This window comes from Carassius auratus, chromosome 1, assembly GCF_003368295.1.
Source record: "Carassius auratus strain Wakin chromosome 1, ASM336829v1, whole genome shotgun sequence".
NCBI classification, from domain to species: Eukaryota; Metazoa; Chordata; class Actinopteri; order Cypriniformes; family Cyprinidae; genus Carassius; species Carassius auratus.
The window spans coordinates 24684007-24828185 of NC_039243.1; the positions used below are offsets into that span (position 1 = coordinate 24684007).

Here is a 144179-nt window from a genome sequence, read left to right on the forward strand (position 1 = left end):
GCACACAGCTCTAGGGGGTGAATAAAGGCCTCCTGTACCAAATCCATGTGTTTTTGTAAGTATCCACATTCAAACGTATTTCATATACACCTAGAAGGTTCTTTGAGGGTAAGTAAAATACAGTCTAATTTTCATTTTTGGTTGAATTAACCCTTTAATGCCTTATTTGCATATCAGTGTAGCCATTCTAATGTTTTCAAGTATCATGTTTGCAATACAAAAGGACCATTCCATTTCCATAATCAGTCCTTTATGGGAAGTATAAATGTCTTAATCATGATGTGAAAAAAAACAAAAAAACAATTGGAGTCAGTCTGTTACTTTATTTTATTAGTGTTCATTTATTTTAAATGATAAATTGTTACACCTTTTTATATTTTATGTGGTGTCATGATTTACTTCTGATAAAAACAAAGGTTTATTATTGTATGTTCATTTGCATTTCATTTATTGTATACACTTTAAATTTGCTTATTGAAAGAACAAAAACAGCAGCAGTATGGTGTAACATTTGAAACACATTTGGTACTTGCTAGCCTACCCTATACATTTACTTTTTCCTTTCATTCACCGAGCTTCAGTGCAATTTAATTCTAGTAATTAAATGCATTCTCTGAATCCTTAAAGTCTGTGCTCAAACGATTGTACAGGTGTGTATATGGTGCCATCTCAGTTATTTGTCAGTCCGAGACTCTTCGGACCAATGGAGGCTCAAAGGGTGTTTAGTAGCCCAAAAAAACTCTGCCAGAGAGTTTGCATCTGTGAGCTGTTTCGAACTGCTGAAACAAACTCAAAATGAACTCTGTTTGGCCTGATTTTGTTTGAATCATTATAAAGATCTAAGCCTAAAGCATCGACGACAGATCGCTGTTTTTCAGTGGAAAGCTTATAAAGACTGCATTTGCTTCATTTGTGTAAGCAGTACACATCAAAACATGAACCTTAGAAACGCTGTACATACCAGGGCCCGGTTCCCCAAAATGTTCTTATCGCTAAGTAGTTCTTAACCTATTCCTTAACCTCTCTCTTAACCTTATGGCATGATTCCCGACACGTTCGTACGCTAAGTATATCTTCTGTAAGTCACACTTTCGTAAGGTTGGTCTGGACCATTTGTAAGCTCTCTCTTAGCGTTGTTTGAGCTCAAGACGCTACTGTACAGCAGTCTTTAGAAATCAGCGCAGCGCGGTAGGCTACAAGTCAAACTATGTTATGTTGACAATGTTGTGGCTCAACAATTATTTTCTGTTATTTTTTAAGACTCATAATAAATTATGTTCGCAATGGATACAGGTCTATTTATGAAGTTGACTTTATGTGGTATCAGAACTAATATGGTGGTAATTAGCCTAGGCTTTTTCGTAATGTAATTAAAGCGAATTGGGGATCAATTTTTTATAATTAAAATCTGGCAAACAATTAGGCTCTAAATGGCTAAGATCTATAAATGGGTAATCATGGTTGTGTCCAGTAAGCGAGCATAGCAGCGATCCAACGAGTCCTTGTATTGAAAACGGAGCCGGACACGGAGCCATTAGTCCAACTTAAGCCCTTCTGACATTTTTCCTGACGTGGCTATATTAAAAAAAAATTCGCCTCCCAAGACAACTCATTATGGAGCTGTTGGACCTTCTCAGACCTGCGCTTGCCAGTCTAATGCAGCAGAATTTTGCTTTAAGCCCTGAAGTCCAGCGCAAGGTTTTTTTTTTTATTTTTAATTTATTTATTTTTTTGCTACACAGAGCTTCATCGAGGTTAAGGGAGAGGGCTACGGCCTAATCAAGACCTCGGTGTGGAGGTGCGTTCAGACTGTCACCAACGCCCTTCTGCGCCATGCCGGGGATTACATCCTGGTGGATGGCACACTCATTCCTATCGCCAATCCATCAGTGATTGATCAGGCGTAGGCTACTCATCGCGAAAGGGAGACACGGCCATAAACGTGCAGGTTATAGTGGACCATAGGGGTGTGATCTCCGACCTGGTGGCAAAACTTCAACTTCCTCTGACGAGAGGCTTGGTGACCTTTTTTACGTTGCTTCCCCATCATATTCTGTATCTAACTCTCTCTCTCTCTCTGTGTTCATTGTAGATATGTTGCTTTTTATTTAAAACATAAACCAATTGCAATCAATACCGCATTAAACAGAAAACTGCAGCTGCTTGCCAATCAATTCTGATTGTAAAGTGCCTTACCATTAATATAAAAGTGTATAATATAATTTTTATGAGTCGTTAAACCCATGTCAAGAAGCGGCACAAGTGGCACAACGGGATAAGGAGTGTGGATGATTAGCAAAGGATCCCCGGTTCGTCTAACCGTCAAAACATTGTGTGAACATATGCACCTTCGCGTGAAGTGGAAAATCGATTCATGAGCAATCGATGCCAACTAATTCAGCACCCTCACTTTGGACAGCACTCTTGTTACATCGGACATAAGAGGCAGTGTGGTAAGAAGCTTCCTAAGGGACACTTCGGGGAACACACTTAGAAACATAAACAACTTTGGTAAGATATATCTTTCGAGGTCTTCTTAGCGCGCTAAGAGTGAGCGTTATCGGGAAACCGGGCCCAGATCCGTCGTAATAACGAGTCATGAACACATCCACAGCTGCAACTCCCGGTTTAGTTAGAAAGGTAAGGGTCCACTGAACAACATCTCATGAAGCACGTTTAGTCCAACGAAGCAATAACGTTGTAAGATGGATCATAATTCCTTTGTTTACGTTTCAGTTCTTCAGCAACAATTGTTTGTGTCCGTTATGGAATAACTCACGGTCAGAAACTGCATCTTGGTAGTAAAAAAACGGCATGGTTTTGCAGTGTACAGTGTCACAAACAGAATGAGATGATCCACCGGAAAAAAGAATGAAAGATAGGCGAAAGATAGTTTATTTGAAAATGCAGCATTTCTAGCAATCTCATGATTTTCTGTAATTGGCAATTTTCTTATTCTTATTTTTCTTACTCCAATTATTCTTATCGTATTTTTCTAGTGTTTAATAATTGACAAAACTATGTAGTGGTAGGTTTACTGACTAAATAGTTTGTAGAAGCCGTCAATATTATCGGGAAATATATTTTTTTATATTTGGGGGGAGGGGGTTGTAGACATAGTCTCATAAAAATACTTGCAGGAGTATAATTTTTCATGATATATTATTCAGATTTGCAATAGAAACTCATGAAACATGTGGCTTTCAACCCATTACTTTTCTAGATCGCTCCAGGACTCATTTAATGTATTTTTATATCAAATTAAAAAAAAAAATAAATTTAAATGGTAAATGGACTGCATTTATATAGCGCTTTCAACAGACCACATGGCCATCCAAAGCACTTTACAATTTGCCTCACATTCACCCATTCACACACCGACTGCAGTGTCAGCCATTCAAGGCGCCATCAGGAGCAGCTGGGGTTAGGTGTCTTGCTCAAGGACACCTCAACACTTGGTCAGGTGGAGCCAGGGATTGAACCACCAACCTTTCGGTTTGTAGACAACCTACATCATGGAACGTCAACTGGCGGCCCGCCAAAGATTTCCATCCGGCCCCCAGAATAATACTGAATTCAGGAATAGCCTTGTAAGAGGAAAAGGTTTAGGGCTGGTCCGAGTACCATTTTTTGAGCTCCGAAGCTTCGGTAGTAATTAACATATTTTTCTCTCTAATAAAGGCAGGAATCTGTGTCTGTATGTCCGTTTGCATTTTTTTTTTATTTCGAGAACCATTCATCCTATCGGCTTCACAAGGGAGTGCAGTGTGCATTTGGTGCAATATAGATGGACATGCAAGACGCGACACATTCAGAATTAATTAACTTTTAGTAAACTACAATCAGAACAGCGCGAGCGGGAAGCGGCTCACGCGGGCAGGGCTTATGCAGAAATGGAAAGCTCACCTGAGCTGGAGGGCCATGGTCAGAAAGATAACGCTCATCGAGGGTTTATTTTATTTTTTATTTTTTTGTGGCCTGACAGCGTCACCTTGCATTTTCATGGCAAGTCCCACTTTGCCTTTGCGCGCGATCCATAACCTCTAACAGCTCTACATACGCAGGGCAGAAGAAATTGAGAAGGTTCAGCCTCAGCTTCTTCACCATCCTCCTATATTTCCTGTTTTTTACCTGGGTAAAAACCCAGCAGAGCACTAACCTCAGTATCAGATATGTTAAAAATATAACATCATGCTCCCGAGGCTCTCTCTCGTCAGCCGCCATTACGAGCGCAAAAGGGAAAATCCCTCTTTAAAACATTCAAACAGATCCACCTGTATTCTCACGAGCTCATTCTACTCCGTGAAAAACGCTCACAATGCACACAGATTGCCTCCTCAGAGACATCGCGTGCATGCTCTTCACCCAAACAAAAGACGCAAAGATCACGTGTTATCGGGTGTCAAATAACACCGACACGGATGCACACATTGCTAAACACTACGCTTGCTAGTAGTCGACATGATATACAGAGAAAGATTGCTCTTACCAGTTTTTACAGATGCACGCTTCAAACAAAACAGTCAGTGAAGACGAAGAAGAGAATGGTGTGTTCTCCCAGTGCCTGTTTATGGTCGCGCCGGTAGTGACATCAGAGGCTGTAGCCGGCCAACTAGTTGGAGATTTTTCGATGTATGCTTCAGACACAGGTCAGGACGAGGCTTCCCCTTATAGCGGCCCCTAGAGGACGTAGTTCCCTTGAAAGAGAACTAGGTTGCCTCTGGTAGAGATGTTAGCGAGGCCAGCAGGTGGTGCTCACCCTGTGGTCTGTGTGGGTTCTAATGCCCCAGTACAGTGATAGGGACACTATGACTCCCTCTCCTCTGTTGTCCTGTGGCTACTGTCGCATCATTCAGGTGGATGCTGCACACTGGTGAGGGGTTGAAGAGAGACATGATTGTAAAGTGCTTTGGGTGTACAGAAATACACAATAAAGTGATATATAAATGCATCATTCATTCATTAGTACAGATGATGGATCAGCACCTAGAGACAACCTCTACAGCCCTGAATATCTCCTGCGAAAAACTCGTCAAATAGACGGTCACTGGGACAAGACCACGGGAAACCAGACAAGTCCTCTGCACAATCTGACCTTTCTGTCACAGATGGAGTTTTGGTTCCTTGCAACTGTTCCCTTTGGTTTGCTTAATTAGGGACATTTCTGGCAATATTGTCGGATTGATTGCACAGACACTATTGGAATGACGACATCACTGAATCATCTTTGAACTGACTTTAACTGAAAAAAAAACCTATTTGTTATTGTCATCTTGCATTATTGACAAATTATTTTCCTGTTTGACAGTTTATTGTATAAAGTGCAACCCTCTACATTGCAAGTAAATCACTAACATATGCAACTAAATCTTCATTCTGGGCAAATAAATTATGTATAATATTAGCCAATGGCTAATCAATTCTCAGATTTTACTCACTTGTGTGTGAGTTCGAGGCCAAGTAATAATTTAGCACACATATTTTCATTTGCCGAACACTCTCTGACGGAGCGCTTCAGAGTTTTACTCCACATCAATTCAATTAAATTAAATTCAATTAAATTCAATCTACATCAAGCGATCAGTGTTATTTTAGTTAATCTGAATAGATGTGCAATGCACCTGTATTTGATGTTCCATAAACTCTAATGTGAAGGTACACTACGCGCTGTCACTTTGTTTCATACACACTCATGCGGACAGAGAATTGACATGTTACACGTAAACAAACTCTTAGTTGTATTTTCCTGTCAAACACAGCATTCCTTTGGAATTATTCAGCTTTTAAGAACTGCCACTTTCTCTGGTAGGAGGCAGAACTGTGCAAACTGCAATCTCGTTGGCTGGTGCTCACCTGTAATTATTCCTTGTTTTGATTTCAGCAAATCAGTTTGAGCAAACGAACACAACCCAATTAATATTCATTAGTCCTTAGAGTGTTTCATATGTATACACACACCAGTTTTTTTACAGAAACACTGAATGACCGGAAGAGCACCACCAGTCCTAAGTTCAGTTAAAATGATTAATATGCGTTCAGTGAAGTATCTCTACAACATGTTCTTAGATCAACATCCTTGTCAGAATTGAGAACTTTTCATGAAATATCTGTTCTAGGCTTTGTGAGATAATTAGCACTGGACCCAGAAATACAGTTAGACACCAAATCTTTGAAAAAAAAAAAGTTAAAAAAAAAAAAAAAGTTTATTTTCAGTCTTTAATATTAATGTTCTCAGGATGCTGAAGAACATTCTCTAGGCAAGGAAGTGGCTACAGTGAGGTAAGCAATGGGTCAGTGACGGGAATAGAAGATCAGAGGAAGGTCTGGAGGCTAGCAAGCAGGAGTGAATTTGCTTACTGAGAACGTCTGGATCAGTATAGCTGACATGGTTTAGGTGGTCTTCTGATGTGTATGTAGTGATCTGCTTGGGAATTAAACCCTGCTCTAACAAGTGACAGGCAGAGACAGTCCACTGTACCACACAGGAGTCTACCAGTGGGTTCTAGAAAAGTAGAAGGCAGAGACATCAATCCAATTTCCTTTATCCTCTTCCAATCCCAATCCACAATGAACTGACAATCCAAATCCAAAGCAGCAAATTAACAGAGTCAAACTTACTGCCTCTCGATAGGGAAAGAATATTCAGGTTCCAGGCAGGGTCGAGTTCACACAGGCTTCAAGGATCAGATTCAGGAACTGGCTGGACTGGTCACCAACGAGCTGATAAGACAATCTGGCAAGGAGGTAAAAGTAAGTCTCGCTTATATAGTTAGTGAGACAGGTGAAACCAATAAGGATAATTAAAGAGGAGTTATGAGACCAGGAACAGGGAGCTGGATGCTATTTGACAACATAAAAGATTAACAGGAAGTGGTGACAGAATCATGACAAGCTTAAAATCAGGGTTAGATGCTTCTACACCCTTGTATATCAGCTATCCTATCCCACCAATACCAGAATAAATTATGGGTAGGGATAGATTTAGCGGTAGGGATTGGGTTAAGTCGATATTTTTGGACAATAACGCTGATCCAGGATCATCAAAAGATGTTGATCCAGGAACATGTCTAACTTGGTAAAATCACAGCAACCTGTGCATTCTGACATGGTTATCAAGTTTTAACTGTAATTACTTAAGTTATATCATATCTTTAGTAATTACATGCTTGATTATCATATTATAATGCCTGACTAAATGCCTGACTTGATTATCATATTATAATGCCTGACTAAATGATGTTAAGAGTGTGCTTTCAGATATTTAAAAAAAGGTATTGCTTTCCTCACAGGCTGGAAGCTCAGGACATACAGTAGTTGCATCTCTTGCTGCCTCAAAAGATGGAGACGCAGGTCATGGTCTGTTGATGTCTCACCCCCACTGGCCAGAGACTCAGGCCTTGTTGTTTCTGTTAGTGTTTCACTTTCACAGGCTGGAGCATTGTTGATCTGTCTCTGTTTGTCTCTTTAAAAGACTGAGACTCAGAATGTTGGTGATCTGCTCCTCATACCACGCAAGCTGCAGACTCAGAACGGGTTGTGTCTATTAGTGTCTCTCTGCTTATAGGACTATGACTCAGAAATATAATTTATCTATTAAGCCTCATTTACACTGGGCATTATGGTTCAGTACAGTACAGTGTGGTAAACAATTATTTTCCATTGTTCCAATAGTTTCCATTGTTAGAAATTGTGAATGCTACCAATATAGTAAACCATACCTTACCACTTTTTTGAGAACCTTCTGTTGAGGTACCTAAAATGTGGAGCCAGACTCAATGAAGAACGTTGATTGGTTGGCAGATAATCGTCACTTGCTAATGCTACAAGGGGAATGACAACACACTTGCTCATGCTACAAGGGGAATAAAGTGTCTCCTTTACTCATTCCGCCATGCTGCTCATGCGTGTTGGGCTTATTTACATCAGAGTATGCAAACACTAAAAAAAATAACATTGTGTTTTAGAATTCCATATTTTCACACACATACACAAAGACAATGTCGCACTTCCTTCTTCATGTGAGAATGATGTCGATCATTACTTTCCGGCAAATACCAAGCATATCAAGTAAGGATACTGTTGGTGGTGGAAACGCAAGCGGGATCAGAATGTACCATCCCGAATTGAACTTTATTGTACTGTACTGTACCACACAGCTACAGTGTCGGCGCAGCGCGAAGTTACAAAATATGATAGAACCCATTATAATCAGTGATGATGTCTACAGTGGATGCGGCGTGGCACTTTACGACAAATCCCCAACAGTAAACTGCTTCCTCGTTCTATCTGTGATGTACTGACACAAAATTCAATTGATTTGCAACAGTTGCTTTGTCACATCCAGTGTAGACAGACTTTAGCTGTACGGTATGGCACGACAACTGTCGCATCTCATGTAGACACGGTGCAACCTCTTATTTACACTGCACGTGCCTGCAGTTCGTTATGGCGAGACACTGCAGGCAAAAACAATGTTTTTTCAAGCACCTGTCAATTTTGAGATTTTGGGCTTTTTGGTTTTTCATAAAGTGCTTTTTCAAACTAGTGGAAGGAAAACATCCAAAAGACACTGTTAAGTGTTTCTTTTATAGCACTTTATCTGTTTGTGTCAATAGATTTCAATTACAATACATATTTTTAAAGGCCGTTTTCTCAAAATGAGTTTTTTCTTCAACACTGAGCCATAAATCTCAACTTCAGTAGCACGTGCACACACCAAACTTGACATTTTTATTCCTGTCTGTATTCTGAAGATTTTTACAGAGGGATTTGTTCATATATATTGTCCTTGATTATATACAACATTTTATTCCCCCCAAAATTGTGCAAATATATTGTTTTCTGGCTGTTCAAAGTATTTTCTGAATTATGGAGTGACAAAAAAAGATAACCAGAATTCCCTCTGTAAAAACATTTGACTCTAATATGTCAAAAAAATTAAACAAAAAATTTGAAACTGACTTCATCTAGTGTTCAGATTTTTGTACTAGAAATGTATGCAAATTAACACATATTTCATTAAAGAATGCCTCATTTGCATATTTAAACATAACATTTTTGAAAACTTGCAATACAAAAAATGTTTGCAATAATCAATGTAATCAATCAACTGGGTAAGTAAGGTGATAACTATTAGATATTTTTTTTTCCCTATTCACCTGCAGTGTCTCGCCTTATACTGAACTGAGCTGTATGATGACATCATTGAATTCAATGTAGAACTACCATTTTGCATTATTGACACACTATTTTCCTATTTAATGCTGTTCAGTTGCTTTGTCACAATCTTTTTAGTTAAAAGTGCTATATAATTAAAGGTGACTTGATTTGTAGACTACAAATTAAATACAATTTAAAAGTCCAGTTATAGTTGTGTTTAGCTGTCTAAAATACATCCTCAATAATGTTTTTTCTACAGTTCACATACCATTTCTGGCCGCCTGGCAAGTATATAGTGATGTGAAATACAATCGGGAGCCTGCACAGGGTGTTTATTTTGAAATTGACAGATTTTTGTATTTATTTTGTATCTACTGTGCAGCTTGCTGTCCATCAAAAATAGGTGAAGGATCTTGGGATCACAACGAATGATGGCATGTATGAGCCTCCCTCAAAATGCACCACCCACGAAAAAGAAGTTTATTCATGTGTGCTATTAGTATACTTCTTTTAAACTAAAAATAGGAAAGTATGCTTTTAGTTTACTTTTCATGTATTTCTCAGAAATGGGCTTTATGTATTCCTCAAAAATATATTTAAAATGACATTTAAGTATACTTGACCTATATTTACAAAAATGCTAAATATATTTGAGCTATACTCACAGAAACCGTGTTTTCATTATTATACGATAGAGGGTGCTAGTACACATATTCTGTACAGAATTTCCTAAAAAAAAAAAAAAGAAACAAAAAAATGAAGTGAAGAAAAAAAAACAGATACTAACACATCAACTCTAACATGATCATCTGACATGAAACAACATCAAAACTGTAACATTATGGAATAAAATGTTGACCGATGAAGAATTAGTAATTGAAGTCAAGCATTGGGGTGTTAATCGACTCTATGTTTTGATTACCATTCTGAATCCAATTCATAATCTTTTTTCAGCTTTTTTTTTTTTTCAAAATTTTATTTCAATTTTTTTTATTAAACTTACCCACATTAAAGTGTTTAAAAAAAAGAATGCATGAAGCTAGATTAAAATGTTTTTGTTTACAAGCAGATACCCTGTTCTTTCTTTGGATGTTTTGTATGTTCAGATATTCATACAACAAAATATACATTTAAACCTAAATAGGGACATAGCCTACTTAAAGTATGATATAAAGTTCACTTAAATAAAACTTATGAGTATACTTGCAATATAAAACTACTAAACTAGTAGTTTACTGAGACTATACTTCAAAGTGTACAAAGTATTTCATTATTAAACTATCAGTATACCTATAAGTTCACTTTTAGTATAATTGTAGTACAAAACTACAAACATAGAGGTAAACTAGTTGTGCACTCAAAGTGTTCTACTGTTATACTTAAAGTATACTTAAAAGTATATTTTTATATAATAGAAAGTGGGCCAATTTAGTCCCAAGGACTATTGAAACAGTACACTTACAAGTATACTACTAGTACACTGATATTTGTACTTGATACATTAAGTATACTTAAAAATATACTTGAATTTTACTTAAGTATACTTAAAGAAATAAATTGAAATAAATTAAATAAACTTAAAGTATACTACATTTTGGTAAGAGAATCAAAAGAAGAATACACAAGTTGTATGAAAAGGAGATTTTAATTTGATTACATTATTGTTTAAGTTACAATGAATAGTTTAACTGCTAAAGGGAATACTGCTGTAAAAAAGCACCTTATTTGTTTAAAGTATGTGTAAACCAAATGTTATTGCACTATTCTACATACAGCAATACTTTTAAAATAAAAATGCGCAATACACTGCTTTTGAATCCAGTGAATTTTGTGCGTAACAATGCGATAAATCACAAGGGGAAAAAAAATCTTTTGATTAATCATGATTAAAAATTTTAATCATTGCCCAGCACTAGTTTAAACATGTTAGCAACATGTTAAATCATGTTAACTATATGATAAACCATGCTAGAAATATGGTAGCATTCATGTTAGCAAAAATTAAACGTGTTAGAAGCATGGTAGCAACATGCTAATTCATTCTAACAACATATTAAAACATGCTAGGAATAAGCCAATACAAAGTCTATCTCTGTAGATACTAGCAACACGCTAAATTGTGTTAACATGTTAAACACATCCTTAAACAATGGTAACATGGTTCCATGGACCCTTATTCATGCAACTAAAATTAGTATGTTTAACATACTAATTCTAGCAAAATGTTAAACATACTATAAACATGTCACCAACATGCTAATTAAATATGTTAAACCATATTAGACATCTGTTAAATATACTACCATCCTGTAGATGACATTTTTCTTAAATAGAACAGTGATTCGTAAAATGCAAGTCCACAGCTGCAGTCATTCTGAGAGTAAGAAAAGAATACACAGACCGTGCGTTCCAGTTATTATTTTTTATGCCCTTCACTCACTGACTTCCCTTTGTCCCATTGATGTACGTCATTGATTACGTTGCACTACAGGCAGAACCGTTGCATTTGAGCTGAATCAGGTTTTCCTAAACTGTTGATCACTTGGAATCTGCTATGTAGTTTTACCTTAAGAATTTGTTTGATATATATATATATATATATATATATATATATATATATTGTTCCTGTAGCTCAATTGGTAGAGCATTGTGCTATCAAGGTTGGGGGTTCGATTCCCCGGGAGCACATGATAGGTAAAAATTGATAGCCTGGACAGTGCGTAAATCGCTTTGAATAAAAGCGTCTGCTAAATGCATACATGTAATTTAATATAGATAGATAGATAAATAGATAGATAGATAGATAGATAGATAGATAGATAGATAGATAGATAGATAGATAGATAGATAGATAGATAGATAGATAGATAGAGAGAATATTTGATATATCATAAAGTTGTTTTGGTTGGGTAATAATTAAACTTAATCTCTAGTGACATCACAATTGAGTTGGATTATGGTCTGTAGAGCAGCATAGTGTACAGTGAGGAAAATATTTATTTAAAACCCTGCTTATTTTGTAAGTTTACCCACTTATAAAGAAATGAAGGGTCTGTATTTTTTCACCAAACAATCCAGAAAAAAAAAAAAAAAAAAACACTGAGAAATTGATTTGATATAGATTGGGTGGACATACACCTAACAATCTGACATTAGGAGTAACTTCTTAAAGTGACAGGATTTATCTGTGTTCCCCATGGACACATAACCAAACTGTGTGAGACAGAATTCTTGCTGGTTGGTAGGGGACCAAATGCTTATTTCACTCACTGAAATACAAATTAATATCTAATCTTTATATAATATTTATTCATTTATTTATTGGTTGGTGTGCTATCTCTGTCTGTTAAAATAAACCTATCTTAAAATATTACAGATCCTTCATTTCTTTGTAAATGGGCAAACTTACAAAATCAGCAGGGGATCAAATAAATACTTTCCCCACTGTATGAAGTAGACTATCTCCCTCTGTAAAAATTTATGTCCATATAGACTTCCCTCATCCACTTCATGAAGTGGAACACACTTCAAAATGAAAGCGACGATTCCTCCGAGGGGAAGTGTGTACACACGTAATTCAGCACGATTATATTATAAAAGATATATTAAAGGTTGTTTCATCTGGAAAGCATCCGCTGTGTGCTAACATCTGATAGACATCTTTAAGATGTCAGTTTTACATTAATTTTAAATCATGAACATCTTAGAAACATTTTCTAAACATATATTTGCACATCTGATAAGAAACTTCCAGTAGGCCTAGAGATACTGCAGATGAGTAAACACTCAAAAAAAAATGCCTCAGATATAAATGTATGAATGTATGTCTAAAAGTGAAGTGGAACGCAGCCAAGCTACACAAAATTAGTGGCAAATTTTCAGAAAATTGTTTTATCTGCAAATGTAAATTTTGGGGAAAATTATCCCTTTTCGGCAGTGACTTAGATGTCCTAGATAGATGAGTTTATACTATAGACCAAATGTGATATTACACCAAAGCATTTGCATATTTTCTCTTCTCGTAAGCAGTTTGCATTAGGCAGATAGTCTAAAAAAAAAAAAAAAAAAAAAAAACAGACACAGAGATGGTCAGAAAAACACAGACAGCTGTTTCATAATAGTTTATATCTCTATTTATTTTCCCTTAGAACAGAACTTTAATAAATGTAGCTGTATTTTCATCTTACCTTCAAAAAAAGGTCATGACCAGTGATTTATAAATATTAATCGGAGTCTTGTGTAAAAAAAATCAAAAGAGAGTTTAACTAAAGCATCTATTGTATGACAATATGACACTGTAATAATAACTGTTATTTCTATATACCGTTTGTCCATTTATTTGCTTGTAAACCGCAGGTACCAGTTGCAAACTCTGCAGAGAAGGAGAGCGTTCATCTGTGTAAATCACACTTTTCTGACTAGTGTTGAACAGTGATTCAAAGCTTTTAAAAACAATAAACAAAAGTGTCTGAAAAACAGAAACAAACAACAACAAAAATCAAAGAGAACAGGCTACGTAAAAAAAATAAATAAAAAAAATTACAATTTATATCAGATGAACAGAGGATTTTGACATAGATGGGATGAGGATCGATTTTGTTACTCATGATGACACTATAGATTTAAATTGATTGAAAGATATTGGGGAATGAGAGGGATATTTGGGAAATACTGACTGATACTAAACAGTAAACTAAATCTTATACAGCAAGGCCAGATTCAAAGTTAAATTATATATGAGCAGTATTTGACTTATAATGGTACTACAATATAGTAACATAGAATACATTTGGGTTAAGTAAAAAAAAAGGAAATCTCTGACACTGCGGTCAGCATCAGATGGACTACAATGCTCTGTGCAGCTCTTAGATGGTCATACATTTCTATAGTGTCTTGATCTGTGATCATTTTTGGAATGATATCTTCAATTATATATATATGATCTCGTTGCATAACCTGATGCAAAGGCAAAACACTAACTACAGCAACACTGGAACAGAAAATGGTTCTTTTTTTATTATTTATTTGTAATTGATTTGATATCAATTCAAACTCTGTTTCGTATGAATCTTAGCACAGCCAAACTAATTTCTTCTGTCATAGTCTGAGGCTCAGTTTATAGTTCATAGGTCTGTTGCAGTGTGTTGCCTTTGCATAGCAGTGAAAAATAATGATCATTAAAGAGATGGTGTTGCCTTCACTTAGTGTGACAGATATTATGTCATTTTTTAATATATATTACACTGGGTGAAGGCATACTCTTTCCAATGAATGATCAATACAATTTAACAAAGTCATCTGGGAAAATTGACATCCTTAAAGTTAGCAATATACATTATTTTATAGTGAAAATAGTGAAATTAAGACAGTGTATATATATATGGAATAAACTGGCACAGGTTCTCAGAAACATCTTAGTAACACTGAGTAAAACTTAGAGTAAAACCAAGAACATTTAATTAGTTGCACAGTTAAATTCACTCTAAAGCAGAGGTGTCTTGCAATATTGACAAATTGTTTTCCTGTTTGACTCTGTGAAGTTGCTTTGACACAGTCAGTACTGTATAAAATACTATTTAAATAAAAGTGACTTGACATGTACCTGTACACAAAACAGTGTTTGTGTTGATGTACATGTTTTAATTAATAAGACATCGCAGTGTGATTCAGAGATTCTGCAATTTTTATGTATTGATATTTCTTAAATTAACTTTAAAAAATAATAAGTGAACTAGTATAATTGTTTTATTGTAGTTTATGGGGGAAATACATAGTTTATATATATATATATATATATATATATATATATATATATATATATATATATATATATATATATATATATATATATATATTAGTATTCCCAAAGGGGCATTTACTGGTAGTTTCCCCTAAGAAGTGTCCAAATTTGAGCACCAATGTGACCTATCACTCTGTGCATCTCTGCTCTTAAGTAAATCTAATTTAACTTTACAAGAATTCATTTAATGCTAGTAAATTTACTCAAAAAAAAAAAAAAAAAAAAAAAAAAAAACACACAGGAACATAATGAGCAAAGGAATGTTTTGGATGCACAGATGTATATGAGGATAGTCTGAAAATAAGGTATTAAAATAAGGTCCTGACAAAGGAAAAACAACACATAATCCCTATTATCCATTACACTCAAACACTGAAGACAACAATCACACAGAAGGAGAAATGTAGAGTAAGCCCTTAACTCCTTCTTCACACACTACTATTTGCTAAGCCCTTTACACAATAGATAGTTATTTTTGACAGGGAAATTATGGTAAAATTACAGTGTAATTGTGTATGATTATGTTGGAGTGCCACATTCTGTTCAGCTATTTCAGTTCCATTCGCACATGAACTATGGTAGTTAACCTTAGTTAAACAAACTTCACATATAACGATGTTAAATGAATGCATTCAAATTATGTCATGCAATGAATAATAATATAAATATTGTTGCTGTTAAGAATAATGTAAGGACCACATACTGAGAAATGATTATTTCACAGAAGAATATCCAAGATGCAATTAATGCAAGAGGGCAGAAGGGTTTAGCACATTGTTAAATGATTAAAGTGCATAATAAAATAGTGTCATGTATGAAAATACTTATAATTACATCCTCCTTTTTTACAGTTGTGTGCCAAAGCCCTGTTACTTGGATTATTCTGACCTGTTGTAGACTATATTTGTATTTGAATAACTACCAAAATAATGGGGTCTTTTTATACAATAAAATGGGCAAGATGCATAAAAAATCTGTCACTAGGACAGCACCCTTTTCAATAGGTACACTTCTGTACCATATTTACCCCTAAAAGTTCTATATTAGTATCTTAAAGGTTACACATTATTACCTTTTTAAAGGGTACCAGCCCAATGACAACTTATGTCGCTTTTTTTCTAAGTGTAAAACAGTAAGCTATGTACATGATTTGGAGATGAAGATCTTAGAATAAATTTTTCATACAGTAAGGGAAATAAGCATCAGTTTCTAAAATAATGCAAGGAGGTTTTATCTGTTTCTTAGAAGGTAGAGAAGATAAACAACATTCTCTAATTAGATGGGGTGCCAACTGCTGATTTGATTTTGAGGCTTTCAGTACATTTAGTTTAAGAATAGGGCTTTTTATTATTTTATTTTATTTAGGATGAAAATGTAGGCATTAGAAAGAAAGACATGAATCTTCTACCTGTAGCCTGTCTGAATGGTGCTGATGACTGTGATGTGACGCTCACTCTCAAAGGACACAAAATACTGACACGTAACATAACGAGAGAATTTGACAGGACATGGACACCCAAGTCTCTTTCCAGGTTGCTCTGAAACCACTGAACAGAAGTCAAAACCATCTTGAAGTGAAAATAACAGCTGAAACTAAAAGGGAAAAGTTAGATAATCTCCTAGTGCAAAGTGAAATGGCAACTTGCGTGTGTGTGTGTGTGTGTGTGTCACAATGTGTGTACCAGAAGAGAGCAAGAAGTCTCTGTAGGGGCATGTTCTGACTCTTCTTATTATGCTTATCTTTTGTCCTGTGTCCTGTTGACTGTTTTCCCAAAACCCAACAAGGTGCTGATGACAAGTGTGGATAAGTGTTCTCTGGTAGAGACTGTGAGCCTCACTTAGAGCCATTACACTCAACTTTTCTCTGAATGAGGTGCTTCTTTACTGGCAAGCCTGAAGCAAGTGGTGTTGGAGCTGGAGTTTTTCTTCATTCAATCACTCTTCTCTCGGGGCGTTGTCATCCAGTGGAAAGATTCCAGTCAGGCAGGTCGAGTTCTGATTGGCTGTCATGGTAGCCACAGTGTGGAGAAGAACTAGGACCAGCAAGCAAAGTTTCAGCCGGCCCTGCCCGAGCCGTGGACCCCCCGAGGAGGTCACGGATGTGTGCTGGCAGGAAGGGTGAGTTCTTTTTAAAGTGCCCCGGGAGCGGTTGGACTTCTGGTCCCATCGCACATCACAGCACTCCTGGTTGATGTCTGGTTTGAACCCTGGGATTATACAAAAACACACATGTATGATCTATTTGGAAAACTCTCAAACATTGTATTATACCACAGTTTGCATGTCTGACTGTGGTTATGAAAAGACTCCCAGAGTTCTAGCAAGATTTTCTCAGTTATGAACATTAATTCAAAGTTATATGGCCTTTAATAACATTCCCAAAATGTTAGCACAAAAATATTAGTTCTGTCAGGACCACTAACATCAAAAAAGAGAGATACTTATCATGAACTTTAGTTTGGTGGTATGGTTCTGTTATGGGCAAAAACTCCCTGCCCATCCGTGCAGCCTGTCATGAATGAGCAGGGAGAGCAGCAATAATAAGCCCCCTACGGTAAACACTGAATAGAATAGAGCTTATATAGGAATGTCGTGATAGGTGTTGTATTCCTATAGGTAGATGTAATCAGCTGAGAATCACAAGACCTGTGAGAACTAATGCTAACGCTTAATTTATACATAATTTAAGGAAGGTTTTTATTTATTTATTTATTTTGATTTTTTTTTTTTTTTTTGTATGTTAGTCTAAAGATTTTTAGAGAACATTCAAAAGTAATGCTTCTCATAATATTTGCACAATTATCAAATGTAACATTACTTTATTGTTTTAGTTTTTATTTAAATAAGCATAAAAAAAACTTTGTTTTAAACTTCAAAAACATTCAAAAATAAAGTTTTCATGACACATGATCAAAATATTCTTATAACATATTGTTAGCTGATGTTACACTAAAATTATTACATTAAACACTAGGATATGTGTATTAACTGAATATTCATAAAATTGAATGATTAACTGTTCCATCTTGCATTAAAAAGTATGTGGATTTAAAGGTCTTTGCGTTAAAATGCCTTTACAGTAAAGGCATTCTATGTGCTCATTAATTGCTTCTCACCTTCCAGTAACAGCACTAAAATTCCAGTGACATCGTATGCAGATTAAAGCTAAATATAAGCAAAAATTAAATAAATGGTCAACTCATAAGTAATTGGTGAAAGAAGAAAAGATGAAAGAAGTTCCAAATGACCAATTTTAAAGCAATGATTTCATCAACTATTTGTATGCTTCTGTCTTTGAACCTCAAATATACTGTCGATGCTGATATTGTATGGTTTTCCTAATTTAAAAATAATATGATAAAAAATATATATATATTTATTTTATTAAAACAAAAAAAATATTTAGGCTTATATACAGTATGTTTTTTTGTAATAAATATTTTAAATACATGTCTATCTTTTATATTTGCACTATTTATATAATATCCACATGTATTGATGCGGTTTAGGGCGGTTATACATGTAGATGACACAAATGTCCAAGATATCCAAAAACGTATTACACAAACTTAAACACAAATATTTGTTTTAGCTCATTCCGTTTTCTCATTGCTTTCATACATGTTTTACTTCATATAACATATTTAATATATGTGCATACAGTATATTACATTTGTGTAGTTCACTTTGTAGTTCATTTCAAATCGAAAAAAAAAAGCGGTGGATGTGTTTCCACAGAGCAAAAGTCTGACAGATTCAACAATTGTCCAGTAGATGTCACTTAAAAGATGTATGGTAATCCAAATAGCGTTCATTTCTGTAATGTATTTACATTAAATATGTGCATAAATCATACTGAGAAATTAATGAGCATGAAACTCTATGAAACAATAACATGATTTTAAAAATATTATTATTATTATTTAAATCTAAGTTGGTTTTCCTGCTGATCTTGCTACTTTGGAGCTCTTTGATGTGATTTATGTGTTACTTTTTTTGCTTTTTTGATGTTGTTAATTACGACTAGTATCCTACTCCTGTATATAAGGTTTGATACAAAGATACCTGTGAGCAGATTATTCTTATTTTTATTTTTATTTTTTATTTTTTACTTAGTAAAGACTTAAAGGTTACATTTTGACTGTTCATTGCTTTATTAGCAACATTAGAATTCTGCTCGACACAAAACATGGAATTATGAAAACGTAAATGACATTTAACATAGATACAGTGCATAATGTAAAGAAAAAAAAAATTGCAATTAAGTTTTGGCTATACATAGTTGTATACCAACCTGCACATATAAAACTGGGAGTACCACCATGTATAAGGTCATCATTGTCAGGCAATATGAACGGACACCTCTGCTGGACCTCAAGACAGTATTGCTCACAGGGAATCTTATGAATGCAGCCTGACTGAGGACTCTGGAAATACTGAGCGCAGAGCCAGGGCTTGTAGACAGTCTGCAGAGAGAGCAAGAAAGAAAGAAACAAATAAACAAAGAGAGTGAATGAATGCAAATTATTAAACATTTGAACATCTGTTGATTAGAATTTAGGCATTATTATATTAGAAAAGCCCTACATCTACAATCCCAGAGTTTTTACTATACTTTTATCAGAGTTGGACACCATTGCATTATATGATTAACAGATTTAATTTAGGCTTTTGTTCACATATTAACATTGATCAACACACATGCACACAGCAAATCAAATATGGAAAACATACACTCTATTATAAATGAAAACTCAGTTTATTCAAGAATCAGACATCTCCGCTCATGAAGTCACCAGGGAGAACTAGGGCAAATGTCAAGATTTTCAGTGAATAACAACCTAATTTTTGCTCTGCACCTCGCACAAAGGTATCATATGCTTTCAAAAGACTTAAAACAGATGTAAAATAGAGTTTGGGTCTATTTATGATTCTGCTTCGGTTCTTTATGAAGCTTGAAAACTTCAGTCCCTTAGAAAGAGCAGTGAAAAGAGAAACAAAATCTTGAGTTAATGGCTTTTCTGTCACTACAGTGCCATAACATGTCTCTGATTTATGTGATATACCATGCAGTGACAAATTATAGCAAATGATTTACACCAATATCCCATCAATCAGTTGTGCAATATTCAAAACGACCAGCAGATGGGAGAGTTTTACAGCTCTCCACATCAGACCTGTTTGCTAGATTCATTAATCTGTCTCACAACAGCTCAGTTACTTGTGCTTCCTCAGTGACATACACAGAGACCCAACCAGGTCACGCAGACCTCATAAAAACACTGCTGCTTTATAATGTACCTTTGATCATTTAACCTAATATGCCTACTGCAACATCACTGTGACAAAATGATAATGTCACACTATATATGAAGTGAGTTAGCAGCAGAGGAGCACAGTGGGCAGCGCAAGGGGTGATCAGAGGACTCCACGGTGCTATAAGAATAGACTTTGCTCATTTATTTTGCCCTACATAGCACACAGCACAGCCTGCTGTTGAGGAAAGGGAAGATGCCAGAGCATCCACGTGTGTGTGTGTGTGTGTGTGTGTGTGTGTGTTGAAAAAGAGAACAGGAGGCATAGAAAACCAGGTCGTCATTAGCACTGTCTGGCTGTCAGAGAATCCAGTGCTGCAGTTTGATTTGTGAAGGCTGGTTTGTGGGAGGATTCTCTCTTCCTTCTTTAAACATCTAACAACATGACATCTATAACAGAATTAACAGGAAATTACACACCATTGGGGACTGCTGACCCCCATCTCACACACTGCATGCCAGATGGAAGTGAAAAACAAATGGTTGGTAAAACTAGAGTTGTCACATCATAAATTTGCACTTAGTGTACGTGTTTAGGAAGAAAGATTTATGAGCCAAAGATAAAATATAAATAAATAAATACATCAAAAAAGTCTGTTACCATTAAAAAAATGACAAAAAAAATATATTCCTTACATTTTTCTGAAGCTATACAATAGGGTTTTTTAAGGAACAGAACATTTTAAGTCATTATTCACTAAGCGTACTGCAGTCCAGTGAGCTACTGTACATAATCTAAATCAACAAATTGTTTAAAGCAATAATTAACTCAAATCATTCATCTTTTTAAAACTTAAATGGGGATTTTTTTTCCTTCTTTTTATGAAATCTGCGAGATTTCTGTCCCTCCACTGAAAGTAAATTCCACTAAAACCTTCAAGGCTCAAAACATCCGTAAGAACATTTTAAAGTAATCCATATGAATTGAACTGTTTAATAAGTCTTCTGAAGAGACTATGAAAAAATTGAGCTATTGAGAATAATGAAACTATTGGCTTCTGGTCATAGCTGAATTGAGCGATCTTCACAATTTATGAATTTTTGAACATTGACCCAGTTATTATTTATTAGTTATTATAACGGAATTGGAATAAATGAGCTGAATAATGACACTATCATTTCTATAGACCTGAATTATAGTTGAACTGAGTTTGTTTCATAACTGATGAACGCGACATGACAGTTATTGAACTAAATTGAAGCAACATCCAAATGAATTGATTTGAATGACACTACTTTCTTCGGTAGAGCTGATTATAGCTGGACTGAACTTATTTCATAAAGGAATAAATGTATAGTGTTATAGAACTGACCGGAATCAACACTGATCTAAACTTAGCTAAATAATGCCTATTGTCTTCTGTAGAGCTGCTTTACTTTTGAAATTGAATTCACAGTTCAATAATTTTGCGACATTAACACTGGTATTTTCCTGTTTATTAATGAGAAGCTTGTTAGTATAGAGTGCTAAATAAATGTGATTATACTTGACGCAATAGCTTTATACGATGAACAGACTTATTAAGACTTTTATTCACATATTAAAAACCCATACTTACAGCTCACCAAAAATGTAAAAATAAGTTTAAACCTAATGGAAACTCAGTTTGTTCATGAATTAGACTGCATTGCTTCTTTATCTTTAATAAACTCACCAGAATGAACTGGGGCAAATGTCAAGATTGTTAGTGAATACTTACAGGTGCTACTGTATATACTTTTTTTTTTACCTAAAGTATCAGCAAACAACTTTTTGCTATGTATATGTGTGTATATTATAAGATATATGTAGTAATCCTTGGCGTCCAAGCCTTTATTTATTTTATGTATTTTTTTTTTTTTTTCTGTGAGACTGCAAGAATGATATGCCACATGCATCGCTGTGTAGAAGTAAGATGGTGGAGTGCAGTGCAGAGCTTTCTGCTGAAGGCCAACTGCTACATGCCATATTTCTATATTAGCATAATGGCTAATACTATCTCTTGACACTGGTTATAAAAGACAAAGGTATTTCACTTTCATTATATATTCCATTTCCTTGATGTTTTGAACAAGGGAGTGCATGAACGAGTGGAGGGCAGAGGAACTGCAGTCACTCACAGCCTTGCTTTCATTATTGTCAGAAATTAAAATATGCCACTCTACCCTGACTAAGGTCTATTGCATTGAAAGAGCAACAATATAACTCTTTAAACTAAACACAGCATTTCTGCAACCGTGAAAGTTTTAGGGCTATGAAAAAAAAGTGAATCCTCCCACATCCCACACAGTGTAACAGGAGGTCAAAAGGTTAAAGCTTGCAGTAACCTCAGGCACTGAGATAGTACAGAGCACTATGAGAATGCACTGCAATGCATAAGGGATTTCTTATGACCATATGGCCATGAGCCAAGGTTAAGGGTTATGCAGTCGTTATCAGGAAAGGCATGGTCATGCAAGTGAACAGCATCAGCCAAGGATTAGAAGAGAAGAATGAACGCCATGAAACAGGAAGTTGTTTTTTAATCAAGGAATTATGGCTCTCTGTAAGGCTTAACAAGCATGGCAGAATTGCAAATTTGACTCATATAAAAGAGACATAAAATGACAGAATTGTGTAGCAGCAATACCTGGTGTACATGTTTGTTTTAAATAGGTTTACTTTGATCTTGTAGACATGGTTACACCAATATAACTTGCAATTATTACATATTGACCATCAGACAGACATTTATTCAATTATTGCCTATTGACTATTATAAAGACATCTATTAAAAAAAAAAAAAAAAAAAAAAAAGTGAGTGAAGTGACATTCAGCCAAGTATGGTGACCCATACTCAGAATTTGTGCTCTGCATTTAACCCATCCGAAGTGCACACACACAGAGCAGTGAACACACACACACACACACACACACACACACAGCAGTGGGCAGCCATTTATTATTATTTCTAATGAAATTGTACAGTAAGTTTTCAAGGAAAAAATCTAATAGAGTGAAAAAAAAAATCCTCATCAATTTCTTTTAGAAACATAGAGATAAAACAAAAGAGCATATGTTGTTCAGTCAAGTCACCTTTATTTATATAGTGCTTTATACAATACAGATTGTGTCAAAGCAGCTTTAAGAAAAACATGTGCTGATAATGCACATTGTTTGCAGTTTTTCAGTTAAAGTCGTTTAATTGATGATACAGTTACAAAAGAGTGAACATTGAAAATGCAATCCGATGACAATTAATAGGAAGGCCATATCCAAAATAAGCCTGCAAACCAGAACAGAGAACTTTCCATAAATTAGTTTTTTTTTAAATACTTTTTACAAATGAGGATGTCCCCCAAAGGAGGTTTTGGGAGATTTTGTCAGGTTTGTACTTCAGAGTACAAATTTGTCCTAAAAATATTGGTACACACATTTGCACATATTAAACTGGAAAATAACACTTTACAAAAAGAATTTACTTATCTAAACCCCTTCATTTAGTAATGCATTGTGTGTGTGTGTTGTGCAAGTGTACATGTGGGTCTTTCTCTGCACACTCACATGTCCAATCAAACTTCATTAACCATGAGTTTCTCATTAATGATTCAAATCTAATTAAAGTGCTTCCGAGGATCATTATAATGCATCAGTGGTAAGTAATTACATGAAAAAAAGACTTGCCACATTATTACAGAACACGATTAGATTAAGAAACCTGGAGTTTGTGCAATACTGGGCGTGATTATGTGTGTAAGTTAACATCCAGATGTGGTCATGTATGTCAAATCAGTATCAGTTGAATTTAAAGGTCATGTTAAAGTAGATTCTGCTATTCCAAGTGTGCATATTTAACATGTAAAATTCAGATTTGGGCTACAAAAATAACACAGTTAATTTTTACTTATTTACTAGGAAAGGAAAGGAAACTATCTATTTTGTATTAGAGTGGTGGTATATAACATTTCTATTCATTTTATGCAATAATCTACTTAACTAAACAATTGAATCTAATTAAAAATTCATGATTGTACATTAAATGTAATTTACAGAGAATGCCTACTTGCAACCCCCAGTAAGCAAACGTTTAGTTTAGAAAAGTTTATAATGGGGAGTAGAAACTCCACAGAAAAAGTACAAACTATTATTCATAAGTATTTCACAATAAACAAGAGATGAAAACTTGTGATGAGCAATAAATCTGGTTTTCACAAAACTACATGCAGATTTATTTCTTACTGTTAAATATATGGCAACAAATAAAATAAAAATAAAATAAATTTGATTAGTCTCATGAATTTCAACCAGTAGTTGTACACTGCTGAAATTCCTCTTGAGCAACACCAGCACTGTCAAAGCACCTGTCATGGCAAACTGACCACATGGAACTACAGACAGGTGACTAAATAAGAGAAACACATGCATCTTAGGGTGTGCGTCTTTGTACTGCTAGAACAACTTCACTGTGCCTTGGCAGTGATTCTACAGGTCTCTGGAACTCTTCTTCCAAAAATAGGCCTATATTCCCTACTTTGGTGTTCTATGCCGATTGCTGGTGTTGTCTAAAAGGTCACAATAAATTTTTCTTTTCGCACAATATATGTACATGACCTCAATAATTTTTGGTGACACAATATATTGCCCATTATATTTACATAAAAAGTAATGTCACCATGTGTTTTGCATTTCATTTGTGCCTGTGTCTTTTGCCGCTTCTCCTACATAACAGTGTAGTTGGTGCTAGTTAAAAAAAAAAAAAAAAAAAAATGCTTCTACAAAAAGGTTTAATCTGCAGATATGGCCTTGTTTAGAGATCTGTGACTTGGTGTGACTGCTAAATCGGGATTATATTTTTTTGCAATACAGTACATTATACAGGTTAATTTACAGAGAAAATAAGAATCTGTAGATGGAAAAATCTCTTTACAAGTTACATGTGAATTTTTGTTACTTTGCACTTTTTGTTAGAAAATGTTTATTTGGTATTTATTCAAGTTTTTTATTAAGGTATCTAATATTTTAATAATTAATTTCCATGATCTAAATATTCTTGAGAATTAAAAGTTTGTTATCATTTGTGAAAGTGTGTTGGCCTTTTTTCGTTTTTATATTATGATCATAAATTAACTTAAAATGACAAAAATATTGTTTATCACAATTATTTCTGAGGCAATATATCGCACAATATAAATTGTTATTGTGACATGCCTACATGTCGGTCCAAAAGTTTTACCATGCACAGCACAAAGACCTGACTAGGTAATCACTAATTCTCTTTATTGATAATTATCAATATGCTATCAAAACATTGCTGTGTTTTCGCAATCCCGATTAATTCAGCATAGCAACATAGGCTCAGCCTGATTCAAATTTGTCATTATATTTATAATTGTTTGTGATTTTGTTTATCTGACTAAGCCTTGTGAAAAAATGCACTTAATAGTATTGAATGTCCACATATAGTATACTTAAAATCTTATAAAAAGTATAATAAAAACAAAACTATACTTGCAGATAATGTAATATTAATAAAATATAAGGATACTTAAGTGTACTTAAAGAGATTTTTTAAAGTGCAATTTGTAATTATATCAAATGAAAATTGTACTTTAAGACATTTTAAATGAATATGTTTAGTAATTTTTTCATGTTTTAAAGAAGTACACTTATTTGTGTTGTATTGACTAGAATACTAAAGCACATGTACTGTTTATAGTACTTGATTATAAATATAACTGTAGTGTGCATAATTATAACTTGATTATAAGTACTTGATTGTAATTGTACCTAGTGTGTTATTTAGGGTTACATATTACTGTTCAAATGTGTAATTATAAGTATATTTAAACACATGACATAACAGAAATTACATAGTATATTTTAGTTTAAAATAAATGCTTGTCAGTACATTTGGAAGTACACTTTAAGCATAAATTAACAAGAACAAAATAAATAAGTATTGCATTAAATATAAACTGAAACTTAAAATGTTTTAATTTATTTGTAAATTAAATGTTATTATTTGTTTGAAAATTAAATGCTTCACCTTTGCACAATGCATAGTTTCATTCATAGCTACCATATAAACTATAAAATAAAATTAGATGCTCCTCACCGTGTGCTAATGTTTACACCAATGTGCCAGTAAGGCTTAGTTGTTTTACTGTCAAAAGAATCATGCCTGTCCACTGAGGCCTTGCTAGGGCTTAAAAAAAAAAAAAAAAACTTTTATGGACCTAATTGTATTTATAGTTTTTGGTTGCTGGCATGACATGACTAACAATCTCTGACATGGCCCTGCTGGTTTAGATCCACTAATCAGAATGATGTTTTTCTGCCCCCTTGAAGCCAGATGAAGCAACATGTTGCTGACATTTGTTGTGTGTCCTTGGCACTCCAGATGTGAGCATTGCTAGCAGCAGACATCTGCGCTGCTGACTCACACTGCGGCCCTGGGTGCAGTCAAAAAATCGCACACCTTCCTCTTGCTGAATATTTAGAGCTCCTAGTCTAAGCCACTTGCTATGTTCTCAAAATAGTGACTTTCTGTCCCTCCGCAACATGCACTTGCTTACTGTAGGCTCAAGGATTGCCAAAATGTCACCAACATCACTTTTCTCTGAAGGCCTGATAAACACTAGCACCCTCCTACAGTTTCGATGGTGATTGTTTACAAATCAAACAAACAAGGAAGATGTGAAATCTCCCTCTGCTCAACCTGTCAGACTTGGATATGCGTATATATTTTCCAGCCAAAAAGGTGAAGATAAAGGTTATTCAAAAAACTGTTAAATGGTAGTAGTGAGCTTCAAAGAGCTTCTTTGGTGTTTAAGAGAGAATTCCTTCAATTAGGCCTTAAAAAACTAAGATCAAAGCCCTATATTTTTCTCTTGTTTCCCCTTTGAAGCGTTAGCTATGAAGAATGTATCTTTCTCTAAACATTTTCAGAATATTCAACAGTTCAATAATGTCTCAATTATGCAAATTGTAATTACATTTTGACATTTTGCATAAAGCTGACAGATATTCACACACGAGTGTAGGTAAAACTTTAAAATGGAGTTGTGAATTTCAAAAGCACCCTCTTTTATGATTGCAGCTCCTTCTCTGAGCTTTGATCATGGCCCTTTTTCAATTTAGGCTGCTTGACTAGTGCCACATTAAGTCAACAATAAATAAGCAAAGTATAGTCTTTTAGTATTCATCATAAATGTATTTTGTCTCAATCACTGTAAACAGATCCCAGCTAAGTTGCTTCTTGAGAAAAACAGCAAGTTAGAGAGGCGGTATTCACATGGTGTTTTCCTCATTAACTTCAATTAAGGGAAGTCGTGGCCTAATGGTTAGAGGGTTGGACTCCCAATCAGAGGGTTGTGAGTTCTAGTCTCGGGCTGGACGGAATTGTGGGTGGGGGTAGTGCATGAACAGCTCTCTCTCCACCTTCAATACCACGACTTAGGTGCCCTTGAGCAAGGCATCGAACCCCCAACTGCTCCCCGGGCGCCGCAGCATAAATGGCTGCCCACTGCTCCGGGTGTGTGCTCACAGTGTGTGTGTGTGTGTGTGTGTGTTCACTGCTCTGTGTGTGCATTTCGGATGGGTTAAATGCAGAGCACAAATTCTGAGTATGGGTCACCATACTTGGCTGAATGTCACTTCACTTCACTTAAAGGGGGGGTGAAATGCTCATTTTCACTCGATATCCTTTTAATCTTGAGTACCTATAGAGTAGTACTGCATCCTTCATAACTCCAAAAAGTCTTTAGTTTTATTATATTCATAAGAGAAAGATAGTCTGTACCGATTTTTCCCAGAAAAACACGACCGGCTGGAGGCGTGACGTGTGGGCGGAGCTAAAGAATCACGAGCGCGAGTAGGCTTTTGCATTGAGCGCGTCTGGAAGTTGTGACATTACCGTGAGGACAAAACCAACCAAAACAAACCACGGCTAGCAGTCAGATTCGGCGTATATTTATGATCCAGAATCAGATCCAGAGGCTGAAATTTAACAAGAGTATCTTTAACAACAGTATCTTTCTCTATGTACATACCACATAGAGATGCATCAGCAATGACATCTCTATGTGGTATGTACTGAAACTGTATATACAGTCTTGTTCAAAATAATAGCAGTACAATGTGACTAACCAGAATAATCAAGGTTTTTAGTATATTTTTTATTGTTACGTGGCAAACAAGTTACCAGTAGGTTCAGTAGATTGTCAGAAAACAAACAAGACCCAGCATTCATGATATGCACGCTCTTAAGGCTGTGCAATTGGGCAATTAGTTGAAAGGGGTGTGTTCAAAAAAATAGCAGTGTCTACCTTTGACTGTACAAACTCAAAACTATTTTGTACAAAAAAAAATTTTTTCTGGGATTGAGCAATCCTGTGAATCACTAAACTAATATTTAGTTGTATGACCACAGTTTTTTAAAACTGCTTGACATCTGTGTGGCATGGAGTCAACCAACTTGTGGCACCTCTCAGCTGTTATTCCACTCCATGATTCTTTAACAACATTCCACAATTCATTCACATTTCTTGGTTTTGCTTCAGAAAAAGCATTTTTGATATCACCCCACAAGTTCTCAATTGGATTAAGGTCTGGAGATTGGGCTGGCCACTCCATAACATTAATTTTGTTGGTTTGGAACCAAGACTTTGCCCGTTTACTAGTGTGTTTTGGGTCATTGTCTTGTTGAAACAACCATTTCAAGGGCATGTCCTCTTCAGCATAGGGCAACATGACCTCTTCAAGTATTTTAACATATGCAAACTGATCCATGATCCCTGGTATGCGATAAATAGGCCCAACACCATAGTAGGAGAAACATGCCCATATCATGATGCTTGCACCTCCATGCTTCACTGTCTTCACTGTGTACTGTGGCTTGAATTCAGAGTTTGGGGGTCGTCTCACAAACTGCCTGTGGCCCTTGGACCCAAAAAGAACAATTTTACTCTCATCAGTCCACAAAATGTTCCTCCATTTCTCTTTAGGCCAGTTGATGTGTTCTTTGGCAAATTGTAACCTCTTCTGCACATGCCTTTTTTTTAACAGAGGGACTTTGCGGGGGATTCTTGAAAATAGATTAGCTTCACACAGACGTCTTCTAACTGTCACAGTACTTACAGGTAACTCCAGACTGTCTTTGATCATCCTGGAGGTGATCATTGGCTGAGCCTTTGCCATTCTGGTTATTCTTCTATCCATTTTGATGGTTGTCTTCCGTTTTCTTCCACGTCTCTCTGGTTTTGCTCTCCATTTTAAGGCATTGGAGATCATTTTAGCTGAACAGCCTATCATTTTTTGCACCTCTTTATAGGTTTTCCCCTCTCTAATCAACTTTTTAATCAAAGTATGCTGTTCTTCTGAACAATGTCTTGAACGACCCATTTTCCTCAGCTTTCAAATGCATGTTCAACAAGTGTTGGCTTCATCCTTAAATAGGGGCCACCTGATTCACACCTGTTTCTTCACAAAATTGATGACCTCAGTGATTGAATGCCACACTGCTATTTTTTTGAACACACCCCTTTCAACTAATTCAACTAATTGCCCAATTGCACAGCCTTAAGAGCGTGCATATCATGAATGCTGGGTCTCATTTGTTTTCTGAGAATCTACTGAACCTACTGGTAACTTGTTTGCCACGTAGCAATAAAAAAATATACGAAAACCTTGATTATTCTGGTTAGTCACATTGTACTGCTATTATTTTGAACAAGACTGTATTTGCTTAGCGGTTTTGGAAAATGACTAAGTTCCACTTTGTCGTCTTTTTTTTTTTTAAGCTGTACATGTGGAAAGTGCAGTTTGATTACAACATCGCATGTTGTTTACTTGATGCGCTTACGCGCCGATAGCTAAGTTAACAACACAGAGATATTTGAAGCAGTTTTACTCGTGCAGTTTGTTGACAACATCGCATGTTGTTTACTTGATGTGCTTACGCGACGATAACTAAGTTAACAACACAGAGATATTTGAAGCAGTTTTACTCACCGCATGCGGTCCCAACACACGATCGTGACCCTTTTTCGTTGGGATTGCATCATCCTTAAGAAATAAACGATGTGCAAATCCGGCGTCAAACTGGGCCTTGTTTGTAAAACAAGTATCTTCGAAATGCAGGGAACAAACAAAAACACTTGCACAACTCCGTTGATGCTCTGTAAAAATAAACTCCATCCACTGGTCCCTTAATGCTGTTTCTCTTTTGGTAATCTGTGCAGGGTTGTCTTGCCCTGGCAACCAAAAACACAATTCTTTTTGAGACATTTCCCGACGCTCTCGCTCTGATCAGTGAATTTCTGTTATGCTTTCAGTCAGTGCTCTGCTATACGGGAGCACACGCTCTTCCGGCAGAAGTGCCCTTAGGACCCATATAAGGAAATTCCACTCCATCTAACGTCACACAGAGCCATACACGGAAAAAAAAACTTTCAGAAACTTGTGACAAACCGGAAGGAGTATTTTTGGAATGGAAATACTCCTTCAAACGTACAACTTAATTTTTGAAACTTTGTCCATATTTAGCATGGGAATCCAACTCTTTAACAGTGTAAAAAACCCAGTATGCATGAAATAGCATTTCACCCCCCCCCCCTTTAAGGAGTGGTGAACAGGACAGCAGGTATTACCAGAATACTGCCTTAATGCGCTGTCTTTTGTCTCTCAGTCTACCACGTGGACAATGCTGCTGGCTCTAATTGGATTGGATAACAATGCTGCTTGAATTCACACCCATATAGTCCTCAAGTACGAAAAAGCCCAAACAGCAACTAAAACAGTTCAAGTAAAGCTAAAACATCACAGGACGGTGTAGACCTTCATGCTTTTAAAATGTAATTGGTAAGCCATCTACTGAAGTGTGACAATATATTAAAAACTCATATGTTGCTTGAAAAGTGTTGTTTTTTGGAGCCAGATGTAGAATCTAACTGGACCATGATAGCCAGCCAAATCTCGACACAGCTACTATATAATACAATATGTTTTTGAGGTTTAATGTGTCACAGATTTTTGGTTTAGTCAAATAATACAGACAATATATGACACAAGCAATATTGCCCTACAGTATATATCAAGAGTGAATATCAAGAGTGAAAAAAGTCATTATATGCTATCAATAAGGCTATTTATTATTTTCAAATATGTTACATTCTCTGGACAGATATAAATGTATAATGTACATAAAATTATCATAGTAAAATTGATATACTGTATGAAAATATCTCAATCATTATTATTTATTTATTTTTTATTTTTTATATTTTTTTTTTAGACCAAATATAGATATAGACAAACAGACAGCACATATATCACATTTGTGTATGGGATGGCCACAAGACATGTTCTTTTTCATAAAAAAAATAACACATTATATGACACATAATGCCATGAAGTTGATGCAACAAGATAATCACATGAAAATGATTCAGTAGAAGATTGATGCTTGAAAAATGAATCTGTAAAATGAGAACATGGTGTGTTATAATGGAGCTTAATGTCCCAATTTGTAGCTCCAGTCATTTTTCTGTAAACAACTGCTGCATTTCAATATTTAATTGGGGCCAATTAATTGCCCGCTTATTTATTAATCTGGTAGCATCTTATGTGTTTCGGCTTCGGGCGGAGTTTCACAACTGGAGTGGAGAAATATGAGCCAACTACCAAAAAGCATCTCTCTCTATCTCTCCTTCCAGCATGCACATATATACAGTATAAATAAATGATGGATTATATAATGCATTGGCCACTTTGATTGATCCAAAGAGTGTTGGAAAAAGCAATAAGCGTTTGTGGGAGAAAAAACAGGACATAAATAGAGAAATCAAAATATTAGTTACTTCCATATGAAGTTTTCTTTTAAAAGTATATTGTCATCTTGTGTGTTTAAGAAATTTAATGCATTCTATTTTATCTAATGTTTTTAACACATGCTACATTTAGTTAATAAGTACAATACTTCCGTAATCCTGAAATATTTGTTTTCTTAGAGGAGCTCAAGGTGTATTACAAGTAAATGTTTCAGAACCAGTGAACAGCTTTTACTGATAATGAGCAGCCTGTTTCTGAGGGAATCACATATAACAATTAGACCCACAATAAATGGTAAAACAAATCTTTCTGTGGCTTTGTAACTCTAACTTAGGGCTTATTTGTAAATATGGTGCAAGGTCAGATTCATCATAATTGGTTCCATTTCAGCTGGTTTGCCAAATCAGATTTTTTTGTTTCTCATTGGGATGAATTTGGTCAGTAATTCATTAACACACAAAGAAAAAAACAACCTTTATACTTTTATAATACAAAAGAAAAACCTTTTGCTAGTTTTTGCACACATATTTTTAAAGTAAAATTGCCAGTTAGAGTTGAGTAGAGATAAGCAATTCCTACGTAATTGTTTTAAACTTACTTTGCGATGCTCAAATATATTTCACTCAGTCATGATTGTAAACTTTTCTCAAACACTATAGCACTGAAAAAAAAAATCATGCTATTAAAAGCATGTTGTTCACTTATAAACAAGATGGCTTATTATCCTTTTTAATATAATTTGTTTACTAAATATAGTTATTTATCAAATTAACACAGAGACCTCAATACTTGGTACACAATGCACAATGGCGGTAACAATCAGTGGAAAGTGTTTTGAGTATTAATGGGTCATTATGAGTAGAAAATGAACTCCAGATGTCACAAAACAGCAAGTTACTAAACCTCATAAAAAAGCAACCATAAAACAGTGTAATTAGGGTAACACTTCAGAATAGGTAACACATATTAGTTGCTTATTAGCATGCATATTACTTGATTTTTAGCCATGTATCAGTGCTAATTAAGAACATATTAATGGCTTATTCTACTTGACCTTATTCTACATCCCTAATCTTACCCAATACCTAAACCTAACAACTACCTTACTAACTATTAATAAGCAGCAAATGAAGAATTTATTGAGAAAAACGTTGTAGTTAAGGCGAAACACTGCAGGCAAAAACAATGTTTTTTCAAGCACCTGTCAATTTTGTGATTTTGGGCTTTTTGGTTTTTCATAAAGTGCTTTTTCATACTAGTGGAAGGAAAACATCCAAAAGACACTGTTAAGTGTTTCTTTTATAGCACTTTATCTGTTTGTGTCAATAGATTTCAATTACAATACATATTTTTAAAGGCCGTTTTCTCAAAATGAGTTTTTTCTTCAACACTGAGCCATAAATCTCAACTTCAGTAGCACGTACACACACCAGACTTGACATTTTTATTCCTGTCTGTATTCTGAAGATTTTTACAGAGGGATTTGTTCATATATATTTTCCTTGATTATATACAACATTTTATTCCCCCCAAAATTGTGAAAATATATTGTTTTCTGGCTGTTCAAAGTATTTTCTGAATTATGGAGTGACAAAAAAAGATAACCAGAATTCCCTCTGTAAAAACATTTGACTCTAATATGTCAAAAAAATTTAACAAAAAATTTGAAACTGACTTCATCTAGTGTTCAGATTTTTGTACTAGAAATGTATGCAAATTAGCACATATTTCATTAAAGAACTTGTAATACAAAAAATGTTTGCAATAATCAATGTAATCAATCAACTGGGTAAGTAAGGTGATAACTATTAGATATTTTTTTTTTCCCTATTCACCTGCAGTGTCTCGCCTTAATAGTTAGCAAGTGTTACCTATTCTAAAGTGTTACCTTTACTTCTCCACAAAATAATTTGTATCAGTGCCCTCACAGTTGACTAGCTTACAAATTGATTTAAAAATGGAAATTGCTAAATAAATAAATAACTACAAAATTAAAAGAAAAAGAAATTCATCAGCATTAGCAGCTCATTAAAAAAAAAATAATTAGCCACATTCCACAAGCAGAAAAGCACACATCCATGGAAAGTCTTTTGGAACTTTGCACACACATACTCTAAAACATACATGATGACACACAAGTGTTTCTTAATCTCTAGCTTTTTCTCTTTTGTTTTATCTTCTGTCCAGCTGCTTGTGAGTTCCTGTTGTTCACATTTGCATTTATATTGAAAAGCAGAGCTGATGACTCCCCCACTCTCTCGTGAGTATGCAAGTATGTGAGTGTTGCACTCCTTGGGTCCCAGGCATGCTCACACAAGTTGTTTTCTTGAAACCAGTCTTCTAGGAATAAGGAGTTTGGTGTGCATCTTGATATTTGCTGCCACCCTCCTACCTCTGTCTCATTCTTTTTCACCCATCCAGGGGGACCAGAAGTGTGCAAGCTGTTTGCCAAGAGAGAATAAATAAGTTTTATTCTGCTTTTTCTGATAAGCAGTGACGTTTATTCATGTTGTGTTAATTGACCGGCAGCACTGAATAATAATGAAAGAATTGCAGAATTCTGTACCTCCCTATGCAATTAAGCAATATCACTCTCTTTGTTCTCACACACACACACTTACAAATCTACATATAAAAATAATCATATTAACATTTGTTTTATCTACTAAATGCTTATCCTAAAGTGTTACTTGGGACAGCACCTTTGTAACATCGGACGTAAGAAGCAGCGTGTTAAGAAGCTTCCAAAGGGACACTTTGGAACACTTAGGAACATAAACAACTTTGGTAAGATATATCTTTCGAGTCTTCTTAGCGCGCTAAGTGTGAGCGTTATCGGTGAACCGGGCCATGGTCCTTATAGAGCTCTTTATATACAATTAGATAGGGGTGTAACGATACGCGTATTCGTATTGAACCGTTCGGTACGACGCTTTCGGTTCGGTACGCGGTACGCATTATGTATACCGAACGGTTCGTTGGAGTAATTAATTATATTTGAAAAAAAAAAAAAAAAAAAGAGAGAGATAGAAATATAATGATATGCGTTCAACAAGGTAGCCCAATAACCCAAACAACGTAACAGGCAACGCCCCTGACACTCCCGAAGAAGAAAAAAACACCATCTTATATGTTTATGTTAGGCTACTCAGCAGGCGCTCGCTCACTCAGTACGCGCTGAAGGCTCGTTGCAAAATAGCCAATGCGTTTAACAGACTAGAAATGAGAAGATCCTCCAATAACCAACAGGTCTGGTGTTTGGGTGCACTTTGGATTCCCTTTAAGCTATAATGGTGATGGCAAGAGAGTGGTGGATAAAAAAAAACAACGGTATGTCGCATCTGCAACATGACAGGGTACACCAGCGGGAATACAAAAAAAAAAAAAAAAAAAAAAAACCACCAGCGGGAATATCTGGGATATATGCGTCAGTACTATCTGGGAAAAGACGAAAAAAGGGAGAAACATGCACGCAGCAAACTATCCCTGCAGCATTTAGACACTATAGCTTACAGGGAATCCAACCCAAACACCAGACCTGTTGGTTATTTTAGGATCTTATATTTCTGGTCTGTTAAATGCATTAGACATTTTGCAACGAGCCTTCAGCGCGTGCTGAGTGAGCGAGCGCCTTAGGGGCCGTTCACATATCGCTCCTAAAAACGCGTGGAAAACGCTAAGCACGTCTTTCTCCTCCTTTCCAAAGCGCTCGGGCAGAAGCGCTCATGAGGCGTCTGTCTTTGCTAAGCAACAATGACGTGCTCTCTCCATGAGACGCGGAAATTTCAGCGAAGGATAAATGGATTTGCAGCTCTAAAAATCGCTTGCAGTAGCTCTGCTACTAAATTTATTTCAAAATTGCAATCCATATACAACTATGATCAGCTGTTCCTTCATCTTGGCTGAGCTCTCAACCTTGTTACGGGAAAGGATGAAGCTGATTGGTTGGTTCTTGTCACATGACCCGCGGTGCGCTTGCGGCATTCTGAAAAGTTGAGATGTTTTTACATTTTGCTGTATCTAAAACGTATCGAACCGAACCGAACCGAACCGTGACATCAGTGTATCGTATCGAACCGAACCGTGAATTTTGTGAACCGTTACACCCCTACAATTAGATGTAATATTTTAACATGATTAGATAAGTCCATATCTATCTTGAGGCATTTAAATGTAAACGGTAAAAACTGAGGCAGTTGAGTGCAGTGTAGATACAGTCTTAATCTTTACCTTAAGGTGTTTTTGTTTGCTTGTTTGTTTGTTTCTCCAACATATGACCAACTAGTTAACGACTTCCCAGCAGACACCTTTATATCAATTTGACATCAAATAATAGTCAAGTCTTGATAATTTTACATTTAGTTTGGACTGCACACTGATCCCACACTGAAATTGTTTTATAGTATATTTAAGACAAATCTGTATGACATTCAGTTAAAATCAAATCAATGTCATGTCAAGTTTTTGATGTAATTTTGGTTTGCATATTTTTATAAAGTTTTTTTATGTAAATGTTTATGTCAGTTTGATGTATTTTTAACATCAGTTGCGCACAGGGTTGTGATTTCAAAGTATTATGCAACAGATAATTTCTGAACTTACCGTATTTTGGGGCCTATAAGTCGCACCTGAGTTTAAGTCGCATCAGTCCAAAAATATGTCATGATGAGGAAAAAAACATTTATTTAGAACCAAGAGAAAACATTACCGTCTACAGCCGTGAGAGGGCGCTCTATGTTTTCAGTGTAGGCTACAGGAGCACTGAGCAGCATAGAGCGCATCTCGTGGCTGTAGACGGCAATGTTTTCTCTTGGTTCATTTCTTTTAGTTCATGTCAAATTCATTTTGATAAATAAGTTGCACCGGACTATAAGTCGCAGGATCAGCCAAACTATGAAAATAGTTATAGGACTTATAGTCCGGAAAATACGGTACTTCATTTTTACCAACTGATGCATGAAAAGCTGTACACAATACTTAGTAGGGGTGTAACGGTACACAAAAATCACGGTTCGGTACGTACCTCGGTTTTAAAGTCAAGGTTCAGTTCATTTTCGGTATAGTAAGGGAAAGAAATGCAAACATTAAACTGCAGGTTGTTTATTACTATAAACTTTTTTTTAACAATTTGTTTACACTTTTTTTATACTTCTTAATAAAATAAAAAAAAGAATAAGAAATAAAATACTGCTGCAAAGTTCTCCAATAAATAAAATACTCTCAGTCTCAAACCAATATCATATAATAAAATATAATGAAAAATATAAATAAATAACTATGATTACAGTGCAGCATTATCAATCCCAGCTTGTAGGCCTGCTCATATTTAAAAAAAATATATAACTTTTCCAAAGTGTAAAAGATAGATATTGTTGTCGTGAAGACAAGTTCCTGGTCCGTCGGCGGCCTCCCTCTATGTCACCTACAGTAGCAGCAGCCTGCCAGCGACGCGTCAGGCACGATTCTGGTGTGTAAAGACACAGAAAACAAGAAGCAACTGACACGCAGCAGAAATGCACACACACGCCACGCAGCCAGTGTCACCGACCTTAGAATCAGCTGCAGGCCGGGATTTGCGCTGAATGCGGAGACTTCCGCCACTTAATAAGTTCGTTTTGAAACACGAAAATGTACCTATGTTCCCCAAACAAAATATTGCATTCGGTCATTCGGCACACCGTACCGAAAGCCCTGTACCGAAACAGTCCAGTACGAATACACGTACCATTACACCCCTAATACTTAGACATTGTAAAAAAAATCCATACAGTGATTTAATCAAAAATTTGCTTTGATTAATATTATTTGAATATTATTGAATTGACATATTGTATTTAGACTGTTATTGACATTTATTGCACGGCTCAGTGGAATACTTGATTCTGATTGGTCAGTCGTGACATTCTGAGGTATGTTATCCCTCGATAACAACCAGTAAAAGCTGATTACACAGGCTCATCTGGGTAACTGAAGTTGGCACTGTGCTCTTGCTAGGTACAGCTTTTCTTGTGTTGAAGCTTTGCGTTTGTTTAGCTAATAAAATATTAAAACTTGGTGAGACAGTTATTTAATTATGTCATACTATTATTGCGGACTCGCTCTCTTGTTTCATACAAACGCAGCTGCTGCCATTTTGCTACACTGTTTTGCTTTGTACACTGTAATGGATAATATAACTAACAAACTGGTAAAAAAAAAAAAATTTATTGCCTTAATTATTAATGTGGTGAAATGTTGTGTAATAAATGGTTTGACTTCACCCTTTCCCTTAAATTTCCGTCTAGTTGGTACTTGCTGCTATCGTGCAACTGCTGTGTTCACAGAAGCTTTGCATTCATATATTTAAATATCAATATCAATATTTTGGGTCTAATTATTCACTTATGTGGCAAGTAGCGGTGTAATGAGCAGGATATTGTACATCCAGCCGGTTATTATCTCAGAATAAACCCCTTCAGGCTGATACAAGACCCCTCCGGTCTGATTACCCTGTCGGGGGTTTATTCTGAGATAACAACCGGCTGGATATACATTATTCCTTACATAACAACTAATTAACATACATACATAGATTGCATCAAATATGGTAAAAATAAGGTTTTTTGTGTTTCTGTTTACTATATTTGATGTTTCAAACACACCTACCCACCCACACACACACGTATACACAGTAGCAGTCAGGGCCTTCAATAAGCAACTGTAAACTACATAGCCTTACACATCTATCTTACACATCTCAGCAACACCTAATATTCCATATGCATATAATACACATATTATGCCACAATCAGGTTCTCAACGACAATGACAACTGATCAACTATTTCAACGGTAGATAAGCTGTGAGTGGGTTAAATTTGGAGTAAATTTCCCAACATGGGTCAGTAAAAGTAATCCATAAATACATGATTCACTATGAACATCACGTCAGTCTAAAATGACGACAGGCCCACAGCAGCAGAACTGTACAAATGCTGGACAGCCACACACCCCGCAACAGTATTATCAAACAGTATTATCAAACAATGTGCATGACTCAATACTCATCAAATAACAAAGCACCAGTGGTGGGAAGTAACTAATTACAACTACTCACGTTACAGTAATTAAGTAGTTTTTTTGGGGTACTTGTACTTTTTTGAGTATATTTTTAAAGCTGTACTTTTACTTGTACTTAAGTACAAATTAAGCAAAATAATCTACTTTGTTACTTTTAAATCATAGTTTGTTACTGAGTACGCCCACAATCTAAATTCAGCAGCCAATAAAAATATCCGATCGTAAACGGACCAATAAAAGCACTGATATCTGAACCGGGAACAGCGCTGCTGCAGCAGGTGAAGAGCTGATCAGACAGTGAGGGAGCTCAGCGTGATCGTTTATGGATCCCAAGCTTGGAGAAACAAACTACATGGTAGTGTTATCATAAATATCTATATTTTGATACCGATACTGAAATATCTGACACGGTTCAATTACTCATTTTCCACAGTAACGTTTCGGTTACGTATGGTAACCCTGAAGGAGGGAACGGAGATGCCACGTCGGTGACCGACGGATATGGGATATCGCTTCGATAGGCCAATCTATTTGGAGTGTAAACTAAACGAGCCAATGCACATTGGCATGCAATTATTGCATCCAGCTTCACCTGATCACTGCATGAGTATAAGAAGGTAGCAGGTGCAATGCATAACAGTTTTTTGCTGAGGAGCCAAAAAACTGACGTTCCCTTTCAGTCGGTCACTCTATTAGGTGAAGGCTGGGGCTCAGAACAAGTAGCTCCACTCACCGTTGTCAATGCACTACCTCATTGGGTGAGATTGGATAACACCGGGAAAACGTACGCAACGTGCGGAAGCCCCATCCTTCCTGAAGGAGGTCTCGGAGGCAAATACACATATAGCATCCTTTTAGGAGTATACAGAGAAATTTGAGGTGATTTAAAACCCTCTTGGGAAGGCAGAAGTCTGCCGGGGAAACACAGGCTCAAAGGCTATACCGTGGACTATACACATACAGGTACAACTTAGGTCTCAATATGGAACCCACCCTTGCATGGTTCTCATGGATACATCATGAAGGCCTGGTGCTGGACGTTCTGCCGCATCCAGCTGCTTAGGGTGATGATGGATCTCAACAGGGTCTACAGTACGGACACTCTGGAGCAGTTTAAGCAAGCAGACACTAACCGGGGCCTCTCAGTGCCACTACCCATTTGAGGTGAGAACATAGGAGGATACCAGCTCTACACGAAGGCTATAGAACCTAGCGAACATGTTAGGGGTCGCCCAGCCCGCAGCTCTACAAATATCTGTCAGCGAGGTGCCACAAGCCAGCCCCCAGGAGGATGCAACACTTCTAGTTGAGTGAGCTCGCAACCTGAACGGGCAGGGCACATCCTGAGCCTGATAAGCCAGGGATATGGTATCCACAATCCAGTGGGACATCCTCTGCTTAGAGACAGCACTCCCCTTCTGCTGGCCTCCGTAACAGATAAAGAGCTGGTCTGAGATCCTGATGCTTTGTGTCTGGTCTACGTAGCACATTAATGCTAGGATGGCACAAAGCAAAGCCAGGGCACCACTTGGTCTTTGAAGGGTGTAGTGGGAACCTTAGTAGTGGTAGCCAGGCTGGGGTCTCAGGATTACCAGGGAGTCAGCCGGCCCAAACTCTAGGCACGAATCGTTGACCGAAAATGCAAGCAGGTCCCCTACCCTCTTGATGGAGGCCAGTGCAAGCAGGAGCAGAGTTTTCAAGGTGCTCTTGCCAAAGTGATGGTGTTCGCTACCTCTTGGGGTAGGTCACCTAGAACCTCCGTGTCCCAACCAGGGACCAGACATGGAGTGTCCTTCGAACGCAAACCACAGAAAAGGTCTGTGGCGTGGAAGGATGGACACACGAAAGTACACGTCCTTCAGGTCAATCACTGTAAACCAATCTTGGGGACAGACGCACCCGAAAATGCATTTCTGTGTCAAGATTTTGAACGGTAGCCAATGGAGGGCCTGATTCAAAACTCGCAGATCCTAGATCAGTTGTAACCCACCGCCTTTCTTGGGTACAATGAAGTACGGGCTGTAAAACCAGCAAGATGGGCTGGGTAGCGCTGACCAGGCACTTAAAAACCGTACAAGTGGGACCAGCGGAACCACAGCCGTACCCGCAGTGGGGCAGATAGGTGGAACACAGGGACCCAACTCGGGGTGCAGGGCTCACCTGGCTCCACGGGTTGGCAGAGGGTGCATGAGTAGGGCCTTTGTTGACGCTCTCAAACCGCCCGCTGCTGCCATCTGGCAAAGGAGGAGGATGAGTGAGGTCCGGTGCTTGGCCGTCCGCAACTCTCTGTGCCCTCCTGGGACCCAGAGAGGGAGAAAACTGCTCTCATGTCAAGATTTCCAGATTCTCCACCTGAGAGGTGCCTTCACCATCCCCCAGAAAGCAGCTACCTCTCTCTGGCTCACCCGTCCCAGAGCCTATTGCTATTCTGCTCACCGCCAAGTTTGACGGGGGCCAGGACGGGAGGGGCAGCCTGCCCGCATCCAGCTCCACGGCACCACATGGAGGCTGCTGCAGATGCGGGGCGTGAGCAGGGGCGGATGCAGGGGGCTGCTGCAGATGCGGGGCGTGAGCAGGGGCGGATGCAGGGGGCTGCCCTCGGTGACGAGCAAGCTGGGGCACTGCGGCCGGCGGGCGAGTGGAGGCAGCAGCTGCCCGCCGGGGCAGGATGTGTTGGATCGCCTCAGCCTGCTTCTGGGCAGCCAAGAACTGCTGGACCAAGTTCTTGACTGCGTCACCGAAGAGGCCGGTCTGGGACACAGGGGCATTGAGAAACCGGACCTTGTCGGTGTCCCTCATGTCTGCCAGACCCAGCCAGAGATGGCGCTCCTGGACCACTAATGTGGGATTTCTGAATACCCATTCGCTGCACCGCCATCGAGGGTGGTATGGGAGGACGAGCCCGCCGAATCGTCTGTGACCCTCAAACCACCCGCGCTACTGGCGGAAGTGGTTCTCGTCTGTCGGCCGCCAGAATGAGCCCCAGATCGCGGGCGCGGCAATGGGACTCCGCCCCCCTGAAGGTAGCGGAGCCTGGTTCGGAGCTCTGAGATGGTCATATTCTCACAGTGAGGACATGACTCATCCACGAAAGCCATCTCAGCGTGCTCGACGCCCAGACACGTGGGTGAAACGGCATCTTTATAAGGACGATCAGTTGTCTTTACAAAGACGCACCCGTGAAGCTCTTTTAGAGAAATTTGCTCTTTAGGAAATGCTATTTTAGGGCTGAGGGGAATAGGCCGCTTGCAACACGACAGGGGTAGTGCAGCCTGAAGTGTGCAATCCACTCGACACAGGAATGACCGCCGCTGAAGCGCCGTCTCACCAACACACGAAGCTTCGAGAGCGTGCTGAACTCGTAGTTCACAGCAGACACAGTTAAGCAGAGCGATACTAACGCTCGGCTCCAAAGCGAAAAGCTGGTATGCATTGCACCTGCTACCTTCTTATACCCACGCAGTGATCAGCGGCAGCTGGATGCAATAATTGCATGCCAATGGGCATTGGCTAGTTTAGTTTACACTCAAAGTAGATTGGTCTATCGAAGCGATATCCCATATTCGCCTGTCACCGATGTGGCGTCGAGAGAGACCGACTGAAAGGGAACTGAATATACACAGATACAATCTGCATCTCTCTTTCCTCTCCGACAGTGAGTTTGACGATCATCCGTCTCCTGTCAATTACAGTCTGAATGTCTTCGTGGGATTACAGGTATTCAGCATTATTATAATAATACCTGTGCAAATGTGGCATGCACTTTATTGAAACATGAGATACTGTCGTGTAGTTGCAAAAAACAGGCTGCGAGCTCTCAAATAGGCCTAACTTATACAAACTAACTGCTTGTGCGCAGACTGTGTGCAGTCGATATCTCTCTGTGCTTTTAAAGTAGAAATTATTTATTTTTGCTCCTGGATTAAATTATGAACATCATGAATTATCAACCATTCAGAATAGATCCACACCTGACAGATGAAAATCCTTCTAGAAGTTTTATTGGTTGTAAGTGAAATACACCTGAAAGTCTTTCAACAAACAAAGATTGAACTTTAGTTTCTTTACAATTTAATTGCTAGAAAAAAAATAAAGCTAGAAATGTTTTTCGAATGGGATATTTGTCTGATTTGTACATATAAATATCATAGTCTGTCTACTGCATCACTAAATTTTACAGTCATTACAGGTCAAAGCCATCTAATGTTCATTTATCTAAATAAATAGGCCTAACACATAACACATGCTTTTTTAGTGCACAGTACTAGTCTTGTAGCAAATAGTTGAACCATGCAAGTCAATACACTGGGAACAAAATAATCTTCCAGCTCTGGAATGGCGTTCTTGCTCTGATGAAGTCAGTTTGATGGCTTGAGAGAAATCCTCTTGTTAACTCATGATGTAAGGACTGCTGTTTCCGGGTCCAAACCTCTACTCATTTCACTTGAGAATACTACCTCAGCAACCATTTATTTACACTATTTTATTATTCTGTATTTAAGATAAGCCTAATTTGCTGTGCACACTACAGTCACCATGCTCACAGTGTCTCAGACACTAATATTTCAGCTGAATCAGTTTGTTGTTTTCTGAAGGGGTGTCTGGCAGAGCATTAGGTCCCAGAAGTGGTGAAGGGTAATGTCAGACGTAACAAGCAGATATTCTTAATGGGGTCCTATTATGCTTTTTCACTTTTTGAATTTTAGTCAAGTGTGTAGTGTGTATGTTTGGGCATAACAGAGATCTACAAAGTTAGACATCTCAAAGTCCACTCCAAAGGGAGATTTTTTTTCTTTAAGCCCTTTCCCAGAACTTCAATAAACAGCTTGTTTGGACTACAGCGTTGTTTTCCAAAACAATATAAAACTGATATGGCAATATTAATGCCATCCTTATCAGAGGGAATTTGCTGCTTTGGCAAGGTGCAGGCAGTACTGAAACACCATTTGAGCTGTTCACCAATCACAACACACTCGGACAGCTAACCAATCACAACACATTTTGTTTTTCGGAAGGCAGGTCTTCATCAAACCCAGAACTAATTGAGACATTTGTGCCAGGCTGGGGAGAAAGGTATTGTAATAATGTAAATTATGTTAAAAAATAATGTGTTTTTCGAACAATGAGAGCATGTTCTAGTACACCCACAAAACAAATTCAAGACATTGTAAAAGAGCATAACAGGACCCCTTTAACCACCCACTTCTATCGGACCAGATATTGAAGTTAGAAATCCCTGTATCATGACCACTAATTAACATACTTTGTCAATAAGATAAAAGTGGGTTTTGTTCAAAGTTGCTATTATCCATGCACATAGATCTTTCATATTAATATTTTTTGGTAACTAAATATCGCCAGCTAAAAAGTAACTAGTAACTTGTACTCTGAGTATTTTTTGAGAGGAGTACTTTTTACTTTTACTTAAGTACTGTTTTGACAGTAGTACTTTTACTTCAAATTGAGTATTCTTTTCATCAATGTAACAGTACTTGTACTTAAGTTCAAATATTCAGTACTCTTTCCACCACTGCAAAGCACTCACCTGTCACTTGTAAATAAAGTCAGTGCATCTATCATTCCATGTCCCTTTACTCGTATTAAAAAAATAAACATGGCCAAATAACTTGTACTTGGTGCTAACTGTTAGCCACTCATAGATGCAATTTATCTTTGAAATGGTGCAGAAAACGTTTTTACCGGATTCAGGTTAAGTAGTTTATCTTTTAGTTATTCCTCTTTTGTTTGCAAAAGTGTGCCTTGAAAAAGGCAGATCGGAAATAAGATCCTGTATAGAGGCGCCAGTGACAGCAGCTTGGAAATTCCCACGCTGGATGCAGATTGGTCTACTTTAACACTGTTCCCGCTGGGGGACACCTCAAAGTGCGATTGAGTGGTTTTGTCAAGAAAACCTGGCAACCCTAGCTGGGGTAAGCACTGGGCACGTGGCTGGTCCCAGAGGGTGTGCTGTCATGGAACATAAAAATTGTATTGGCTGATGATTCTGTAACTAATGCTCGTTACCAATCAGATTTGAGGTCTTTGAAATAAAGGCAAGTACACTATCTGTAGCACAGGCCCTGTATTTATAGTCTATGTGCTGCCCGAAGACTATTTTTTTTATTTAGGATATTCCAGTTCAACCTCAACAAAACTAATCATAGGCCATTTTGTGGACATTACACAAATGAAAATGATACTGAAATTATAGTTTTTTTGTTTGTTTGTTTTACTTTTTTTTTTTTTCATAGGGCAAGGAGAGAAGGCCCTGCCGGCCCTGACGGCCCACCACTGTGATTACACCCATCACCCTCAGCACTGAGGGCTCTCTGACAGTGTGTCCTACCTTCCTGCCGGGATCCGGCACAAAAGTAACAAATTCGTAGTCACAGGAAGAAGGAGGTAGAAACCGTTGAACATTTTAACATAAAACTTTAATAAGTATGTTTTACAGTTTTACAGTTTATCCTAGCATAAATACACAGCTATTTAACCATTTTAGAATACATCTGTTTTAAAGGCGACATAAGAAACTCTTGTTAGCACCAATGGCCATTAAGTGACCTGCAGCCAGCAACTTATTTGCTTGTGCTCTTTTGGCAAATGTATTTTTTCTTTTTAGATTTAATTCTTTGCTTAGAGGTAAAATGACATTCTTTTAACATCCAGACGTCATCCATGCTTTTGAGAGTGGCGTTTAGATGAATATATAAATATTTGCTGCATGGTTTCCTCTCAATAACAAAATAAGCTTTCAACAAAAATAACGAGCCTGTCCTCCTACAAAAAATTACCATATAGGTCGTTTGTGCAAGCACCTTATTATTACCTATATTTAAGTTTTCAATATAATTTACGAAATTACGAAATTTGTTGTCGCTTTAACCAATCAGGAGCGTGCTCTAGTAGTGACATGATTAATACGTAGCGAGTGGAGGGAAAATCTGAAACAACAATGGAGGACAAACTTATCATCGCTGTATGTGGATTAGAGCTGTAATCGGGCCTTAAAAGTTAGGCCCGACAGGACCCGAGCCCGACAGGTTTCGGCCCGAGCCCGACAAGTACATTTTGATTGACAGCTTTTTTAAAGCCCAAACCCGTTTACAGCCCGACATTATTCAAATGTGCGCACGCACACAGCTCTTTTGCCTTTTGTCAACAATGAGTAATTTATTCATGTTTTAACATAATTTACTCATAACTAACGTAGACTAGACCACTTGGAAGTTGGAATAAAGAAATAAAATAAGTCCTCTGTAACATCGTAACATCTCAGCATTCTAGACATATGGGCTCATTTAACCTATAAATAGAGCAACGCACCAATAAAAACGAGTCATTTAAAAAAAAATAAATTAAGATAAATTTTAAATTAAGATGGGTATTTGGCAATAACGAAATTAAGATAAAGGCTCCGCCGGATTTGCTTTATTTTATAAAAGAATAATGCCAACATTAGCGTAAATACTCTGTCAACATTATGCATTTAAGACTCAATGAATATTTAGTTATCATTTGTAAAACCTTTACTCACAGAGATTAGGCTAGGTCTACATGTTTTTGTGGAGGAAAATGATTGAATCCACTGTAGATATCTTCAGCGCGTTCCTGTGCTCACTGATAGTGCGTCATTATTCACTAATTATTCTCATTATAGACATGGTCAAAACTTTTCAACTTCTCGCTCACGAGTTTGCTTTAGTTGCTGGTGCCTGCTGGTGCAACCAAAACGTAATCACCAGAGGCAAGCCTCTATTACACCTGCTCAGCATTCATTTTCGCATCTTTCTCGCGCTAATCGAAACACATCACATGACCACTCGTTTACCTCGCAAACCGGAGCGCAAGCCCGAACCCGGCCCGAGCCCGCATAAGATGATATAAATTAAGCCCGAACCCGACCAAACCCGTCGGGTCCCGTCGGGTTCGGGCAAAGATCTTCAGCTCTAATGTGGATACCCGGAGCTGTATGATACTTCTTCATACTTTTTCAGAAACAGGAATAAAAAGGATCTTGCTTGTGTATATATATATATAACATATTTTATTGATTAATTGAATAAAGACCAAAGATTAGATTTACCCCAAACAAGTTGTATTTTATCTTGAACCACTAAAGAGACATCAGAGCCAGCGGCAAATGTCAGAAGGTCTGTCTAGCCGAGTAGAGACTGCTCTCAGCAGATACATGATCACTGAGCTCCCACTGATCGCATGGAGCTCATCTCCGAAAACTGGCAAACACAATTTTAAATAGATGCTGTCTTTATAAACAAACACATATTTGAGTTCAAAACAACTACATTCTAGCCTGAAATACTCTTAAAACTTTCATGACGCAATAACAGTAATATTTAGAAAATTATCCAAATAAAAATGGTGGTTGAAATCACCATGCAGATTGAACTCAACTGCTAGAAGCCCAGCCATGACGCAAATTCGCGTCTGTTGTGAAGTTAATTTCAAGTGCGAATGAATTGTTTAAACTCAAAATGTTCACGCATCCAACTACGCGCGAATAGCGTGATTTATTCAAGCAAGTCACGTCAGGTGTGAATACAGCAATAAATAGCCCAATTCCGCGGGAAATCCAAGGACTTGGCAACACTGCAAAACAGCACTTCGCTGATGGACACCGGCATAAAAAAGAAAAATAAATTTTATATTTTTGAAAATGTTTAATACACATTAGTTTTAATGTATAAGCATATTTTTAAAAAAATTCAACATATAAAATTTATGTTTATTTGCAGCTGTTATGCTAACAACAAAAATACATTTATTACATTAAAACAGCTACATCTGCTGACGGACACCGTGTTGCGTTGTCACAGGAACATGCTAGCTGAAGATAATGAGGAAATTGTTGCTCCCTCTGGCAAGTGGATTCCAAACGACTATGGTCATCATGATTTTACCAAGTAAGACATGTTCCTGGATCAACATCTCTTGATGATCCTGGATCAACATTATTGTCCAAAAATATAAACTTAACCCAATCCCTGCCCCTAACCCTACCCATAATTTATTCCTAAAATCAGTGGGAAATGATGGCTGACTAACAAGAGTGTAGAAGCACCTTAGCCTGAGTTTAAGCCTAAACCAGATATTTCTTGGAAAGTTATCTCTTAATTCTGATTGGTTGATTGGAATCTTGTTCCAGGATCAACAAGGATGTTGATCCAGGAACATGTTGTACTTGGTGAAATCATGCTCACCAAACGACTACATAATTGCACACACTTGCCCTGCTCACTCCAAACTAGTCTCCACTCCAAGGTGATAGGGATGATGACTTCCATTTGGAATTTGCCTGTGAACCATACAGTACACGATACGCGTACCGTCACACCCCTAGTCATTAACCAAACAAAATCTGCATTTATTTAAATGCAATGTGTGGACTTTTTTTTACACAGCTCTTACAGTAATTCGTACATATTTTACTAGGTGGCTTATTCGTTCGAATGACCACACCTAACCCCACCCCTAAACCTACCCCTCACAGAAATCATGCAAAATTATATTTTATAGATCATATACATTTTATGAGCATGTGCATTCTCTGGGATTGAATCCATGAGCACATGATTAGATATTGTCATATAACGCAATGCTCTACCAAATGTGTACACCATTATGAAAATGTTAAAAATAGTGGTACAATAGTATACGCTCTGATGGGTCGTATTTCAGGGATTTGGACAAACGAAAATAAAAGCTGTGTAAAAAAAAAGTATTTGACCATAGTGATGTGGATGTGTTTGCACAGGCACTGCAATCCACCGGAAAGATGCATGATAGAGACACGTGATATAATTTGACAAGCCACAGTCATTTAATAGTAATAAAAGATCACAGTCTCTACGGTTCTCATAAAAAGTAGATCGTAGACATCTTTGATATAGATCACAATATAAAATCGACAGATCACCCACCCCTAACCTAAATACTGTAGCATTGTTTTGTTTTCCCTGGCAAAAAAAAAAAAAAAAAAAAATATATATATATATATATATATATATATTAGGGGTGTAACGATACGCGTATTCGTATTGAACCGTTCGGTACGATGCTTTCGGTTCGGTACGCGGTACGCATTATGTATACCGAACGGTTCGTTGGAGTAATTAATTATATTTGAAAAAAAAAAAAAAAGAGAGAGAGAGAGAGAAATATAATGATATGCGTTCAACAAGGTAGCCCAATAACCCAAACAACGTAACAGGCAACGCCCCTGACACTCCCGAAGAAGAAAAAAACACCATCTTATATGTTTATGTTAGGCTACTCAGCAGGCGCTCGCTCACTCAGTACGCGCTGAAGGCTCGTTGCAAAATAGCCAATGCGTTTAACAGACTAGAAATGAGAAGATCCTCCAATAACCAACAGGTCTGGTGTTTGGGTGCACTTTGGATTCCCTTTAAGCTATAATGGTGATGGCAAGAGAGTGGTGGATAAAAAAACAACGGTATGTCGCATCTGCAACATGACAGGGTACACCAGCGGGAATAAAAAAAAAAAAAAAAAAAAACACCAGCGGGAATATCTGGGATATATGCGTCAGTACTATCTGGGAAAAGACGAAAAAAAAGGAGAAACATGCACGCAGCAAACTATCCCTGCAGCATTTAGAAACTATAGCTTACAGGGAATCCAACCCAAACACCAGACCTGTTGGTTATTTTAGGATCTTATATTTCTGGTCTGTTAAAGGCATTCGACATTTTGCAACGAGCCTTCAGCGCGTGCTGAGTGAGCGAGCGCCTTAGGGGCCGTTCACATATCGTGCCTAAAAACGCATGGAAAACGCTAAGCGCGTCTTTCTCCTCCTTTCCAAAGCGCTTGGGCAGAAGCGCTCATGAGGCGTCTGTCTTTGCTAAGCAACAATGACGTGCTCTCCCCATGAGACGCGGAAATTTCAGCGAAGGATAAATGGATTTGCAGCTCTAAAAATCGCTTGCAGTAGCTCTGCTACTAAATTTATTTCAAAATTGCAATCCATATACAACTATGATCAGCTGATCCTTCATCTTGGCTGAGCTCTCAACGTTGTTACGGGAAAGGATGAAGCTGATTGGTTAGTTCTTGTCACATGACCCGCGGTGCGCTTGCGGCATTCTGAAAAGTTGAGATGTTTTTACATTTTGCTGTATCTAAAACGTATCGAACCGAACCGAACCGAACCGTGACATCAGTGTATCGTATCGAACCGAACCGTGAATTTTGTGAACCGTTACACCCCTAATATATATATATATACTAAGGAATGAGGAAACATACTATATATGTTCTCTGAGGTAAGATTGTAGTACTGTGTGCAGTGTGTCTTCACTGGTGTTAGCTAGTGTCAGTGTGGATTCTCTTCCACAGCACCAGCTAACTTCAGCTTGGGCATCTCTGGTCTTGGCTAATTTCAAGGACCTGCTAATTAAATCACCATCCTGCAGGTGTGTATCCTCAGTGATGGCAGGTTTATCCCCAAATGTGGAACAGACAGAGATATAGAGAAAAATGCCAGAGCAAGAGAGGATGGAGAAAATGGAAGGCGGCCAAACAAGACAGACTCCAGCTGCTGGACCTATACCGGTAATTTAGAAAGAACAATACGATCTCCTTGAGCCCTTAGTGATAGATCTGAATATAAACATATGCAGAGAAGAGATAAATATAAGAGCACACACAGAGAGTACACTTAGAGGGGAACTATACCCAAAAAAAAAAAAAAACAGAAGGATTTATTGTTGTGATTTGTTGAGGTTCAGCTAGTCAAAGATCACTCTGAAATTTCTGACCGGGGTGGTATGTGAAGGGCAGGTAATGTTCAGGAAGGAATGGTCCAGGAAAGGGGCGAAGTCCGGCTCCCCTCTTCAGTCTGGGGCACGAGGGGCGGTGGCACCAGCGTGCATGCACGGGGAAGTGACCAGTCTCTCAAGGAGAGGAAGCTTGGCAAGCAGCGGTAATGAGGCTCCAATTACATCAGGTGTGCCCCATCACACGCTGCCAGCCCTGGCTCTTCCAGTGCCCCTCCTCTCTCACACACTGGTTTTTGGGATCAGTAAGACTTGTTTTTTAAAGAAGTCTCTTATGCTCATCAAAGCTGCATTTATTATTTATTTGATCAAAACAACAACAACAACAACAACAGCTGTAAACTTGCAAAATGTTATTATAATTTAAAATAATGTTTTCCATTTTTATATCCTTTAAAATATAATCATTTATTTTTGTGATGCACAGCTTAATTTCCATCAGCCATTACTCTAGTATAGAGTAATGGCTCTATTCTACAGTATATCTAGTAATATATATATTGGAAACTGCAATGCTTTTTTAAGGATTCTTTGATAAATATATATATATATTTTTTTTAAAAGAACAGCATTTATTCAAAATATAAACCTTTTCTAGGAATATAAATCTGCTAGATTCAGGAATTCCAGGAGAAGATGTTGAGCTAAGAACCTTCAAAACCACGCTAAGTTTGTGCCAGGCTTCGGCCTTGACTTTTCATTCATCAAGATCCTCTGATTTGAATTGGTCTCATCAATTCACTTCAGCAGACACCAACTGGAGCCCCAAAGTGCATCAGGACTCTTTTTCAAACAGGCAAGACTTGCAAGTATCAAACTTAGTCCTATTAATTGGTACAGCAAGTATCATATGCACCTTTTACAAAGGTGTGTTTGAACTAAGAAAATGATGTTTCCTTCAGGCTGTAGATCTGCTGACTATCAAATTGTATCATAGTTTCATGACTTTATTTCTCATCTCTTTACTGCTTAAGCTTTAACCCGTTTTTCCTAAGCCAACTGTATGTGTGTGTGTGTGTGTGTGTGTGCTCTTGTTTTTGTGACATATCAGGACACAACTCTGTATAATGACATGGGTATGACACAGGTATTACAAGGAGAGGGTGACTTATGAGGACATAACCCATTTCCCCATTTTTCAAAATGCTTATAAATCATACAGAATTCGTTTTTTTTTTTTTTTTTTTTTTTTTTTGAGAAAGCAAAAATGCAAAAAGTTTCCTGTGAGGGTTAGGGTTAGGTGTAGGGTTGGTGTAGGGCCATAGAATATACAGTTTGTACAGTATAAAAACCATTACGCCTACGGGATGTCCCAACTTTTCACAAAAACTAACGCGTGTGTGTGTGTGTGTGTGTTGCGTGTGTATCACATTTGAGGATGTTCAGTGTTTGCTCATGACTGAAGTCCCTAATCATGTCCCTAATCCTTAACCAGTAAAAATTAACTTTCTTAGAAATGAAAAAAACAGTTCACACTGAGAGATCAAGTAAAAACTTGAGCTGATCTAAATATATAATTTATTATTTATCATACCTAGTTATGACTGATTATTCATATTTCCCCTTTGAGCTGATGCATAACAGCTATCACTTCTTATTGATGTAACAAAAAATTAAGGAATACAAAATTCAATTTAAAAAGAAGAAATAAAAACAGGGCAAAATAATGCTGTCACGCTGGTATCTGTTTCCGAGTCTCCACTAGTGGTCACACTTCCCCATAGGCACCTCACTGTAGGCACTACAATTCCCACATAGCCTTGTCCTTCATCACAGTAATTGCACTCCTGTTAATTGAACTTAGGTGTCTTCATTTGATAGTCATTACCCTGCCTATATTAACCGGTCTTTTCTGTTTGTCTTCATGGAGTTCTTTCATTCCGTCACCCAGTTTCCTCGCCTTCCGAGTTCCTGTTCCCATTCCTGTTCCTTTCCTGTTTGTTTAATTGTTGGATGGATTTATGGTTTTGACCCCTGCTTGTTGATTTGGATTACCCATTAAAACCCATACTGTTTCCCTGGGTCTCCGAACGTAACAGAAGGACTCCATCATGTCGAGATCCAGCGGTGTGGGACTTCATTCCCATTCCCCAGCCAGTATGGTGAAGCAGATGGCGAAATATTTAAAATTAGCCACCCTCCGCCAAGAGGGCAATGAGGTGGGTGCCATGGCACATGTGTTCTGGACCTTGGCGGAGGGTATGGGATATAATGAGGCGGCCCTTATGGACATTTTCAACACCGGTCTGGATGAGCCGTTACCTCACATGGAAATGGAACAGTTGGACACGTTTGGGTTCTGGGAATTCACTTTCTACTTCGGTCTCCGTGGAATACCCCAGCCACACCTGTCTCTCCCGGTGGGATGGCCGATTCTAGACCGGGGTCTACAAACAGGAGGACCGCCAGCCCATCGCCACGGTGCAAGATGGCCACCAGCCCAGCACCACAGAACAAGGTGGTCGCCAGTCTAGCGTCACGGCGCAAGATGGCCACCAGCCCAGTGCCACAGCACAAGGTGGCCGCCAGCCCAGCGCCACAGCACAAGATGACCACTTGTCCAGCGCCTCTGCACAAGATGATAGCCACAGTGGATCCTCCAGAGTCAAGTCAGGTTCCCGTTGACCCTCCAGAGTCAAGTCAGTTTCCCGTTGACCCTCCAGAGTCGAGTAAGTTTCCAGTTGACCCTCCAGAGTCGAGTCAAGTCACCATTGACCCTCCAGAGTCGGGACAAGTCACCGTTGACCCTCCAGAATCAGGGCTAGTTCACCGTTGACACTCCAGAGTCAGGGCTAGTCACCGTTGACACTCCAGAGTCAAGTCAAGTCACCGGTGTTCTTCACGGGCAAAGTCAAGTCACCGTGTGTTCTTCACGGGCAAAGTCAAGTCACCGGTGTTCTTCACGGGCAAAGGCAAGTCACCATTGATATTCATGGAAAAAGGCACCTCCCCATTGATCTTCATGGGCAAAGTCCAGTCACCAGTGTTCTTCATGGGCAAAGGCAAGTCACCATTGATCTTCATGAACAAATGTATGAGTCGAGTCAAGTCACCATTGACCCTCCAGAGTCGGGACAAGTCACCGTTGACCCTCCAGAATCAGGGCTAGTTCACCGTTGACACTCCAGAGTCAGGGCTAGTCACCGTTGACACTCCAGAGTCAAGTCAAGTCACCGGTGTTCTTCACGGGCAAAGTCAAGTCACCGTGTGTTCTTCACGGGCAAAGTCAAGTCACCGGTGTTCTTCACGGGCAAAGGCAAGTCACCATTGATATTCATGGAAAAAGGCACCTCCCCATTGATCTTCATGGGCAAAGTCCAGTCACAGTGTTCTTCATGGGCAAAGGCAAGTCACCATTGATCTTCATGAACAAATGTAAGTCACCAATGATCTTAATGAGCAGAGTCAAGTCACCAATAATCTTCATGAGCAGAGTCAAGTCATCATTGATCTTCCTGAATACAGTCTAAACACCACAGAATTATCAGAGTCTCTCCACGTCTCTGCTGAACTACCAGAGCCTCTCCACGCCTCTGCTGAACTACAAGAGCCTCTTCACGTCTCTGCTGAACTACTAGAGCCTCTCCACGTCTCGGCTGAACTACAAGAGCCTCTCCTCATGTTGGCTGAAGTACCAGAGCCTCTCCTCGTCTTTGCGGAACTTCCAGAGCCTCGTCACGTCTCAGCCGAACTCTCTGAGCGCTCGACTGATCCTGTCGTGGCCACGGAGGCCACCCTTAACTTGTTCATGTTCTCTGTTTCAGACTTGCCTAACCAGAATTGCGCTCCTGTTTCATCGATCCCACTGTGGTGGTCTTCTGCACTGCCCTGGTGGGCTTCTGTCTCAACCGCACAGATGTGGTGGTCTTCTGCACTGCCTTGGTGGGCTTCTGTCTCGACCGCATGGATGTGATGGTCCTCTGCACCTCCCCGGGTGGGCTTCTGTCTCGACCGCACGGATGTGGTGGTCTTCTGCGCCGCCCTGGTGAGCTTCTGTCTCGACTGGATGGCTCCAATTCCACCTTGCTCCTCTTTGGATTCCTGCCCTGTCGGTTCGGCCCTGGGACACTGAACGTTATGTCCTTCCTGGACTAGTGTTTTGTTGTTGTTTTTTGTTTTGGCTCCTCTTCTCTCTGTTTCCATTTATGGACCTGAACCTCAGTCCCTCCCCCTGATCTTCTGCCGGTCCACCTCCCTCCTGGGCTCCTTGTTTTTGTTTTTCTCTCTGTTTCCCTTTATGGACCTGGCCCTCCGTCCCTCCCCCTGATCTTCCGCTGGTCCACCTCCCTCTTGGGATCCTTGTTTTTTGCACTTCTTGTGTCTTTTTCCCCATTTTACCTGGCCCTCCGTCCCTCCCCCTGGTCCTCTGCCGCTCCACCTCCTCCTGGTCTCTGTGTTCCTTGGTCTCTTCTTGGGTTTGGGTGGAGCATCTGGAAGCTGCTCAGTGGAGGAGGGGGTAATGTCTGGTCTCTGTTTTCCTGAGTCTCCACTAGTGGTCTCACTTCCCCGTAGGCACCTCACCGTAGGCACTACAATTCCCACATAGCCTTGCCCCTTCATCACAGTAATTGCACTCCTGTTAATTGCACTCAGGTGTCTTCACTTGATAGTCATTACCCTGCCTATATTAACAGGTCTTTTCTGTTTATCTTCATGGAGTCCTTTCATTTTGTCACTCAGTTTCCTCGCCTTCCGAGTTCCTCGCCTTCCGAGTTCCTGGTCCCGTTCCTGTTCCTTTCCTGTTTGCTTAATTGTTAGATGGATTTATGGTTTTGACCCCTGCTTGTTGATTTCGATTTGGACTACCCATTAAAACCCACACTGCGATTGGATCTCTTGTGTTTCCCTGGGTCTCCGATCGTAACAAATGCTCTTCTTTTTAACTTTTTATTCATCAAAAAAAAAAAAAAAATTCCTGGAAAAAAGTATCACAGGTTCCAATAAAATGTTAAACAGCACATCAGTTTCCAGTACTGATAATACATCAGCATATTAGAATGATTTCTGAAGGATCATGTGACACTGTAGACTGGAGAAGTTATGCTAAATTCAGCTTTGCATCATAGGAATAAATAAGATTTTAATGTATACTGAAATATAATAATAATAATAATAATAATAATAATAAATACTTTACTATTTATATTTTGTTTACTTTGTGTAAGAATTTATTAATCTGATTTAACTTTTAGTGGGTTTAAAAATATGTATTTAATTTATAACTATATGTAGGCATACTGCGATTTATTTCAAATATTTATGTAATGAACATGCTTCTTTTACTTGATAAGTGTTGATAGTTGGAGTGCATCAATATTAAGGGGATTGTGAATGAGTAGGAGGAGCTGAAGTATCTGGCATTGCCAAAGGCATTCCATAATGATATCAGCAGTAAAAAACCAAACACCAGAAAGGAGATGGATTCCTGATTCCTAATGCAAACAGCCGATGCTAAGCGTTATGTGTAGGCAGTATAGGATCTTGCTTCTGCCCAGCAGTTTTCCCAGAGTAGTGTAAATGTTGAGAGAGGATCCAGAGTCGAGGAGGGCTTGTGCTAAAACAGTATCCAGTAATCAGTATTGTAGCGGATCTGACCCGAATCAGACAAATTAAAGAGTCGATCAGGTATGTGGTTGAAACACGAGCCAAATTCCTCAGAAAGGAAACAGGAAGTCATGAATCATTCTGTGCCCAAAGCAAGATAACTAACCAACCAACTCTTACATATAACAGCTTTCAACATTAACACCACAATTGACAATTGACAATTTCAATTCGGAGAATTTAATAACTATGGGATAGCTTAAGGATTCATAATCATGTTTGGTATGTTTGTGATTGAATCTGCTTGAATCTGATTCGGACCACATGCTTGATAAGATAACATATGATTTATGATACCTCCAAGCAAAGACGATATCTGATTGGTCAAGACAACATTTGAGGTGTGGCCAGCAGGCCAGTTTAAATACTCGGGACACCATAAAATTTAGCTTTTAGCTTTTAGCTTGCGTGTAGCTTGTGCTATCAGTCATGCCGGCTTTTAGCTTTTAGCTTTGCTTCTGCTATCAGTCATGCCGGTTGCTTTTAGCTTTTAGCTTTTTTAAAGGGGGGGTGAAATGCTCGTTTTCACTCAATATCCTGTTAATCTTGAGTACCTATAGAGTAGTACTGCATCCTTCATAACTCCAAAAAGTCTTTATTTTTATTATATTTATAAGAGAAAGATAGTCTGTACCGATTTTTCCCGGAAAAACACGAGCGCCTGGAGGTCGTGACGTGTGGGCGGAGCTAAAGAATCACGAGCGCGAGTAGGCTTTTGAGTTGAGAGCATGTGGAAGCTGTGACACAGATCCAGAGGCTGAAATTTAACAAGAGCAGCATCAGCAAAGGCGGTATGCTATGTGGTATGTACTGAAACTGTATATATTTGCTTAGCGGTTTTGGAAAATGACTAAGTTCCACTTTATGTCGTATTTTTTTTTTTTTTTTTTTAAGCTGTACATGTGGAAAGTGCAGTTTGATGACAACATCGCATGTTGTTTACTTGATGTGCTTAGGCGCTGATAGCTAAGTTAACAACACAGAGATATTTGAAGCAGTTTTACTCACCGCATGTGGTTCCAACACACAATCGTGACCCTTTTCCGTTGGGACTGCATTATCCTTAAGAAATAAACGATGTGCAATCCGAAACGCAGGGAACAAACAAAAACACTTGCACAACTCCGTTGGTGCTCTGTAAAAATAAACTCCCTCCACTGGTCCCTTAATGCTGTTTCTCTTTTGGTAATCTGTGCAGGGTTGTCTTGCCCTGGCAACCAAAAACACAGGCGTCAGGTGAGCTCAGGTGTGTTAGTGGTTCCATCCGCAAGGTCCAATTGTATGACAAGAACAGTTTTAGTTAGATCGTCATCTGCTTGGAATAAATTGGACTTAAGAACAAGGTATATATCCAACATATGTAATTTTAAGAAGACTCTAAAACAGATTATTATTAATAGCATTACACCAGTTAATTTGTGACTTATATAGGTACTGACATTTTCAAATGTTGTATGTGTGTGAATGTGTATATGTGGATAAATGTATACATGTGGTTATGTTATATGTAAGTTATATGTATATTATATTTGTGTATTTTTAATTGTACATACGTTTCAGCACATTATGGGCCCCAGGAAGACTAGCAACCACATTGTGGAAGCTAATGGGGACCCAAATAAATAAACAAATAAACAAATAAACCAAAAACACACTTCTTTTGTGACTTTTCGCAACGCTCTCGCTCTGATCAGGCTGTGCTCAGCCTCTCAGTGCTCTGCTATACGGGAGCGCGCGCTCTTCCGGCAGAAGAGTGCGCACTTAGGACCCATATAAGGAAATTCCGCTCCATCTAACGTCACACAGAGCCATACTCGAAAAAAAACTTTCCGAAACTTGTGACAAACCGGAAGAGGTTTTTTTGGAACAAAAATACTCCTTCAAACGTACAACTTAATTTTTGAAACTTTGTCCATGTTTAGCATGGGAATCCAACTCTTTAACAGTGTAAAAAACTCAGTATGCATGAAATAGCATTTCACCCCCCCTTTAAGCTTTTGGTATTAGTCATGTCTGCTTTTAGCTTGTAGCTTTGCTTCCTAGCTTTTGCTTCTAGCCATGCTTTTAGTCATCACTGTTCTTTGAGCGCGGTTCCAGTGTGCTTCGGCCTGCACGCCTTCTGCTACTTAGCCACAATGAGAAGAAACACCACGAAGTCTTGTCAAACTTTAATTATTTTCTTTTCTGTTTGAGTTTCGTGTTCTGAGTTAAGTTTGGCAACGCCGTTTCTCCGAGTCTAACCTCGAGTGCGCGTTCAACTTCAACCAGCCCACACAACTCCGCATCTTCAGCCAACGCCCAACCAAGGGCTTCCCAAGACGTCACTTCAACGACTACTGAACTTCCAGCCAATCAGCGACATCAGGAATCCCACTTTCAACGACAACTTTACACAGGCAATGTACCTCCAGACTCTGATCTATACTGGTGTATCTAATATAATTTTAACCTTATTGAGGAACTCAATGCGAGGGTTAATTAAGTGATTGATGGTTGTTCATGTCGATGCAATTTCACGTATTGCTGTAAATTTGGGATTCCACATTTCCATTCTCTTAAACTCATCTTTCCCTAACTTTCGATCTTCCTGCAACTTGTGTGAATGTGTGAGTGCGGGTGTTTATGTCTTAGATTAGTAAGATTAGATTAGATTAGATTTGCCTAACCAGATTAGATTAGATTATTAGATTAGATTATTAGATTTATCTAATAAAGCCTTATTTATATAGAAGTATCTTGTGTTTTGTGCTTACAAGTTAATTTCTTAAACTGCCGATCTTGTTACTGTGCTAATTGATAGTGTTTTCACTATAGTTTGGATATTAATATTCAGCACAGATTTGATGTTAAACGGCCCATTCAGTGAATTGCGCTAAATTGACCTGTTTACCTTACAGTATTTAAGTGATTGTGAACAAGTGGGACTCCCTGACCCTTGCATTGTACCAATTTAAAATGTAAAAATAATTTTGTCAACTATGCCTTAGTAATAATGACACTTAAAATAAATATAAATGTACAGTTTTGCTTGTTTTTACTTGTGAATGTATGTATATATATATATATATATATATATATATATATATATATATATATATATATATATATATATATACTATTTAAATGTACTTTGCACAAGCATTTCAACATCATATCATCTAAAGTGCATTTTAATTATTTTTTTCCAAAGATATGCTTAAGATATATGTTTGTACTTGTTTATGTACCTAATTTCCTAATTTCAAACAAGCTCTACCTACCCCTTAATATCTGAAAGAAACCTTATTAGTTTTTGAGGAATCTTGCTTGCGTTGCAAAACCTGATTGTTCTCACATGCATCAAGCAAGCACATCTGAGCTTCCATTTTCCAGCTCTAATGTGCATGTGTGTGTGAATTGATGAATGTGAATAAAGGTCTAAATTAAAACTGTAAAATGATTTTAAGTGATCGTGTCTCCTCAGATGACTTGGATTAGACCACTAGATTTTTGTAGATTATTTTTCAATATCTTTTCATCCGCTATGAACTTTAGAATGTCATGGAAAGTTCATTTATTTCAGTAATTCAACTCAAATTGTGAAACTTGTCTAAATAAATTCAATGCACACATACTGAAGTAGTTTAAGTCTTTGGTTCTTTTAATTGTGATGATTTTGGCTCACATTTAACAAAAACCCACCAATACACTATCTCAAAAAATTAGAATATGGTGGCATGCCAATTCTCTCATCAACTAAAACACCTGAAAAGGTTCCTGAGCCTTCAAAATGGTCTCTTAGTTTGGTTCACTAGGGTACACAATCATGCGGAAGACTGCTGATCTGACAGTTGTCCAGAAGACAACAATTGACACCCTTCACAAGGAGTGTAAGCCACAAACATTCATTGCCAAAGAAGCTGGCTGTTCACAGAGTGCTATATCCAAGCATGTTAACAGAAAGTTGAGTGGAAGGAAAAAGTGTGTAAGAAAAATATGTACAACCAAACGAAAGAACTACAGCCTTATGAGGATTGTCAAGCAAACTCGATTCAAGAATTTGAGTGAACTTCACAAGGAATGGACTGATGCTTGGGGTCAAGGCATCAAGATGATTTGTAATGATTTGGGATGCAATGTCATCTGCTTGTGTTGGTCCATTGTATTTTTTGAGTCACTGCACCCATTTACCAATAAATTTTGGAGCACTTCATCTTTCCTTCTGCTGACCAGCTTTGTGAAGCTGATGATTTTATTTTCCAGCAGGACTTGGCAACTGCCAAGGACTTCATACACAGCTCAAGTAGCAAAATTGTGTTAAGTTTTCACTATTTCTTCCATTTTGTATTTTTGGGTAAGAATAAGTAGCACTTCATCCGGTACTTAGTGTCTTTCATTCCAACATAAGAAAACATTTCTGGAATTTTAAACATTTCTAGAAAATATTTTCTACTGAAATAGCATGTATTTACAAAGTTTATGTATCTAAGAGGGGACATGGATTCATTTAAACTGCAGATACAGATGTATAAAAATGCATGATGTTTTGTTTTTAACATAAAATGCTGAATTTTGACATTTGAAATCATTTAAAACCTGAAAAAAAGTCGAAATGTGAAATTAAAATCACCAGTAGGTGACAGCAAGTGAATGATTCAGCTGATTCATTCAAATGGCTGATTCATTCAGAAAAAAAAGAATTTAACTGTGTTCATGAGTGAATCACAGAATCATTTATTCAACCAATTTGTTAAAAAAATCTGTTTCATTCAATAAGTAAACACCGATTCATAGCTTAGAGATGCAAAACAGTGCTATGATCTTTGTTTTGAACTATCGTTAGCAAAATTGAGCAATATTATGTGTCTAAAATGTAAGTCACTTACTGCTTTAATGAACTTACGCTTGTAGGCTATCTCTTAGATGGGGTAACATCTATGTTAAAGGCTCTGGCCCTGCCATTCAGGCCACTGAAAGAAACATCTTGCCTGAATGGCAGGGGCATAAGTGGCAGCAGGACAGGCTTGCATACAATGTCTGTATTGCAGGCATACCAGTCTGATTTGCTGAAGGACCTAGACCAGGGTCATGTGCTCTCCCCTGAGGCGTTAGTGGAGTTGCGCCACACCACAGACCTTGCTCTCAGGACCACCAAGCAGACAGCTGCCACAATTGATAGGTCAATGGCGGCAATGGTCACCACAGAGAGGCACCTGTGGGTGAACCTGTGTGAAACTGCTGAATTGTTCGGTACATCTGTTGATACGGTGGTCTGTAAATTCAGGTAGGTCAAGGCGCGCTAGGCAGCGTATTAAACTTTTATACCGCACTGGTCTACATCTGCACCAAAGCACAAAGGGAGATCTGGCCCATCAAGGTCTGCGGGTCGGAGATAGGGCCAGGTGGCTAGAGATGCCATTCACATTGATAGCTGTGATTACACAGTAATAGCATGCTGATTTCTGTTATGAGAGAAAAAAAACTGTGAAAAGTCTCAGATGCTTCAGGCTTAGATCTTTATAATGATATGTAGTTTGTCAATATTAATTTTCATTTAATCTATTCATAAACATCAACACGTGCAAACAAAGAGAGTTTAGTGTGTCGGCGTCCAAGTGCGGGTTAACAGGTTAAGGGAGTCATTCTGCTGGAACCTCTGCTCTCCATAGCTCCACTTAGACAGTACTATTGGTAAGTAGACCCTTTTGTGAGCCTCACTAACTGTCTTTAGCACTGAGTGTAGCCAGGTCTCCTCGCGTTTTAGAGAGTCGTCATGCTGAGGCCTCCACTCTTAAGAGTTTCTCTACAGGGCTGAGTGGTGTTAGGCTTCCTTTCGCTAAGGAGAGTCATTCAGATGAAGCCTCCACTTTTAGAGCTCCATCTTTGACGATAACAGGAGTTTGTAAGCTCTTTCTTTTTGAGCCGCACTAACTGCCTTTGACGCTGAGTGTGGATAAGTCTCCTCTTAGTTTAGAGAGTCTTTATGCTGAGGCCTCCACTCTTAAAAGCTCCCCTACCAGGGTCAAGCGTTGCTAGGTTTCCTCTCGTTTCAGAGAGTCATCCTGCTGAAGCCTCTGCTCCTCTGAGCTTATTTGAGATAGCCTCTTCCACTCGGTTCAGTACCTCTTGGTATCTGTGAACGCATGATGGGGAAGCTTTAAGTACACATGCTAATATACACACCTATATTAGTTTTTGTAAGGATATATGCATTCCTACCAGGACTTATTTAACATTCAACAATGATAAGCCATGGTTTACAGCAAATCTCAGACATCTTCGTCAGGCCAAAGAGGATGCCTACAGAAATGGGGACATAGTCTTGTACAGTCAGGCCAGGAACACACAGAACAAAGAGATTAGAGTGGTTAAAAGGAACTACGCTAAAAAGCTGGAAGACCCGTTTACTTCCAGTGACTCAACTTCAGTGTGGAAAGGGCTGAGAGCCATCACAAACTACAAGACACCACCCCCCTGCACTGAGGGAAATCAACGACTTGCTAATGAACTCAATTAGTTTATTGTAGATTTGAAAGCCCCCACACCCATTTTGACAACTGTTAACACCTTCTGAACCCCCCCCCCCCCCCCCACACACACACACGTCAAATCAGTGAGGATGATGTGCACCAGGTCTTCAGAAATTACACCAGCCTGTCTGAAAACCTGTGCTGACCAGCTGGCCCCCATCTTTTCACAGATCTTCAACAGATCTCTGGAGTTGTGTGAAGTCCCTTCCTGCTTCCTGGGAACCACCATCTCTCAGGACCTCAGTAAAGGCCCAACAAAGGATATACTTCCTTCACCAGCTGAGGAACTGAGTTCGAGGCTACTATCGGGTGGGATCTCCACCGGGAAGTCCCCAACTGCATCGACAATTTCATTGACACTGACCTTGCATATCACCTGAACCTTCCTGTCCTTCCCCTGGCCCGTCAGATCCATGTCAGTGCACTCAATGGCCAGGAACTGGCGCACGTCACCCACACCACTGAACCCATAACTCTCCTCACATCTGGTCTGGTCTACATCTGCACCAAAGCACAAAGGGAGATCTGGCCCATCAAGGTCTGCGGGTCGGAGATAGGGCCAGGTGGCTAGAGATGCCATTCACATTGATAGCTGTGATTACACAGTAATAGCATGCTGATTTCTGTTATGAGAGAAAAAAAACTGTGAAAAGTCTCAGATGCTTCAGGCTTAGATCTTTATAATGATATGTAGTTTGTCAATATTAATTTTCATTTAATCTATTCATAAACATCAACACGTGCAAACAAAGAGAGTTTAGTGTGTCGGCGTCCAAGTGCGGGTTAACAGGTTAAGGGAGTCATTCTGCTGGAACCTCTGCTCTCCATAGCTCCACTTAGACAGTACTATTGGTAAGTAGACCCTTTTGTGAGCCTCACTAACTGTCTTTAGCACTGAGTGTAGCCAGGTCTCCTCGCGTTTTAGAGAGTCGTCATGCTGAGGCCTCCACTCTTAAGAGTTTCTCTACAGGGCTGAGTGGTGTTAGGCTTCCTTTCGCTAAGGAGAGTCATTCAGATGAAGCCTCCACTTTTAGAGCTCCATCTTTGACGATAACAGGAGTTTTTAAGCTCTTTCTTTTTGAGCCGCACTAACTGCCTTTGACGCTGAGTGTGGATAAGTCTCCTCTTAGTTTAGAGAGTCTTTATGCTGAGGCCTCCACTCTTAAAAGCTCCCCTACCAGGGTCAAGCGTTGCTAGGTTTCCTCTCGTTTCAGAGAGTCATCCTGCTGAAGCCTCTGCTCCTCTGAGCTTATTTGAGATAGCCTCTTCCACTCGGTTCAGTACCTCTTGGTATCTGTGAACGCATGATGGGGAAGCTTTAAGTACACATGCTAATATACACACCTATATTAGTTTTTGTAAGGATATATGCATTCCTACCAGGACTTATTTAACATTCAACAATGATAAGCCATGGTTTACAGCAAATCTCAGACATCTTCGTCAGGCCAAAGAGGATGCCTACAGAAATGGGGACATAGTCTTGTGCAGTCAGGCCAGGAACACACAGAACAAAGAGATTAGAGTGGTTAAAAGGAACTACGCTAAAAAGCTGGAAGACCCGTTTACTTCCAGTGACTCAACTTCAGTGTGGAAAGGGCTGAGAGCCATCACAAACTACAAGACACCACCCCCCTGCACTGAGGGAAATCAACGACTTGCTAATGAACTCAATTAGTTTATTGTAGATTTGAAAGCCCCCACACCCATTTTGACAACTGTTAACACCTTCTGAACCCCCCCCCCCCCCCCCCCCACACACACACGTCAAATCAGTGAGGATGATGTGCACCAGGTCTTCAGAAATTACACCAGCCTGTCTGAAAACCTGTGCTGACCAGCTGGCCCCCATCTTTTCACAGATCTTCAACAGATCTCTGGAGTTGTGTGAAGTCCCTTCCTGCTTCCTGGGAACCACCATCTCTCAGGACCTCAGTAAAGGCCCAACAAAGGATATACTTCCTTCACCAGCTGAAGAACTGAGTTCGAGGCTACTATCGGGTGGGATCTCCACCGGGAAGTCCCCAACTGCATCGACAATTTCATTGACACTGACCTTGCATATCACCTGAACCTTCCTGTCCTTCCCCTGGCCCGTCAGATCCATGTCAGTGCACTCAATGGCCAGGAACTGGCGCACGTCACCCACACCACTGAACCCATAACTCTCCTCACATCTGGCAACCACACCGAAACCCTATCCCTTCTCCTGTGGCACCCATTGTATTAGGTCATCCCTGGCTGGTCAAGCACAACCCACGAGTGGATTGGGGTTCCAACACTGTCACCTTGTGGAGCGAAAGTTGTCATGAGTCTTGTATGGTTCCTGCTTGTCCTGCTGTGTCTGTTTCTGTCTTACAGGAGGAGACCATGGTTTTGTCAAATGTGCCTGCGGAGTACCTGGACCTGAAGGAAGTGTTCAGTAAGTCCCGCACTGCTTCTCTTCCTTCGCATCGTCCCTATCACTGTGCCATAGATTTAGTTCCAGGTAAGTCTCCGCCTAAGGGCAAACTTTACTCTCTTTCGATTCCGGAGAGGGAGGCCATGGAGAAATATATTTCTGATTCTTTGGCATCGAGGTTCATGCTGTGATAGATTGGGCAAGCCCAGATTCCCGTAAGGCCCTACAGCGTTTTCTGGAGGTTTGCCTATTTTTATCAACGTTTTATTTGTAATTTCTCACCTCTGACCACCTTGACTTCCCACAGTACTACGTTCAAGTAGTCTAATACAGCCGAAACTGTATTTTCCAACCTCAAGAGCTGCTTCGTTTTGGCTCCCATCTTAATAGCCCCTGATCCCACACGTCAGTTCGTGGTGGAGGTCGACGCATCAGAGGTGCCCACCTAATCAGTTGTTTGTGCCGGAGGAGTTACGGTCCAACGTTATTCAGTGGGGTCACTGCTCTAATGTAACCAAGTAAAGCAACGATTCTGGTGGCCCCTGATGGCCAGTGGTAAGTCGTCTAACTGACCTCCGGATGGGCTTCTTCAACCGCTGTCTGTCCGTTTGAGACCCTGGTCCCACATCGCACTAGGGGCCTGATTTTTACTCTGATTCCATGTATTGGGCACATATATATTATTCATATGACACACAAACACAAGTAGACAAGATCTGTTTAGTTTAAAAGCTATGCCCCGTGTCACATCACCTCTGCTCCTGCTATGAGCAGCGCGGGCAAATCTGCCTCCCACGCGCGCCAAGTGTGCACAGCTAGGACTACTGTCATTGTCATTGTCATTGCAACTCCCCACCCTGCCTCCACGTTGCCCTGTAACTGTCCTATGAATACTTCGACCTCATCTAACATACCCGGTGGCAGTAGACATAGTCTCCAATACAATACTGTTGCCGCGATTGCGGAGAGGCACACGGTCAGAAGACAAAGCTACATGTCTAGCACGGTAAAAATCTCCCGCCCCGTTCCCTGCAACACTGCTAATTTCGCAATGAACATTCCGACCTCGGGAAACATTGTTCACACCACTGACATTGGGCAAAGGACTATCTACATTGGGCAAATGATTCACCATTTGTGCTTGGTGTAGGGCTATACTTTCACTTTCAGTATCACCGTCATCTTCTGAAGGCGGATATTCCCCTTCAGAATCATGGTCCGCGAATAGAAATTCCAACACTTCATTGTGGGTTTATTGAAGCTTTATTGATGCCATTAAATAATAATAAAAATAATAATAATAATAATAATAATCTAATGCCAATACTCGCTGATGTTGACAATATTGCTCTGATAAAATGGCTCACTCTCACACTAGCTCCACTTTTGTTCACACTGATTTAATGCGCTCTAGCTCGAATATTTTGTATAGAAGCATGACGTTTTTTGAGTCAGAGATGAAGTATTACATGTCTGCCATGTGGTGCAGGGGAGGTTGCAAATGAAATTTGACACCCTATTTGACGAAATCAGCCATTTTATTCAGTGCCGCATCTTGTCTAGTAAACTTGACCGTGGCGCCTAGAGGGTTAAATGTTCCCCACTTATGCAATAAAAATGTGCAATATCCTTATATTTATTTGTTACCCCTCCATCCTAGTACATCCCTGCATCTTACTCTATTCTATTCCATTATCATCTATAGCACAACTGTTCATACAATTTATTTATATGCATTTGTGTGTGTGTGTGTGTGCGTTGTTGTTGTCTCTGTGTACAGGAAGCTTATTTCACTGAAACAAATTCTTTGTATGCACATGCATACTTTGCAATAAAGCTCTTTCTGATTCTGATTCTAATAAGTGGTAAGTGTGCACACTGAGTACTTTTGCACATGTTGAATACTTTTAGCCCTTTCTAAAATCTACATAAAAGTTATAAGTGTTCCTACTAACACCCTTTGAAGCATCACTCCCCTCAGCGTTTAGGGTTATGGTGAGCAGGGTGCTTTCTTTCGGGCCCATGAGTTCTCTCCCCTTCTGAGGGATTGAAATTCCTTGCTCTGTGAGTGGCTAATTGGCCTCCTTTCTTATTTGGAGAGTCATTCTGCTGAAGCCTCTCCTTTCCAGATCTCTACACACTAAAGAATGTAGGCTCCTTTGTATGAGCCTCTCTAACTGTCTTCCCCGCTGTCAGGCCTCCTCTCATTTAAGATAGTAATTCTTCTGAAGCCTCCTACCAGGGCAAGCGTGTTAGGCTTTCTCTTTTTAAAGAGACATCCTGCTTAAGACTCGCCCTACCCAGAGCTCCACTTATGCAGTAATGTGAGAGTAGGCTCTTCCTAATTTGAGCCTCACTACCTGCCTCTGGTGTTGAGTGTAGCTAGGTCTTCTCTCAGTTTAGAGATTCATTATGCAGAGACCTCCACTCTTAAGAACCCCACTTCCAGGGCAAGTGAGTAAGGCTTCCTCTTGTTTTAGAGTCATCGTACTAAAGCCTCTGCACCCCAGAGCTCCGCTTGGGCAATAAGTTGAGTTGTACGCTCTTTCTAATTGAGCCACACTACCTGACTCTGGCGTCGAATGTAGCTAGGTCTCCTCTCAATGTAGATGATGATTGGAGCTTGAGCCTGCCATAAAGCCTAGCATCTTCGCTAACAGGGATGCTGTTCCTTAAGTCTTGGGGAAACAGTTGCCTGGGCACTCATCCCTCAGCATGGCAGCGTTGGAATACCAGGGAACGTCTCAGGTTAAGCATGTAACCACGGTTCCACAGACACTCATTTGTTTACGTTATAGGCTTCTACCTGCCATCGTCATGTTCATTGTCATTTTTTCATTCATGCTTCAGACACCGGACACGCTGACAGCATTCACGTAGTACTCTCTAGAGGATCCATATTCTCAGGGAGCCGTGGTTAAATGCATAACCTGAGAGGCTTTTGTTAAATGTGAGCCAAAATCATCACAATTAAAAGAACCAAAGACTAAACTACTTCAGTCTGTATGCATTGAATTTATTTAATACATGAGTTTTGCAATTTGAGTTGAATTACTGAAATAAATGAACTTTTCCACAACATTCTAATTTACTGAAATGCACATGTATTGAGTGTCTTTCAATTGAGAAACATAAATCTCTCAGATTTCATTAAAATATCTCAGTTTTTGTTTCGAAGATTAATGAAAAGTCTTAAAAATGTAAAACAACATGAGTGTGAGTAATTGATGACACATATATATATATATATATATATATATATATATATATATATATATACATGTCTCACACTCATGTTGTGAAACTAAAGCTGTGAATGTCACTAATCATTATTTGCCTGCCTTTTTTAAATATTTCTTTGTGAAATTAATTAAAATTAGTTGTTTTCAGATCTGTTGCAATAGAAGAAAAATTTAAATCAGATCAGAGAGAAGAAGGAGAGAGGGCTAAGTATGTTTTAATATCACTGAATCTGAAAGATTTAATTCTTGCTGACATATTTTCTAATAAAGTGACTACTGGGGTTCTAAATGTCATACTAACTTTGAATCCAGCACTTCTGTTGTAGTGGTTTTAAAATCTGACCTAATGGAGAGTGATTAGGTCAGCTGCCATGTTGCCTTGAAAGGAACATTTTACAGGTGGCTAACCTCGGGCTTCCTTTGAGTTAGGGCTGTGCAAAAAAATTATAGAGATTCTCATGCACATCTCATCAGTAAAGACGCTCCTGTAATTAGAAGTATATCTCCAGCACGTGCGTTCAGATCAGGGTTGCCAGGTTTTCACAAAAAATCCTGCCCAGTTGCTTCTCAAAACTAGCCCAAACGTGCTTCCAGGAAGTTCCCCAATAAAAATTGCTTCCCGGGATTAAAATAGTAAAATAGTTTATTGGCAGGGTTGCCTTGGTAAAATTAGCTAAATATCACGTTATTTTGTATTGTCGCTTCGATCCGCGGACATGAAAAACAACCAAAGACTTGGCAAAACTGGTTGGCATTTACTACACAGATTCACTGACAATCTACACAAAATCGATTTTAAAATAGCATGTGATTCTTTGTCAATTTTGAAAGCGATTTTCTGTTAGTTGTTGGTAGACTACAGCTCTGTGTAGTAACTGCCACTCCGCCAAGTCTGCGGTTGTTTTTCATGTATGCGGTTTGAAGCAACCCCAATACCAATAACTTGAAATTTAGCGCCTAAAATGCGAATTTTACCAAGGCAACCCTTCCAAAAAACATATATTTTAACCCCGGTAAGCAATTTTTATGAGGGGAACCTCCTGGAAACGCGCTTGGACTAGTTTTGGACTAGTTTTGAGAAGCAACTGGGCAGGATTTATTGTGAAAACCTGGCAACTCTGATCTGAAAGCATGTGCTGGAGATATACTTCTAATTATAGGAGCGTCTTTAGTGATATGATGAGCATGAATATCTCATTCGATTTTTTTGCACAGCCCTACTTTGAGTCATTCATGTAAAATTCTGTTTTCTGTTTTTTTGGTAATGCTACAGCAAGCTTGGCCTAGTTGTTCTGCTACATGTCATTTTATACGACTACTTATTTATTTCCTTAAATCTCTGCAACAGAGGTGAAGAGTGCATGTTATCATGAGCCACATAGCCACAATAGACACACTAATGGGAAATACCCTCTTGTAACCTTGTGCTCAATGTAAAACATAGAGGCATGAAAAAATGAATGCTAATGTCAAGTCAAAGATTTAAAAGGTAAACTGAGGATGGTCAAATATATTCTTATGTAAATCTATGCAAATTATAATACATATTCAAAACATCATTCAAAACCACTGATTAATAATTTTTCCCTTTTACAGACCCTGTGATTAAGTTTTGAAATACCACAATATCTGAATTGTACCTGAAAATGCAACTTGTTGTCCTCGAAGAAAAGTGATTAAAAAATTAAATTAAATAAGATGGAAATTAAAAAATAAGATGGTGACATTTAAAAATGTTCTGTTTCTTTGTTCGGTTCAGCCATTTGCAGGCTTCATTTGAGTAAATATACAATTTATTCACTTATGTGATTTTTTTTCCAGTAACTTTCTTTCTTTTCTTTTTTCTTTCTTTCTTTCTATATTTTTCATTTATTTTGGCAGAGAATTGCATTGTGATTCATTTGTATTCAGTGATAAAATATTTATAGTGTACTTTCCATAAATATAGGAATGTTCTGAAATGTTGAAAATTGATTGTCCCAAAGTCAAAGACTGTCACAGCATTTGCTTTTCTTTTGCTTTCTACAGTCACCATTCATTGTGTGTTTTTGCTAACTTTTTGTATTAAAGTTCGGTAGCATAATTGCATGGTTATAAATGCATTTGTCGCATTAACAGTAAGTATTTTGTATCGGTATCAGTATCAATATCGATATTGATGATACTGGCCTTTAAAAGACTTTAAGTCACAGACTTCTTGCGACAGGTGGTATTCATTAATTCCTATGGTATCCATGAATGTCAACTGAGCGAGCAATTGTTAATAAAGGCACATGTGATCCAACTTGACTGTTATGCCTTTTCCAATAGTAAGTAATACAGACCCTCCTATAATACTATAATAGTCAGACAAAAGCTGTTCCCAGCAAATGTAAGCCAAAACCATTAGAAGGCAAGCCTGCAACCTTAAGCCAAAAAAGCACAACGTCTAAAGCTAATGCTTCCACTTTGGCAGTGCGTTTTTTTTTTAATGGATGTCATTGGTGGAGAGGCTCCACTGCACTGAATAAACAGCTTTTTAGAGGAAACAGTTTATCATCTAATAAATTGACAGCCTATATGCTAGTCTTGTTAAGCATGTTTTACACTAAAAGATGAGTTTACAACAGAAAACAATTCCCTTTTATAAGAGAACTAGGGTATCTGTAAATGGCAATTGAGTGTTGCACAACTCTGACTAAAATTCAATGACGTCAAGGCTGTAATGTGATTAATTATTAAGGCACACTTGGATACTGTTGACTTTTATGCTTAAGTAATATAGATCCTCGTATCTCCCAGTAGTAAGATAATATCAGTGTAAGCTTCCGTAGTCTGTCAAACTGGCAATTGACAGACTACGGAATACCAAAGTGTCCAAATTCTTGAGTTATTTTTAAACAGGTTTTGATTCTTCTCATTACAATTGATTTTATTCCAATATTTTCAAAAAAGGATGTCCTCATACATGCACAGTCCAGAAAATGCACTGACCACAGAAACACCCTTGGGATACATCATTACTTAAAGAGTTGTTTTGTCAATTTAAATTTGTTCATCACTAAATAAAAAATGCCTCATTCAGTCGATAAATTTATCAAGACAAAACACTTCCTTGTTCAGAAAATTTTCATTTATTGGCACAGTAAACTAATTTATTGTCTGTTTGATTTTTGCTGTATATATATATATATATATATATATATATATATATATATATATATATACATATATATATATATATATTTATTATGTAAGATAAACTATATTTTTTATGTTTACCTGTTGAGATGTGCTTTCAATTTATAGATCTATAAGAGCTGTGTTAGTGATGTTTGAGTTGGGGGAGGCGTGACGTGCGAAAGGGCCATTTGCAAAGGTTATTTGAAAACATGCTTTATTTTTGTAGTTCCGCTAGGTGACACTAATAGTGCAGAAACTATATACTCCAGCTTTAATTCATGCTGCAGTGCATGCTGGGTACTCACAAATGCTTAACAGGTCAGTAATATGAAATTCTTTGCTCAGACAACTTTAACTACTAATTTGGGTAAATTTGTCCGATGGGGTTTTTATGTAGGAAAATTTCTTTCTTAGCATTTTCCTACAGTAGTAGTTTAGTATTAAAGAATACAAAGGTTTTGAATGGGGAAAATATGAAGTTTTTTTACAGTGTAGTGCAAAAAGTCCTTAATATTACTAAGGAAATGTTCTGAGGTTATTAGCATAAACATGCAGCTTCTGTTTTGAGAGGGAGAGACATTCTTTCTGTAAAGAGCTCCAGACCCAGTTGTGTGGGTGTGCATGTGAGCACTGGAGAAAGAGAGGAGATGATTTGTTAGAGCTGGATTGAGTTATGGGATGGGGTGCAGGAAACAGGCCATCATGCTAGATTAGATAAGTCTCTTTTTACACATACAGAGCCTGACAGTCTCTGGCTATTATAGCGAGGGAGTTATTAGTGCTATAAACAAGGAACTTCTGGAGTCCAGGACCAGAGATTTACCTCGTAAGAAGAGGTACAGTATTGCATGCCAAACGGTCTGGATGGAGAGATACTGTACATTGACTGAAAAGACACAGTGACATATAATTCAAAAATATATCACATGTAACAGGAATCATATATTTTGGGAAACTCTGAATCAGTTCAATGTATCTGCCACTGTCATTTTATTCTCATGCACAGCGAACACATACATAACACATGTGACAGAATGGCACCATGTAGGCTTTTAGAGTAACCTGTGTGTTTGTCTAATCACCAGATTTACTAATACCACAGAGTGACTGTTAACATGCACTTCAAAAGAAACGCTAATTAGGTGCTATAGTAAACTAATGTTTTTTGTAATTTTCTAATGATTTTATTTTTTATTTTGCACTTAAAAATGTTTTAATACATTTTAATGGAACTGAAGTATTGATTTTATAAAGACAAATCAGTTTGACAAATCAGACTATTTCAACTAACAGTATTTAGCATTTATTATTTCATACTTTTATGCAAGGACGAGACTTTGACCAGTCTATTTTGATTTACACTGCAAAAAGCACCTGAAATTATTATTTTGAAGAGATATTTCCACATGGTTTGGGCCATAAAATAGTTTTGTTTATATAAATTAATGTATTCCAAATAATTCAGCAATATTAAATGTTTTTACTTAAAACCAGTGTAACTTCTTTGCCACAAAAAAAAAAATTGTTTAATGCTTTAACTGCTTTATTTAAACAGCACATTTGTACTAAAAGGGAGAGATGCAACAGCTTATTTTGTGATGCACTGAACTCAAACAGTCATGTGCATGCCCATGGAGGAGCCCAATCTGGCGTGATAATTTTATTTTATTAAGTTTCTTTTTTTTAAGCTTCATTTTATGTCTTACTTTGTGTTAATGTCTGGTTTTAGATGGCTTATTAACTTATTTTTCCCTTAAAATTATAAATCTTCTCAGTTTAAACATTTGATATCAACAGTATGTTGTACTGCATGTTGTATTCTGAATAAAATATTGAAATTTGAAACTTCCACATAATTGCATTCTGTTTCTATTCACAATTTGTACAGTGTCCCAACTTTTTTGGAATCGGGTTTGTACTTTCTTTATTTCTAAACTGTTAAACAGAGACAGTAAAGTAACAAAGACAGAAATGGGTGATTTGGCAATATACTGTTTAGGATGACCACTACTGCCAACTTGAAAATGTACAATAAAATGTATTTTTTTTTATTCTCTTTTTATTATTTCATAGTGACACAACATTAGCTCAGAAGCAATTTAAGATATTTTGAGATCTTTGATTGTTTGGAGATTTGCTACTGTACGAAGAACATTTTTAGTGACTGGACTTAAATTGAATAACCTGAGGCTAAAACAAAAACTACTTCCAAGTCCTCTGAAACTTCACTGTTTATCGCCATGTGAGCACATGTAGACATACCTGAATTAACAATAAGAAAGTGAGATCACAGAGAGGGGGTCGTTCCCAAACATCCCTGATACCTTCTCACATATGCCACCTTATTTTCTGATTCAGTGATCTCTAAAGTCAACACTAATTATGCCTTTTGGAGGGCAACAACCCCAGATAAAAAGGGATACACAAAGAAAGTCAGGCACACACACAAACACATTCACTGATTACAAAGAAGAGGAAAGCAGGGGTTCTGCAAATAGTTTCTTCAACATCTGAGTCACTGCTACTCCTAATAAAGTGACAGAACACACACAACCGTTTCTGTCGGACGCAACTGATTCAAGAACCAAGGAGCTGATGATAACTGCGCATGTGTGATTCAGTGTGAAGCAGACTGACACACAGCGCGTCTGAACTGAACTGATTCTTTTGGTGATTGATTTTGAACTGATTTTGTGCTAATGTTAAAATTACTGGTGAAAAGTTTTCTTCAACATGTTTATTGAATCAAAACTGTCCGAAAGAAACGGTTAGCTGGAAAAGAACCGAACTTCCCATCACTACTGGTGATCCGAAAACCGATGCAAGTGGTTCTTGACTCGAGAACGAGTCAAACTTTCATTCGTTATCTGACTCGGCTAGTTGTTCATCTTCAGTTCTCTCTTCACAGCAGTTCAGTCAGTGTACTGTTTGAGTACTGTAGATTAATTACTCCAGGATATTGGTTTGTTTTAACACAGAGGGAGTGTCAGCCACATTAAAGAAGTTTCATGTATTGTAATGTAATGTAATTTGTGGATTAATGCTTATTGGAGACGCAAACCGTTTCAAAAGATTCAGTTAGATTTGGGGAACTGGTTCAAGAAGGTCCGGTTACATCGAGTGATTTGTTCACAAAGCGGATATCGCTAAACTGCAGTGATTTGAATTGAATTGAACTGTGTTCCGAAGATGAACAGAGGTCTTATGGGTTTGGAACGACATGAGGGTGAGTCATTTATGACATAATTTTCATTTCAAAATTAAGTTTACTGCCAAAGACTTGCATGATGACCCGATGAAAGGAGAAAAAAAAAACATTTCAATCCAGAGTATAAGAACACTAGACAAACATGGACTTCGTGTTGGGACATCTTGCTGAATGTCACCCTTAATCAAGAACATAAAAGGCCGAATTGAAATGTTAAAATTCATTTGGATAGACCTGTGGAGTTCTGGAAGAGTTTTATTTTATTAGAATTTTTGGGGGAATGATGCCCCTTAGACATAAGATCACCCTGCTTAACACTTGTTCCCTGGTCAATAAAGGTAGACTGCTGTATGACATTATGACTGAAAGAAAGTTGGACATACTGTACTACTGCTCACTGAAACCTGGTAATTACCTAATGACTTTATGGAACTTAAATCTGTTGACTCCTCCTGGAGACTGCCATCTGTCTAAACCATATCTCACTGGCAGAGACGGTGGCCTAGTAGCTTTAATTAAGAACAACTATAAGACTGACAACATTGATTTTCATGCTGTTGTTAGCTTTGAATATCTGTCATTCAGAATTGCTGATCCTACACCACTCTTTATTCTGCTCTACAGACCTTCTTGTCACGGATCCACCAAGGAAGGCAAGGAAGAGAGTAATCCAAAAATAAGTCTTTAATTATAATCAACTAGAAACAAGGAGGGCAATGATTCTAGGTGAAAGAAACATGTGACTCTAATAACTGACACAAACTGAACAGAGAAAAGACTTTAAATAGGGTAAATTAGGGGCAAACAGGTGATAGGAGCAAATTACCTGTCGACTATTATTAACAGAGCAAAGTGCAAGCCCAAGACCCTATTCTCTGAGATCAACAAACTTGTTAAACCACCATCACCCCTTCTTAATGTTTCTTCTAAACTTTGTAATGATTTTTAGAAATTGTTTACACACAAAATTGACAAAATTTTAAATCCTTTTCTTCTGTTTTTCTTCCAAAAACTGCTACTTCCCAGATACTTTACCCACTCGCAAACGTTTTACTCACTAGCCTAATACATCTGTGGTTGAACAACCTACCTGTCAGATAGATTCAATTCCAACACACATACTCAAAAACATTTCCCCCTCTCTCATTATACTTATTACACACATGATAAATTGTTCCATATTGACTGATTATGTACCGCTTGGATTGAGAATAGCTATGCTCACCCCTGTACTTAAAACACCGGGTCAACACAAGTAATGTCAGACCAATTTCTTATCTTTCTTTTTTATCTAAGGTCCTAGAAAAGGTGAAAAATAATTTCAGTCTGGATTTCACCCTCTCCATAGTACAGAGACTGCCCTTCTAAGAGTATTCAACAACCGCCTCCTTGCTTCTGATTCGGGTGCCCTTAGCCTTCTGGTTCTTTTACAGGTGCTGGTCATATAATTAGAATGTCATCAAAAAGTTGATTTATTTCACTAATTCCATTCAAAAAGAGAAACTTTTATATTATATTTATTCATTACACACAGACTGATATATTGCAAATGTTTATTTCTTTTTATTTTGATGTTTATAACTGACAACTAAGGAAAATCCCAAATTCAGTATCTCAGAAAATTTGAATATTGTGAAAAGGTTCAATATTAAACACACCTGGTGCCACATTCTAATCAGCTAATTAACTCAAAACACCTGCAAAGCCTTTAAATGATCTCTCAGTCTTGTTCTGTAGGCTACACAATCATGGGGAAGACTCCTGACTTGACAGTTGTTCAAAAGACGACCATTGACACCTTACAAAAGGAGGGCAAGACACAAAACGTCCTTGCAAAAGAGGTTGGTTGCCACAGAGCTCTGTGTCCAAGCACATTAATAGAGAGGCGAAGGGAAGGAAAAGATGTGGTAGAAAAAAGTGTACAAGCAATAGGGATAACCGCACCCTGGAGAGGATTGTGAAACAAAACACATTAAAAATGTGGGGGAGATTCACAAATAGTGGACTGCAGCTCTAGTCAGAGCTTCAAGAACCACTACGCATAGAGTAGACATGGAAGACATGGGTTTCAGCTGTTGCATTACTTGTGTCAAGCCACTCTTAAACAACTGACAGCGTCAAAAGCATCTCGCTTCAAAAAGGTCTGGACTGCTGCTGAGTGGTCCAAAGTTATGTTCTCTGATGAAAGTAAATTTAGCATTTTCCTTGGAAATCAGGGTCCCAGAGTCTGGAGGAAGAGAGGATACAATCCACGTTACTTGAGGTCCAGTGTAAAGTTTCCACAGATGTTGGAATGATGGTTTGCAGTGCCATATCATCTGCTGGTGTTGGTCCACTGTGTTTTCTGAGGTCCAAGGTCAACACAGTCGTATATCAGGAAGTTTTAGAGCACTTCATGCTTCCTGCTGCTGACCAACTTTATGGAGATGCAGATTTCATTTTCCAACAGGACTTGGCACCTGCACACAGTACCAAAGCTTACAGTACCTGGTTTAAGGACCATGGTATCCCTGTTCTTAATTGGTCAGCAAACTCGCCTGACCTGAACCCAATATAAAATCTATGGGGTATTGGGAAGAGGAAGATGTGATATGCCAGACCCAAGAATGCAAAAGAGCTGAAGGCCACTATCAGAGTAACCTGGGCTCTCATAACACCTGAGCAGTGCCACAGACTGATCGACTCCATGCCACGCCGCATTGCTGCAGTAATTCAGGCAAAAGGAGCCACAACTAAGTATTGAGTGCTGTACATGCTCATACTTTTCATTTTCATACTTTTTAGTTGGACAAGATTTCTAAAAATCCTTTCTTTGTATTGGTCTTAAGTTATATTCAAATTTTCTGAGATACTGAATTTGGAATTTTCCTTAGTTGTCAATTATAATCATCAAAATTAAAAGAAATAAACATTTGAAATATATCAGTCTTTGTGTAATGAATGAATATAATATACAAGTTTCACTTTTTGAATGGAATTAGTGAAATAAATCAACTTTTTGATTATATTTTAATTATATGACCAGCACCTGTAGACTGAAGAGTTCAGCTTTTGATACTGTTTCCCATTCTGTACTGCTATCTCTTTTGTCAGAGATCAGCATTACTGACACTGTCTTGCAGTGTCTCTCAGACAGGCGTGTCTCAGACAGGCAACAGTTCATTAGTGTTGATAAATCCAAACCTTATTCTGTCACTTTTTCTTGTGGAGTGCCTCAAGGATCTGTCCTTGGTCCAGTTCTATTTTTAATCTACATGCTTCCTCTGGGTCAGATCAACTGGGTGCATGGTCTAAATTTATACAGTTATGCTGATAATGTGCAAATCTATTTTACCCTACAACCCGATTATGTCCCCCCACCCCCCCTTCTTCTTTTACAACTTACTTACTTGATCTCAAAGTATGGATGGCCCAAAATTTCTTACATTTAAAAACTGGGAAAAAAAAATGTTTTCCTGTTAGCTGGCCAAAGATCCCTCGTCTCCTCCCAATCTGACTACTCCATTAACATTGATGGAGTTATAGTCCATCTCTCTTTCATTATACACAATCTGGGTATAATGTTTGATTCTAATCTATGTTTTGAATCCCACATCAATCAGCTTGTCTTGTTTATTATGTCATGTCTGGATTACTGTAACTCCTTGTTTTATGGCCTACCCAACAAAGTCCTTAATCGCTTACAGTTTATCTAAAATCCAGCTGCTTGTGTTCTTACATTTACCAAAAAATCTGCCCACATCATTCTGGTTTTACAGCAATTACATTGGCTCCCTGTCACCTATCATATTCAGTTTAAAGGTGCTGTATGTAGGATTGAAACTGAGTGGTTGAACTAGGTATTGCAGTCCAAATTCAAAATATTGGAGAGGGTTTTTTCACCGGCCCCTCCTCCTCATACTTGACACACATGCAGGTTGCCAAATTGATAACACAAACAGGAACAATCGCACTTCATGATGAATTTAATGAAATATGCTGTGTTTTCCATTAACTGCCAACCGGAGGTGCTGAGATACAATTGGGTAAACTGGCAGTGGGCAGGTTTCACAAACCAAAACAAAGATCAACACTCCGTCCCCGAACGCACATTTTCAAAGGAGAATAACTGACTGTAACATTGTTTTTCAGATAAACAAGTGTTAACTTAGCATGTTTCTTAAATATCTGCAAACATATTATGGTATTTTTATGATTTAGTAGAGTCATAATACATACAGCACCTTTAAGATTCTTGTTTTAGTTTCCAAGGCCTGTCATGATTTAGAACTTTCTTACCTCTCTGAATTAATTCCCGTACTTTGAGATTGAGCTCTGAAAATTAGCTTGCAGTACCCAAATTTTTGCTATCTAGTTTGAGTTGTAGGGCTTTCTGCGTTTCTGCTGCCAGAAACTCAACTTTTTACAATATTTCTTAATTGCATGCCTTAATTTTCTGTTTTATGCTTTTGCAACATATATTGTATACTGCATATCATTTCACCTCTGTCTGCTGTTTGGCTGTTTATATGTTGTATACTCTCTGTTATTTAGCTTATATAAAGGGTCATTGGGTGTTTGAAAGGTGCTATATAAATATAACGTATTCTAATTATGATGATAATCAACTTTACATTCTCAGAATCACTCAAATGTGTATTAATAAACTTAAATCGTTTACTGATAAACTCCACTTCATCAAATTATTAATAATTAAATGAATTCATAATTAAACACAAATTTTATTAATATAACATTCCATTAAGGAACTTTACATTTATATTTTATATTAAAATAGTATTGAATACAAAATAATTTACAAATCAGAAATCTATTCAGCATTTCTTGATCACATCACTTTTAAACAGTTTGTTAAATTTACTTCAAAATCTATATTTTTGCCACATTTAAACTTTAGTTCTGCTTTTACAATTTTCTATTAATTTGACTTACATTCAGTTTGCATTCTGTATCCTGTTTGCTAAATTAAATTAAAATTCTGGAACTGAATTAGATTCTGGAACTTTCTCAATTCAATTTTGAATGACCCATAAACCTGGAGTCTTCCGGTACGTGTGCATATACAGTCTTTATGTGAATGTGCTATGGTACTGAATAGCACAGGCTGTTCTAGAATCATCCAATGATGAGCAGGTATGACACTCCTGCACAAAGACACACAGTCAGACAGGCAGGCAGAGGGGATATCTCCATCTGAACAAACACATCAGTGACTCTTTCTCATTGCTACATCAAAGGGGGCTCATAGCCATAGATTGACAACCCTGAGATCTAAGCCTATTTCAGACATGAACCACTTCTTCAAAAGCAACTCCTTCCCAATTCTGTTTTACACGTTTATTTGACGGCCTTTTTCTCCCCTCCCATATTTTTCAGCCTGTCACGCAAAAGCAGAGACAAAATCAGAACACTCCCTTAGGAAACAAGTATAAAAGGTGGAAAAAAAATATGGCGATTCTACAAGAGCATTTGTTGAACTCTTTATCTGTCAATTCATATTCTGAGGGAAATTAAATGAGATTAATTTAACCCACAGATCAAGGCTTTATTGTACCAACAAATCAGAGTTCTCCTGAAAAAGATTGGGCCTGCAATGCATCTCTCTCTTCATTTAACGGCCTTGTGTTTTGGTTGTGAGGGTTCAAAAAAGAACTCTGCCACTATTAAAAGATGGTGAGTCATGATAGTGATAAATCAGTTATATTCAATTATGGATCGTTTTACACACATGCGCACAGCACAAAGACAGATAGGAGCATGCCTCATCCGCTTCACATCATATTCCCAGTGAACTGCTAAATTCTGTATCTTAGATACATAGATCTATAATGATGTTAAATGTGTCAATGGTTTTGGACTGTACAATAGTTCCACAAAGTTTACTAAGAAACTTGCATTTTAGACACAATATTGCCAGGTACTTTGTATTTTTGCCCTGGGAACAAAATTAATTATGCCGCGTTTCCACCGAAATTACCCGGAACATTTGTACCAGGAACTTTTTTTCCCAGGAACTTTTTCCCCCCCAGACCTGTTGCTTTCTGCGTTTCCACCGCAGTGTAAAGTACCGGGAAGATTAGGCAAATAGACTGGTGATGTAGGTTTGCGCGCGTTTCTCAATACAAAGTGCGCTGATTTTGGACGTGCATCCTCGGTAGTTCAGACTTTGCTCATTCGACTCGAGTGTGATGTCCGCGACGACGCAAATCCGGTAAATCTGCAAACAGCAGCATACTTCATAACTTTAGTCAGCTCGCTTTGGCTACAGCAGTTTTCCTCTCTGTATATTTACAATAAAACAAAATAGGATATCAAATACCACTGCCAACATAATAACAGCTGCAGAAATGTACTTAGTTCAGGGATATGTGTATATACAGCCATTACAATGAAACAAAATATTTGCCTTTTTATTTGCATTTTAACATATAGAAAAATTGAATACAGACCAAATATAACCTGTTAGATTTACCCAAAACGAATTTTATCTTATGTTTAACCACTAAAGAGACTTCAGAGCCAGCGGCACATATCAGAAGGTCTAGCCGAGGTGAGGCTGCTCCTTGCAGATACATAAGCACTGAGCTCCCGCTGATCGCGTGGAGGTCACCGTCTCTGAGATCGACGAAACACATATTTAAATAGGCGCTGTCTTTATAAATAAACCACAGATTTGAGTTTTAAACAACTACATTCTCGCCTGAAATACTTTTAAAATTACATTTCATGACACAATAACAGTAATATTTTGAAAATGATCCGAATAAATGTTGGTTGAATTCAACCAATGCTGCGTGAACTCAACCAATCAGCATGTTTAGCGCCCAAGTCCCGCCCCCGAAAGTTCAGGAACTTTGAAAAAGTACCAACTCGCCAGCAGGGACTTTCTGAATTTGAAGAGAAGTAATTTCCTGACAATAAAAGTGTTATATAGCGCACCAAATCATTCTCAGACTTAATGCTAGGAACAGTGGAACCACTGGGGAGAGAACTGTCAGGAGACTTATTTCTTATGTACAGTATTGTTCAAAATAATAGCAGTACAATGTGACTAACCAGAATAATCAAGGTTTTTAGTATATTTTTTATTGCTACGTGGCAAACAAGTTACCAGTAGGTTCAGTAGATTGTCAGAAAACAAACAAGACCCAGCATTCATGATATGCACGCTCTTAAGGCTGTGCAATTGGGCAATTAGTTGAAAGGGGTGTGTTCAAAAAAATAGCAGTGTCTACCTTTGACTGTACAATCTCAAAACTATTTTGTACAAACATTTTTTTTTTCTGGGATTTAGCAATCCTGTGAATCACTAAACTAATATTTAGTTGTATGACCACAGTTTTTTTAAACTGCTTGACATCTGTGTGGCATGGAGTCAACCAACTTGTGGCACCTCTCAGCTGTTATTCCACTCCATGATTCTTTAACAACATTCCACAATTCATTCACATTTCTTGGTTTTGCTTCAGAAACAGCATTTTTGATATCACCCCACAAGTTCTCAATTGGATTAAGGTCTGGAGATTGGGCTGGCCACTCCATAACATTAATTTTGTTGGTTTGGAACCAAGACTTTGCCCGTTTACTAGTGTGTTTTGGGTCATTGTCTTGTTGAAACAACCATTTCAAGGGCATGTCCTCTTCAGCATAGGGCAACATGACCTCTTCAAGTATTTTAACATATGCAAACTGATCCATGATCCCTGGTATGCGATAAATAGGTCCAACACCATAGTAGGAGAAACATGCCCATATCATGATGCTTGCACCTCCATGCTTCACTGTCTTCACTGTGTACTGTGGCTTGAATTCAGAGTTTGGGGGTCGTCTCACAAACTGCCTGTGGCCCTTGGACCCAAAAAGAACAATTTTACTCTCATCAGTCCACAAAATGTTCCTCCATTTCTCTTTAGGCCAGTTGATGTGTTCTTTGGCAAATTGTAACCTCTTCTGCACATGCCTTTTTGTTAACAGAGGGACTTTGCGGGGGATTCTTGAAAATAGATTAGCTTCACACAGACGTCTTCTAACTGTCACAGTACTTACAGGTAACTCCAGACTGTCTTTGATCATCCTGGAGGTGATCATTGGCTGAGCCTTTGCCATTCTGGTTATTCTTCTATCCATTTTGATGGTTGTCTTCCATTTTCTTCCACGTCTCTCTGGTTTTGCTCTCCATTTTAAGGCATTGGAGATCATTTTAGCTGAACAGCCTATCATTTTTTGCACCTCTTTATAGATTTTCCCCTCTCTAATCAACTTTTTAATCAAAGTATGCTGTTCTTCTGAACAATGTCTTGAACGACCCATTTTCCTCAGCTTTCAAATGCATGTTCAACAAGTGTTGGCTTCATCCTTAAATAGGGGCCACCTGATTCACACCTGTTTCTTCACAAAATTGATGACCTCAGTGATTGAATGCCACACTGCTATTTTTTTGAACACACCCCTTTCAACTAATTCAACTAATTGCCCAATTGCACAGCCTTAAGAGCGTGCATATCATGAATGCTGGGTCTCATTTGTTTTCTGAGAATCTACTGAACCTACTGGTAACTTGTTTGCCACGTAGCAATAAAAAAAATATACGAAAAACCTTGATTATTCTGGTTAGTCACATTGTACTGCTATTATTTTGAACAATACTGTATATATATATATATATATATGTGTGTGTGTGTGTGTGTGTGTGTGTGTGTGTGTGCGTGTGTGTGTGTGTGTGTGTGTGTGTATTGAGACGCTGTATGGATTGTGAGTTAAAAAGGAATGAAATAATTTAGAAATTTCATAAATGGATATTTTATTCACAATAGAATATAGATAACATAAAATGTTGAAAGAGAGATATTTTGAAATGTCATGCCAAATATTGGCTCATTTTGGATTTCATGAGAGCTACACATTCCAAAGAAGTTGGGACAGGTAGCAATAAGAGGCCAGAAATTTAATATATATATATATATATATATATATATATATATATATATATATATATATATATAAGAAACAGCTGGAGGACCAGTTTGCAACTTATTAGGTCAATTGGCAACATGATTGGGTATAAAAAGAGCCTGAGTGAAACAAGGCTGCCTTAAGCAGGGATTGAACCCGGGTTTCTGGTGCTCTAAGAGTGGAAATTTACTCACTGAGCTACTCCCAGACAGTTAAACCCAAGAGCAGAAGAGCCAAAAAAGCCAAGGGGCTTGAATATTCAGAAAGTAAAAATTATCTTTACTAGAGAAGACAAAGTACAAAATAAATAGAAGACACAAGGGTCCAAAAATCAATCAAACTCAACTTAGCAACTTAACAACTCCTTGCACTGGGCACACACTGGAAAGGCAGAGAGAAAGGCCCTAACATCTCTCTGTAACTTGGGCCACCAAAACTTCCTCTGAACTAGCTTGCAGGTTCTAGTGGTTCCCGGGTGTCCGGAGGGGAGGGATGCATGTGCCCACTGCAGGACCTCAGAGCACATACAGTTTGGGATAAAGAGATGCCCCACAGGGCCATTACCTGGACCAGGCTGTTGCTGTTGGGCTCTCCTGACGGCGGTCTCAATATCCTACTGGATGGGGGCTATCACCCTGGATGTGGGGAGGATGGGTTCTGGGCATAACTCCCTCTCAGGTGGTTCAAACTGCCTTGAGAGTGCATCTGGCTTGAGATTCTTGGAACCTGGGGGATAAGAGAGAATTAAGTTGAACCGGTTAAAATAAAAGGGCCCAACGGGCTTGTCGTGAGTTTAACCCTTTTGGCATCTCGAATGTAGGTGAGATTTTGATGGTCTGTCCAGATGAGGAATGGGTGTTTAGCACCCTCAAGCCAGTGCCTCCACTCCTCCAATGCCATCTTAATGGCCAACAACTCCCTGTTCCCAATTTCATAATTTCTCTGTGTTGGAGTAAGACGGCGGGAGAAAAATGCACATGGGTGAAGCTTATAATCACTCTTACACTTCTGTGACAAGACCGCTCCTACCCCCACATCTGAGGCATCCACCTGCAGGACAAAGGGCAGCTCTGGGTCTGGGAGAGTGAGAATGGGGGCAGATGTGAAGCATTGTTTCAGTGTATTGAAGGCATGGTCAGAATCGCTGGTCCACGTGAATGGCCTGTTAGACTTCTTTGTCAGTGAGGAGAGCGGCTCTGCAACAGAACTAAAATTTCTTATGAATCTCCTGTAGAAAGAACCCCAGAAAGTGCTGTACCTGCTTGACTGAAGTGGGTTGAGGCCAGTCCAAGACTGGCTCGGATTTTGCCAGGATTCATCTGGAGGCTGCCCTTGGACACATGGAAGCCGAGAAATGAGACAGCTGGGACATGGAACTCGCTTTTCTCCAGCTCAACAAAAAGCTTGTCCTTCAACAGCTGGGCCAGGACCTGTGTGACATGCTGAATGTGTTCTTGGAGGTTACGGGAGAATATCAGAATATTATCCTAGTAAACAAACACAAAAATATGGAGCATCTCTCTAAGAACATCATTAATAAAGGCCTGAAAGACAGCAGGAGCATTAACCAACACGAATGGCATTACCTGGTACTCGAAGTGGCCTGTCGGGGTATTAAATGCAGTCTTCCATTCGTCCCCCTCCCAGATCCTGACAAGATGGTATGCCTTACGGAGGTCCAGTTTGGTAAAGATGGTGGCCCCCTGCAGGATCTCAAAGGCTGTGATCATATATGGGAGGGGGTAATGATTTTTGATTGTGATGTTATTTAAGCCTCGATAAACAATACAAGGTCTGAGACTACCATCCTTTTTTTCAACAAAGAAGAAACCGGCTCATGCTGGTGATGTGGAACGATGGATGAATCCATTATCTAGAGCTTCCTTCAAATACTTGTCCATAGCTAACCTCTCAGGGCCAGAGAGAGAAAAGAGCCTTACACGGGGTGGGCAAGTTCCTGGCATAAGCTCAATAGCATGATCTGAGTCGTATGATCTGTGTGTGTTTTGGGGGGGGGGGGGGGGGGGGAGTGTGGTGTTGATGGTGTTGCTGGCCTATGGTCATTGTGGCCTGGATCTTTAAACCTAAGGTCGCCGAACAGGGGATGGTTCCTATTCTCGCCCAGGCCACCCTACTCCAGGACGAGACTTGGCTTTTCCCGGGTACCTTGAGAGAGATTCAGCAGGCGACGATCGCCATCACCACCACTGGCTGGATGTTGGAAAACTCTCTTCATTTCCATGATGAACTGTTGATTGTTTGTGGTTAGTGGAGATTTCTGGTCCCACAAAGCTGAGGCTCATTCGAGCGCCTTACCGGTGAGGAGAGTAATGATGTAGGCCACCTTACTGCTCTCAGTGGGAAAACTGCTTGGTTGTAGTTGAAAAGCCAGAGTAAACTGGGTAATAAATCATCTGCATCTCTCAGGGCTTCCATCAAACCTTTCTGGGGATGGTAATCTAGGCTAAGTAGGAAGTGTCACCATGGACCAGGGGACTGTTGGGGTTCTTGGGGTGAAGAGGCCTGGGACTGAAGGCTCAAAATTTGGACAATCTGAGATAGACTTTGATCATGTCGTTGAATGGTAGTGGCTTGCTCAGAGAGTGCAGCTAGGATCTGTTCCACATTGGAGGGTGGTGAAGACTTCCACTGGGTTTGCTTCCATGGTCCAGTCTTGCTGTAACAAGGCTGCCTTAAGCAGGGATTGAACCCAGGTCTCCGGTGCTCTAAGAGTGGGAATTTACTCACTGAGCTACTCCCAGACTCCCAAAATAAAGTACAAAATAAATGTAGCAAACTTAGCTACCATTAAACAAAAAAGAAACAAGGGTCCAAAAATACAAGCACAATCAAACTTGACTTAGCAACTGGAGGAATCAAAGCTGATTAGCAGAACACTGAACATGGTACGGAGTGTTGACGCCCTCTGGAGGAGCGGAGAGACCATAGAGCTAGAGTTCATTGGGCAAGAGCCTTCTGCAGATCTGGTGGGAGCATGACACAGTACTCTATGAGAGTGACCCCTGCAGGCCAGGAAGAAAACAGCAATGCAGATACGAGCCCATTACACTGAGTCAGAGTGGCAGTGTCTCTCAGAAGTCAAGATGGGCAGAGGATCACCAATTCCCCCAACGCTGCTGCAAAACAATAGTGGAGCAATATCAGAAAGGAGTTTGTCATAGAAAAATTGCAAAGAGTTTGAAGTTATCATCATCTACAGTGCATAATATCATCCAAAGATTCAGAAAATCTGGAACAATCTCTGTGTAAGAGTCAAGACTAAAAAACCATACTAGATGCCCATGATCTTCAGGCCCTTAGACGGCACTGCATCACATACAGGAATGCTATTGTAATGGTAATCACAACATGGGCTCAGGGCTTCCAGAAAGTATTGTTGGTGAACACAATCCACCGTTCCATTCACCGTTTCCAGCTAAAACTCTATAGGTCAAAAAAGAAGCCATATCTAAACATTATCCAGAAGTGCAGCCATTTTTGTTGGGCCAAGGCTCATTTAAAATGGACTGTGGCAAAGTGGATAACTGTTCTGTGGTCAGACAAAACAAAATCTGAAGTTCTTTTTGGAAAACTGGGACAGCATGTATTTCAGACTAAAGAGGACAAGGACAACCCAAGTTGTTATCAGTGCTCAGTTCAAACGCTTGCATCTCTGAAGGTATGGGGTTGCATGAGTGCGTGTGGCATGGGTAGCTTACACATCTGAAAAGGCACCATCAATGCTGAAATGTATATCCAAGTTCAAGAACAACATATGCTCCCATCCAGACGTCGTCTCTTTCAGGGAAGACCTTGAATTTTCCAACATGACAATGCCAGACCACATACTGCATCAATTACAACATCATGGCTGCATAGAAGAAGGATCCGGGTACTGAAATGGCCAACCTGCAGTCCAGATCTTTTACCGATAGAAAACATTAGGTGCATCATAAAGAGGAAGATACGACAAAGAAGACCTAAGACAGTTGAGCAACTAGAAGCCTGTATTAGACAGGAATGGGTAAACATTCCTATTCCTAAACTTGAGCAACTTGTCTCCTCAGTCCCCAGATATTTGCAGACTGTTATAAAAAGAAGAGGGGATGCCACACAGTGGTAAACATGGCCTTGTCCCAAATTTGTTGACATGTGTTGATGCCATGAAATTTAAAATCAACTTATCTTTCCCTTAAAATGATACATTTTCTCAGTTTAAACATGTGATATGTCATCTGTGTTTTATTCTTAATAAAATATTGAAATGTGAAACTTCCCCATCATTGCATTCTGTTTTTATTCACAATTTATACAGTGTCCCTACTTTTTGGAATCAGGTTTATATATATATATATATATATATATATATATATATATATATATATACAAATTATAAATTATTAAACCTTTTCCAGAGCCCATATTAACAAAATATAAGACCTTTGGGTCTTAATCCACACCCTAGTCTCATGAGGCAAAGTCAATCATTTTGGATCTAACAGCATCCAAAATGGCATGGTGTTGATAAAGGAGGAGTACAGTGGAAACTGCCTGGTTCCCATAGTGAAGTTCAGTGGTAGTATGATGTTACATAGGGATGTATGAGTGCTCAAGGTGTGCTAGACAATGAACAATGAAACATGAAGGCTATATATGGTATATTCGACTTGCAGCACTGCGCAGACATATCTTCGAGAATAGCCGCTGGCAGAATTGAAAGCGGAGACAAGTCAGACACTTTCTGCTCCCAGTGATGCTCTCACTGTGTTACTCGTATCATGGATGAAGTGAATAACATCCAATATTTGCCAAATGCACAGATGTTTCAGAAAGGTTTTCATGAGCAACAGAAACACTTTTTATATACTGCTTAGTACAGCGCCATCTGTTCAAGAATAAAGTTAAATATATACTATTTAAATACCAATAAAGTGGAGGAATATTTGCCTTTATCAGTGTTTTTTATTACATGTGACTCGATGTAACATTGCGACTACAGTAAAAAAAAAGCTTTTACTGTTCTAAAAACAGATTTGAAATTGAAGATGTTAAAAACACATCATTGTTGTCATGTGGTGAATTTGGCCAATCGTGAAACAGCTGTGTCATCATCAGAGCTCCTGCAGTCACTCTTGAGAATCTGGACCAGCTGAGTCAGCCGGCTACTCTCGAAATGCTATCGTGGTACTTTGATTCCACACATGACAGTGACGTGGCGTTGGTGCCAGTTCAAGTCGGAGAAAATTTCTAACCGGCATGCACTGCTTCAAGTCAGCCACTGATAGGTCTGTACTGTAGGAAGTCGAATGCATCTTTTATCAAACAAACTGGGTCACACAACACATTTTTAAAACCAATCACAACAAAACACATTAACTGAGGTAGCACATCGCAAGAACACATGAGGGAACAGGGCAGAAACCAAGAGACATGAACATCATTACACACATTCATAAACATACATTTTGCATGGGCTAGATATGTATGTTAATATATGAAATAGTTTCAGTTTATAATAGGTTTCATATATGTTCTTACTTCATATGACAATATGTTTCATATATGTATATTTATTATATATATATATATATATATATATATATATATATATATATATATATATATATTCGTGAGGGCTATGCAACATCAATCTTACTGCACATTTAAGAGAGCTCAACCAATAATGATTTAACAGTGTTTATGGAAATGCGGCTTCCCCGCAGTAGAGGGCAAAACACACTCACCCTCATAGGTGGCCATAAAAAGCTATAAGATAGCTGGAGATTGCTGATTAGGTGAGTGGAGAGAAACAAATGTTTTGGACTTTAATGTCACAAGTCAATCCCTGACATTTTATGTTTGTTATTAGTGCCAGCCAAGCATTAGGTTGCACTGACCTTTGTGCACTATTTAAACCTATGTATTTCACTATATTTAAATAAGCCTGAGAGGATTGTGGGGGATTATAAAAAAATAGGGGTCCTGAAACCCCTCACAGTAACAACCACCTAATAATGCTTGAGTATGAAAACATGGATACTCTTATGATACATTAGAGTGCCTTATTCAAATACATGGGCTGCAGTTGCTGAGGTGTAGCACCAGCTTCCAGCTACAGTTTGTCTGGTCATGCAGTAAATTCCTTATTAATTTGGTGATGTAACATTCACCCAGCAGTGCAGCCTATGCGGACGCTAACCGTAGTAGATTACGAGTGATCAAGCCTGGGCAAAATTGTCCCCTTTCCTGTAAATTCTCCAAAAAACAATTCTTGTAATTAAGCATGGGCAATAAACAATATCATACAGAGATCAATTTAATTTGTCAATAACAATGATAATCTCGTTTCTCAGTTGTTCTCAATATGGATTCATCTAACAGCCAATCACACATCAGAAATAAACACAACAACACCCAGTCAGAGCATGTGACTAATAAGTCTGCATGTTTTGCTTGTCTCTGCTTGTGAATGAGTGTTTTCAGCGTCTCACTATATGAAGATATGAGCACATGAACTTCATCTCCAGTGCTTATCTGAGATTCACTTCACAAGCTTCTGCCAAAATAGATATATGAAAAATAGATTGATTTCAATAATGATGGAAATATATTGTGATTATCAAAATGTTATAAAAATAAACACTATTATTAAGGATTATCATGCAACAAAGAAAAAATAAAATAAAATGGAAAGAATTCCAGCATAATTTAGGGGAAAATAAAATAGATTCCATTGGCCCTTAATAAAAAGGTAGCTACTCTGTGGAACTGTGAACAAGTTATGTTTAAAATTATTCAAAAGGTCTAACAAACATTTGTTAACATTAACACATTAGTAACATTAATAACACACTGACTGATGTTCAGATGGTTCCCACTTTAAAACTTTCCAAACAAAAACTTACCAAAAAAATGCTTTATCACTATTATGTAATGTAAATAAAGTGCATACAATCATTTGTTGATCAATTAAAACCCTATCCTGTATGCCATTTTCATACAACCTCACCTCAGGGGGAAAATAACATACTGGTTAAACTGCCTCTGTCATAACATTATTTAAAACAACATCTCTGCAAAGGACAACAATATTAAATCTAATTCTGACTCTAAAAATGCACAGGTTTATAAAATGCAAGATGCTACAATATTACTTTAAAATACCATCACTACAAGGTGAGATAGTTTTCAAAGATAGTGTTATAACTGAGGAAGCCAACAACAACAACAAAAAGTTGCTGCCAACAACAAGCATGTACGGAGAGTACAGGAGACAGGAGACTGGGACAGGAGGCACAACAAATATCACACTGATAAGACTTTTACTGTTAACTTAAATTCAAGCTTAGCAGCATCACATGCTCATGGTACAGTATCGTCACAGTCCAGAATATACTGCACTGAACTGTGTCTCATGTCTCACACACTCTGCACAAAAGTAGAGGAAGAGAAGAAAAAACAAAGTCAAGTCACCTTTATTTATATAGCGCTTTAAACAAAATACATTGCGTCAACGCAACTGAACAACATTCATTAGGAGAACAGTGTGGCAATAATGCAAAATGATAATTTTGTGCATTTATTTGCAATCCAGTCAACGATATCTCTGTAGATGATAAAACTCCATCAGTGACAGAATGGAGAAAAAACCCTTGGGAGAAACCAGGCTCAGTTGGGGGGCCAGTTCTCCTCTGACCAGACGAAACCAGTAGTTCAATTCCAGGCTGCAGCAAAGTCAGATTGTGCAGAAGAATCATCTGTTTCCTGTGATCTTGTCCTGGTGGTCCTCTGAGACAAGGTCTTTACAGGGGATCTGTATCTGGGGCTCTAGTTGTCTTGGTCTCCGCGAAGAAATATAGAGCTGAGTATCATCAGCATAACAGTGAAAGCTAACACCATGTTTCCTGATGATATCTCCCAAGGGTAACATATAAAGTGTGAAGAGTAGTAATCCATACTGCACTTGTGATCGATATGATACATCTTCATTCACTGCTACGAACTGATGGCGGTCATATAAGTACAATTTAAACCATGCTAATGCACTTCCATTAATGCCAACAAAGTGTTCAAGTCTATGCAAAAGAATGTTGTAGTCAATTGTGTCAAATGCAGCACTAAGATCCAATAAAACTAATAGAGAGATACACCCACGATCAGATGATAAGAGCAGATCATTTGTAACTCTAAGGAGAGCAGTCTCAGTAATATGATGCGGTCTAAATCCTGACTGGAAATCCTCACATGAACAATTTTTTCTCTTAGAAGGAATATAATTGTGAGGATACCACCTTTTCTAGTATCTTGGACAGAAAGGGAGATTCGAGATTGGTCTATAATTAACTAGTTCTTTGGGGTCAAGTTGTGGTTTTTTGATGAGAGGCTTAATAACAGCCAGTTTGAAGGTTTTGGGGACATATCCTAATGACAATGAGGAATTAATAATAGTCAGAAGAGGACCTATGACTTCTGGAAGCACCTCTTTTAGGAGCTTAGATGGAATAGGTCTAACATACATGTTGTTGGTTTAGATGATTTAACAAAGTTTATACAATTCTTCCTCTCCTATAGTAGAGAATGAGTGGAACTGTTCCTCAGGTTGGTCTATAGTGCACTGTCTGATGCGATACTGTAGCTGATGGCTGAATGGTTGCAATTTTATCTCTAAAAGGATCGATTTTAGAAGTAAAGTAGTTCATAAAGTCATTACTGCTGTGGTGTTTGGAAATGTCAACACTTGTTGAGGCTTTATTTTTCATTAATTTAGTATTTTGTACACTGTATTGAATAAATACCTGGGGTTATGTTTGTTTTCTTCTAAAAGAGAAGAAAAGTATCGGATCTAGCAGTTTTTAATGCTTTTCTGTAGGATAGGTTACTTTCCTGCCAAGCAATATGAAATACTTCTAGTTTTGTTTTCCTCCAGCTGCGCTCCATTTTTCAGGCTGCTCTCTTTAGGGTGCGAGTATGCTCATTATACCATGGTGTCAAACTGTTTTCCTTAACCTTCCTTAAGCGTAAAGGAGCAACTGCATTTAAAGTGCTAGAAAAGAGAGAGTCCATAGTTTCTGTTACATCATCAAGTTGTTCTGAGGTTTTGGATATGCTAAGGAATTTGTATACATCAGAAAGATTACTTAAAAAGCAGTCTTTTGTGGTAGAAGTGATGGTTCTTCCATACTTGTAATAAGAAGTAGAATTTACAATTTTGGCTATATGATCTGAGATATCATCACTTGGCTGCATAATTTCAACATTATCAACATCAATTCCATGTGACAGTATTAAATCTAGAGTATGATTTCAACAATGAGTAGGTCCTGAAACGTGTTGTCTAACCCCAATAGAGTTCAGAATGTCTATAAATGCTGATCCCAATGCATCTTTTTCATTATCAACATGGATATTAAAATCACCAACTATTAAAACTTTATCTGCAGCCAAAACTAACTCGGATGTAAAATAACTAAACTCTTTAATAAAGTCTGTATGGTGCCCTGGTGCCCTGTATACAGTATCCAGTACAAACATAATGGGATTTATCATTAACATTTGTTTCTCTGGATAATGTTATATGAAGCACCAGTACTTCAAACTAGTTATACTTGAAGCCTGCCCTCTGAGAAATCCTGAAAACATTGTTATAAATTGAAGCAACACCTCCCCCTTTGCCTTTTAGATCAGGCTCATGTTTCTAACAGTAATCTTGGGGGGTGGACTCATTTAAAATAATGTAATCATCAGGTTTTAGCCAGGTTTCTGTCAAACAGAGCAAATCTATATTATGATCAGTGATCATATTATTTACAAAAAGTGTTTTCGTAGAAAGGGATCTGCAGTGTTGGGCAAGCTACTTGGAAAATGTAGTGAGCTGAGCTACCAGTTACTCTACAGTAAATGAAGCTTCACTACACTGAAGCTACCCCCTGGGAAATGTAGCAAGCTAAGCTACATCAACAGTAGCTTGCTACATCTAAGCTACTTTTAAAATTAAATATGTATGTTGAACACGTTTTATTACAAGTCAATGCTATCTCAGTGCTCAAAACTGCCAGTCAAACAGATAGGCAGGTGTAATTGTTTAGTTTAATAGTTTTTTGTGTTCCTTATCAATTTGGCAACAAAAACAATCAAAATACATGTAATTAACAATGTGCACACAAGTAAGTGTATGCACCTGTTGCATGGGCATGCTTAATATACTGTAGGACTTTGCCGAACAAAATGCAAGACCTATAAACAGTACAAAAAAAATGGCCAGGCTGGGCCTTATGAAACAAAAATATATTGCAGTATATTGGAAAATATCATGTAATATATTAGGCATATATTCTTATATATGTATTATTTTTTTCCAATATATTGCAATATATTGAAAGCGGCAATCATTTGTATATTTTGCAATATATTATATAATATATGTGTCATCAATATATTATTAAATGTATTTAAATATATAAAATATTAGAAATGAAAAGGGAAAATAATATATTACAATATATCACAATATATTTTAAGAAATATATTGGTAAACATATTTTCCTTTCGTAAGGGCGGACCCTGATAATTTTTACAAGCAGCATCTGAAAACATATTTTCTCTCTGTTATCTCGGTCAGTGCCATGTACTTGTCGAGGACCGCCACGGCGACTCACTCCTCGGGATTAACTGTTCTCCGACCTCATCCTATGCCATCATTTCATCAAATAATTTTTTGCCTGACTGGCCAAGGAGTGGTACCATCCAGAGCAGAAGGTGGCGGTAATGCATCATAAAGATGGTTGGTTGCTATCCACCGTGAACATGAACAAGATGAAGTAGCGCCGTCGCGTCACTACTGATCCAGGATCAGCGATCTTAGCAGTTGTATTTCCCGATTTGAGTTTGAGCTTCAGAAATGCTTGCGAAAATGTAGCTTGTGTGGAAGCTACCACGCTACTTGGTAAAAAAAAGAGCTTCGCTACTGAAAAGCTATTTGATTCAGAAAGTAGCGAAGCTACGACCAAGCTACTGATAAATGTAGTTAAACTAGTAGCTTCGCTACTTGTAGCGATGCTACTGCCCAACACTGGGGATCTGATTTTCAATAAGCCAAGCTTTATCATTTGTTTATCCATATTGCATCTGTTTTTTATTTGTTGAACCTCAATTCAATTGATAATCTTAACTTGGTTTGGACGTTTTTTGTATTGTCTAGTTCGGGGAACAGACACGGTCTCTATAGTGTGATATCTAGGTGAAAGAGTCTCTATGTGCTGAGAATTAGCTGACCTCTGTGACGTGAGGCAGCTAGCAGACGGTCGGTTTAGCCCGTCTGTCTGCTTCCTGACCTGGGCCCCAGTTAGTCAAGTATAAACACTAAGACTATTTGCCATATTTCTAGAGAGAAGAGTGGCGCCACCCCAGGAGGGATGAAGACCAATTTTTTTTCAACAGGTCAGGCCTGCCCCAAAAGCTCGTCCAATTGTCTATGAAACCTATGTTATTCTGTGGGCATGTACTTAGACATTTTTAGAGATCTCCGACTGGCAAAGTCAAATATCATTAGCGCCGGCATGAATAACAATCTTACTATATTTACATTTAACATTAGCCAGCACTATGGTGGCTGCTGTCGCTATATTCATGTTCCGTACAATAGAATCACCAATAACTAGAGCACTTTCATCAGGTTTCTCAGTGGGTGCATCACTGAGTGGGGAGAACCCGTTTAATGTTTTGATCGGAACAGAAGTGCGGTGTTTTGACCCACGACTACGCTGCCTCAATGTCACCCAGTTGCCCTGCTGCAGGGGCTCTTTTTGCCGGAACTGAACAATGTAAAGGAATCCCTGAGCTAGACGCATCCAAAGCCGTACCTAGAGCCCTAACATTCTTACTGTCCTCAATTAAAGTTTGGATGCGTGTCTCTAATTCTGAAATCTTCTCTGTCAGCCTAACAATTTCCCTGCATTTATCACATGTGACTCCCTCATCTGCGACAGAGATAGATACATGTGGCAAGAGGTGCAAATAACAATAGCAGGAGAAGCCATTACTCACCGTGCTTGATGAAATATTCTTACTGCAGTTGTTTGATGAATTTGTGAAAAACTGGAGCGAGAGAGAGGAGAGGAGAAAAGAAAAGAAAACAGCGATAGGTTCGAATGAAAACGCCAATGACAAGCTAACGAGTGCTAACGCTTTGCAGGTGTACTACAGTCACGGATATAAAATAAAAGTGAACGATCAAAATTAATCTGATAAGATTGATTGATAATATCAGCAAAAGGGGTCATATTCACATATTTGGAAGTTTAGGAGCCTGCCAGCCCATGACAGGTGCTTCCGTTTTTGTCCAAATCACTTTGTTAGAATTATGTTACCTGGGCACTGGGCCATACTTCGTTTAAAAAATATATAGCACTTTGCTTTTAAAGAGATCCATATCAGAATCAGACAACAACAATATTTTTGTATTATTAATTTATTTTTTCCAAACGGTTTCTAGCAAACTCAAGTGTATTCATTCTGGCTGCTCTCTATCTATGAAGTGTTGAAGAGATATCAGAACAGCTTCTGCCATTCCAGCAAATAAGTTTTGTAACTCAGCAACTGGATTCTCTCTCCTTTCACTCTCTCTGGAAACTCTTTTCAATTGTTCTCTTAGCTTTGACAGAACAGCATGGTCTTAGTTGTCCAGGTTTTGTGGTTATATTCTAATTTCACTTCAATGGATTCATTGTGGTTCTAGAAAGATTTTAAGACCACCCGCCAACCCCCCAACCCCCCCCCCCCTGCAAAAAAAACCCCATAAAAATAAAAAAACAAAACAGAAGAATATCTTCATGAAATCCCAGCACAGCAATCACTAAAATATTGTGCTTAATCCAAAAAACCAAAGGTTTTCTTTCTTGTCTTTGTTTACCATTCTCACGGTTCCATGACTGAAAACAGACCTCTGTTGTTTCAGAGAGGCTGTTGGTGATTTGCTCTGACAATACATATCTGATGTAACATGGTGTAGAGGCCCATTTATTTTGTCCAGGAGGCTTCATTAAGGCATTGACGCAAATGTCCAGGAAATTAAGCAATAGGGCAATAAGTGTATGCGTGTGTACGGATGTGTGGCTACAGTAATTGTAATCCAATGCCAGAAAGTTACTTGACAATGAGACCACTACAGCACCAACAGACTAAGAGAGCCTGTGTGCGATGTGCAAACATCAATTCTCGTACCGCATTTAATCTGCATCACATCATCATTCATTCACCTGATTCAATTTCACGCAAACCACAAACATTTCCTCAAATCATTTAAAAAGCATCTTCTCACAGCTTCTGTATGGGAGGAGACTCATCTTCAAAAGGAATGAAAAAGGTGGTGTCTTTTTCCTTCACACTTTGTGGCAGTAGACATACCGTAAAAAAAGTTTTATTAATACTAATGCACAGTATAAGAGAAAAAGAAAAAGCTGAGAATGTGAACTCTTCCAGAAGTTCTCCAATCCTTTCTGAAGGATAAGCTAATAAATTTGGTCAACTAAATAAATAAAAATAAGTAATAAATAAATAAATAATTCACTTAGACATTGTGCTGTGCTCTGCTCTTTTCTCTGTGTGTTTTTTATTTCACGGTAAAAAAAAAAAAAAAAAAAAAGGTCATTTAGATTTCGCTTTGTCTCCAGAATGGATGATGATGATTCGACTTGTAAGATCACAAGGCAGGGCTCACATTTAACTTGACCACAACAGAGAATAGCATTGATGTCCTCAGGCTAGCTGGTGGCTGTATTTATTGAATGCTCTGGGAAGCAGCCAGTCATGGATTAGATGATCGACCATGCCAGGTTTAAGCAACCAATAATACACAGTAGGGAGGAAAAGGCTAAGAACCAAAATATACCCATATGCCAATGTTTCCCATCGACCCAGAGGGGGGTGTTTTGCTGTAGCATATGCTCCACTGAAGGGGTGCCCGGCACTGATGGTGGTTTGCCAGCATATTACAAACTCCACTCATGTGGAACTGCAGAGCTGGACTGTTATAGAGGGGGGCAAGGTGTCAATGCCTGCTACTTTTGAATTACTAGTGTAGGTTTTTCATTAGCAAGACTTCTCTGGGGCTAATTAAACACACACACACACACACACACATTTGTTTTTGTGAAAAGTGGGGACATCCCATAGGCATAATGGTTTTTATACTGTAGAACCAACCCTACCCCTAAACCTAACCCTCACAGGAAACTTTGTGCATTTTTTACTTTCTCAAAAAAAACTAAAAAAAAAACTCATTCATTCTCATTATGATTGATAAGCATTTTGAAAAATGGGGACATGGGTTATGTCCTCATAAGTTCCCCTCTCCTTGTAATACCTGTGTCATACCCATGTCATTATACTGAGTTGTGTCCTAATGGAAACTTTCCATAGGAGTTAAAAAATTTTAAACTGGACAAACTGTATTTTTTATTCCCTCACCCTAATCCTTATTCTAATTTGTAATGATTCTGCCCTCGTGTCCTTGATTTTCCCTAGTCTTGAGGCAGGATCATGGCAGACCCGTGTTTTGTGTACAAGCACATGGCCTTGTCTTTGGGCCATGTGCTTGTGTTGTCTCGTTCCCTTGCCCCGACCCCCTTGTTATCCTAGTCTTGTCATGATTGTCCTATCTGTGCCACCTGTCGTGTCTTAATTGTTCCCCTATTTAGATCTCCTAGTGTGCTCTGTCTTTCGTCGGTTCATGTGTGATTTGTGATTGTACCTCACTTGTGATTTGAGATTGTTCTTCATTTGTCATTGTTCCACGTCTGAGATTGTTCCACATATGTGTTTCTTCCTGTCAGCCTCCTGAGATATCGTGTCCTTGTAACCCCTCTAAGAAGTCTTTGTACTACCGTGAGTGTTTGTTAGTAGTTAGTGTTCAGAGTCTTTGTTTACCTTGTTTATTGTGTTTTGTAGAGTTATTTAGTGTCTCCCCTAGTCATTGTTTTCCCCCTCGTGGTTTTTGTTTTCCCCTTTTTGTGTTAATAAACCCTGTGTTTGTTACATCCTGTCTGCATCTGAGTTCATCCCAACCCCTCCACATAACAGAATGAACCGACCAAATAGGAACTCAGCAGACAGGATGTCCTCCACTCCTCAATCCCAATTGGAGTTCCGCCAACAATGTTGGATGTCGTCCCCCGCCGAGAAGAAAAGGGTTGCCCTGCCATACTCGCCTGAGAACGAGTGGGTTCTCCACAATTATGCCCGGCTGTGGGAGAAGTTCTCCCAGGAAGCGCCGCAGGGAACCCCCCAGAGGTCCCAACCATCTACCCAGCTGCCAGTGATCCCCGAGGGTCATCTCCTGGCAGTTACTACACTGGGGGAACAGGCAGCTCCCTCCCAGAGTCCTGAGGCGCCTTCCACAGCCATCAGTCTCCCCTGGAAGCGTGGGAGACGATTGTCGTGGGAGTCGGCTTCAGAGTCTTCGGCGTCCGAGTCTGCCCTGCCCGAGACCCAACTCCCCCAACCCACCTCTGACCCAGCTGTGGCCCCTGCACCGCGGCCAAGGAGGAAGAGGAAGAAGAAGGGGCCTGCCGTTCCTGTAACCCTGTCTCCTCCTGAGTCGGCGAGGTCTCCTGAGCCAGCGGCGGTAAGCGCTGGCGTGCCCGAGCCAGCAGCGGTGAGCGCTGGCGTGCCCGAGCCAGCAGCGGTGAGCGCTGGCGTGCCCGTGCCAGCAGCGGAGAGCGCTGGCGTGCCCGTCCCAGCAGCGGAGAGAGCTGGCGTGCCCGTGCCAGCAGCGGTGAGCGTTGGCGTGCCCGAGCCAGCAGCGGAGAGGGCTGGCGTGCCCGTGCCAGCAGCGGAGAGCGCTGGCGTGCCCGAGCCAGCAGCGGAGAGCGCTGGCGTGCCCGAGCCAGCAGCGGAGAGCACTGGCGTGCCCGAGCCAGCAGCGGAGAGCGCTGGCATGCCCGTGCCAGCAGCAGAGAGCACTGGCGTGCCCGAGCCAGCAGCGGAGAGAGCTGGCGTGCCCGTGCCAGCAGCAGAGAGAGCTGGCGTGCCCGCGCCAGCAGCGGCGAACATAGGCGTGCCCGTGCCAGCAGCGGCGAGCATTGGCGTGCCCGTGCCAGCTGCGGAGAGAGCTTGCGTGCCCGAGCCAGCAGCGGTGACCTTTGACCCCGAACCGTGACTAGGAAAACTGTTACTTAGTCAGCAGTCACGAGGGCGGAGGAGAGAGCCGCGGCCAACTCTGCAGCCAAGGCTTTACTACAGTCGGTCTCATCTCGCAAGGAGATGCCCATTATAATTGCTGTAAAGTCTTTTTCTGATTATTTGTCCCGTCTTGTTCAAATTTTAGAAGTCCCCGTCAGTCCTGTCTTGTCCCCAGACCCTGTCCCCAGAAATCCCGAGTGTCCTGCCGTTGTCTCCCCGTGTCCAGTAGATGTTGTCCCCCCGTGTCCAGTAGATGTTGTCCCCCCGTGTCCAGTAGATGTTGCCCCGTGTCCCGTAGATGTCCCGTGTCCAGTAGATGTTGTCCCCCCGTGTCCAGTAGATGTTGTCCCCCCGTGTCCAGCTGTCGTCTCCCCGCGTCCCGTAAGTCTTGCCCCGCGTCCCGTGTCTGCTCCTGTCATGTCCCCTGTCAGTTGTCCCGAGACCCCTCCCCACCCCTCACCACCCAGACCTGCCCGTACCCCCCGTCGTCAGCCTTCGTCCTGTCCTCCTAAGATCCCTACCCCTCCCACCCACCCTGGTCTGTCCCCCATGAACTTTGTGCTCCCGCCTCCTCCCCTTCCCTGTTTGTTTTTTTTTTGATTTGTCACCCTAACCCTGCCGTTGTGTACTCATGTTTGCCTTTGTTGTTATTTGTCATGTCTTGTTGGTTTGTGTCTGTGTCCCAGTCTGTCATGTCAGTCATGTCCCGTGTTTGATGTTCCCTTGAGGAGCATCTGGATGCCGCTCCTTAAGGGAGGGGTACTGTCATGATTCTGCCCTCGTGTCCTTGATTTTCCCTAGTCTTGAGGCAGGATCATGACAGACCCGTGTTTTGTGTACAAGCACATGGCCTTGTCTTTGGGCCATGTGCTTGTGTTGTCTCGTTCCCTTGCCCCGCCCCCCTTGTTATCCTAGTCTTGTCGTGATTGTCCTATCTGTGCCACCTGTCGTGTCTTAATTGTTCCCCTATTTAGATCTCCTAGTGTGCTCTGTCTTTCGTCGGTTCATTTGTGATTTGTGATTGTACCTCACTTGTGATTTGAGATTGTTCTTCATTTGTCATTGTTCCACGTCTGAGATTGTTCCACATATGTGTTTCTTCCTGTCAGTCTCCTGAGATATCGTGTCCTTGTAACCCCTCTAAGAAGTCTTTGTACTACCGTGAGTGTTTGTTAGTAGTTAGTGTTAAGAGTCTTTGTTTACCTTGTTTATTGTGTTTTGTAGAGTTATTTAGTGTTTCCCCTAGTCATTGTTTTCCCCCTCGTGGGTTTTGTTTTCCCCTTTTTGTGTTAATAAACCCTGTGTTTGTTACATCCTGTCTGCATCTGAGTTCATCCCAACCCCTCCACATAACATAATTCTTATTTATTGATAAGATTCCTGTCTTAAAGGGTTAGTTCACCCAAAAATCTAAATTATGTCATTAATATCTCACCCTCATGAGAGTTCTCAGTCCCTCAATTGAAACTGTGTGCATGGTGTACTGTCCATGTCCAGAAAGGTAAGAAAACATCATCAAAGTAGTCCATGTGACATCAGAGGGTCAGTTAGAATTTTTTGAAGCATTGAAAATACATTTTGGTCCAAAAATAGCAAACACTACGACTTCATTCAGAATTGTCGTCTCTTCCGTGTCTGTTGTGAGAAAGAGTTTGCGAACTAATCATTCGATGTAACCGGATCTTCTTGAACCAGTTCACCAAATCGAACTGAATCATTTAAAACGGTTCGCGCCTCCAATAAGCATTAATCCACAAATTACTTAAGCTGTTCACTTTTTTAACGTGGCTGACAATCCCTCTGAGTTCAAACAAACCAATATCCCGGAGTAATGTACTCAAACAGTACACTGACTGAACTGCTGTGAAGAGAGAACTGTAGATGAACACCGAGCTGAGCCAGATAACGAACAAAAGATTGATTTGTTTTTGAGTCAAGAACCGTTTCTGTCAGACGCATCTGATTCGAGACCCAAGGAGATGATGATACTGCACATGTGTGATTCAGCGTGAAGCAGACTGACACACAGAGCAGCAGAACCGAACTGTTTTTTTTTGTTTGTTTTTTTGTTTTTTGGTGATTGATTCTGAACTGATTCTGTGCTAGTGTTATGAGCGCAGGTAAACCGAAGGCTTGAATCAAGGACAATCATCGCAAATGACGTCATTACGGCGAGTGCGAAAGATCCTGTGAACCGTTTTCTTCAACCAGTTTATTGAATCGAACTGTCCGAAAGAACTACTGGTGATCCGAAAACCGATGCAACTGGTTCTTGACTTGAGAACGATTCAATCTTTCGTTCATTATCTTGCTCGGCTTGGTGTTCATCTTCAGTTCTCTCTTTACAGCAGTTCAGTCAGTGTACTGTTTGAGTAAATGAACTACTCTGGGATATTGGTTTATTTTAACTCAGAGGGAGTGTCAGCCACATTAAAAAAGTTAAAAGCTTAAGTCATTTGTGGATTAATGCTTATTGGAGACAAGAACTGTTTAAAAGATTCAGTTCGATTTGTTTTGATTTCAGCAAATCATTTCAAGTAAACGCACAAAACCTGATTAATATTCATGAATACAGCAGCTCATTAATCCTAAGCAATCCTTAGTGTGTTTTATAGTTCTTATTATTAGAATTCATATCATTATTATCCTATTAGTATTTTTGTTAGTTTTTTCAATGTTTTTTTTTTCTCAAAAACATAGAATGACAGTAAAAACAACCACCTCTTAAGTTAAAATGCTCAGTTAAAATGACTAATATCCATTCAAACATGGTTATCAAATTTACTTCTAATTACTTAATTTATATTAACTAATACTTGATTATTATAAATCTTGACTGACTGATGTTAAAAGTGTACTGATGTTAAAAGTGTATTTAAAAAAACTGTGCCATTTTACAAATATTATATATATATATATATATATATATATATATATATATATATATATATATATATATATATATATATATATATATATATATATATATCAGTCTGGCGAGTAAACATATATATTTACTAATATTAATACTAATTTACTAAATATTTACTAGCCAATGGTGATTCAATTGCCAAGGTGTCCGTAGAGGGTAGTGAATCACTGACTTGTTGATGGCTTTCTAACATTATCTAAATGCACACCTTTAGCTAAATGAATGGCACACTTCCAAAGCATCCTAGTATGTGTCACCCTTTCACTGGCTACATGCAAAATTTAATGGGTGGCAGTAGAGAAAATCACTAATGAACTGTATGTACAGCAGTGCCAGAGATCTCAATGTCTCACTACTTGTACATGCCACGTTTCAACCTGTCTCATTTAGAAGACAACAGAAACTGAAAAAAAGTGTCTTGCTTGTTCCTATTCAGAACCTAAAGGTAACCCTAGGCATCACTATTTCAACAAACTAGAAACTCAATTATTTAAATGGTAAACTTTTGGCTTCAATACACAGACACAAAGAGCATGGGAATTTTCTAATTTAAAATTTAACTTTTATTGAGTTTTTTTTTTTTTTTTTTGGCATTATGACAAATATGTCGGGCATTTTTTATTTTAATAGCCACAATAATGTAATTTACATTACTCTGTTTAGAAAGTCTTGAACACAAATCCTTACCCCTAATTTTTATATATTTTTTTCTATACAAAATAATTTAAAACAGAACATTACAGGCAAATACAAGTACAGTCACAATAATTCAAATTATTAAAAAAATACAAATATTCCGAGGTCAAACGGTTGCTTCGTGTGTGGAATAGAACCAAACATAATTTGCTCTCCCATAGTTGTAAGATATGAATGAATTTCTTCTGCACATTTGCAGTTGCTGGACCATATGAATAAATAAATATAAATAAATAAATAATACTATGGAAGTCAGTGAGGACCAGCAACGGTTTGGTTACATAAATTCTTCAAAATATATTATTTTGTGTTCAGCAGAAGAACTTGAGGGTGAGTAAATGATGACAGATTTTTTTTTTTCTTTTCTTGGTATTGTTATTGGTATATATATATATTTTTTTGTTAATGTTTATATTATTGTCTTAGTTTTGAGTATCGATCTGCATATTTGTGTTTGCATTAAGGGGGATTTCAAAGATTTCTACTTCCTTGTCTTTGCAGCGTTGAGTAATGTATCGCAGACATATGTTGATTCCTTGAATCCACTCACAGCTCAAAATAATGGAGTTTTGTTCACTGTTGAGTTATGCAAGCTCACAAATCCTCTTGTTATAACAAAGTGCTGACAGTGTAAATAAGAGATTTGTTATGCAGTGTAGAGATTATAAATAGAATTTGAGATTGTGATGAATTGGATTGACAGATTTTAAAGATTATTTATTAAATTAAATATTAAATTAAAACAACAATTCAATAAACAATATGTTAATATTAAGTGACCTACATTTTATGACTTTAATAATATTGACTGATTTTGTTCTATTTCTTCAATGAAAATAGTTTCAAACAGTCACAGCTGAGCCGTTGCCCATCTCCAATGAGTCAATGATTCAATTACCCATTCATAAAGACACTGGCTGTGTTCGAAATGGCATACTTGTTTACTGCATACTGCCTACTGCCTACAATTTTAGAATAGTGTGTAAAACAGTATACAATAAGCAACAAATGTTTAAGCTAAAGTGTTGTCACATGACAAAACATTAATTCAGCAAGGCAAGGCAAAGCCAGGCAAGTTTATTTATATAGCACATTTCGTACACAATGGTAACTCAAAGTTGTTTACATAAAAGAAAGTAAAATAATAATTACGAAAATAACAAGAATAAAACAAGCAATTTTTAATCTTTTAAAATGAATGAAAATGTACTTATTTAAATTTAATTAAAAAAAGTTAGAAAATGATTTTACATAAAAATATAAAAATAAAAACAGTGAAAATATTGTGCAATCAGTTCGGACATTGCACAGTGCTCATTCAATAAATGCACAGCTAAACAGATGAGTTTTAAGTCTAGATTTAAATGTGACTAGTGTTTTAGCACATCTGATCTCTTCTGGAAGCTGATTCCAACTGCGGGCGGCATAGTAACTAAAGGCGGATTCCGCTTGTTTTGTGTGAACCCTTGGTATTTCTAACTGACTCGATCCTAATGGTCTGAGTGGTCTGTTTATATTCAGTGAGCATATCTGCAATATATTTCGGTCCTAGGTCCTTTAGTCACTTATATACAACTAAAAGTACTTTCAAATCAATCCTAAATGTAACTGGAAGACAGTGTAAGGACCTGAGGACTGGTGTGATATGCTCATATTTTTTGGTTCTAGTCAGAATCCTGGCAGCAGCAGTGTTCTGGATGAGCTGCAGCTGTCTAATGTTCTTTTTGGGAAGGCCAGGGAGCAGCCCATTACAATAGTCCACCCTGCTGGTGATAAAGGCATTAACAAGTTTCTCCAAGTCTTGACTGGAAACAAAACATCTAATTTTTGCAATTGTTTTTTAAATGATAGTATGCTGGTTTAGTTACTGCTTTGACATGACTACTGAAACTAAGGTCTGTCTCCAGAATCACACCAAGATTCCCGACTTGATTTTTAGTTTGAGCCCTAGAGTCAAGGTATACATTCACCTTGAAAACTTCATCTTTGTTTCCAAATGCAATGACTTCAGTTTTTTTTACTTGTTTAACTGAAGAAAGTTCTGGAACATCCAACTATTAATTTCATCAATGCATTGGCAGAGGGAGTCAATGGGGCTGTAGTCTTTTGGAGATAAGGTAAATCTGGGTATCATCAGCATAGCTTTGATAGGCAATTTGGTTATTTCTCATTATTTAACTTAGTGGGAGTGTAACAACAATGAGTAGTACATAATAATTAACTCAAATGATATATAGGGAATTTGAATAATTAATCAGGAATATGATTAATATATATCTCAGATGACAGTTACATTAAATTTTATTGATTATGAAAAAAGCTCAATTGCCTATACCAATAACTAATTACAGGGCACTGTAACTTACTCATTAATATGTCAATATTCCATTCTTCATATCAATTGTTGTGATATCTCTTACTGTAAATTACTGCAAATCAAACAGTGGTTTGTCCAGCAAACCAGATTGACCTATCAATTCCCAATAAAGTTATCACTTCTTATAATTCAAGGAAAAATATTCTCTGGCCATGAAAACATTATCCTATCATTATGATAAATTTAGTTTCTAAATTTAAAGCTTGTAGCTAAAGATCAGACCTCTCAGTGACTCGTAATGTGAGTGGGGTGGAGTCCAAGCCAATCATTGATATATGGTTTTTTAATAATTGACTAATAATACATCGAAACTACAAATCACACAGAGTAAATATGCGTACGACAATACAGACAGTAAACTTTACAAGACATAACGGAATCCAAATAAAAGAGAGAGAGAGAGAGAGAGAGGGCGAGTGAGCGAGAATGAGAGAGAGAGAATGGAGAAAGCGAGAGAGATCACAGAATGAGCTCAGGCATGAAAATCAGTCAGTAACCTTTTTGAAACCAACACGAATCAAATAATTGCTAGGGGTGCTCCGATCACGATCGGCCGATCGTTAATGCGCATCTCGTCAGTAAAACCGGTTCTCTAATCAGCGGTTATTTCCATCGGGTGCGTAATTTCATAGAGCAGCTGTTACTACACAGAGCCGTTGTTAATAGAGAAGATGCGCCAAAAAATGCTGAAAATGAAGTGGATTTGCGCATCTTCTCTATTAACAATGGCTCTGTGTAGTAACAGCTGCTCTATGTGAAATCACGCACCTGATGGAATTAACAGCTGATTGGAGAACCGGCTTTACTGATGAGATGCGCATAACGATCGGCCAATCGTGATCGGAGCATCCCTAATAATAGCAACACTTTAAAGCAGCATTTAAAATCTCCATAGAAAAGTGATACTTGCAAAGTGTCCAATGTGCGTGGGCTGGAGACCGACGCGCGCGGTGACGTGCGTTTGAGCTGCTCTGGATCTTGGCGTGAGCATGGGGTCACCTGGTCCTTTGTGGCAAAGGGGTGTTCGTTCATCTTCGCGCTGTATTTGAAAGGTTCAACAAACAATGTTCCAGAATTCGTCTTCCTTGTGTGGAGAGGCGAATAGTCGAATAAACTTAGTAAAGAAAAGAAAACAAACAACAAAAATGAAAGCTTCCAAAGGAGCCATGAAGATGGCTTTCCTCTCCTCAGTCCCTGTGCTGAGGGGGACGGCGAAATGAGCGCGTTGGTCACATCATGTGTGAATTTGAAGCGAGTCAGCGTAAGAAGAGACCAGGCGATGTGAGCGCGGGGCCGAGGGACTCGCGGGAGCGACGAGGGTCACACAGGAGAGCAGCGTGTCCGAGAACCAAGAGCGAGAAAAAGAGAGGAGGCGGACCTTGTTCGGTCGACTCTTATAGATTGAGATGGTTCCCGCCTCTGTTCGCGTGAACCACCAATGAACGCCCGCGATCTGCAGCGGGAAAAAGTTCCTTTGTCTCTGTAGAAAACACCCACTAATGATTTAGGGGTTGTCCGATTTCATCAGGGATATTCTAGCAAGTTCGTAATTCCAGATTAAATACATTTTTCATTACTTTGCTCTAGATAAATGGGTCTGTCAAAGCATGATGATTACACAGATACCAAAAATAATATATATAAATGATCAAAACATGAAGTTACATTCAAATACAGAATTACACACATTTAAAGATTTGATTAACACATGATAACACTGCAGATAGTCCCAATTTATATGGGAAACCTCTAATGTACTAAAAAGAAATACGTAATACATTTAGAAAACATAAAAACAAAAGAAATAGTTTAGAATGCATTGGGAAAAGAAACCAGTGATTTGGCTTCTCTCCTGTCCTGTTGCCCAGGGGTCATAAAGTTTTATGGAGCTGCCAAGGAGTGGGGGGTTACATAAACATGGCTCTCTTTGAGAAAGTTAAAATGAGGAGAGACATTTCCTAAAGTATAAGCTAGCAACTTATACTCTTCACATAACAAGGATTAACCATTTTATGCAATCCATAAACATATTTAAAATACATATTATTAATAAAATGATGAAATTAAGGAAATTAAGGCTGGCGCCAGGCCAGGCATTTAGTGCAAACAGGTTTCATTTGCATGCCTGAATTTAACCCATGAATCGATGATCTGCATATCCGTTACAGGAGCATGTACAGGCTAAACAAGAGCGGTGTGAGAATTGAGCCTTGTGGGACTCTGCATGTCATGGACGTCCACAGCACAACTCCTGAGATTGTTACCTCATAAAAAATGTAATAACCATTGTTTTTACAAAGGCTTGTTAATGAAGGATTCATACTAGTAAACAATGCTACATTGCCCAACTGAACTCATTTCATAATTAATGGGCTTTACATTCTGAGCAGAACTAATAAAATTTGTTTAAATAGTAGTTAGGTGGTAGATATTTATATTTCAGTACTGTAGTATAATATAAAACAGTATGCAATAACACAGTGTTTAAATTATCATATTTAAAAATGTTATTAAATAAATGTAACTTTATTTGGACAAGAACCTCCCTATACCTATACTGCTAACCATCTAATAACACTGTATTATACTGTAAATGAGACGTTTTATTTAAAAAAAAAAATAATAATAATAATAATATTGAGTAACATTATTAGATACTACAGCAGTAAAGTGATTACTTTGAGGTAGGCTTTTATTTGAGATGCAGTGGTTTTATATGACTTATTTTTCTGTGTTACAATCATCCCCACCAAAGGGGCAATTGTAACACTCTGACTTCTTGCATTTAAAGGGGTCATATGATCCGATTTGATCCAAGTTTTCCTTTCTCTTTGTAGTGTTACAAGCTGTTCACGCATAGATAAGAACCCTAAAGTCTCTAACCCAAAGAGATATTCTTTATAAAAGTTAAGACTCGTCCATGCCCTCCTTAATTGCCTCGATTAAACATACCCCCACATGTTTACGCCACTTTGTATAACACCGCCCAAATGTTCATGCAAAAAAAAAAAAAAAAAGGTGCTACTTTGATTCTCACTGTTGTAATGTTGCTGCCGCCATCGCCATGCCATGGAGACACTGTTTCATTGTGAAAGTGAAACTACTTTGTTTGTCCAAAAGAGGACACAACTTGAAATCAGTGGTTAAGTTGTATTTACAACACTATTCCAGAACAGTTCAACCCAAATAGTTGTGTGTGCAACGCATTTAATGGAGGACTGTTTCCTAAACTTACAATGCCAGATTTTCTGACTCACAACCTGTAAGTATGTTTTTCATATTTAAAGAATTTGCCAATGATAATTCAAACACAAGTTTGTAGAGTAGCACTTGTTATTTGTCGTTTCTCCAATCACAAATGCAGACAAATAAATCAGCACTTAGAGATAACCTCTATAGCCCTGAATGTCAGCGGAGACCAGGACAACTACATGAGCCCCAGAGACATATTCACAGTGAAAACCTTTTCTCCTAGATGGTTTCCGGGACAAGACCACAGAAACAAGATGAGTACTCTGCACAATGTGAACTGACCTGAGCTAGATAATGGCATCACTGAATTCAATGATGAACTGCCTTTAAAATTGAGTGTTTACTATTGTAATTTGCATGATTGACACACTACTTTCCTATTTAATAATGTAAAGTTTCCTTTGACACAATCTGTATTGTTAGAAGTGCTATATAAATAAAGGTGACTAATAATAATTAAACATTATAAATAATCAAATTTAAAATAACAAGATTAGTGTCTTCTGTTGTAATTTTACATGGATAGAAGAGTACAGGCTTAAAAGGAGAGATACAAACAGCTAGATAGGAACCACAGAACTAAAGGTGTGGCCAGAAATTTGCATGATGAGGGCCTGGATCTGAGCTAGCACTTATAAACCAATTTTTAGGGTAGGAACAGTTATTCGTTAATGGAACAGTTGCTTGTTTTAGCTGAATAAAGCAGTAGTCAAAGTGTTAAGAGTTGTCAACAGTATTTCACTTTCTTGACTCCCTAGAAAGCGTTTTATTTAGTGCAGACATGCTTTGAATGAAACGGCATATATATGTCGCCTCCCGGGTGTAGAGAACATGATTCACACCCCTGCCTCCATTGATCTCCTCACTGACAGACACTCATTATAAAGATGCTGTCAAGCAGTCTGGCAATCTGTTGACCTTGTGCTAAACAAGTAGTTAATCAATAGTCAACGTCAATCTACATAACTGTTTGTTTCCAAGGAATCATTTGTGAAACTAAGAGTTAAGAATAATATGATTTAATTTTAGGAAGTAAAACTTAGGTTCTCTGCTTCACAATTGAGAGAAGCTACAGTTAACTTGAAAGGGAAAGAAAATGCATTTTTAGTAATGTACTTACAATGGAACCCTCACAGACAAAATAGATATAAGGTGTAAATGTGAAAATTTTGATGAAAAACATTACTTTATTTAAGCTGTACTTTTAGTCTGTTTGAGACTACTTTTCAGCAATTCCCGTCAAAGTCAGTAGTGCTCTATGAATAGCTCATCCTGCCCCTTCCATGTCACTTCCTGCAAGCATAGATTTAATTTTAGCATAGCATTGGATACATCCTCATTCATTTACCATCCGTATTTACTGTACAAGATTAGAATTAGATTAGAATTAAGGCATCATAGTGTGAACATTCGGTCATTTACTCATCATCAGGATAAGGAACAATTGAAACCACAAAGATAAGCAGATACTCTGAGTGGGTCATAAAATCATGTTCAGAAGAAAATTATTTCATCTTCAAACTATAATAAATATATACACTACTATAAATTGTTATGATTAAAATTATATAATATATTATAGCTGTGAGGTTTCACTAAATAACAACACACGTATACGTGTATGTATAGCTGGCTAATGTAATATGGTTCTGTATAGCAAGAGTTTGTATTGTATTTGAACTGGTTTGAGAATTTCACACTTGGCATAGCTCGAGGATCTTGCAGTGTGTCTTTCAGGCATGAGTGCATTGTTAAAGAGCAGCATATGTTTGCTGAGAGTGATGAAAAACTAGCCAAGGAAAGGTTGTGTGCAAAGACCTTATATGGAGATAGTTGGGGCGTGGTTTATGCAAATTACTAACCTTGGGCACTCATCCACTCAGAATAATGCTAAAATTATTAACTTTAGAACATGGTTAAAATCATGGATGTACGCATGCACTATGAAAATTTTTCATGAGAAGTTATCTTGTGCATATAAATAGAATATGAGAGGTAAACAAATAAATATTGCTCAAAAACCTGATATCTAAAAAAAAAAATATGTATGATAATCAAGTGCACCCAAGTTGTTTCAGTCCAGTTCGAGTTTATCTTGAAATATTACTAACATCAAAGTTATTATTATGTTTACTTTATAGACATCAGTAAAGATTTCACAGAAAACACAAATAAACCACAACTTTAAGCCAAATGTTTGTACAAGTATACTAATAGGTCTTTTACTTGCTTAAAAGTATGAACTATCAATCAGACAAAAGAAGGCATATGTAATAAATTGTGTTCAATAAGTTTTTCAGCAAAGTTTTGATCATGTTTATCATTTAAAGCCCTCAGAAATTCATATATCAAATATGATAGAGTATAGGGTTAAAGCAGCCAGTGTTGTTTCAGTGTTGTTTGAAACCACTGACTTTAATTATATGGACAAAAACAGTTTAAACATTCTTTTAAATCTAGACTTGTGTTCTGCAGAAGAAGGAAAGTCATACAGAATGAAATGAGGGTGTGTATTATGAAAGAATGTTTAATCTAGATTTTTTCTATTCCTCTAAAGCACTGTGCTTGTCAATACAGAGGAATCACAGCCTGGGATGGACAGTTGAAGGTTTGGGTTATCTGAGGTACTTTACAGTCTTTCCTTGGGAATTAAAGATGGTGAATGTGTATGAAGTCTCCAAAACTCTTATTGTTGACTGACGTCAAACTCATGCTGACACTCATTAAGCTGCTGTACAATCTCCTTGGCAACCTATCCTCAAAGGCATTCAGACCCATTCAGAGGTGTGACAATGAATGATACAAATGAAATATTATACAATGAATATTAAAAACAAAAACAATGTCTCCATTGGAGGCATTGCATATATAAATGCATGTGTGTGTTGCTCTGGCACATTATTACTGACCACCTATTGCAGTGGTAGCAAAGTAACGGAGGATCTGGGATACTGACCTTGGTTGCAGTTGTGTCCCTCACTGAAAGCCTTCTGCAGCAGCCCACGGCAGGCTTTTATGAATAAGCAAACACACTCAGCATTATAATGCTACCATGGAGACCTGACCCTAGTCACAGCTTCAGCCTCTTGGCTCCACCCATTACAATCATTATTTTCAATGAACAGAAGTAGCAGGGGATCTGAGCTCCAGCCTATGAGTTCATCTGGATGGCATCTCTGTGAATGCAGTTCACTAGATATGCAAAGAGTTCAAATACTGTGTGACTGCTGATTAATAATAATAATAATAAAAACTTGATGAAAATTGAATTAATATAAAACATATTAACATCAACATCTCACTTTACAACTTTTTATGCATTAACACTTGACCACGACAAAAAGATTACCCAACCATCTGCAAACACCATGTTGAGGTTTCTCTTTAGAATGAAGGATGAGAAGCTAAATGCCACCCATTAGGATGATTAAAAAAGAGTCAGATTATGCAAAGCTTGAAATCAATGGGAAGTTGCAGAGTCCTGTTTTCTGGCTATTTTTGTGGTTAATACAAAGATTGAAAACACAATCATAATCTCTATTCCTTTTTTTCTTTCTTTCTCGAATGTGCAAGAAGATCTAGCTACATTTCTATTTCTATTTATGACTCACTTCTACTCTCATAAATTATGTTCATAAAAGCAAGAATATGTTTAATAATATACAGAATTATTATTACATGTGGTTATGAGGGTTTGAATTAACGTTTTTAACCTCATTGCATTTGCACTCCAAACCATTATTCTCAAAAATAAATAAATAAATAAATAAATAAATAAATATATATATATATATATATATATATATATATATATATATATATATATATATATATATATATATATTAATGCATCAGTTGTTTATTATTATCTAAAATGCTATATGGTCTAGTGTAATATATTCCAGTTTGTGCAGTATAACAACCTTAGGTCATGTAAGTTTACAGTTAAGACAACTTTATAGTTTGGACATTTACAATTAGTCCTTTAGCAGATGCTTTTATCCAAAGCGGCTTACAAATGAGGACAATGGAAGCAATCAAAACCAACAAAAGAGCAATGATATACAGCATAAGTGCTATAACAAGTCTCAGTTAGCTTAAACGCAGTACACGTAGCAAGGGCTTTTAAATAATATAATAAATAAAAAGAAAACCGATAGAATAGAAAAATAATAGAGTAAGCTAGTGTTAGAGGTGTTTTTTTTTATAATTGTATAATAAATGAAAAGAAGATAGAATAGAATACAAAAATATTATTTAAAAAAATATATATATAAAAAGAAGGATATAAAGGACATATGACATATTTTGTATGTCCATACAATAGGACATAAAGTTATCGTATCTTTAACAGTAAACAAATGATGTATTTTCCAAAGAGGGAACACCATCCTCACCTTCTCACATTGTACAAATAATTTGGCATGCATAATGAACCTCTGTTGTAAATAAAAAAAATAAAAAAATAAAAAATTACAAAAAGATATATGCCTAACTTCCATTTTCTCTTATAGGCAAATGTGATCATACACAGAGAAGTTTATTAGTACCCAATGTCTGACCTCTGTAACTCATGTGTGTTTCATGCCAGGGTTTTGGATAAAGAAAATAGCCTTCTGACAGTCATCTTCTGTTGGTTAACACTAATAAAGGCCCTGTTTAAATAACACAGTGAGCAGTCATAGCATTAATGAGACACAGAGGAGCACTGTCTGCTTTTTCTAGAATAAAAAGAGTAGGAAAGTGAACAAAAAATGTCCCTTTATGAACATAATAACAATGTAGAGGCTTCTGTTTTGTATAATTTGCATTTCAGATTCTCCAAGCTCGGTGACAAGCACATCCTGGATCCACTTACAGCTGGTTGAGTCAAATTAGCAAAGCACCCTGTTAAATGAACTGTTCACCATAAAAATACAAACTTTGTCATCATTCGATTCTGTCAACATAATGTAATGTAATTGTAATGACAAGAGGTTGAACAGGGCTTCATCCCAATAGATCAATTCCATACCACAGTTTTCTATATTGTCCATACGAGTCAATCAGAGGAAATCTGAAAGAGCTATTCCATACACTCGTCCATATGAGTGATGAGTCCAGCATATTTTCTACTCGCTACAGCAAGAAACAGTAGATTTTATTATATTTTATTTAAGTTATTCTGTAGCATTAATTATTAATTAAGTAAAAAAAGAACATAAAAAGCACTCCACCTTTGAAGAAAAGCACTGTCCACTTTTGGTCTCTGAGACACTAAATGTGGTCCATGTTATCAGTGATGTGATTGCTTTGTCACAGAACCGTCTAGCTGTAACACAAGTGCAACAGTGCAGAGCTCAATACAGTAGCTAAGAATAGTACACTATTGAATAAAACCTTCTTAATGTATTTCTCTAATCACTACCCCTCCCATCGTTCATTTGTTTGTTACCTATTTATTATGTCTATTTTATTCATAGCAAGTGAATTTAACCTTTGATACATTTACACACAATGCAGACACATTCACACAGACAAAAGTAACAGTCTTCCACACTTTGAAGCAGTACAAGGAAGGCGTCTTCATGTCTTTATTTCGGTCTCTATCTCTATGCTTAGTCACAGCTGGGACTGGCTATCCCTTGCAGCTGCTTGCCAGAGGCTCTGACTGACTCCTGCCACCTCCCTCTGCATTACGGTTTTCATTCCCACTCAATGGTAGTTTATCAAGCTACGGTAACATAGTTCGAAAGTTATGTTTTGACGATTGAAAATGTCTGTTGTCTGAGAAATAGAACAATCCAAATATTCTACCAAATGCATTCTGTCCATTTGAAAGCCATAGATTTGTTTAAAAAGCATTCAATATAAATTCTTCAGCTATATTGTGACAGCAATGATGAGCACTTATGTTTTGCTGCAAAGAAAAACAATGACGCAAAGCAGTAGACTTATCATCCACAATGACACGAAAGACTAATTTGTGGTGACTGGCCAGACTTTCTATCCTCAAACAGTACTTTGCTAGCATTCTGTAGAGGCTGTTGTAGAGAGATTATTCATATAGGAGGATTCTGAATAGCAATTATGTGGATGTCACTTTGCTGAGATGTGGCGAAGGCAAAGAAAACAACACACACGTGTTAGTATGAATAGTCCTGAAAAGAAATGTAACTCATCAACAGGTTGAAATAAGCAAACAGCCTCTCTGTCAGCTCTATGAAATAGTTCTGATACTGACTACATTATTGCAATTATTTTGGATTAACAGTTTTTTTCTTGTGCTTTAGAGAGGTAGAAGTGGAGGTGTATCACAAATGCAAACGTAATATGTCATCATTACTGGCAATGATTATGTAGTAAAATACAAATTGCTCATGTAATAATTAAAGATGGCCCTTACATCAAAAGGCCTGCCCATTCGTTTTAGAACTGAGTGTGTTTCAGCACCACGGACAGCGAGCACTGACTCCGTGGGAAGCAATCATTTGCCAAGTGAACCAGTGAATAAGCAAAACACGCCACCCACTTATTCACCAGCTTATCTCTGCCAGTTAAACGACAACTTACAAGCCCTCGGTAAATGTTTGACCATTAATTACGCAGAGCAAAACGTAAAGAACACGGCAAGATCGCTTCCTTATCAGCACACAGCAACTATACGCAGTGTGCCATTTATTTATTTGTTTTCGTCGCCCAGGAGCAATCCATTTAAGATTACAGTGGGAGTTTGAAAATTAACCTTAATGTCAAGTTTATGGAGGTGAAGAGGGCACCCTGTTGCAGCGTGCGCAGAGTGCTGTGCAAACAAAGAGCAGTGAATGAGGGAAAATACTCTTGTGAGAGATTAGCTGAGAAAGCACCGCTGCCCTATTAGCGTTATTGAAATGTACTCAGTGTGGTGGACGTGAATGAACACCTGGCGGAGCAGCTCTATATTCAGTTCAGAGAGACGCACCTGCGCGCTACAGAATGACGCACATACGTTGAAAACATTGGCTGTGCGGCGTTTTGTGCATTGACACAGTAACCTTGAATCAGCAGCAACATTTAATTTCCTCCATAAGATTAGACCAGAATGGATTTTGCGTTGATCGCGCTCCCCAGCCAAGAATAGACTGAAAAACGAAGAAAGGAAAAGTTTAAAAGCCTGTCTGATGTTTCACCTTCAGACTGTCTTAGAAACGACATGACTGCAAAGTTAGCACCACGAAGAGATGCAAAATGCGGGGGGAAAAAACAGAATACAATATGAAATGCACTTTTCCCCCACTAAAACATCATTGCGTTACTGTCACCAGTTACCATGACGACTGAGAAGAGCCAACTCTATTCAATGAAAACGAGAGATCCAGATCATAAAGCCCTACCTTGCATTCTTCCATGCACGTCCTTACGGAGTACACATCTGTCTCGTATTTGTCTGCCATCATCTCAAAGTCCTCATATTTCTCCTGCGCGTGCAGGTCATAACGCTGGTACGCCTGAACGCACATACTGCACCTGTTTAGCTCGCCGTCCACGATCACGTCAAGGCTGCAGTTCAAATTATCCGGGCTTAATGTTCCATAAAGTAAATCCATAAGAGAGTACGAATTACAAAAGGAAAGGTACAAATCGCTTATGTTGATCCACCGCGTCCCCTCCGTTTCCGAAAGGCCCCTGCACAAGTGGTCAGCGTCGACAAAAGTGAAGCAGTTTTCAGACAAACCATCCGGGTGGCAAGTTTCTAGTTGCCACAAAGGTTTGGTAGAATTGACTACAAAAATAGCATCTTCGTTTCTTCTGAGGCTGCTGTGTGTTGAAGGGAGGTCGGGTCTGTGGTTTGCACTCATGTCCACTGAAGCTAACTTGTCTCGGGTCCTTGTCAGTTTGGCCTCGGCGCAGAACCACAGATTATCAGAAAGCAGAACGGTTAGGAATAAGAGGGACGCTAAGGACAATCGCCATCGCTGGGCCCTCTCGGAGTCGGTGAATGGCTTCTCGTTCTCGCGGGGAGCACACCAAATTTTTAAGCCGTCATCTCGCTGCCGACACTTCCAAGCACCGCTGGTCATATTTTGGGAAAGCGCAGCTCTGGCTGACTCCGCCGTGGGGGATTTTCTGCCACAATAGTCATTGACGTTGAGTTTTGCCCACTAAACGATGGCTGCTGACGAGCGGTCGTGGCTCACCTCCGCGATTAACTGCAATTCCCGATCAGTGCTGTGTTGAGGGGGATTACTGCTTTCATAGTCGAATCCCCTCTCCCCGTGCTTCTCCGGAGAAAAACCCAACTATCTGTAGCAACATGTCTCTCCCTGCTCGTCTGTCATGGGTTCCGCTCTCCCCTTTTGCGCAGAGCCGCTACAACGCGGAAAAGCCCGTGTCTGGCCACACGCTCTGATTCCTGGCTTTGTGGTGAAAAGCGCAAGGAATCCTCGTTTCAACACGCCGAATCTCGCCTCCTCGGTCCGACAAGGTGGGATCTTTTCTCGCGAAATGACCCACAGTCATTTTGGCCAAACGTTACGTTGCCGCCATGTTCGTTTTGAAAGAGTTCTTGAAAGAGAGCAGGGTCATTTACGTCAGCTCATGCAATGTGATTGATACACCATAGCCACCCGGCCGATTTGCAAACTGCTCATAAAGAATTAACTGATGCACCGTAGCAAGCGGTAACATGGTTGGTGTTCAGGAAAATAAGCCCTCATAATTATCACGTTAGAATCTAGAATAGCCTACATCAACAGGTTGAACAGCTGCATGAGAGATTGCACACTGAAACTATTAACTATTGCTTGAAACCAACATTAGACAATGCACTCCATAAAATGAGGATGTCAAGATGTTACCTTATAAAAATGACTTTCATTGGCATAAATATAGTAGACAGGTAAATTCAATCATGTTGAATGAATCGTATTTATATTTTGACGAAAATTAAACTAGATGTTACCACAATAAGTACATTTTAGGTTAACATATACATTATTTAACCTAGTAGTTTTGCTATAAATAGACATTAAGGTTGATTCACCAATAATCTTTTTTTTTCTTTTGACTTAAAACCATTTAACTTAGATGTTTTAATTATTATGTGGATCCATTCTTGCAATGCATAACATAATGGAGCATAAATACTACTACTACTACTACTACTACTGCTAATAATAATAATGACGTCTAATAGAATATGGGCAATAATATTTTCTTAAAGGGTTATTTCACCCAAAAAATTTAAATTCTCTCATGTTTTATTATTATTATTATTATTTTTTTTTATTATTATTTTTTTTTCTGTTAAACAAAAAAGAAGATATCTAAGATTAATGTCAGTGCTTTATTTATTATTATTTTTATTTATTATTTTTTATTATTATTATTTATTAGTCCATGCAATATAAGTCAAAGTGGTCTAATGTTATTTGGACCCTGGTGACTTCAGTTTTGTGTTCCACAGGAAGAAGAATGCCAAACAGGTTTTAAATGATATAAGGATGATCTGATGACAACTTTAAATTCAGTTTAATTTGCAGCATGAAATTACATTTTAAAAGGGAAAAATGAAAATACTTCTTGAAAACAAATAACTTATTTGTTAACAAGCCCACAATAAGCCCCTTTCAACTGTAATGTAAGGGCTTCCATAAACAAATCCAAATATTCATCCAATCTTAAGTGTAGGCTTATGTAGACAAAAAAAAATAAATAAAAAAAAAATCATGAAACAGTACGATATAGCACCATCGTTTTTACAAACACATTTAAATTTTTCTACACTTTTTTTTTTTTAACTGGGTGGTTAGTCTTTATTTTTAAAATTTTGTCTGTCATATTTGCATAAATTGACAAACAAATACTCAGAGCACGTAATGACCTGAAGCATGACACATTAGAGCTGTATAATCAATGGAATATGTGTTCTAGCTTGCATAATGCATTTTTACCTTCATCTCCTTTATTCTCTTTAATCAGCAGCATGGGATTTGATATTGTGATGAGAAAGCTAATAGAAAATGGGTCACAAACTATTGTGAATTTATCATGTACATGCATACAATAGATGTAAACAGGCCGAAACATATATATGCTTTAGGCGAAGGGAAAAAACACTTGCCTAATTTAAGTGACCTAATGAAATCTTTAAAAACAGCATGCAGTAATAAACATAATAATAATAATAATAGCCATACACCATCATTTTCAATAATGGCTGTGAATGTTTTCCAGAAGAATTTTATAATGGTTCCATGAAGAACCTTTAACATCAATGGAAACATTTTATTGCACAGAAGTTTCTTTGCAGTGAAAAATATTCTTCACACTAAGAACTTTTTTTTTTTTTTTTTTTTTTTTTTTTGATAAAGGGCAAGAACGATTAAATGAAAGTTGTGGGTATTTGAACCCAGAATGGTTCTTTTATAGCACTGCTGCAAAAATAAATAAATAAATAAACCTTTCAGAACCTTTGATTGTAAGGAGAATAGAAACCAGGATATATAGAGAAAACACTCCACTTTCTCCAAATGCTTCTTGTGAAAATAGTGGTTTTGTTTATTTGACTCCACTATTATTTGTTAGTTCTGGTCATTAACTATTATTAGTCAAGCTACAATTAAGACCTGCGTTCCACTTTGAAGTAACAATTACAAGCATTTTCCTTTTCCTCATTCTAACAGTATTTGTCTGCTACAGGCCATATGGTCACACATCGCAAATGCTTTCAATATGCATTAGCATGCATCAAGTTTTGCCCTGTTTCTAACACCTATTGCAACATGCTACCATTTTCAAGGTTGCTGAATTTATATCACCTTTCAAATTTTCAACACCTTTCAATTATGAAGCCTGTATATTTGCAATGAAGAAGATATTGATATACAGTAAGCCTTTATAACAACGACAGGTTTTGCATTGTAAATTCATGCATACTTGGCGTAAGGAGACTGTGACGAGGTCAGGAGTGTGGGAAGCAAAGGTATCATCTTTCAGCTAACTAGCTGAGGATGTAATATCCATAGACAAGGTCAGAGGCATTTCGTCTGTATCATCTGCAGGGAACCATAGATTCAAATTTAATTAATACGTTTCCAGAGTTTAAGAAACCAAACTGATTGATGTTGAAGCAAAATAACTTTGGGGATGCATTCCCGTTCTCTATTCACAGCTACCATTACATTTGATTAAAATCAGTAGGATTGTGAGAAGTGTTTTTCCAACCTGATGTACTCTTAGGCTTTATTTACTGTAATCAGATACAGTAAACAGACCAGAAATTAGAGATTGAAGGAATGTCTCTCCAAAAGATGGCATCTAAAAAGTGGGTTGATCAGAACAGGTTTAAATAAATAAATAAACAAAAAATAAAATGTACTTTAACACTCACTATTCTAATTCTATTCTTTAAAAAAATCTAATCTTTTTGTATTCTATTTTCTTTTCATTTATTATGCAATTGTATGTGTGTGTGTAAAGATCTCTAACACTAGCTTGCTCTATTCTTTTTTATTCTATCTGTTTTCTTTTTATTTAAAATCCCATACTACGTGTACTGTGTTAACCTAACTCAGACTACGTGTACTGTGTTAACCTGTCTCGCCAAAAGAGGCTTCCAAAAGCCACCTATTTCATATACATTTTACATATGTACATGCATCTGTTTGCACTACTTAGGTATAGATCTTTAGGATAAAGAGGGAAAATGAACACCACTGTGCCTCTAAGTGATACAGAACATACTGAACAAGGATTTCATAGGAAGCCATTTAGATCAAAACATGCTAATAAAGAGGTGCAAGGTCAATCCTCTCTCCTCTCCACAACCCTTTTCAAAATGTTTCATCACTCCAAAGTGAACATTCAGAAGCAGGTCAAAGACAACACATAATCCTTCAGTATTTGGATTTATCCTCCCTTCTCCTGAGACAGGAAACAGACAGAAATTCAGAAATTCATATTCAGATTCCTCTGAATATGAGCACTATCTCATTCATGGAGTGAGGATGTTAGGCTGGGGATCTGAGTCCTGCAAACTCCATTCATACCACAGCGGGTGTGGGTAAGTGTGCTGAGATCATGGCATTAAAACAACAATAGTATTCAAGCTGAGTAAACACATTAAGCAAGGCTTTAATTCACCAGGCTCTCAAATTATACAGTATGACTCAAGGACAAGAGTGCAATATTGCTGAATTTCCACCAGTCCTTTCTAGTTTTCCATTCTTTTTCCTTATTCACTATGAAGTCATCACTATTACACCAACAACAATAACTTATAATTTATCATCATAATCATCATCTTCATTGTTTCTTTGAATAATAATGGCTCTCGTCTCAATAACAACCAATCATTATAGAATTTTTTGTCTGAAAAAAGACCAATGGCTACATACAACAAGATAAAATTAAATGTATAAAGACAATGCTTGGCTTGATGCAGAGGTGAATTAAGGCAGTTGGGTATACAGTACATGTTATGCAGTGGCCAAGAACAACAGATAATTCAGGAGAAATTAGAATGATGGATATTGAGGGTTGGCTTAAAAATGTGTTTTGTCACTCCATATATGTTCTGCATCAATGACTCATGCCAATAACACTGTCCACCTTACATAACTAAAGATGAATTGGTTTTGACAGTATTTTCTTTTGACATTGGAAATCAGTGATGAAAATCCAGTTTTGAATTTTGAAGTCTTTGCAATTTTACACTATCAGGCCTTCTTTCTATTTAAGATTTTGAATCATTTGACAATCACAGCCATTTTTTATTTATTATTATTATTTTTTGGACCAGTGTCTCTAAACTAACATTTCACCAGAGGGAAGACCCACTTATATTCAAGTAACCATTTTTGTGTTTTCTAACTCTCATTGTTGTGGGGTGGAGGGGATGTATTTCTCTCAAATACATGCAGCCATTTCCCACCGATTTATTTTCAGGAAGCCCCAGGGTAGCCTAATGGACCCTCTCATCAAACATCCAATTACAGCTGCTAACTGACTAAGACTTAACTGCTCAACAAAAGATTGGCCATCAGTAAGAAAACATGATATGCTTTCCTTTTGAGAGATAGGATATGGACATCACAACATCAAAACAAATCAAGGCTAATTAATCTAACCAAAAACCTGATTTCAATAAAACGATATTGCAAAGCCTTTATCCTAAACAATATTAATGACCAACTTCTATCAATGCAATCAAAGCTATACTGCGGGCTGATATAAACCCATGATAATTCCCTGACCTTTTCCATACAGAAAACTTTAATGAGCGCATGGGCACACCTGCTAGCAGGCACTCTGGGATGCGTCTTTGGCCAGATTTGCATTACCTTCTAATGTCCTTGCTTCCCTTGTCCAAAACCTGTAACAAGAATTTATTTTTTTTCTTTTCCTCCTTTGATATCATGCTTCACTCTCCCTAGATCAGCAAGGCAGGGTGATTTCACACTCAAAGCTTAGAATATATGGATGTGAAAGACATAAACAAAGACAATTGCGAATGTGCACAATGGAGAAACCAGGGTTTTGTTTTCAGACATTTATTTGAAATCCCACATTCTGCCAGTGTGCGTTTGTTTATTATAGCAGTCAGTATATTTTCAACTGATGAGGTAATGTCCTTTCATTTAAAATCTAACCATGCCATTTTTTTTAATTTTCAAATGGAACACCAAATTATTATTCATATATATATATATTTATATATATATATATATATATATATATATATATATATATATATATATATATATATATATATATATATATATATACACATACATATATATACATACATATATATACATGTGAGCACTTCACTCCAAAGATGTTGTTTATGTCAATATATTCCAAGGATTTCCAGACAAAAAGACCACATACTGTATATAAAACAATGTTACAAACGTTTTACCCATCTGTGGAAAAGTCAACAATTCCTTTCCCTAAAACACATTACTCACTATTGTCAGTCTTAGGACCATTTTTGTCATTAGAATGGGTCTGCAGCATAAATTTCCAAACCAAATTACCTTCCCAAACTAAATGTGAATTTCACAACTAATAACTCATAACATTATGCTTCCATTTTCAATGAGGGATGGATTTGTGACACACACCTTCACAAACTCACACCAATTACCTTGTGTAATATCCATATTACTCAAATGTAAATCTATCTTTACAATACCTAGACACACAGTTGTGTGTTTGTGTGTGGAGCCTCAATCGTCCTATAAGCACTCTGGAAATTAGATATCTGGAAGTGTTACAGTAACTCCCATTCCAAACAATTAGAAAGATACAGCTCTCACACCATAAATTTCATGTGCTTGACAAGCTGCTCAAATGGAACTCCAAGCTTGTCAGAACCTCAATTTGTCTGACTGTAATGAATCAAGTTAATGTACAAGAAAAACACTTTTGACAGCTTCACTTAAAATTCTGAATGCTTATTTACGAATCTAATTTAATTACCCATTATTTTGCATATACTTTCCATCTTAAGCAACTAATAGTACAGTGACATCAATGTAATTTATAAAGTGACATTTAAAAGCCAAGATGCTTAAACATTAGGTTATAACCACCCCATTTAATACAGTACATTCTATGATTTTGACATTTTTATTTAGAAAACACAGTGTAGGAAAAATAAAGTATTTTTTTATTCTTCAGGAAGGTGTTGCTTCACCTTTTCTCAGTGCTTTAAAACAGAGACATGACACATTTTAAAAGGTACTGATGCATTTTCAACAGTGAATTACACTCTTTTGCTGATAGCAAAGTTCTACTCATAACTCAAACTCTAATCCTTCTAGTCCCATCATCATATATAGTTTTAAATGGTTATCTTTAATGCATCAGTAATGGTTATCTAGTGTAGTCTATGACAGCTAGTATTAAAATACCACAATCTTTCAGCATAACATTTTGTGTAGTAGCCTTCATTATTTTAGGTAGCCAGTCTTATCCTCTACATGGCCTGCTTTGATGGAATCAGCCACCCAAGATTCTCGAACTATTTTGAACTTCTTAATATACAATTGACTGAGCATCTTCAATTCCAGATATCTTCTCTCACTTTCTACTATCACATGCGAGATTCCTTCCTTCAGTTTCTCCACAACTCTAACACCATTGAATCAGAATTCTAAGGCACGTGTCTAGACTTGTGCTCCTGGTGATGGATTCTGGATCTCCTAAGTCAGCACACCAGTCAAAACATTCAGCTTCTGTGAGGCCAATCCTTTTGAAGAATTCCCTCAGCTGTTGTTCATCAGTATCAATGTAATAACTGTCTCCATACTGATGATACTCTTTAGCGAAGTGGTCCTTTGTGGAAGGTAACATGTGGATCATGTGATGTGGTTGCCAGGGTATAACCTGCTTATTTTCCAGACACTTCAGCAGCCAAGTAGCCCACACCACATTGTGCTGGTTTGAGGAGATGAGGTTCTTTACTTTTATGTTCTGCACAGCTGCAATCACACAGCACATGTCTTTTCCAGGGTTCTGCACAACAATGCCTCCACAGCAGGCCACAGCTTTCTCAAGCTCTGTCTTGGAATGTTCATCATTGCAATTTATCACACAAAACTCCACATCTTCAAACATATCCATCTCTTTGGTGACGGCTGAGAAATCCTAAGATTTAAAGTGTTCAATGACTCCAGTTGTTTTCTTGGGCTTGGCTACAAACCTGTGCTTCTTCTTTTCAGGCTGGTCCTCCTGGATATGTTGATGTCTGGACTCCAGCTTTCAAGAAGCTCTGGAGTGGAACTGGCTCAGTTCAGCCAAGGTCATGCACTGTTACCACTCTTTGTCTTCTCTGATTCTGTCTGTTCTGGACAACGTAATGTCAAGTCAAGTCAAGTCACATTTATTTAAATAGCGATTTAAACAAAAAAGATTGTGTCAAAGCAACTGAACAACATTAATTAGGAAAACAGTGTGTCAATAATGCGAAATTACAGTTAAAGGCAGTTCATCACTGAATTCAGTGATGTCATCATTCAGCTCAGTTCAGTTTAAATAGTATCTGTGCAATCATTTGCAGTTGGTCTTATACATTTCACTAGAGACAGTCTCTGCCGCTTTGACTTTTATGATCACTGAGTTGCGCGGTTTTAAGTAAACCTCTTTTCTGTTCCACACAAGATGGCTGCTGGAGGATTATTATAATTTTATTTATTTATTTTCTTTTTGTAAACTTTCCAATTTTTGTCTTAATTCAGAACAAGATCATACAGTTCTTTCAAAGTGTAGCCTGATCCAATGCGGATGAGGGGTGTGGAATACCGTGGGCTTCTCCCCTGGACTCGGCTCCTCTGCTACTGCACACAGAAAACGAGAGAGCATCCCGCTTCTCCTGCCTTTACCCCAGTGGATCATCAGCAGATCAAGATCATCCATTAGACCATTCACATATCCCGGCTTAATTTTCAACCATCCTTCACCACATTTCTTAGGTTTATAGATGGACATGGGATTCTTCACCATTATCCCCAATGGCCTCATTGAGAGAATTCACCACTTCTTGCCATGGTTTTAGCCTTCAGATTTTGTGACCACCTGGATATGACCTTTGATAGGTGTGAAGACTTTTTGAGGGGTTTATTTGCAAACTTCTGATTGTTTACTAACAAGACATCAAACACACAAAAACAGGTTTGCAAATCAGAGTCATCCATCAGTCTTTTAATTTCAAACTTACTGCCCTTCCGCTTTAAAGTTGTAGATTTATAAGCTACCATCTCTCCATCCAGTATGCAGTTTATCACATGAGGTTTGAAGACATTGTGATGTATGATGTGAGGGAGCCCTCTAGTGGAGAGCCCCCAAACTGTTGCATGTACTCATAAGAGTTCCTTGTGTAGTATTTGTAAACATCTCCAGCTTTGTGCAGCTGAATGCGTTCACATCAAGCTTTGTCTCAATACAGAATGGCCGATTGCCCATTTACTTCCCTATCTGTCTGATGTCAGCAACAGCAGCCAGCATTGGTTTAAAAGCAGAAAACAGATCAATGTAGACCTCACTGAGGGACACAAATGGATCATGAAGTTGTTGGTGGACTTTATTCAGCTCTGTGGTTAAATTGTAGAATTCTGGTGCATCTGGATGGAAAACCTGGGGTATTGTCTCCTTGCTAATGCCACGTTTCATGTCCCTGAGGATCATTCTAATGAGCCACTTCTCTTTAAAAGCTAACCCTTACGAAAAAAAAATATATTGCAATATATTGGAAAATATCATGTAATATATTAGGCATATATTCTTATATATATTTACATTTCTCCAAAATATTGCAATATATTATATAATATATGTATCATCAATATATTATTAAATGTATTCAAATACATTAAATATTAGAAAATAAAAAGGGAAAATAATATATTACAATATATCACAATATATTTTAAGAAATATATTGGGAAATATATTTTTCTTTCGTAAGGGAAGATCTGAGTTGTCCTATGCAAAAGGATTTTCTTAACATGATCCTTCTGTTTTCTGGCATTGTTGATAGCTACAGAATCCAAAAAGTCATTGAGTTCTTTAATGCTTACATTTCCTTGATTGGTACACGTTGTTTCTAAGATGAAGTAGGCCGTAGCAGCAAAGTCACCTGCTTCTCCTTGAGATGTGGTTGGAGCTCTGTAATTCAGAAGTTTGTTTGCACCATTTACAGGTAGACCTAAAACTTCAATGTACAGTTTGGTAAGCATGCTTTCTTTAAGACCATAAGCCATTTGCTCTCACTCAAATTGAGGCACAATAAGACACATGGCTGCGTAAAATGAATCTGTGTTACTGGAATAGTCCTTGTGAACTGCTGCATGGAAGTTCCTCTATGAATCGATAAAGTCCTTTAGAAATTTGCCTTTGTCTGGTCAGAGTTTGGTATTTTGGATGTTCTCCAGAATTGTGCAGAGGTCAATGAACAGAACTTGTGCAGCAACAAACGTTTGTGGTGTGGAATCAGTTTTTGAGGCACCTTCCATCATTGTAGAGGACACCTGAGAGGAAAACCATAGCAGAGATTATTTAAGAAGTTTTAATTAATGTGCTTTTTACTAGAGCTAGTAAATAATTTATAATATATGGAAATTTAATTACATATAAATGCTACCTAAATGGCAATATATAATTTTCACATATGTAATATCTCTGAGTAAATTAAGATGTAAGTTTATAACAATTATAAAATTCCTATTATAATGTTATCTTTATATGGACAATTAAATTACATTTTTTAATTAATTAATTATAAATTTTCTCCTAGGAGCATAAATATATGTAATTCTAAACTAAAAACATAAACAGACCATTACACTCATTCGCATAATGAATATTTATTATTATTATTATTAATTTAATTTATTTTAAAACTTGTTCCTTCTCCCATCCATGATTCACACAAAGTAAAAACTATACTTTTATTTTTTAAACAGAATACTGCTGCTTTATAAATAATTCAAATTAATTATATTAGTAAGTGATACAATAGTAATAGGAAATTGCAAATGATTGCATTTTGAGATTTTATAATCATTCAAACGCATTGTTTTGACAAATAAACAACATTTACATAGTAGACAACATAGCATATAATGTTTACGTTACTATGGAGCTTATAATATGACAATATTATTTGAATTTGAATTGTGTAAATTTGAATTATTGGCAAGTGCCATTTAACAAAACTGAATTTTATGTGACATTTAACATAGTTTAGATTTTTTTTTTTTTACTTGAATATTTAACATTTTAAATTTAACACAATTTTTCTTTTTATATATATATATGTGAATATATGTATTTTCAAACAGCAGACTTTTTTTCTGAATTGTTAGACTGCATATATCCTGTTTTTAAAAATACAACTTCAAGTTTTCAATATGAAAAAGAAATTCGGAACATCAAATTCAATATGCAGAAATTCAGTTCGTTTTTAGACCCCCATGTCCCCTATGTATTCTACACCCATGCCCAGACCCCACTGTGTACATATAAACTGCTTTATCACCTGAATTCAGTTAGCATGTGTAACTAGCATCAACCCTCTCACATCTTTATTTCAATCAATGGTTGATTTGCTTGCTTTTTTTTTTTTTTTTTTTGCATCATAAAAGCGTATGATGCAAAAAGTTGTGTTGATCAATATGTTTACAGCCTGTTTAAAGTCTGTGTCCTCAAAAAAAAAAAAAAAATCCAATCATTAACCCATGACCTGAAACACTGGAATAGAAGAGCAGAATGTGAATTTGTCAACAGACCAGCAGTGTAAAAAATCATGTTTGGAATTTTATATTCATCACTAGAGGGGAGTACTTTCCATATGATCTGAAAGTTTGAAACTGCACTGGAACTGTGTCATAGCCCTAGTATGTTTACATCAGCAGTTGAGAAACCATTGAAGGGACAGTGCCCATCTTATCGCCATCCCTCAGAACGACATGTGTGTTTGTTTTGTTCAGAGGGTTTAGAGGAGGGTTAGTGCGTGGACACTGCTCTGTTGCCAGGTACAGCTGATAGGCCAGCTGATATCACAAAATCACTAATGTATCCCTCTCTCTCATTTTTATCCACACCCATGCATATGTACATAAGCCCCCAGCTGTTGTCTGTGAGCTACTGTTCTGCTGTTTTAATCTTCACAGGATTACTTGCTGCAGTGCTCACCAAATAACCACAGCCGACAATGCTTCACAGAAGTCATAGTCAGTTTTTAAATTCCGGGCCATGACCATGACCATGCAAATAAATAAATAAATAAATAATGAGGCTGTCCTGAACTTGCAACAAGGGAGCACAGTTTACTTGACATACTCATTTTAATTTTCTTGTATCTCTCTCCCTAAAATTTGTACACAGGGTACACAACCTCACTACAGCTCTTTTTCTGACTAGGACAAAAAAAAATACCCATATGGAAATGTAATAAATGACATGTATTGCCAGATATCAAGAGTGACATTGTCATATATGTTACCTATATGGCGACGAAGATGTAAGTTTGTAAAATAAAATCCCCTTAAAGTAAATTTGTACAGTGCCCTCCATAAGTATTGGAACAATAAAGACAAAATTGCTTTCTCTGATGTGGAGTAAAGACATTTGCAAATATGATTAAAAGATGAAAGATGCAAAAAAAACTACAGAATGTCACATTTTATTATTAGGTCTTTCAACACATATGTTTTACCAAATAAAAAGGACTGCGCTTTTAGAGTTCATCCCACTATTTGATGTGAGCTTAAGTATTGGAACAGCTGAATTTAGGGCAGATGTAAACGATTAAAAGCTAATATTTAGTTGCAGATCCCTTGCATGCAATCAGAGCATTGAGTCTGCAACCCATAGACATCACTAGACTCTTGGTCTTATGCTTTGATTTTTTTTTTCCAACCTTTAATTGAGCCAGTTCCATCTGTTGCTTCTTTTGGGGAGTTTCTGTCTTTAGTCTCCTCTTCAGGTGGTGAAATTAATGTTCAATTGGATTTAAATCTTGAGATTGATTTGGACAATCTAAGACTTTACATTTCTTTGCCCTGATAAAGTCATTGACTGGACTGGCAGGGTGTTTTGGGTCAATGTCCTGATCCAATATGAAGTGCTTTCTAATGAGTTTGGTGGCATTTTCTTGAATATTGATAGCCAAGATGATTTTGTACACTTCCAAATTAATTCTGCTACTGCCATCATATATTAAGTCATCATTAAAATGAAGAGGTCCTGTTTTAGAGACAGCCATGCATGCCCATGCCATGACACCACCTCCACCAAGTTTTACAGATGAGGTTGTATGCTTAGGATCATTTGCAGTTCCCTTTTTTCTCAACACAAATCGTTAATCTTTGTCTCATTGGTCCATCAGCTCCAAAACTCTACTTGTTCACATTCCGTCCCCTTGGAATTATAAGGTTCTATCTGCATTCCGAGTAGTTTTGAGATATTGAGTGTAATAATATTAACTTCATAATCATCGGGAAGAAGGAGGCGGGAACCGGCGCACAATCAAAATGAAACTTTAATAATCACAAAATAAACACAAAACAGTGCACCAGCCCCTCACGGACGACTAGTGCGCTCAAATAAAAACCAAAACATAAACTAAGAGCCCAGGCCTGGTCCTCTCTCAGTTTTATATCCTTCCATCTCCTCTGTGGGACTCAAGACCGGCGGTGGGGCACAGGTGTCGCGGATTTCCCAATCACTCTACCGGCCTCGCTCGTTCCCACATCTCTCGGCCCCGTCCCACTCGTCACATAGAGCTTCAAAGTTTTTGTGTTCTATTCGACTGTGTAGATAGAACCTTATTGTTTTAAATCCCATAATGTACACAACATCAAAAAATATATCACATAATGTAAATACGATGACATAGAATAAGAATTTGTGAATAACTCAAAATGTCAGATAGAACCTTATAATTACAAGGGGACGATTTGTGAAGAATCTTGCCTTTCTATTTTTGGTGCTGATCAGAGGTTTGCATCTTGCTGTGAAGTTTCTGTAATTCTGTGTCAAATTCTTCTGCGGACTGTAGATTGACAGAGCATCACCCCAGCTTTCTGGAGGTTGTTGATGATTTTACAGACATGTATTTAAGGGTTCATTTTCACAGCTTTTAAGATTTGTATTTCATCAACTACAGTTGTTTTTCTCAGCTGATCAGTTCATTGTTGGTTGCTGATGTCGCCGGTAGTTTCCAAACTCTTGATTTCTCCATGCCCTTTTTTTCCCCATAGTTATTATTGACTTCCTCTTTTCTTTTAGCATCCAAATGGCTTGTCTTTCTTTCGGCTTCCTCGTCTACATCCCAGTTTGTGTGTGTCATCATCGAATGCAAGACTTAGAATGCAGAAGTAATGGATATAACTGATAAGACACATTCCTTGCTTTAAATATCTGAATAACTAATGCAACAGGACACAGCTGAACACTTGAACATATATATACATACATATACATATATATATATATAATATTTTTTTTATTTTATTTATTTTTTTTTTATAAAGAACCACACAGTGTAAAAACACTTGGATGTTTCTTGGATGTTACAGTATACATTTAATAGTATTTTAATATTTTGTTAATGTAATATAAACAAATTCCTAAATAAACATCTATCAATATCAAATGGATTTTTTTTTAATTGACCCAAACCCCAACTTAGAGCAAAATAATAATAATAAAATAATTGTCCCAGTCCATCTTTCCCCCACGTCAGCACTTCCTGTGCCCTCTGTTTTCACTTAGTTACATGACTGATTAGCCAGATTAAAAACACACAAACCAGTCAGACCATATCTGGTTGGCATGAAAGTGACACCAATTACTGTAGTGATTGCCATTGATTACAGTGAGGAAAGTTATCACAGGTCAGAAGCACATGATTTCTACATCACCTGTCCGTCTGTGCAGACAGACCCAATTCTGGGCTCCGCTTTTGCAGTGAATGTACATCATGCAAACAAATTACAGGTTCTAAATGTAAAGAAAATGTCATCAGCTTTTATAATTTGTGTCATTTTAAAGGATGCTTTAAAGGACTGATATAAATAATAGTCCATTATTTTTATTATGACATTAAATATGCAACATCTGGAAATATTTGGGAAATTTTATGAATTTTTATGATAAATTTTAGCCAAAAGTATGAAAACCACTTCACAAGTTTGCCACCAATTACTATGTACAGAAGCAAATGCATAATCTTAAAGAAGAGAGAGAGAGAGAGAGCATATAAAATCTCAACCTCCAACAAAACTGTCAGTATGACACATAAAAGCACTTTGACTTTTAATAACACTGACAATGCATGTATAAAATGTTTACTGAACATGGTTTGGAAGAATTTCACTCCATCACTCTAAATCAGTCCCTTACTTCACCAGTCCCTGATGTGTCTGAATGCCGGCAAATCCCTGCAGCCATGTTCTAATATCTATAGTGGGAAGCCTTGTCAGAACAGTGAAAGCTGTTGTAGCAGCAAGCACAAGGAAACATCAACACCCTATTAATATCCACACTTAAAAATAATAATAATAATAATAATAATAATTAATAAATAATTGTCTTTTTTTTTAAGAAAGTAAAAGGAAAGAAGACTGACTGCTGTAGGTGCCAGTAAAATTCTGTAAATATACTGAAAAAAATTACCTATAAAGAACCTATAAATTGTAGTTGGCAGACTTCAATCTCTAGAGATAATTCAAAACAATTTTGTTTTTCTTATTTAATGAACTGCAGGCTATAGATTTTTACATGTTCATTTATGAATACATATTTACTTCAGATGATTGCATAACGATGGAATACTATTCCCTCTGGGAACATACTGTCAGCCTTGTTCATTTTTACAATGTTGATCATATCTTTCCAGAGCCTTTTCTTACGAGTCAAGTGTGCACATGAGTGGGTGGAATGATAAAATAGCATACACTGACTAGGAGATAAATCACATTCCATCTCAGACAGTCAATCTTCTCCACGCATCACTCTAAAACCGAAATCAGGTCACAGAAGTACTTGTGATGTCTGCCTCTACTTACCATTGAGTCACTCAGGCATTGCTCACATGGTCCTCAGCGATAAAGAACAGTAGATTGAAAGCATAACATTTCAATAAACATAGAAGGCTAATCTGCTAGAAGGTTGACCACTGCTGAGTAATGTTTATGAACAATATAATTTTTTATTTTAATTTTTTTACGATTTCAGTGTACACATAAATACAAAAAGACACATAATAAAATTAAAGAATAAAAATACAATGCAAAAAGTATAAGACAGTAAAGTATATGATGTGAATAAGAGTGAATTTACAGGATATTCCATTAAACAGTGTGGAATATTGCACTAAGAGAGGCATTGGGAGGTATTAACTGTTAAAGAGGTAGATGGCCTTCTAGTGCCACATGCTAGTGTCTACTGTTCTGAGTTGCTGGCCAAATATCAACATTTTAATGAGGTTGTGGCCAAGGTGAGTGGAGTCTGTGAGTCCCTGCCCCCTTCCTCACTTTAAAAGACTATAGTTCCTGGAGGGTGGGCAGGAAAGGACCAAAATTCGTCTCAACAGACAAGAAGACACAACATGAGGTTGTTGTCTGTGGTGTCATCTGCAAACCTTTGCAAACCTCAGAAATTTGACAGAAGGCTCTGTAGAGGTGCAGTTCTTTATGAAGAGGAGAGTAGCGGGTAGAGGACACATTCTTTGTGGGGGCTAGTGCTGATGGGCACTTCATCCCTGACATTCACCCTGGACTTCATTCCCCATAATCCTTTGCCGGACTCATCATCTATTGCATCACCTGTCTCTCATTAGATCTCATCATCAATTCACAGACTTTTAAAGATGCACACACACACTCAAACACTTGGCTGGTGAATGTTTAACCTGTAATGATTCCAAGTTTCTGTGTTCCTGTCTGTGTTTCCTTGCCTTGCCTTGCCTTTGTGTATTTGTGATCTTGGACTGTTTTTATGATTGTTTTGCAGCCTGCACTGACCACAAATTTTTATAGATTATGGATTCCGCTTAGTCTTTGCCTTGGATATTATTGTTATTATTATTATTGACCCTGCCTTGTCTGACCACGTTTACTAATAAAGCCTGTATTTGGATCCTCAACTCTGTTGTCACGATGCCTCCATCATTACGGAATTACCAGCAGCACCAGAATCCAGTTGCTCTTCATGCGGACACTGGCCAGGTATGGATATAGCAAGCCTATTATTAGAGTACTTAGACTTCACTTATTTCTCTGATCTGCAAGACTGTGTCCTGATTGAGTTTTTCTGCGAGGGGATTAACCAGCCACTCAAATCACGACTAATTTGTGAGGGTCCCCATTCACCTTTAAGTGTTTTTATGGATTTTGCTTTGCTCTCTGTTGTTTACTGTGTGTGCTGTGGAAGAGGAACATGACAACGCACTCATTTATGAAATGGCATCCACATCAGAGCACTCTCACAAAATGACGGACACAACATCGCCCAATCAGGTCTCAGCTGCTCTTTCTGAGTCATGTCAAGTCACCACTGATCTTCATGTCAAGTCACTGTTGATCTTCATAAATCCAGTCAAATCACAGTTGGTCTTCATGAGTCAAGTCAAGTCACCACTGATCTTCCTGGGCCTCATCACATCACAGCTGATCTTCTAGAACCCGTCACGTCACAGTTGATCTTCCAGAGTCTCATCATGTCTCAGCTGATCTTTCAGAGTCACATCTCATCACCATTCTGTCACCGATGGAGTTTCGGTTCCTTGCCGCTGTCGCCTCTGGCTTGCTTAGTTGGGGTCACTTCATCTACAGCGATATCGTTGACTTGATTGCAAATTAAAACAGACACTATTTCAACTGAACAGAGATGACATCAATGAATTCAATGATGAACTGCCTTTAACTATCATTTTGCATTATTGAGACACTGTTTTCCAAATGAATGTTGTTCAGTGCTTTGGCGCAATGTATTTTGTTTAAAGCACTATATAAATAAAGGTGATTGATTGATCACACCTAATCATGCAGAGTCACCTCACATCACAGCAGATCACCCAGAGTCTCATCACATCACAGCTGATCATCCAGAGTCACGTTACCTCATGTCCTGTCACTTCCTGCCTGCTGCAACCAGAAGTCCGAGGTCAGTTCGTCTGACTGGTGTCTAGTGTGGAGGATCCACCGCTGGTGTCAGCACGCACAGCTCTGTTCTGCCTAATCAGACTGGCTAATCGGCTCCACCCTGGTGCTCTTCAACTCTGTCTGCTCTGCTTCTGGTGGTCATCAGATTGGTCTTGGCCCTATGCTGTGCCGGCTCCACCTTGGCTCTCTGCTCTGCCAGCTCTGCCAGCTCTAGAATATGCATTAATTCATCACACGCACCCCAAAAATCTGATTTAGTTTTCCTTAAAATTTTATAAAAACAGTTAAAAGCAACTAAGATGAAGCAACTTCAATAATGAAATATGTTAAATAATACAAATATATTTTATGTATTTAATACTATTTTAATTAACCATTTTCCTGCTGACCTTCAATCATCCAATTCTACCATACTAAGCAAAAATTACACAAGATAAACTAAAATTTCTTCTTTTATTATTGCTGAAGAGTTTTGCACTTTCATGTTCTGTTCTCTACTGTACAGACGTGAATTTACATTTCCTTCAGACTAAGACATTTAGTGTGAAAGGGCTTTTACATTTGCCAAAAATAAAACTTTTGACAGGTGCATCTCAGTAAATTAAAATGTTGTGGAAACGTTCATTAATTTCAGTGATTCAACTCAAATTGTGAAACTCATGTATTAAATCAATTCAGTACACACATACTGAAGTAGTTTAAGTCTTTGGTTCTTTTATTTGTGATGATTTTGGCTCACATTTAACAAAAACACACCAATTCACTATCTGAACAAATTAGAATACTTCATAAGACGAATAAAAAGCTGGAAAGCACAGTGTGTTCATTTACTGTACATGTTTTCATTACTTGGTAGGGACTCTTTTTGCTTTAATTACTGCCTCATTTCAGCGTGTCATGGAGGAAATCAGTTTGTGGCACTGCTGAGGTGGTTTGGAAGCCCAGGTTTCTTTGACAGCTACCTTCAGCTCATCTGCATTCTTTTGTCTAGTTTCTCATTTTCCTCTTGACAATACCAGGTTCAGGTCTGGTGAGTTTGCTGGCCAGTTAAGCACACCAACACCATGGTCATTTAACCAACTTTTGGTAGTCTGGGCAGGTGCCAAATCCTGCTGGAAAATGAAATCAGCATCTTCAAAAAGCTGGTCACCAGAAGGAAGCATGTAGTGCTCCAAAAATTGTGGGTAAATGGGTGTAGTGACTTTGGATTTCAAAAATCACAATGGACCAACACCAGCAGATGACATTGCACCCTAAATCACAGACTGTGGAAACTTAACACTGGACTTCAAGAAACTTTGGCTATGAGCTTCTCCACTTTGCAGGTGTTTTGAGTTGATTAGCTGATTGGCTTACCATTTTCTAATTTGTTAAGAGAGTGAATTTGTTGGTTTTTGTTAAATGTGAGCCAAAATCATCACAATTAAAAGAACCCAAGACTTAAACTACTTCAGTCTGTGTGCATTGAATTTATTTAATACCTGAGTTTCACAATTTGAATTGAATTACTAAAATAAATAAACTTTTCCGTGACATTCTAATTCATTGATATGCATTATTAAAAGCAAACAAGAAAGCCCATCCCAGATATAAAAAGTAACACAAAAATGACGTAACGCATTTCTTTCAATAAAAAAATAACTAAGTAATGTAATTAGTTATTTTTTAGGAAGTAACACAGTATTATAATACATTACTTTTGTCTGTGTCCTTGATGTTACTCAAGCAAAGTGATCAATAATGTATTCATAATTTATAACATATTTTTTTTGTCAGTGTGAAAAACAACAGAAAGCAGTTTCTTACACAGAAAAAGTGTGGATTCGGTCTGACTAACTAGAACAGAAAGTGCTATGTGTGTGCCTTTGACTGTGTGTGAAGCCTGTCTCACACCGCAAGTGTAAGCACATATTTGTTTTTCTAGACATATTAACTGGTTACAGTATTCATATTGTACACGTAACCATGGAATCTAGGGTTAATGCTTCTGAATATAGATCTTTTAAGGGGATATAAAATAAAGTTTTTACAATAGAAAAACTATTACGAGTATAAACTTACATTGCCATAAAACACTGGTTGTGTGTGTGTGTGTGTGTGTGTGTGTGTGTGTGTGTGTGTGCTCTGACACTACAGGTCATTTATTGTCAAACTGAAAATATCCAACAACAAGCTTATGATTATGCTTTTATAACACATTGTCCTACTTTCCTTTTCAAGTGGGGCCAATTCACACGAAGATTATTTTTAACAGTGAAAACATGCAGAAAAACGTCTAAGGTTACGTATGTAACCCTGGTTCCTCGAAGGAACGAGACGCTGCGTCGAGAATGATTGGGGAACGCGTCCAGCGTGACGTCTCTGAATAATATGTATAATCAGTCCAAAGGAAGGGCGAGACGTCATAGGCGGGTGACGTCAGAGACCAGGAAGCATAAAAGCAGGAGAGGCACAGCCGGCCCCAGCCTCAAAGGATGAAGCAAGCGCCAGCCAGAGATGCCGGAAGTGTGGCTCTGTGACGCAGCGTCTCGTTCCTTCGAGGAACCAGGGTTACATACGTAACCTTAGACGTTCCTCTTCAGGAACTCGAGCTGCGTCGAGAACGATTGGGGAACGAGAATGCCCACGCCGCCAGACTTACAAATCTCTGCCAGTGTGGGAAACTGCACAGCTAGGACGAGAGAACAGAGGGGCCTGGAGCGGCTCGTAAATCTAGACCGTAAAATCTTACGAAGGTCAAGGGCGTGGACCACCCCGCAGCCTCGCAGATGTCACGCATAGAGACACCTGCTAGGAAGGCCTTGGAGGCCGCCACACTTCTAGTGGAGTGAGCCTTGACCCCCAGGAGAGGGGAGATCAGAGGACTCAAGGCTTAGGACAGCATCCTGATCACCGCTTAGCATAAGCTTCTTCTGGCCGGAGGCCTCAGCCTCAGCGCACCATGGAGGAAACATGTAACCAGAGGGTTTCTGCTCACTGACTGGCCACCGAGAGGGGCGTGGTAGGCCACCATGGCCGCCACGTAGACCTTCAAGGTGGAGTGGGTCAACCCTGCGGAGAGCCTGCAGGAACTCCAGCACTGTACCATCCGGGCAGTTAACTGGGTCGAGCTGGCGGTCTCCGCACCAAGAAGTGAAAAGCTTCCACTTCAAGGCATACAGTTTCCTCACTGAGGGAGCTCTGGATTGGAGAACGGTCTTACAACCTCGGTTGAGAGACCGGAAGCTAAGAGTTGTGCTTCCTCAGAGACAACACCTACAGCCTCTAAGCTCCATGCGGGGGTGCACCCTCCGCCTGCGAGAGGAGATCTCTCCTGACGGGAACCTCCCATGGAGTGCCATCAAAAAGAGAAATCAGGCCCAGGAACCATACCCGGCCTGTCCAGAACGGGGCTACTAACAGCAGCCGGACTCCGTCCCGGCACACTCTCTCCAGAACTCCCGAGAGCAGAGCAATCGGGGGAAAATGTACAGATAAAGCCTCGGCTATGTCGTGTACCATGGCGTCCAGCCCCAGTGGAGCTGGATGAGTCAGAGGAAGCCAGAGGGGACAGTGCGATGTCTCTCGAGTCGCAAACAGATCCACCCGAGTCTGGCCAACATTTCCAACTCTGCTTCATCACCTCAGTGTGAAGCCGCCATTCCCCGGGCCTCGACCCCTGCTCAACAGGATGTCTGCTCCCATATTAAGATGCCCAGGAATGTGAACTGCTCTGAGCAAGAGGAATTTGTCCTTGGCCCACACAAGGATCTGGTACGCTAGTTGTATAAACGGGGTGAGTGCAGACCTCCTTGGTGGTTGATGTAAGAGACCACCGCTGTGTTGTCGGTGCGCACCACCACATGGTGACCTCTTAGGTCTGGGAGAAATTAACGAAGTGCACGAAGCACGGCCAGCATCTCCAGGCAGTTGATGTGCCATGTCAAATGGCGACCACTCCACAGACCACGGGCAGGGTGGCCACTCATGACCACACCTCAGCGGGTTAGGGACGCATCCGTCGCTAGCATCACGCGGCGACAAGGAGCTCCCAGCACCAGGCCCTGGGACAAGAACCAAGGATTCCTCCACATTTCCAAGGCACGTAGGCAGCGCCGCGTGACCTTTAGCATGCGAAGTTGGTTTCCCCTCAGGGAGAACCCCTTGGACTTGAGCCACCACTGTAGGGGTCTCATGTACAGCAGGCCAATAGTATTGACGTTGGACGCAGCTGCCATCAGACCCAGCAATCTCCGTGACTGCTTGACAGTGAGTGACCGGCCTTCTCACACTCTTGCGACTGCAGTGAGGATCGACTCGATCCGAGCAGGTGACATACGTGCCTGCATCGTGGTCGAATCCCACACCATGCCCAGATAAGTGGTTCTCTGAACTGGAGAAAGCACACTTTCCTTGGCGTTAAGTCTTAACCCCAGCTCTTTCATGTGAGCGAGAACGACACCTTGCTGCCGAACCGTCATCTGCTCAAATTGAGCTGATATCAACCAATCGTCAATGTGGTTGAGTCGTGAAAGTGTGGGGTGAGAGTGCAAGGCCAGTGGAAGATCCTTATTGGTAGGCTTTTGCCCCCAAAAGCAAACCTCAAGAACTTCCGATGAAGAAGGATGGAGATAAGTGCATCTTTTGATAGGTCGTGACACACGAGTCCTCGGACTTGGCCTGTGCAGGCGTGCTAAACTTCAGTCCCCTGACTGAGAGGTTCAAAGCACAGATCTAGAAAAGGACACAACACCTCATCCTTCCTCGGAACAGTGAAGTACCGGCTGTAGGACCCGGACTCTGCAACCCAAGGAGGGACCACCTCTGTCCTCAGAGAGAGTCTACTTCTGTTCCATTACCAGAGCCTGCTTGGGGCCCACCAGAACTGGATTCTGTGGCCTCTCACTACAGTGTGCAGGACCCACTGAGACACATTTGGCAGTAGTTTTCACACTGCAATATAGTCTACTAAGGGAATCAGCCTCTCAAGACTGATCTCTGGTTGCATCAGAGCAATTAGCTCGGTGCCCTGAAGCGGCGCACCGGCAGGAGACGGCCGAACTAGTTGCTCTGGAAACCTCCCAGGAGGTCGCGAGCCTCTTAGCACCACTACGTTTCCGGGCGGTAACTGAGAGAAGCGCTCGCTGGAGACCGCTGCGCCCTGGAACACCGGCAGGGTTGGCAGATCGATCTCCCGAGGGCACTGAGGAGAGACGGGCACCGTGTAATGCGGTGTACACCGCTCTTCCCCAGAGGGGCCTGCCCTCCGAGGTCCTGAGCCGCAGCATCAGGACTATCATAGCTGAAGTCTCCTAAAAACGATGGTCCTCAGACCCATATCGTCTGTCAGGAAGACTAGACCAGAGCCTGCTCGGGGCAGGACCCTGTGAAGTACACTTGGCAGGGATTCCCACACCGCCATGTGACCTCCTAAGGGAACCAGTCTCGCGAGACTGGCCTCTGGTGCGCCTAGAGCCACTAGCTTGGTGCCTTGAAGCGGTGGACCGGCAGGGGATGACCGTACTAGCTGCTCTAGAGCCCTCCGTAGAGGTAGCGAGCCTCTCAGCACTGCTACGTTTCCGGGCGGTAACTGAGAGAAGCGCTCGCCGGAGATCGCTGCGCCCTGGAACAACGGCAGGGTTGGCAGAATGATCTCCTGAGGGCACTGAGGAGAGACGGGCACCGTGTAATGCGGTGTACACCACTCTTCCCCAGAGGGAGCTGGCCCTCAAAACGTCCTAGGCGTCAGGACGTTATGATGAAGGCTATCCAGCGAAAACAACAGTCCGTAGAACTGCTTTCCACTAGAAGCCTTCGGCCTGGGAGCGCCACTTTGACTCTAGCGTCTGCGGAGTACAAAGGTGACACCCCCGGCACGTGGGGCTGGAACACTTTGGGACTGCTCCGCCCAGCAGCCCCTGACCGCCTCAACCTCCTCAGAGGAAGAGCGGTACACACGTGTTCTCACAAAAGAAATCACATCCCTAGAGCCCCTGTACATCTAACTTCACATAGTCAGATAAATATGTCATTTTATTCCTTAGAATTAAATGTAGTCAGCAACCAGACTAGTCAACACGATCTGGTGTAGAAAAAACCATGTAATACACGCGTTGCCTCGGCAGCGCTCATGTCTTTTTTTTTTTTTTTTTATATGTATATATTATTTTATGCTACTCAGTCACACAAATAACATAAATCTCCTCAGAGAAATATGGATGCTGCAGCGAGCTGTCTCAGAGGGTGAAGAAACTGCAGCGCTGGTTTCCAAGCCTCGAGAATGAGCTCTAGATCTAGTGAACACGGGTGGAGATAGGACGAGCCGTCTCCAACCCGTTCGCCAGATCATGTGCGATTCCTGCTATCGCGGTCGCCGCCGTGCCTCAGCAACAGCGAGACTGCGACCGCAAGATCGCATGCACAGACACACTCCTCAGAGCGTGCCCGGCGAGAGAGCATGCAGCAGCGAGCTGTCTCAGAGGGCGAAAGAACCGCAGCGCTGGTTTCCAGGCCTCGAGCACGAGCTCTAGATCTAGTGAACACGGGCGGAGATAGGACGAACCGTCTCCAACTCGTTCGCCAGATCATGTGCGATTCCTGCTATTGCGGTCGCCGCCGTGCCTCAGCAACGACCGCAGGATCGCATGCACGGACACACTCCTCAGAGCGTGCCCGGCGAGAGCGGAGTGCTTAATAGTGAGAAAAAGCACAGTCAGCCCCCCGAGAGCTGACTGCGCGAGCTCCACTCTTCATTAATGCTGCTTATGTTAATATTAGGCATAACATGCTTGTGTAACTGGTGCTTGTGTGACTGGTGCTTGTGTGACTGGCGAGCTCATCGACGCCTATCCACATCAATCTCCTCAGAGAAAGACAGGCAGCGCCGTCGCGCCCTCTCATCGGGGAGAAAGTACCGCAAACGCGGGCTTCCAACCACCGAGAACGGGCGCCGGATCTGGTGGCTAAGAAAGAAGATAGGGACTTGCCCGTCTTACATTCCTTCCAGCAGATCCGAAAGCGAGTCCCGCGAGCACAACCACCGTTTTGCCTCGGCGAAAACGGGACTGGCACCGCGAGAAACGCCAGTGAAAGCTCTCTCCTCTAAGAAAGCCTTCTGAGAGTGAAGCAAAGGCTCGCATCGCAGCCGTCAACTCCCTCGAGAGCTGACACTGCGCGCTTCACTCTCAGGCAGACAACACACGAGCTGCGTGTGTCCCTACCCTTTTTTTTTTTTTTTTTTTTTTGGCAGGGAAAAACACACAGCCTGAGCGCTGCCTGCTCTCGCCCAAAACTTCTCTTGATTGAAGCTTTGACAATGGAGTTTATCAGTGGACAAACGACACTAAATAAGACTCACAAACAAATAGCGGCTGACACACACACAGAGCGCTTGCTGAAGACACAAGGCTGGGGCCGACTGTGCCTCTCCTGCTTTTATGCTTCCTGGTCTCTGACGTCACCCGCCTATGACGTCTCGCCCTTCCTTTGGACTGATTATACATATTATTCAGAGACGTCACGCTGGACGCGTTCCCCAATCGTTCTCGACGCAGCTCGAGTTCCTGAAGAGGAACAGCTGAGTTTCAACAGGCAGTCGGTTGAACTGAGGAAGCACTGGTATTGCAGGATAAGATGTGCAAACAGTGATTTGTGAGCATTCAAGAAAACTAGGCAGATTTGTTTACAAACAGGAGAGACTGAGGAGAGACTGAGAGAAGTGGGCTAGTGGGTGATGTGATGTAAACTGTAAACAACAGGATGGGTTGAAATCATTTAAACTTTCTGTGAATTTAACAAATGGCATAAAAAGTGTTATTAAAACAGGGTAAAACATGATCCCTGTAGGGTGAACTATGTATACTGCATGCAACATTAGGACAGTTTTAGCTAGGTTTGAGATGAAACACTGATAAAAGCTTTTGGTCTGATGGCAAAACCCTTCTAAATTCAAATATATACTGAAACAATGTTAAACAATTTCTTTGTGATGATGAATGACTGCATTTCACTGAGAAAAAAAATGAAAAGTGACAAAATATAATGCTGGAAAAAAAATATTTTGATGTGTTTTGAAACATGCTGGGTTGTTAGTGATCCAAGGTTGTCTATAAGCACTAACCAGCTTTATAGTCTATTAGGTCCCAAACAATAGTCTGGGCTGTTTACAGTACTCAAAACTACAAAGTCTTTAAAATGAGATATAAACTTTTTTTTTCTCAAACTGCTACTGAACTCTGGATTACTCTCAGTTTAAGTTCAAGTTTAAATCTCATCTTTTTAGCGTGTTCACCCAAAAAAAAAAAAAAAAAAAAATACCCTCAGTCCATCCATATATGTAAATGAGTATGTTCCTTCATGGGAGCAGATTTTGATAAATTTAGCATTAACTTGCTCACCAATGAATCCTCTGCAGTGAATGGGTGTCATCAGAATGAGATTACCAAACAGCTAATAGAAACATCACAATAATCCAAAAATTATCCATACAACTCCAGTCCATCAAAAGTTAATGCTTTTGAGGTTATGTATGTAATCCAGGCCCCTTCCACACGGAGACGGGGCTTACCCCAATCCAATCTTTTTTTTTCCTCATCTCAAGAAATATCCGCATCCACACGAAACCGCATAATGATGTAGAATATATGCCAGACCAGTATGTGGCGCTGTAATTCTGCCACAGAGATACACTAAAAACAGAGAAGAAGACTTGGACTATGCTCATAAACCTTGCGCGTGGTACACAAATGAACATGGAACAATACATTTATTAATCAGTGTTAATGTTAGTTAATAAAAAGACAATCGTTCAGTGTTTGTTCATGTTTTTGTTGCTGTTACGTGACGTAGAGGTGTCTGACTAGGGGGGAGACGTGGGCTGATGACGTCATCGTTTCAGAAAATATACGGATTAGCCGTCCAGACGAAAACGCAAAGACAGCGTTTTCAAATTTATCCACTCAGGGACCCGGTTTCAAAAAATAGCGGTTTCACCTGATGAAAATACCAGATCCGTGTGGACGAAACACCTATCCGATAAAAAAATTGTGCATATTCACAGAAACGCGTCTCCGTGTGGACGGGGCCCCAGTTCCCTAAGAAAGAAAGAAAGAAAAATTTAT

The 144179-nt window shown here is 38.7% G+C and overlaps 1 protein-coding gene and 1 pseudogene across 1 annotated transcript; both read right to left on the reverse strand.

Annotated features, from left to right (window-relative positions):
• Nucleotides 1-15237: 15237 nt before the first annotated feature.
• LOC113105417 (transmembrane protein FAM155A-like) lies at nucleotides 15238-117990 on the reverse strand. Its single transcript, XM_026266474.1, has 3 exons — nucleotides 116800-117990; nucleotides 19254-19425; nucleotides 15238-17166 (listed from the first exon to the last, which is right to left on the reverse strand). Exons 1-3 carry the CDS (start codon nucleotides 117484-117486, stop codon nucleotides 16895-16897), a joined length of 1131 nt encoding a protein of 376 aa, XP_026122259.1. The 5' UTR covers nucleotides 117487-117990; the 3' UTR covers nucleotides 15238-16894.
• A 6375-nt stretch (nucleotides 117991-124365) lies between these two features.
• Nucleotides 124366-127425, reverse strand: LOC113107219 (DNA ligase 4-like; annotated as a pseudogene).
• Between the last annotated feature and the right edge of the window lie 16754 nt (nucleotides 127426-144179).

What these genes read in the sequence shown, in the direction of transcription:
- LOC113105417 (XM_026266474.1), bottom strand. Translation starts at nt 117,486, where the DNA reads ATGACCAGCGGTGCTTGGAAGTGTCGGCAGCGAGATGACGGCTTAAAA. An exon ending in CGTGCATGGAAGAATGCAAG is followed by an intron (nt 19,426 to 116,799) that starts GTAGGGCTTTAT and finishes CTCTCTCTGCAG; the next exon opens with ACTGTCTACAAGCCCTGGCT. An exon ending in TCCCAGTTTTATATGTGCAG is followed by an intron (nt 17,167 to 19,253) that starts GTTGGTATACAA and finishes GTATAATCCCAG; the next exon opens with GGTTCAAACCAGACATCAAC.